Source organism: Phyllobates terribilis, unplaced genomic scaffold, assembly GCF_046119375.1.
Source record: "Phyllobates terribilis strain yellow unplaced genomic scaffold, ASM4611937v1 Scaffold_1__5_contigs__length_1240528914, whole genome shotgun sequence".
Lineage (NCBI taxonomy): Eukaryota > Metazoa > Chordata > Amphibia > Anura > Dendrobatidae > Phyllobates > Phyllobates terribilis.
In genome coordinates this window covers 225,894,785-226,038,963 of record NW_027362761.1, presented here as the reverse complement: position 1 = coordinate 226,038,963, position 144,179 = coordinate 225,894,785, and the positions used below count along the sequence as shown (strand labels likewise).

General features: G+C 43.4%; 1 protein-coding gene across 4 annotated transcripts; it reads left to right on the top strand.

Moving 5' to 3' along the window:
* Nucleotides 1–39,104: 39,104 nt before the first annotated feature.
* SEMA4D (semaphorin 4D) lies at nucleotides 39,105–132,971 on the top strand. 4 transcript variants are annotated; one of them, XM_073671012.1, is made up of 19 exons: nucleotides 39,106–39,322; nucleotides 86,905–86,962; nucleotides 91,917–92,185; nucleotides 92,802–92,947; nucleotides 93,985–94,047; nucleotides 94,284–94,382; nucleotides 94,593–94,686; nucleotides 96,719–96,835; nucleotides 97,786–97,937; nucleotides 106,118–106,293; nucleotides 106,545–106,701; nucleotides 109,553–109,775; nucleotides 112,052–112,167; nucleotides 112,745–112,917; nucleotides 115,575–115,618; nucleotides 117,913–118,119; nucleotides 129,058–129,261; nucleotides 131,845–131,939; nucleotides 132,598–132,971. In XM_073671012.1, the coding sequence occupies exons 3-19, from the start codon at nucleotides 92,086–92,088 to the stop codon at nucleotides 132,625–132,627; spliced, it is 2,196 nt and encodes a 731-aa protein (XP_073527113.1). In that variant the 5' UTR covers nucleotides 39,106–39,322; nucleotides 86,905–86,962; nucleotides 91,917–92,085; the 3' UTR covers nucleotides 132,628–132,971. The 4 variants fall into 4 exon arrangements, with proteins under 4 accessions (XP_073527110.1, XP_073527113.1, XP_073527114.1 ...); XM_073671013.1 differs by lacking the exon at nucleotides 117,913–118,119 and having other exon boundaries at nucleotides 39,107–39,322; nucleotides 132,598–132,968; XM_073671009.1 differs by lacking the exons at nucleotides 117,913–118,119; nucleotides 129,058–129,261; nucleotides 131,845–131,939; nucleotides 132,598–132,971 and adding an exon at nucleotides 115,921–117,688 and having other exon boundaries at nucleotides 39,105–39,322.
* The last annotated feature ends 11,208 nt before the right edge of the window (nucleotides 132,972–144,179 follow it).

Genomic DNA, 144,179 nt, shown 5'->3' with positions numbered 1-144,179 from the left:
ATTTGTGTAACAAACATGCAAAAGAATAAAAAAATCAAGAAGGGGCAAACACTTTTCATACCTCTGTACATCTCAGTTTATCTTACCTGCAGAGGTGGATTTAGGTACGAAAACTGAGATCATATCTGTCCTCTTGGATAGTGGGGCGGGGAGCCGGTATGGTGGATGCTCGGTTCGCCCAGACCCATAGTCTCTCCTGTAGCGTGCTGGCAAAGTCCATCCCCATATTTGCGATCGACCCTGCACTTCTCGGTCAGGGAAAATTTACTCAAGTTGTGCATAATGTGAACCTTCGCATAGGGGCTGTCCACAAGGAGCTCCTTTCTTGCTATGTCTTGGAAGGTCTCCCTACTCCTATCGTACTGGGCCTTCCCTGGCTGGTGATGCATAATCCTGTAGTTGACTGGCAGTCCAGAGAAATATTTAGGTGGAGTGATTTCTGAAAGTATAATTTCCTGAGTACTATTATCTCTACCGTCTCCACTAAAACCGTACCCTCTTTTCTGTCCGATTTTGTGGATGTATTCTCCGAAAACGGGTGCCAAGAACTTCCTCCCCATCATGCATATGATTCCCCCTTTAACTTGCTCCCTGGAGCAAAACTACCCAAGACTAGGTTACATAATCTTTCAGGCCCTAAAAGGCAGGCAATGAAAGATTACATATCTGAGAGTCTTGCTGAAGGACACATTAGATCATCCTCTTCTCCTGTGGCGACGGGGTTCTTCTTTGTTTAGATTTTCGCAAGTTGAATCGAAATACCATCCGAGACCCTTATCCTCTCCCACTCATTCCTAACTTATTTAATCAGATTGTTGGGGTTAAATGGTTCTCCAAGTTGGATTTCAAGGGAGCCTATAATCTGATTAGAATCAGAGAGAGGGATGACTGGAAAACTGCCTTTAACACTCCTGGAAGGCATTATGGAAACTTTGTCATGCCTTTTGGCAAGACTAATGCCCCTGCCGTTTTTCAGCAATTTGTCAATGACATTTTTCATCATCTGGTGGGTAGATTTGTGGTGGTTTATCTCGATATTTTGATCTACTCGCCCGATCTCAAGACACCTCAGGTACATGTCAGGCAGGTGTTACACATATTAAGGGATATGTATGCTGGAAAAAAGTGTATTCGCCGTACAGGAGGTTAAATTTTTGGGCTTTCTAGTGTCATCTGTGAGTTTCCGGATGGACCCAGATAAAGTCTGTGCAGTTCTGGAATGGGATCCTCCAGAAAATCTGAAAGCCTTGCAATGCTTTCTGAAGTTTGACAACTACTATTGGAAGTTTATTCAGAACTTCTTGTCAGTTTGTCAAAGAAAGGAACAGACTTTTCGAGGTGGTTCGACCTTGCCCGACGGATATTTTCTTCCTTGAAGAGATGCTTTGCCAGGACTCCTGTAATCAGGCAACCTGATTTCTCCCAACCGTTTATTGTTGAGGTTGATGCATCTAAGGTGGGGTTGGGGTTGTGTTATCTCAAGGGCTGTCTCCTAGTAAGTGGCATCTATGTGCTTTTTTCTCAAAATAATTATCGCCGGCCGTAAAGAACTACGATATTGGCAACAAAGAACTTTTGGTCATCAAGTTAGCTTATGAGGAGTGGTGTCATTTTTTGAAGGGGGGCAGTCCACTCTGTCACAGTGATTACTGATCATAAAAATTTGCTATACCTTGAATCTTAATCCTAGACAAGCTAGATGGTCTTTGTTTTTTACCAGGTTTAATTTTATTGTCACTTACCGAAGGGGTGGTTGTTTCTGCTGTGTTTTCTGAGTGAGGTGTTGAAAACTCAGGAGAATGCCCCTGCTTCTTGTCCTTCAAGGAGGTTATTTGTGCCGTTACATTTGCAACTCAAAATTTTAGGGATGCATCATAACTCATGCTGGTCACCCATGTAATAAAGCGACATTGGACCTCATTTCTCGTTGTTTTTGGTGGCCAAGGTTGCATCAGGATGTGATTTTATGTCTACCTGTAATGTTTGTGCGTGTTCTAAGACCCTGCATACTCGTCCGTCTGGGCCTCTCCTACCATTGACTATACCTGATAAACCATGGACACATTTATCCATGGATTTTATTACTGACCTTCCTTCATCCGCTGGAAAAACTATATTCTTAGTAGTGGTGGATAGGTTTAGTAAGATGGTGCACTTCATTGCCTTACCTGCTCTCCCTAACACTGAGTCTTTGGCTCAAGTGTTTGTCACTGAGATCGTAAATCTTCACGGGGTTCCCTCCGATGTGGTGTCAGATCGGGGAACCCAGTTTGTATCTACATTTTGGAGGGCGTTTTGTTCTCGGCAGGGAATGCATCTATCCTTTTCCTCAGCATTTCATCCTCAAACTAATGGTCAGACTGAACGCTGAAATCAAAGTTTAGAGATGTATCTTAGGTGTTTTGTGTCTGATAATTAGGAAGATTGGTCATCTTGCTTACCTCTGGCTGAGTTTGCGTTGAACAATCATAACAAAACCACTGGTAGGTCACCATTTTTTGGTGCATACGGCTTCCACCCTCAGTTCTGTGCTTTCAGTAGAGGTGGGTATTTGGGGATTCCTGGGAAGGAACGATTTTCTTCATCACTCTCTTGTGTATGGTAAGGGGTACAGAACTGAAGGTTATAGGGGACAGATACAAAAGCATGGCTGATAAAAAATGTTTGTCAGGTCCGAACCATTTGTGAATGATTATGTATGGTTGTCTACCAGAAATATTAAGTTGAAGATTTCTTCTTGGAAACTATGCCCTAGGTTCATTGGTCCATATAAGGTGGTCGCCGTAATTAATCCAGTGGTTTTTTGTCTCGATCTACCTCTAGCATTTAAAATCCATTATGTTAATCATAGGCCATTGCTCAAGAAATATGTTGTGCCTTTGTAGCCATCACCCTTACCACTGCCTCCTGTTATTGTTGATGGTAATTTAGAGTTTCAGGTGGCAAGAGTTGTTGATTCTCATTTGGTTCGCCTCTCTTTCCAATACTTGGTGCACTAGAGGAGTTATGGTCCGGAGGAAAGGATGTGTGCACCTGCATTGAAGGTCAATGACAATAGGTTAATACGTTCCTTCCATGTGGCTCATCTGGATAAACCCGGTCCTGAAGGTCCAATGGCCCCTCGTAGAAGGGGGGGTACTGTCATGAGTGTGTCACATACTGATGTGACCCCTGGGGGATCTGGGTTCAGAAGGTCACAACGCTTAATTGATCGGAGGTTCTCCTTGGAGCTTGTTTGACTATTACCTTGAATTGGAGTGGATTTACTGTGATTCGGTGCTGAAGGGGATAAGGACCCTTTCACTTCTGACTGTGAATTTGTAATTTTAGACCAGGGGTGGGCAATTAATTTTCCCGAGGGGCCACATGAGAGACCGTGACTGTTGGGGAGGGCCGAACCAATAGGCTGAAATTAATTTTGCTCAATTTTAAAACTAACATATTAATTCTAATTATTATATTATTAATGATTACATTAATATTAATTGTATAACTTAATATTGAGCAGAATTAAGTGTGCTGACATCCCCCTATATAGAGCTTGAGCCCCCACACAGCCTCTCTATATACAGCATGAGCCCCACACAACCCCCCCATGTCCAGCATGAGCCCCTCACAGTCCCCCCATGTCCAGCATGAGCCCCACACAGCCCCCAGTGTCCAACATGAGCCCCACACAGCCCCGTGTCCAGCATGAGCCCTACACAGCCCCCGTGTCCAGCTTGAGCCCCACACAGCCCCCCTGTGTCCAGCATGAGCCGCACACAGCCCCCGTGTCCAGCATGAGCCCCACACAGCCCCCCGTGTCCACCATGAGCCCCACACAGCCCCATGTCCAGCATGAGCCCCACACAGCCCTCCCATGTCCAGCATGAGCCCCATACAGCCCTCCCATGTCCAGCATAAGCCCCACACAGCCCTCCCATGTCCAGCATAAGCCCCACACAGCCCTTGCGTGTCCAGCATGAGCCCCACACAGCCCTCCCGTGTCCAGCATGAGCACCACCCACACTCCCCCGTGTCCAGCATGAGCACTACCCCCCCATGTCCATTATGAGAGCCCGAGAGCCTCCCCAGTGTCCAGCATGACAGCCGTCCCTAGTGTCCAGCATTAAAGCCCCCCAGTGTCCAGCATGAGAGCCCCTCCTGTGTCCAACATGACTGCCGTCCCTAGTGTCCAGCAATAAAGCCCCCCAGTGTCCAGCATGAGAGCCCCTCCTGTGTCCAACATGACAGCCCTCTCTAGTGTTCAGCATGAGAGCCCTCCAGTGTCCAGTATTAAAGCCCCCCAGTGTCCAGCATTAAAGCCCCTCGTGTCCAGCATTAAAGCCCCTCATGTCCAGCATGACAGCCCTCCTACTGTCCAGCATGACAGCCCCCCCCAGTGACCAGCATGACAGCCCCCCCCAGTGTCCAGCATGACAGCCCTCCCCAGTGTCAAGCTTGACAGCCCCCACCCGTGTCCAGCATGAGAGCCCCCTGTGTCCAGCATGAGAGCCCCCCATGTCCAGCATGAGAATGCCCCCCCTGTGTCCAGCATGTGAGTGCCCCCCCTGTGTCCAGCATGAGAGTGCCCCCCCTGTGTCCAGTTTATACTTACCTCACTCCCCGTTCCCCTGGCGCTCCTATCTGCGATGCACTGACTCTCTGCTGTACGCAGGCTGACGCTATCGCTATCGCCTTCTCACCATCAGTGTGACAACATGTTCTCAATAGCAAAGATATCTGGGCAGTTTCTTGCCCAAGGACCCAAAATTTCAATGTTTTGTTCGCTTAGTCACTTAGTTATCACTTTTGCCTTGTGATATTGTGTTCCATCATGCTGGAAAAAGCATTGTTCATCACCCAATTAAACCTGCATCATTGGGAGAAGTTGCTTTTGGAGGATTAGATACTATTCTTTATTGCTGGCAATATTCTTAGGCAAAATTGTGAGTGAGCCCAATCCCTTGGATAAAAGCTGCCCCACACATACTTTATTGTTGGTATAACAATAAATAACAAATAACAATTCCATCATTTATGCGATACTAAGGAAATCCTGAAAACATGTTGGGGGCCGTGAGGACTGGAGTTTGGGAAACAGTGTTTTAGGCTATGTGCCCACGTTGCGGAAATGAAGCAGAAAATTTCTGCTTCATTTCCGCATGTCCTTGCCCGGAAAAACGCATGCGGAATTCCGAACGCGTTTATTGCGCGTTTATCGCGCGCTTATCGCGCGTTTACCACATGCGGAATTGCCTTGCGTTTTTAATGCATTGCACAAGGCAATTCCGCTTGCGGAAACGCAAAATTAATGAACATGCTGCGGATTTTTGAACGCAGCATAAACGCTGCGGAAAAATCCGCAGCGTGGGCATAGAACTTGCGGAATCCCCTTGGGGACCATGGGGAGCGGATTACCTAGCGTTTAACAAGCGTTTACGCTGCGGAAATTCCGCAGCGTAAACGCTTGAAAAACGCTACGTGGGCACGCAGCCTTTGAGCAACCAGTCTGCTCTTATAAATTAAATCAGCATGACAGAGTGAAATCAGCTGACTTGTCCTTGTTAACACTTTCTCCTGAGCTAAGGAGATCACTGGGATGATGATGGAGGTAAATTTGTGGAAGGGCTAAAAACCAGGATAAATTGAGGTTTTTGTGATTAAGCTAATTTTCATGGCAAGGAATGACTTTTCAATTTTTTGCATTTCATACAATGATTCTTCATAACAATATAGGATTAATGGAAATTGGCACTACTGTATATAAACTGAAGCAGCAAGCTTTGCGAAAAACAAAATATGTCAGTCTCAAAACTGTGGATCCAACATCGTTTTTTTCCTCCACAATCATAGTTTTCAGTTTTAGCAAATTAATGTTGTTCAGTATAAAATGAAAAATTATACAATCCTTAAATTTTCTCGGAAGTTTTAGGTTCTTTACTTGCAGACATTCAACAGTTTTTACTGCTAACCCCCAGTTAATCTCTTCCGGTCATGCGACAGATAATGCTCAGTGTGTCAATGATAATAACAGATTTTATACAGTCAGCTTAAACAAAGAAAGTTTAGATCTTGAAACTAAAAAGAAATTGATACAAAAATGATAATGGACATTCTTCAATACACAAAGAATAACATTAATTTACTAATATAACAAGCTTGGCTACAGTTTATGGTCGACTTTATAATTTTTATTTATTTTACAAGGTACCTTTATTAGCCTTTTGTTATGTCTCGCTTGGAGCGGTGGATCCTTGAAGCCTGTGATCTGGAAGAGTAGATCTTAAAGGAGTACTCCCATCTCTTCCGTTTGTGGCCTGTCCACAGGATATGACAAATGTATACTGGATGCAGGTGGGCTCTTTCACACGCCACCGTCAGTGAAGAGGTGGTTGAAATTCTCATTAATTTATATTTGAATTCTAAACCTTTCTCTGTTGACGGCAGCGTGAATTGGAGCCTTGTTCTTGAGATAGATGCAGATCCCACCAATGGGACCTGCTGCTGCTATATATGTATAGTCTATCCAGTAGACAAATGCACAAGATGGGAATACCACTTTAAGCTGCATGGATAGATGGAGCTGATGCTGCAGGGCAGAAGAGTCAGCACCCTGCAGTGTTGAAGATGTAGTGCACTGTAATAGTGAAGCCGGACTGATGTAGCAGAGCTGGAGCAGTGGAGAATGGATGCAGCAGAACTAAAATAGTGCAGTTATTGTACCGAGGAACAGATGCAGCGAGACCTGGAACAATGGAGTAGTGGAGAACAGAAGAAACAGAGCTGGAAGAGCAGAGTTGTGAGTTTTTGTTGTGGAGACCGGATGCAACATAGTAGTGAAGACATGATATAGCAGAGCGGCCGAGAAGAGAAATGGGCAGTGATGTAGCAGCAAGGATGACAATAACCTCAATAACTCAAGTGTCACCCTGGTTTTACATGACCCAGTGGCACCTAGAAAAGATGGTTAGATAAGCGGAGTGATGCAACGCTCAGTGCTGGAATCAGAACATGTAACTATCTGTTTCTTGTGGACATTTGACCAGAATCTCACATTCAATTTTTTGAGCCAAAGTCAGAAGTGGATTTAGCAGGAAGACGAAATATAAGTCCTTCCTTTATATTATTTCTTGGCTTCTGCACAAAATGGGTTTGAAGCTACGCAGGTTTTACAACTCAATACTATGTAGTTGTTCCTATAAATCTGGACAAATGTTTGTACATGCTACAAGATCTAACGTCGAATAGGATACTTAAAGGGCATCTATCAGGAGGATTAACCCTCCTAAGCCGTCTATATGGGCATGTAGGTCATAGTAAGCTGGATAAAATGATACCTTGATGTCTGCAATCTGATGTCTTAGTCAAGAGAAATCAACATTTGTCTTAAGAAGTAAATGAGCCATTTAGATTTATGGGCTGCACACAGATCTCCCTGAGAATCTGCCTCCAGAGCTTAATTTATTATTATTATTTATTATTATAGCGCCATTTATTCCATGGCGCTTTACATGTGAAAAAGGGGTATAATACAAGAACAATTACAATAATCTTGAACACAATGTGACAGCAACTGGTACAGGAGGAGCGAGGACCCTGCCCGCGAGGGCTCACAATCTACGAGGGATGGGTGAGGATACAGTAGGTGAGGGTAGAGCTGGTCGTGCAGCGGTATGGTGGAGCGGTGGTTACTGCAGATTGTAGGCTTGTCGGAAGAGGTGGGTCTTCAGGTTCCTTTTGAAGGTTTCCACGGTAGGCGAGAGTCTGATACGTTTGGGTAGAGAGTTCCAGAGTAGGGCGGAAGCACGGGAGAAATCTTGTATACGGTTGTGGGAGGAGGAGATAAGAGGGGAGTAGAGCAGGAGATCTTGTGAGGATCGGAGGTTGCGTGCAGGTATGTAACGGGAGACTAGGCCGGAGATATATGGAGGAGACAGGTTGTGAATGGCTTTGTATGTCATGGTTAGGATTTTGAACTGGAGTCTCTGAGCAATGGGGAGCCAGTGAAGAGATTGACAGAGAGGAGAGGCCGGGGAATAGCGGGGGGGACAGGTTGATTAGTCGAGCAGCAGAGTTTAGGATAGATTGGAGGGGTGCGAGAGTGTTAGAGGGGAGGCCACAGAGCAGGAGGTTGCAGTAGTCAAGGTGGGAGATTATGAGGGCGTGCACTAGTGTTTTTGAAGATTCATGGTTTAGGAATGTGCGGATCCGGGAGATGTTTTTGAGTTGGAGTCCGCAGGAAGTGGAAAGGGCTTGGATATGTGGTTTGAAGGAGAGTTCCGAGTCCAGGGTTACCCCAAGGCAGCGAGCTTGAGGGACTGGGGAGAGTGGGCAGCCATTGACGTTGATAGATAGGTCAGTTGGGAGGGTTGAATGAGATGGCGGAAAGATGATGAATTCTGTTTTGTCCATGTTAAGTTTTAGAAATCTGCCAGAGAAGAAGGCTGAAATAGCAGACAGACATTGTGGGATTTTGGTTAATAAGGAGGTGACATCGGGTCCAGAGAGGTAGATCTGTGTGTCATCAGCATAGAGGTGATAATGAAAGCCATGAGACTCTATGAGCTGTCCCAGGCCTAAGGTGTAGATGGAGAAGAACAGGGGTCCTAGATCTGAACCTTGGGGGACACCGACAGATAGGGGGCGAGATGAGGAGGTGGTGTGTGAGTGGGAGACACTGAGTGTCCGGTCTGTTAGGTATGAGGAGATCCAGGATAGGGCCAAGTCTGTGATGCCGAGAGATGAGAGAGTCTGGAGTCTGTGTCAAAGGCAGATGACAGGTCAAGGAGGAGGAGGACAGAGTAGTGTTGCTTAGATTTGGCAGTTAGTAGGTCGTTTGTGACTTTAGTCAGTGCAGTTTCAGTAGAATGGTGCGGTCGGAAACCAGATTGTAGGCGGTCAAAGAGGGAGCAGGAGGAGAGGTGGGAGGACAGTTCAGAATGGACATGTTGTTCCAGTAGTTTTGAGGCATAGGGGAGAAGTGATATGGGGCAATAGCTAGACACGGAGGATGGGTCAAGGGAGGGCTTTTTGAGGATGGGTGTGATTGAGGCATGTTTGAAGCATGAGGGGAAGACACCAGTTGTTAGTGACAGGTTGAAGAGGTGGGCTAGGGCTGGGATGAAGATAGTGGTAAGGTTTGGGATGAGGTGGGACGGGATTGGGTCAAGTTTACAGGTGGTGAGGTGTGATTTGGAGAGTAAGGAGGAAAGTTGATCTTCAGAAATGGTGGAGAATGTAGTTTTGGAGGAGGAGGGTTGAGTAGGTGTGGGGAGGGGCGGTGGGGGCTTTAGGCAAAAGCTTTGTCTGATGGTGTCAATCTTCTGCTTGAAGAATGAGGCAAAGTCTTCAGCTGAAATAAGAGGAGAGGGAGGAGGCACTGGGGGACGGAGGAGAGAATTGAAGGTGTTGAACAGTTGTTTAGGGTTGTAAGAAAGGGAGGATATGAGAGATGCAAAGTATGTTTGTTTTGCTGCAGTGAGTGTGGACTTGAAGGCAGTGAGGGACTGTTTGAATGCGATGAAGTGCTCATGGGAGTGGGACCTTTTCCATCTACGTTCAGCAACCCTGGAGGCCCGTCGCAGTTCGTTAGTTAGGCTGGTGTGCCAGGGTTGTCTGTTGATTGTGCGAGCCTTGGTATGCGTGAGGGGGGCGACCGAATCGAGAGCTGCAGCTGTTGTGGTGTTGTATAAAGTGGCAGCAGCATCTGCATCATGTAAGGAACTAATGTCTGTAAGTGGGAGGAGGGATTCAGAGAGAGAGTGTAGGTCAAGGTGTTTGAGATTTCTACGAGGGTATGCAAGTTTGTGGAGTGGGGATTGTTGCCCCGGGGAGGAGAGAGAAGAGAATGTGAGTAGGTTGTGGTCAGAAAGAGGGAGAGGTGAGTTAGAGAGGTTAGATAGGGAACAGAGGCGGGTGAAGATGAGGTCCAGCGTTAATTTAAATAAAGAAAGTGCTACCAGTGTGAGACATGTAGATAAGGAGAGTAGACTAGCAGTCATGACATGTCTCACACTGGTAACTCCCCCTTTCATCAAAAATAAGGTCTAAAGGCCGATTCTCTGGGAGATCTATGTCCTGCCCATAGATCTTAACAGCTCATTTACATTTTAAAAAAATGTGGATTCTTCTGGAATAAATCATCAGATTGCAGATATCCAGGTGCCATGTTATTCAACTTTCTATGACCTGCATGTCCATATAGATGGCTTAGGAGGGTTGATCCTGCTGACAGATGTCCTTTAAAAATCTGAAACGTAGTTTGATCTGTGGGCTGCAGGTAATATAGAAGGAAAAGTTGAGCAGGCTAAAATATAGTTTTTTTTAGGAAAGGGTTTAATACAACTTGTAATTTTTTTTTCTGCTTATTTTGGGCTTAGGAGTCCAGTGGGCGGTTACTACTCATTCTCTGGAAGGTATCTGTGTATGCATACTTGTACAAGAAAGGCTGTCAGTTATTGATGAAACTGCCCTTTGCACTCCTAAGCATAGCTTTAGCAGGAATTTACATCAATCCATCACGTTATCATTAAGATACTCTGAATATTTTCCCAGGAAACTATTTATCAGTCTACTCAGCTCCTCCTGCTGTACACAATGCCACTCACAGATCAGACTGCATGTCCAACATGCATGGTTCACTTTAATTGTTTGGCCCAAATCTATCATTTTTTTAATGTTGGATAACTAATATGACCTTAGGAGGAGTAAATCGGAAATGACTTCTCAGTGCTATCCATGGTTACCCTCCGGTCTGCTAGCAAGCCATCTGTCAATGTTTCTTTTGCATTTTCACGCTTTAGCAGTACTATGCAGAAAGCAAAGTAGTGAACGGCAGGAAGCTATTATTTCTTTTTTATTTTTTTATCTACTTGCCTCTGAACATTTTAGTGTCTGTGTGGTTTAGAGATTTTGCCTAAAGTTATTTAATCATTTTTGTTTTAGTAGTAAGAATAATGATAATCTTGTTCATTATTAATTTGCATAACAGTGATACCAGCATCCTGGGTCCACGAAGGTGAAGAAACAAAAGCAGCTATAATCACCTCCTGGACCAGCGCTGCTCTTCCGTCTTAAGCCCCTGGTCTCCTGGCCGCACCCTCTGGAGGGGGCATCACTTTAGCGCTGCAGCGGTCACATTTTATCTGAATGGGTGAAACAATGGTGAACCTAGGGGGACCTGTGGGAGATGAAGTGCTGGATACGGAGAAGCAGTGCCAGTCCAGGAGTTATCTTATTTTTTAGCTTTTCAGTACCCTGAGCCCATCCATATGAGATTGTCCAATATCTGACAATCCCTTTAATTCAGGAGCAAATAGAAGGATTGGGTGGAGGATGATGTAGTGTAAATGCAGTGATCTGTATCTTGCTAAATTTAAAGCGGTGTTCTCAAAGGTTGGGTGAAAATTTTCTGATCACTGGGGGTCCGACTGCCTGGCCCCCACCGATCCTGAGAACTAGGCCGGAATGGAGCGGAGGTTGATCATGCACACCACCTCTCTATTCATTCTAATAAGAACGCTAAAGATCAGTCAAGCGCTTTGCTCGGCAATATTCGGTACTCCCATTAAGAATTCATGGAGTGACAGTGCACATAAGCAACCTCCGCTGCAATCAGCCGGGCTCTGAAGAGGATCCGTGAGGGCTATGGCAGTCAGATCTCCGCGCTTGGAAAGTCATCTCCTACTTTTAAACTTGTCAACACCCCTGTAACAATGATGTATGAAATATCTCATAGACATGGGAGCTTCTACTACTGCTATTGTTTTTGGGTATAAATGTACAGCAGTAGAGTTCGGGCACAATTATGGACTTCACAATGTTAGTAATGGTTAGTTACTGCTATCCAGACTCTCAATGGTACTAAAATACATCATAAAGAGTAAACCAGCTATCGGGCAAATGAGTCATTTGTGTGGAAATTCTGCTCAGTAGCATAAACTAGTATCATTCTTAGTGATCTTTCCAATGTACAAGGAAATCATGTGCTTTACCTTAGGAACACAATAATAGTAAGCAGACAATGAGGAATAATTAAAGCGGTTATCCACTACTAGGACAGCCCCTTCTTGATCTAAATGCTTGGCCCCAATAAAATAAAAAACCTTATACTCACCTCCCGTGCAGGCGCTGTTCCAGTGGTGTCGGCACTCGCGGTTCGGGGCCCCCGTGTGGTTGTTGTTACACTTGACCCCGGCACCCAATTAGCACTGGCGTAATTGTCCCCACCTTCGAAAAAATCGAACATGAAGAGGAATCATAGAATCATAGAATGTTAGAGCTGGAAGGGACCTCCAGTGTCATCGTGTCCAATCCCCTACTCAATGCAGGATTCACTAAACCATCTCAGACAGATGTCTATCCAGCCTCTGTTTGAAGACTTCCATTGAAGAAGAACTCACCACTAGTGTTGCACGAGCATGCTCTGTTAACCCTTTCACCGAGCAAGCTCGGGTGCTGCCCGAGTATTTTCGGTGCACTCGACATCTATGCTCGAGCCACCGCGGCTGCATGAGTTGCGGCTGTTAGATAGCTGTGACACATGCAGCCGCGGCGGCTCGAGCATAGATGCCGAGCACGCCGAAAATACTCGGGCAGCACCCGAGCGTGCTCGGTGAAAGGGTTGACCGAGCACGCTCGCGCAACACTACTCACCACCACTTGTGGCAGCCTGTTCCACTCATTGATTACCCTCACTGTCAAAAAGTTTTTTCTAATATCTAATCTGTATCTTCTCCCATTTAGTTTCATCCAATTGCTTCTCGTGTTTCCATGTGCAAATGAGAATAAAGCTGATCCCTCTACAGTGTGATAGCCCTTGAAATATTTGTAGGCAGCTATTAAGTCTCCTCTCAGTCTTCTCTTTTGCAAGCTAAACATTCCCAAATCCTCTAACCGTTCCTCATAGGACATGGTTTGCAGACCGGTCACCATTTTGGTCGTTCTTCTCTGAATTTGCTCCAGTTTCTTCATGTCTTTTTTAAGATGTGGTGCCCAGAACTGGACACAGCATTCCAGATGAGGTCTGACCAGAGGAGTAGAGGAGGATAATTACTTTGTGTGATCTGGACTGTATGCTTGTTAATGCAACCCAGAATTGTGTTTGCCTTTTTTGTTGCTGCATCACACTGTTGACTCATGTTCAGTCTATGATCTATTAGTATACCCAAGTCTTTTTCATATGTGCTGTTGCTTAGCCCTGTTCCTCCCATTCTGTACATACTTTTTTCATTTTTCTTGCCCAGATATAAGACTTTGCATTTATCCCTGTTAAAAACCATTGTTATTGCTGCCCACAGTTCCAGTTTGTTTAGATCTTTTTGAATCTTCTCTCACTCTTCTCTAGTATTAGCTATCCCTCCCAGCTTTGTGTCAACAGCAAATTTAATCAGTTTACCCACAATTCCTTCATCTAAATCATTGATAAAGATGTTGAACAACACAGGGCCCAGGACAGAGCCTTGTGGTACCCCACTTGAGATATTCTTCCAACTGGATGCGCAACCATTTATGACCACTCTTTGGGTCCGATCACTAAGCCAGTTATGAATCCACCTCACAGTTGCTTTGTCCATTTCCATAGTTGGTCATTTTATCAATAAGGATGGTATGAGATACTTTGTCAAATGCTTTGCTGAAGTCAAGATATACTATATCCTCTGCATTTCCCTGATCCACCCAGTCAGTGATTCTGTCATAGAAGGAAATTAAGTTAGTCTGACATGACTTATTAGTTACAAACCCATGTTGGCTCTGGTTAATAACTTCATTCTCATAAAGGTACTTACATACATGTTGTTTAATAATTTGTTCAAAGATCTTTCCTGCTTTCCTGGTATAGAAGTAAGGCTCACAGGCCTATAGTTCCTTGGGTCCACCTTCTTCCCCTTTTTTGAAGATGGGGACAACATTCACTCTTCTCCAGTCTTCTGGGACTTCTCCTGTTCTCCAAGAATTTTCAAAGATTATGGAGAGAGGTTCAACAATTTCCTTTGCTATCTCCTTCAGTACCCTAGGATGTAATTCATCTGGACCTGGAGACTTGAATTAATTTATGATAGCTAAGTGTTCCCTCACTATCTCTCTGTTAGTGTGGATTCTTCTATTCCTTCAATAGTACAGTGAAGATCAGTTGATGTTACATTTACTTTCTGAGAGAAAACAGATGCAAAATAGGAATTTAAAAGTTTGGTCTTCTCAGCATCATTTTTTACCACTTTACCATTTTCATACTGTAAAAATCCTATGTAGCATCGGCGTCTCTGCCCCCTGCCAGGCAGAGACGCCGTCCCTCTCACCTCCCCGCTCCCCGCGCGGCGTCCTCCCGCGCTCCTCTTCCTGCTGCTGCCGGTGCGTGCAGCTTCCCGGGCACTGTGCTTAGGGCGCACGCGCGCTCCCTCTCTCTTAAAGGGGCCGCGCGCGCCGTCCTAAGGAGTCCCCGGCCAATAGCCAGAGGACCTCCCATATATAAGGCACCTCCTCCAAAATGGAGGTGCCCGAGCAATAGTTGTTGGACAAGTATTCTTACCTCTGCTTCAGCCCTCAGGTCCAGTTGCCAGCCTGACTACTGTTCCAGTCCGCCAGCCTGACTACTCTCCAGCCCGACAGTCTGTCTTCCGTTCAACCCGCCAGTCTGTCTATGGGCAAGCCCGCCTGCTTACCAGGAAGCACCAGCCAGTTACCTGCCTGCTACCTGCCGTGCCTGCTAGCCTGCTCACATGGGAGCACTCGCCTGTTACCTGCCTGTTACCTGCTAGCCTATCTGGAGGCTCAGCCGTCACTTGCTGTGACCACCTGCCTGCTAACCAAGAGACTTCAGCCTGCTTGGCCGTCACTTGCCGTGACTACCTGATAGCCTACCTGGAGGCTCCTGCCGTCACTTGCCGTGACCACCTGATAGCCTACCTGGAGGCTCCTGCCGTCACTTGCCGTGACCACCTGTCTGCTAACCTAGAGACTTCTGCCTGCTCCGCCGTCACGTGCCGTGACCACCTGTCAGCTAACCCAGAGACTTCTGCCTGCTTGCTGTGCCCATCCGCTATACCAGTCAGTCCCAGTCTTCTGACCCGTGGGAGCCACCTGCTCTCTTACAAGGTCGTCCCCAGAGTAGGACCTGGTCCCTTGGCTCGGTCCCTCCCTGGTCACGGAGTCGTTAGCTGCCGTACGACCAGGATCGGTCTGAGTTGATACTTAGTTACGCCCCTCTGGGTCCCTCCTTGCACCACGGCACAGAGGTTCCACCACCCGGATCCGTAACAGTTTGCTCGGGCCCTGGAACTCGGTGGCACCCAAGCTCCCTCGCTCTCTGACCTATACCAGGAGGTGTCCCGTCAGAGATCCCAACAGGAAACCATCCTGAACTACCTGCGGAGTGTCAACTCCCGCCTGGACAACCTGCCTGTTCCTCCTGCGTCCACCTCGAATCGTACATCTCCCGCTCCGGCAGCGCCGCTGCCCACCAATTCCATGGCGTCCAGCCCCGGTCCCCGGCTTTCTGCACCTCCTCGTTTTGGTGGCAACCCCGCCTTAGCTCGAGGTTTCATAAACCAGTGCACCCTGCACTTTGAACTCTTGGCACATCAGTTCATCTCCGACCGGGCCAAAGTGGCATTCATCATGTCCCATCTCACTGGGGAGGCACTGGCATGGCTAAATCCCCTGTGGGAGAGAGGGGATCCACTGGTGTCCGACCTGTCGTCTTTCCACGCTGCTTTCTGGAAAGTCTTTGATGAACCAGGACGAAAAACCTCTTCAGCCTCCTCTCTGCTACGTCTCCGCCAAGAGAATCTCACTGTGGGCCAATATGCCATACGGTTCCGTACCCTCGCTTCTGAGCTTGCCTGGGATAACGAGGCCCTGGTATCCGTCTTCTGGGAGGGCCTTTCCGGTCGGATAAAGGATGAGCTAGCTGGTCGGGACATTCCTACCACCCTGGATGACCTGGTGTCACTAGCTACCCGGACTGACATCCGGTTCCAAGAACACACCAAAGAGACCACCCCGGAGAGAAAGTTTCCCCTTTTTGCTCCCACTTTCCAGAAACCTGCCTCTCAACCAGTCACTCCCCGGGCGCACTCGCCCGAACCCATGCAGATCAACCAGACCAAGATGTTCAAATCTCGCCAAGAGTTACACCGAGCTGAGGGGAGCTGTTTCTATTGTGGCAGTAAGGAGCACCTGATCCGTTCCTGCCCGGAGAAGCCGGGAAACTCCAGTGTCTAGGACCGCTCGGAGAGGTCGTCCTAGGCAAAAGTAAGCCCTCTCCATCCCTGACTTTGTCTGTCTCTATCTCCTGGGGAGAGAACCGTCATTTTGAAATCGCTCACCTGGATTCTGGAGCTGCTGGAAACCTCATTTCCCATTCCCTGGTAGAGAGATACCGAATTCCCACCAAACCTCTGGCTGAACCTTTGTCAGTCGCCTCCGTGGATGGAAGACTCCTTCCGGTGACCATCCTGCTCGTCACTGAACCCATAACCCTGCAGGTAGGAATGCTGCACTCTGAGGAAATTTCCTTCCATGTGCTATCCGGACTCTCTCACTCCCTATTGCTAGGCCTACCCTGGCTCCAGATACATGAACCCGTGCTGAACTGGCAATCCGGTGAAGTACTCCGGTGGGGTCAGGACTGCCATAGAACTTACCTGGTTCCGGTTCGCCCGGCTCGTCCACCACCTACCCCAGCTAATTTACCCGGTCTACCGGCTCCTTACTGGTCCTACGCGGATGTCTTCGGTAAAAAGGAAGCAGAGACATTGCCACCTCATAGGCCATATGATTGCCCGATTGACCTGGTACCTGGCACCACTCCACCCCGTGGGCGTATTTACCCGTGGTCGGCGGCCGAAACCCGGGCCATGTCTGAGTACATTGAGGAGAATCTGGCTAGGGGATTCATCCGGAAGTCTACCTCCCCGGCTGGAGCTGGATTCTTCTTTGTCAAGAAGAAGGATGGCTCGCTACGCCCCTGTATTGATTATAGAGGACTCAATCTGATCACGGTAAAGAACAAATATCCCCTACCGCTCATCTCCGAGTTGTTTGATCGCCTTAAGGGCGCCAGGATTTTTCCAAGCTGGATCTACGTGGAGCATATAACCTGGTCCGAATCCGTCAAGGAGACGAGTGGAAGACAGGCATTCAATACCCGGGACGGTCACTATGAATACCGTGTGACGCCCTTCGGTCTCTGCAATGCTCCCGCTGTCTTCCAAGAATTGGTCAACGACATCTTCCGTGATCTTCTTTACTCCTGTGTAGTGGTATACCTGGACGATATCTTGGTCTTCTCTCCGGATCTTCCCACACACCGGAGGGATGTTCGTCAGGTCCTGCTTAGGCTCAGGCAGAACCACCTCTATGCTAAATACGAGAAGTGCCTCTTCGAGCAGACCTCTCTTCCATTCCTACGCTACGTTATCTCCCAGACAGGCTTACGAATGGATCCTGAGAAGCTCTCTGCGGTCCTAAAGTGGCCCCGTCCGGACGGGTTGAAGGCGATTCAGCGATTCCTGGGCTTCGCCAACTACTATCGTCTCTTCATTCCGCACTTCTCTTCCCGGACTGCTCCCATATCTGCGCTCACCCGTAAGGGAGCAAATCCTAAGGTATGGTCGCCCGAAGCTGAGGAGGCCTTCCTCTCCTTAATGCAAGCCTTCTCCTCCGCCCCGGTACTGCACCGTCCGGACTGCAACAAACAATTCTACCTGGAGGTTGATTCTTCCTCCTCCGGAGCCGGAGCGGTGCTCACCCAAAAGTCTTCATCCGGGAGAATGGTAACCTGCGGCTTCTTCTCCAAACTCTTCTCCGCGTCTGAGCGCAACTACTCCATTGGAGACCGAGAATTGTTAGCCGTTAAATTGGCACTGGAGGAATGGCGCTACCTGCTGGAAGGGGCTCTATACCCGGTGATCATCTATATGGATCACAAAAATCTGGCATATCTCCAAAATGCTCAAAGACTCAATCCGCGCCAGGCCCGGTGGTCTTTGTTCTTCGCCCGCTTCGACTTCGTCCTGCATTTCCGCCCGGCGGACAAGAATGTCAAAGCTGACGCCTTGTCCTGATCCTTCCTGTCCTCCGATCAAGAGGAGGAGCCAATGCACATCATCGACCCCTCCAAGGTGATGAAGGTGGCTCCCTTGGATCTAACTCGTCTTCCACCCGGTAAGACGTTTGTAGCAGTACCAGATCGTGAGAAGGTTCTTCGCTGGGGTCATTCATCTAAACTAGCCGGCCATGCTGGCCAAAAGAAGACCTTCCTGCTTATCACCTGGCATTACTGGTGGCCTACCCTGCGCAAGGATGTGGTAGACTTTGTCTCAGCCTGTTTGTCCTGTGCCCGCAACAAAGTTCCCAGACATCTACCTGCCGGTCATCTCTTGCCTCTTCCCGTACCTGATGCCCCATGGCAACACATTGCTATGGACTTTATTACAGATCTCCCTGTCTCTGCCGGTTGTACAGTCATTTGGGTGGTCGCTGACCGCTTTTCTAAAATGGCCCACTTCATCCCTTTGCCTGGTCTCCCGTCTGCATCAGAGCTAGCTAAGTACTTCTTCCTTCACATCTTCCGTCTCCATGGCCTACCCCTCCACATCGTGTCAGATCGAGGGGTTCAGTTCACCTCACGTTTCTGGAGAGCTACGTGTAAGCTGCTGGATGTCACCCTGGATTTCTCCTCCGCTTTCCATCCACAGTCCAACAGTCAAGTGGAGCGGATCAACCAGATCCTTACCTGCTACCTCCGGCACTTTGTTAACGCTCACCATACTGATTGGGTGGATCTCTTGCCATGGGCCGAGTTCTCCTACAATAACCATGAGAGCGAATCATCTTCCAAGTTTCCATTCTTTATAGTCTATGGTCAACATCCCCGGATTCCGTTTCCCGTCTCCGCTTCTGTGGACAACCCTGCCGCGGAGTCTCTGGTCAGCGAGTTTTCTACCATTTGGGAGAGTGCTAGGTCCGCACTTCTTCGGTCCTCCGAGCGGATGAAGAGACATGCTGACAAGAGACGTCTGGATCCGCCTCAATTCCATCCGGGAGACAAGGTTTGGCTCTCCTCCAAACACGTTCGGCTCAAAATACCTTCCTACAAGTTGGGCCCTTGGTTTATCGGTCCTTTTGAAGTCCGTAAACAGATCAATCCAGCGGCCTACAAGCTTAAACTTCCAGCCACCTTACGGATTTCCAACTCCTTCCACGTATCTCTCATCAAACCTGTTGTCTTTAATTCTTTTTCCAACAATCCAGGTTCCTCCCCTGCTCCGGTTTCCGCTGAGGACATTTTTGAGATAGAGAATATTCTGGCCACCAAAAGGGTAAGAGGGAGAACCTTTTTTCTGGTGGATTGGAAGGGGTTTGGCCCAGAGGAGAGAACTTGGGAACCCAGGGAGAACATTCATGTCCCGCTTCTCCTAGAAAATTTTTTGTCTAGCCTAAAAAAGAGGGGGCGTAAAGGCGGGAGTACTGTAGCATCGGCGTCTCTGCCCCCTGCCAGGCAGAGACGCCGTCCCTCTCACCTCCCCGCTCCCCGCACGGCGTCCTCCCGCGCTCCTCTTCCTGCTGCTGCCGGCGCGCACAGCTTCCCGGGCACTGTGCTTAGGGCGCGCGCGCGATCCCTCTCTCTTAAAGGGGCCGCGCGCGCCGTCCTAAGGAGTCCCCGGCCAATAGCCAGAGGACCTCCCATATATAAGGCACCTCCTCCAAAATGGAGGTGCCCGAGCAATAGTTGTTGCACAAGTATTCTTACCTCTGCTTCAGCCCTCAGGTCCAGTTGCCAGCCTGACTACTGTTCCAGTCCGCCAGCCTGACTGCTCTCCAGCCCGACAGTCTGTCTTCCGTTCAACCCGCCAGTCTGTCTATGGGCAAGCCCGCCTGCTTACCAGGAAGCACCAGCCAGTTACCTGCCTGCTACCTGCCGTGCCTGCTAGCCTGGGAGCACTCGCCTGTTACCTGCTAGCCTATCTGGAGGCTCTGCCGTCACTTGCCGTGACCACCTGCCTGCTAACCAAGAGACTTCAGCCTGCTTGGCCGTCACTTGCCGTGACCACCTGATAGCCTACCTGGAGGCTCCTGCCGTCACTTGCCGTGACCACCTGATAGCCTACCTGGAGGCTCCTGCCGTCACTTGCCGTGACCACCTGTCTGCTAACCTAGAGACTTCTGCCTGCTCCGCCGTCACGTGCCGTGACCACCTGTCAGCTAACCCAGAGACTTCTGCCTGCTTGCAGTGCCCATCCGCTATACCGGTCAGTCCCAGTCTTCTGACCCGTGGGAGCCACCTGCTCTCTTACAAGGTCGTCCCCAGAGTAGCACCTGGTCCCTCTGCTCGGTCCCTCCCTGGTCACGGAGTCGTTAGCCGCCGTACGACCAGGGTCGGTCTGAGTTGATACTTAGTTACGCCCCTCTGGGTCCCTCCTTGCACCACGGCACAGAGGTTCCACCACCCGGATCCGTAACATCCTATAGCATCTTTGACTTTTTTTACTTTTGACATACCCTAAAATCCTTTTTTATTGCTTTTGACATCTTTTGCAAGCCTTGATTCATTATCAGCTTTAGCTAATCTGATGCATGCCCTACAGGTCGTGCAGACAGCATTATATTCTTCTTTAGATATGCCTCCTTCTTTCCGGGCTGCAGCTGATCTGACTTCATGTTCAGTTCAACAGTAGGCGAGGACAGTGACGACAGCGCTGATTGGGCGCCGGCATCACATGTTACAACAGCATGGGAACCCTGGGGAGAGCGGATTCTGACACCGAGGGAACGGCACTGGCACGGGAGGTGAGTATAAGCCTTTTTTTATTTTATTGGGGCCAAGCTTGGGGTATGAGAAGGGGCTGTCCAAGTAGTGGACAACTTCTTTAAACATCTAACAACATCACGGGATGGGGGGGGGGGTCATATTATCATTATTTGCCAAGAGGATTTCCTAGTTGTTCATCTTTCCTCCATTTATTGCTACTATGACTATCTATATAGCATCTTCATAATAATAAGCAGCAAAATAAGATCAACATGGATGCCCACAGCAACACACAGCCTCTGCCGGCTCACCTTCTCCCTACAGTGCATGATGGCGTTATCTGTTCTTCAGATATGCAGAGCATATGCACCCGGCCATCTATATAAAACAGAAAATGAGAGTAATCAGACGAGGCCACATTCCTCCATGGTGCAGGTCTTATGCTCACGTGCCCATTGTAGGTGCTTCAGGCAGTGGATAGTGCTCAGCATCGGCATTCTGACAAGGCTGTAGCTTTGTAGGCCAGACATAGCAAGTTGTGATACACTATGAGTCCCATTCATCACAACTCTTTGTTGACCATACCCATCAATCACATTTCAGCTTTCATTTTTTTTGTAAAATTAAAGCTTTTCTGTGATTGTTTGCTATGGGTAATAAAAACAGTAGGGACAGACACCCTGATTTCAGGGATGTATTACTTAAAGTGCAGCTTGCTGCAGTTATGATAAAAACCCTGTTTTATCTGTTACAGATCTACTAGTACTCTGAATGCTGAGCTCTGTATAACCCCGCCCACACCACTGATTGGCAGCTTTCTGCCTATGCACAGCGTACACAGAAAGCTGACAATCAGTGGTTGGGGCAGGGTTATACAGAGCTCATGAATATGGAAGACTACATGGCAGCAGCGTTACCAGTCCTCTAATGATGATATCCTGCTGATAAAACTGTTATTTTATTAAAACTAGAGCAAGCAGCCAAGTAAGTGATACATAGCTGGAATCAGGGTCTCTGCCTCAACATTATGTTGGTCTCAGATTAGGTAGCACAAATCTGCTGATAGATTCCCTTTAAGGGGAATGTGTCAACAGAATCAAACAATTGTTTAAATCAGATTTTTACATTACACGCATTTTTAAAACATTTTTAGAACATTTTTAAATTTTAGAAAAAAAAAAAAATACATTAAACATAAAAGCCCGATTTAAACATGCCATGTTCTGGTTACATGTGCCCTTTAAAATATAATAAACTCTAAATAAATAAGCAGGTGGGCTAAAGATGACAAAAAAGTAAGCAGCTCAATTCTCAATTTGGTAATTTTGGAAGTATAACAAGACTTTTGTCCAAAAATTCGGAACTTTCAGAAACGCTCAAGTTTAAAAGCTCATGACAGTAATTGTCATGTTTTCCTTCAACATAACTAGTCAAGCTATAAAAACCCCCAATGTGTTATTACTTTGCTAGTTGCATGCTCTTAGTTCCTAATCATACTAGCTATGAACATGTGATATCTGTAATACCATGCGGAAAAACAGTCTGCTGCTTCTTGGTAATCTGAGAAAAAGCACAGAAGTCACATGGATAAAGTTACTGACAGATAGAAAACAACAAGAATAGCAGAGAATTTTGAAAGAAAGGATTAAAGGTGGAATAATCGATAAAACGAAACACAGATTGGCAATGTGAAAAATCTTGTCCCCCTAAAAGTTAGTTTGGTTGGACAGATTTTTTAAATGAAACAATGTCACTATATAAAATATTTGTAGAATTTACATGTTGGAGGCCAGGGTGACTGTGCTCATGGATGTATGGTCAAAGGGTCAGTAATGCGGATCTATTTTAGTGGAAATCCAAATCCAGGGACATTGGCCCTGACATGCTCCAGGGGGTCCTGGTTTGTCACGTTCCTTATCCCAGCTCTTCACTGAAAGGTCCTATGCTGCCCATCAGTGTAACATTGAAAGATTAACCGTCATTTATTTATTCCATAAATGAATAAATAGTACAAGTGAAAATAAGAAACTTTGTAATATATCTTATCAGAACTTTGAAAGAGCTTTCCCGAAGGCAAAAGAAGCAATTTATGGGGAAAATCTGTATTCAATGAAGCCAGATTTTACCATTATTGAGGTAAGAGATGGCAGTTGGTGCTTATAAAATTCTATGGAGGGAGAGGAGGAGGAGGATGAAAGAGCTAGAGGCAGACACAGATCCTGTACTCAGTTCTCATAAAACAACAGCTACACTTTAGGCCTCATTCACACGTCAGTATTTTGCACCAGTGTTTGTATTCCAAAGCCAGGAGTGGAGCTTACAGAGAAAAACTATAATTGAAAGACTGACAACTGTTCTGTGTTTTGAAGATACTCCTGGTTTTGGCATAAAAACATTGATGAAATACTGATCAAAAATAATTATGTGTGAATGAGGCCTTAAATTGAGTTTGTGAGCAGTATTTCACACCCAGACTACTTACAATCAAAACCAGAAGTTTCCATACACTATATAAAAAGACACATATGCATGTTTTTCTCAATATCTGACATGAAATCAGAATAAACCTTTCCCGTTTTAGGTTAATTAGGATTACCATCATTTTTAATATTTGCCAAATGCCAGAATAATGAGAGAGAGAATGTTTTAAGGCATTTTTAATACTTACTGCAAAGTCAACTGTATATGTGCATGTCGCTCTTTCAAACCTAAATCCAGTAATACCGTTACATGGCCGCTCTGTTCCTAAGTTACTGAGAAATCAGCGTTTTTAACCGTTATGCAAATTAGGCTGAAGAACCATCTGTCACTCCAGCTCTCTTCCCTATCCAGCGCCACTTCTTCCTGCTTGACTGACGGCTCCTTTACCCAAAGACACACAGTATAGAGGTTGTCAATCAAGCAGGAGGTGGCAGGAATAGAGCTGGAGTGACGGAAGCTTTAGATTAAGGCCGCATTAACACGTTCAGTATTTGGTCAGTATTTTACATCAGTATTTGTAAGCCACAACCAGGAGTGGGTGATAAATACAGAAGTGGTGATGTGTTTCTATTATACTTTTCCTCTGATTGTTCCACTCCTGGTTTTGGCTTACAAATACTGAGGTAAAAGACTGATCAAATACTCAACGTGTGAATGTGGCCTTACATTAGCTCTTCAGCCTCATTTGCATATCAATTAAAACGCTGATTTCTCAGTAATGAAGGAAAGGACTGGCCATGTAAAGGTAATGTTGGACTTGCCTTTGAAAGAACTACATGCACATATACATAGCTTGGGGGTGAAATCATGTTGATAAATACCCTTTAATGGACAGCAATAGTCCCCCCCATTAGTAAGGAAAATGGGGTAGTCACGTGATAAATCCATGTAACCATTTCCTGCCCTTTCCACAAATATCAAGACCTTGCTTGCTGCGTTAATTAAAAATAAAAATTTAATTAGCTGTAGAAACGATTCTGTCAGCCTGAAGGACAGACATGGCCAGGTCTTTAATGAGTTAATGGCTTACTGTAAAATTGCTTCCATTTCCTAATTCATTACTCATTATCTCACTGAACAGTTCTGTTTCCTGCGCTTGTCAGCTTTCAATGCAGAATGAAACTTGGATCCATCATACAATTACCTACTGTATAGGGGTTTCCAGTCACCGCACTGCAACCACAGAGCCTGAGATCAGATCACAGCCAGCAAATATAAAGAATATGACAGAAATTTGATTTATTTGATACAAACTTTGACAGAGGAATATAATTGATGTGTCAGTGTGCTAAACTGGGGCAGAGTCATGGGCGGCCTACCAATAGTGCAACTTGTGCAGGTGACCAAGAGGTAAGGGGTCCCACTACCACCTCCAAAACTGCTAGGAGCTTCTATCATAGGTACATAAATGGTGTATTATGATGAACTACTGGACTGCAAAGGGCACATATACTGTTCTTGCGCAGGAGGCCTTGTGTCTGTATCCGCCACAGAAGGAATGGCTACTGGCCAATGAGGGACAAATGTTTAAAGGGAATCTGTCAGCAGGTTTTTGCTACCTCATCTGAGAGCAGCATGATGTAGGCAAAGAGAAGCTGAATCCAATGATGTATCACTTCGATTACTGGTTGCAGCCGTTCTGATACAATCAGAGCTTTTAGATTTAGCATGAAGCAGAGCTGAGAAAGCTAACCCCGCCCACACCAGGCTCTGTATATACATTGCCTATAGACAGTGAGCTGTTTATCACAGGAGGGGGCAGAGTCAGACCAGGAGGCACTTGCTGCTGTGTTCAGCAATGATAAGCTCCTGGTGCTGAAACAATCATTGCAAGTAAATAGGAGGAGCTTGATGAGAGGCATTGCTGAAATCTGTGTTTTAACCCCCAGCAGGCTGTCTTCAGATTACATAGCAAAAACCTGCTGACAGATTCCCTTTAAAAAGGTACAATAAGTGATAAGCTTTATACCATTACACACAAATCAACCAACTAAAAACGACAACCAGGCATACCTGGAAATTTCTGGGCCACAATGAAAAATTGGTAAATATCTATAATTATATTATATTATCTGTATTATCCACCACTGGGCAGAGTAGAAGGGATATATCATTTTCAGCGTAAAATTTCCCTCAGGGTGGTAAGGGCTCTGCTCTGGTAATACCCAGGCCACAACCTTGCACTGAGGGTATTTCTGAAGCAAGCCACCAAACCTAATAAACATCAGCCTGGTTGTGCAACTCTGAGGTCAGGGCTGCATTGTATTCCCTTCTTTCATTCAAAGAAACATTCTTGGCCAGGCTAAGAGTGCGTGCATGTTTATCGGGAAGTGGGATATATAGCTGAACGAGTGTCTGGCAGACACCTAATATATGACCACCTCACTGATAACCAGCTTCCAATCTTCTGGACCTTAAAGTGCAAGAACTGTAGGGAAAGAGCAGCTAACCTTAAATCCAGACTATTTGTTCACCATTTCCATCTGTGTAAAAAACTATGATATGGTGACGCCCAAATGGGAAAGCTCTGTCTGATATTGACTATCCTTCAATCAGCAGAACATGACATTCTACCCTCAAAAGCAGTCCATGGCTAAAAGCACTTGTGATCTCTGATCCCTAACTTTTATAGATTGCTGTATTTAAAGCACCGCTCCAGCGTTTTGTTTTTTTTCAGCACTGGAGTGGCGCTTTAAACGTAAGCCCCCTGCCTCTGGTCATATACTCACCCGTCTTCACCGTTTTTTAGCGTCGCTCCGGTCCTGTGGTGCCACCTTGTGAGTGCAACTTTTGACTGGCTGGAAGTTACAAGCCACGTCACAAGAGCACAATACAAGTATATAAAAGCCAGAACGAGACTCTCATAGACTTGTATTGAAAAGTGACCTCCTCGTCGCTTCATGAAACACTGGAGTTGCAGGCAGGTCAGTTTTCGCTGGAGACTGATGGGAGCTATAGCGAAAACAAATCAAAACGCTGGAAGGTGAGTATCAGACAGGGGCAGGGGACTTACATTTAAAGAACCACACCACTCCAGCGGTGCAATAAAAAACAAAACGCTGGAGTGGTGCTTTAAGGTCCCAGTGTCTATCGATATCGACACTTATTTCTCTAGAAGGCTCTATAACCACTGTAAAACAAGAAGTAAAATAAGCAATATGTGAATGGAAATACGCCATTCTTGGATCACACGTTACAGCTATAGTCATAAGGTAAGGGTGACAAATGGAAAATTTCAATGGTCGGTATGCAATGCAGATGATCAGATGCACGCACAGAAAACACGAGGCAGGCACAGTCAGTGAACAGTTTAATTCTGTTCAGATTCAGCGTAAACTTACAGTAATTACAAAACAATTAATGCTATTAAACAATACAAACCAACAATGAACCATAAAACGTTACAATTATAATTACAGAGAAGTCCTTCAATATATTATGCTAATGTTCTCCTCACAAGGGTGGTACGCCCGATAATGGGAGCTACCACTATAGTCCTTCCGGAAGTACTGGCCCTAGCGGGGGGTCACCAGATTTTCCAGCTAAGCCGCAAGTCTTTCTGACAAAGTCTATTAACGCTCGTTGAGCCTCCCACGCACCAACCGGCCTCCTCCACACCTGTTGTACTAGCTCAGGCCAACCCCGGTACCGTATATTGTAGCTGGAAGTGACGGCCCTGCTCACTTGCGCTCTCTCTCTGTAACTGCAGGCGTGCTCCTCTGGTCGTTGTCTTCTCACGAATGTCCGAAGCTTGACTGTCGGCAGTTGTTTCCTAGGCCAGGGGCAGAAAGGGCTAGGTCATGACTCTCGACTGGTGTCGTTTGGCCTCTGTGACTTAACCGACATAGGGCGCAGGTTCTGGTCTTGACTGGCGCAGTCTTAACTCTGACCGGCGCAGTTCGGGACTTTGGGTCTTACCGGGTGTCGTCTGGACCTTGTTTGATGACGACCCACACTTTGGTGACGTATGCTCCCCGCTGCGGCCTGTCATGATGGCCTCAGCGCTGTCTCTCGTCTGCATCTGTTTTGCTCTCCTCCTGGGTGCCAAACCTTCCTGCGCTTTGGCACGCAAGACTTTTATATTCAGGAACTCTGGCGTGTGAGGCATCAGTTGCAGCACAGGAATTCGTTCTTCCTACCGATTGGTTCCGCCTGGATTCGCCCCTCCTGCAGATGGCAGTCTTTCTTCTCCCATGTCACGTCATGCAAGGGCTCTTCAGGGGTACCATCACTTCCTTTTACAGGTATACTAGAGGGACTTTTAATTTTTCTGGTTTCCTAAAGATTAAGTCGTTTGGGAAAAAGTCTGGATCTCGATGAACCCCTTTCAGATCAGATCTAATGGGGGAGCGGAGTAACTGGTACAATACGAACGATTGTCTAAGAGCTGATGTGACTGGAGATCTTGTCAGGTCACACTCTACACTTCTCTCATAATGACAAGCAGGGGCGTACATAGAAATCATGGGGCCCTATAGCAGAAGTTCTAATTGCCCCCTCCCAAAACAATTTAAATTAAATAATTGTCGAGATTCCTTTTTCATTGCCCCCATAAAGTATTATTCAAACAAAAGTGCCACCCATACACAGTATGATACCCCGATGGTGAATTACTCCACATTAGCCTCTACATGCACAGTATGATGACCCAACTGTACCCCACCTCAACTCCCAAGGCAACGTATGGTGACCCCAACACAGTATGATCCCATAACTGTGACCCATACACAGTCTTCCATGCAGTATAATGGGCCTGCATACAGTATATTGGCCTGCACTAGCCATCCAAACAGTATAATGGCCCCCACACAAACCTTTACGCTGTATATTTGCTTGCATACAGTATAATGGACCCCCACATATAATGGCCCCACATAGCCTTCCATATAGTATAATGCACCCCCCAAGGTCCTCTATACAAGTAATGTACCCCCCCATGGTCCTCTATACAAGAATAATGCACCCCCCATGGTCCTCCACACAATATAATGTACCCCCTAATGGTCCTCCATACAGCATAATGCACCCCCATGGTCCTCCACACAGCATAATGCACCCCCCATGGTCCTCCATACAGTGTAATGCACCCACCATGGTCCTCCATACAGTATAATGCACTCCCCATGGTCCTCCATACAGTATAATGCACTCCCCATGGTCCTCCATACAATATAATGCACCTCATGGTCTTCCACAAAGTATAATGCACTTCTCATACTGTATTATGGCCACGGGTCACTGATTTAAAAAAAAAAAATACAATACTCCCCCTCTCCTGGTTCCAGCCGATGCTCCAGTCCCCTCCGCGTGCAGTGTGAAGTGCTGGACATCTCAGAGAAGCCGGCGCCCTGTAATGATGTCATACGTCGAGGAAGAATGATTGTAATGGAAACGTCTTCTGATACTCCCACCTCCATCATCCTTGCTCGCACTGGGTCCCCCCTCTGGCCGTCAGCGCGAGCAATGATGATGGAGGAGGAAGCGTTAGAAGACTTTTCCACTCACATCATTCTGTGCGGGAGAGCGGCCGGGCAGTGCGAGTGCTAACGGGCGGAGGCGGGGCCAGGTGCGATGAGGGCCCCCTGCTATGGAGGTCTGCTGCGGGGCCCCCCCTGGCTCATGGGTCCCATAGCAGTGGCGGTACTCCACTGCATTGCTCACACACACACATATATGGATACACATACACATGCAGGTGCTTCTCACAAAATTAGAATATCATCATATTATATAGAGTCATTACACACAGAGTAATCTATTTCAAGTGTTTATTTCTATTAATGTTGATGATTATGGCTTACAACCAATGAAAACACAAAAGTCATTATCTCAGTAAATTAGAATAATTAACAAAAAACACCTGCAAAGGCTTCCTAAGCATTTAAAAAGGTCCCTTAGTCAGTTTCAGTAGTCTCCACAATCAGTCAGGAAGACTGCTGACTTGACAGATGTCCAGAAGGCAGTCATTGACACACTCCACAAGGAGGGTAAGCCACAAAAGGTCATTGCTGAAGAAGCTGGCTGTATTCAAGCATATTAATGGAAAGTTGAGTGGAAGGAAAAAGTGTGGTAGAAAAAGGTGCACAAGCAACCGGGATAACCGCAGCCTTGAAAGGATTGTTAAGAAAAGGACATTCAAACATTTGGGGGAGAATCATAAGGAGTGGACTGCTGCTGGAGTCATTGTTTCAAGAGCCACCACACACAGACGTATCCAGGACATGGGTTACAAGTGTCGCATTCCTTGTGTCAAGCCACTCATGACCAATAGACAACACCAGAAGCGTCTTACCTGGGCTAAGGAGAAAAAAACCTGGACTGTTGCTCAGTGGTCCAAGGTGTTGTTTTCAGATGAAAGTAAATTTTGCATTTCATTTGGAAATCAAGGTCCCAGAGTCTGGAGGAAGAGTGGAGAGGCACACAATCCAAGCTGCTTGAGGTCTAGTGTGAAGTTTCCACAATCAGTGATGGTTTGGGAGCCATGTCATCTGCTGGTGTAGGACCACTGTGTTTTATCAAGACCAAAGTCAGCGCAGCCGTCTACCAGGAAATTTTAGAGCACTTCATGCTTCCCACTGCCGACAAGCTTTTTGGAGATGGAAATTTCATTCTCCAGCAGGACTTGGCACCTGTCCACACTGCCAAAAGCACCAATACCTGGTTTAAAAACAACGGTATCACGGTGCTTGATTGGCAGCAAACTTGCCTGACCTTAACTCCATAGAGAATCTATGGGGTATTGTCAAGAAGAAGATGAGAGACACCAGACCCAACAATGCAGACGAGCTGAAGGCTGCTATCAAAGCAACATAGGTTTCCATAACACCTCAGCAGTGCCACAGGCTGATCGCCTCCATGCCACGCCGAACTGATGCAGTAATTGATGCAAAAGGAGCCCCGACCAAGTATTGGGTGCATTTACTGAACATACATTTCAGTAGGCCAACATTTCGGATTTTAAAAACATTTTTCAAGCTGTTGTTATAAAGTATTCTAATTTACTGAGATAATGACTTTTGTGTTTTCATTGGCTGTAAGCCATAATCATCAACATTAACAGAAATAAACACTTGAAATAGATCACTCTGTTTGTAATGACTCTATAATAAATGAGTTTCACTTTTTGTATTGAAGAACTGAAATAAACTTTTTGATGATATTCTAATTTAGTGAGATGCACCTGTATATGTGACGCGCCCCTGGGCCTGTGTCGCGCTGCGTTGCGCACGCGGGAGCTTACCCGGAGCCGGATCTGTTGAGGGTTGTAGTCTCGTGGCGGTGACCCGGTCCGTGCCCAGGGAGTCAAACTGAGCGGCGATGTATCAGCGGTAGATGTTGGACGACTACGCCACCCGTTGAGTACAGCTAAGGAGCTGCTGCTGCAGGGCAGACCGCTGAGGCCGGTGGTCGGATTGTGCAGCGTGATAGTATAACCCCCAACGGGAGGGGTATGGCCTCAGGGCAGCCGACGTGGATGATGGGGGTAGCAGGAACCACTCGGAGACGGTACGGTGTAGTTCAGGGTCTTTACTGGTGACAAAGATAGACCCTCCCGGAGTACTGGCTAGCGATTGGGGCCTCATCAGTCCTGGAGCAGATGGGATCTCCCCTGGCCAGGCGGAGTTGTAGGCCTCCCAAACTAACTGTACTCTTCTGGCTACCTTGCTAGAGGCGGGTATAAGTAGCCCACGTCCCTGAGTGTACCGTGTGGTGCTCACCCGTATGGCCGGTGACTCGGGGCCTTCTAGTAGCTTCCGCTCCACGACGGCGGTGCTGGTCCCATGCGTGTGACCGTGCCTTCGGGTTTCTTGGCCAGAGGACCTGGAATCCCCTGCCTGACGGATTCTGCTGCTGGGTAGGAGTTAGTCCCCACAGCCTTGGACTCCGGGTCCGGTAAGAAATCTTCTCAGTCAGGGCGAGCTCTGCAGCTGCCAGCCCCTGACTCCTTGTAACACTGCTCCCACAGAGCTCCTGATGTTCTGTTCCTATATTTGCTTCTTTTCTCTGTCTCTACTTCTTCTCTACTCACTAACCCTGCCTCAGCCCCAGGTTTATACAGGGGAAGTTCTTCCCCTCCCAGGACTGGGCAGGAGGTGTGGCATGCATAGGATTCCTGACCAAGAGACCTCCCACCTGCTCTCAGACATAACATTGCTGTTACTGTGGAAACCAGATCCCTGGGGTGCCACATTCCCCCCTAGTGAAATTTAGTACTCCGGGACTAAACATATTTTAGAAAAACATAACAAGATATAACAATAACAATACAATAAAGAAACACATAAAGGTGGTCACGGCATGTCCGTAACCGGGTGCAGTCTTTGAAGAAAGCAAGGTGTCCATTTCACCAAAACAGGGAGACGTAACCAGGTAGGGGTCTGTCCTGCCCCGAGTCCTTAACAGTCTTTAGTCCGTCCTGGGTTACGCTCCAACCATGTACAAAGGATTCCCGGTAAATCCACCAAAGACTCCCATAAATTACTAGAAACACATAATTATTTACAGGATATGGCCGCTCTCAGTCCTCGGCCAGTGGGGATAAGGAATGGCTGCTCACAGTCCTCAGCCTGGTTTAAGATAGAGGCACATGGGGAACAATTCACTAATCCCAACGGGGGACCATATTTTAATTAGCAGCAGTCCTTGTACCCTTACGGGTAACTATTTACAGCTCTTTATTCACGCTACTTCCCTTCAGTAGCTATGTCCTCTTTGTGCTCCCTCCTGAGGGTAGTCCTCAGACCCGTCCGGGTCCTCTTGGCTTTCCTCGTATTGGTAGTACTGCAGCTCCTCCTCGGTTAGCTGGGTTAGTATCTCTGCGACAGTCCTCCTCCCAGGTGGCCAGGACTTTACCTCCCTTTGGGCTGCCCCGGTTAATTGGGCCACCAGGATGCTCACTTTTTGCTCCTCTGTGAGGGGGTACACCTGGAAGAGGCTATCCAGCTTTTCTCTAAAGTCATGCAGGGTATGTGACTCCCCTGAGTACTGGGGTAGCCAGGCTGCCCCCGGGATATAGGGCATGGTGAAAGGCATGACCGCAACAGCGGTGGCGCTGGCGGGGGTTGAAGCGGTGAAGCTCTCCTCCGTATCCGGCATCCCTCTCCCCCCTAGTGGACCGTGGCCTACCTTGCGATGATCCTCTTCCGTAGGCCGCGGCTCCGCAGTGGATCGTCAGGGTTGAGGACCTTCCGTCGCGCTCCTGTGACGTCGGCGTCTGCTGGGCTCCTTCCAGGACCTTACGCGACGTCCGGACGTGAGGCGGGGCTTCAGTTCTCGCGCGCTTTCGGAGTCCACGCCCCTCTTCTTCCCACGCGACGTCTTCAAGATGGCGTCCAACGGCGGGAAAACTCCACGGAAGGCGGGAAGAAGGCTGAAAATGGCGCCGGATGGCGGGAATCTTCACCGATGGCGGGAAGAAGGCTGAAGATGGCGCCGGATGGCGGGAATCTTCACCACAGGTAAGTTTGAACAGTCTCTTTCAGGCACGCAGTACCCGGTGGTTGCGGGCACGAAATCCTGCCGACTACGCCAAAAGTTGACGCGCCCCTGGGCCTGTGTCGCGCTGCGTTGCGCACGCCGCGGGAGCTTACCCGGAGCCGGATCTGTTGAGAGTTGTAGTCTCGTGGCGGTGACCCGGTCCGTGCCCAGGGAGTCAAACTGAGCGGCGATGTATCAGCGGTAGATGTTGGACGACTACGCCACCCGTTGAGTACAGCTAAGGAGCTGCTGCTGCAGGGCAGACCGCTGAGGCCGGTGGTAGGATTGTGCAGCGTGATAGTATAACCCCCAACGGGAGGGGTATGGCCTCAGGGCAGCCGACGTGGATGATGGGGGTAGCAGGAACCACTCGGAGACGGTACGGTGTAGTTCAGGGTCTTTACTGGTGACAAAGATAGACCCTCCCGGAGTACTGGCTAGCGATTGGGGCCTGGTCAGTCCTTGAGCAGATGGGATCTCCCCTGGCCAGGCGGAGTTGTAGGCCTCCCAAACTAACTGTACTCTTCTGGCTACCTTGCTAGAGGCGGGTATAAGTAGCCCACGTCCCTGAGTGTACCGTGTGGTGCTCACCCGTATGGCTGGTGACTCGGGGCCTTCTAGTAGCTTCCGCTCCACGACGGCGGTGCTGGTCCCATGCGTGTGACCGTGCCTTGGGGTTTCTTGGCCAGAGGACCTGGAATCCCCTGCCTGACGGATTCTGCTGCTGGGTAGGAGTTAGTCCCCACAGCCTCGGACTCCGGGTCCGGTAAGAAATCTTCTCAGTCAGGGCGAGCTCTGCAGCTGCCAGCCCCTGACTCCTTGTAACACTGCTCCCACAGAGCTCCTGATGTTCTGTTCCTATATTTGCTTCTTTTCTCTGTCTCTACTTCTTCTCTACTCACTAACCCTGCCTCAGCCCCAGGTTTATACAGGGGAAGTTCTTCCCCTCCCAGGACTGGGCAGGAGGTGTGGCATGCATAGGATTCCTGACCAAGAGACCTCCCACCTGCTCTCAGACATAACATTGCTGTTACTGTGGAAACCAGATCCCTGGGGTGCCACATATGCATACACATATATATGCATACACACACACACACACACTGACTTACCCTCTCTGCAGATGATTTCACATGATGCATGTCTCTCTGGTGCAGCCTCCCATCTCCCAGGGCCCGACTGCAGAGCTTTCTTGCAAATTGCAGTGCTGAAGGCAGGAGGGGGAGAGCGGAGCAGTATAATACAGAGCAGGAGAGGTAGAGAGAGCAGGGGCCATGCTGTGCTCAGCCGCTCTGCTCTGCTGGAGGCCGAGCAGGTGGGTGGAGACTCTTCTCCTGCACTTACAGAGCAGACACCAAGTCATCCTCCACCCTGACACAGTGCAGCCAGAGGTGAAGAGGAGGGTCCTTCTGACTCCGGAGGTCCTGACGGAGCCTGGTTGTTTTCAACTGTATCTGCATCCTGAGGATGCAGATACCGTTGAGATTGTGATGCGGGATGGATGGTTCCGATGCTGTTTCACATCAGGCCCCCCTGTCTCACAGGCCCGATAGCAGCTGGGTGGGCTGCTTCTATGGACAGTACGCCCCTGATGACAAGTTCCTTCCAAGGCTCTTCATGTAACACTTCCTCTTTCATCATTACCGGCAGGACTGACAAAATATTTCTCGTTCTCTCTTCTTTTTGGTCCTCCCTCATCACTCTTTGTATAGATTATCCATGCAAAGATTTTTTGAATAGGATTTCGTATTAACCCCTTCACGACCTGACAACTTTTCATATTTGCGCTTTCACTTTTTTTCCTCCAGTTGGAGTTTGGAATGCCGGCGCTGACATCTGTTGATGTCACGACAAGTGCTGGCAGCAGCCGGGAGGTCACGATCTTCCTGGTTCCATGGTGGATGCCAGGTTGTGGGTGGGGTTACCCCCCCCCCGCGTCACACCCGGCCTCCACCACGCGCTCTGCCTCTCCCCATTCATTGGGAAAACGCGCGGTGGATGCTGGGTGAGACGCGGGGGGTAACCCCACCCACAAGCCAGCAGCCACTGCGGGGACCCAAGCACTGAGTCACGCCTCACTTGTCGTGACGTCAGCGCGGGGTCACGTGATGCCTGTGAGCGGCCACCGATAGCGCCGCTCACAAGCATTATCAGCAACAGAAGATATTTACAAGAAGTCTTAGGGGCCCCGGGGGGACACATTGGGGGGGGGGGGGGATAAAGTAGCGGACAACTTCTTTAAAGGGGTTGTTCACTAATAACACAACACCTTCTCACTCTGAATGTTTGCCTCTGTTAAAATAAAAGCACCTATACTCACCACCCGTGCCGATGCAATCCCAGCAGTGTCAGCACTCGCGTTCCCTGGGCTCACAAGAGGTTGTTTTCTCACATGAGCCCTGCACCCAATCAGTGATGGCGTCACTGTCCCCTCCTTCAGATGTGTAAGTAATAAAAGACGACTAAGCGGCCAGTCGCAACACTCACCTCCAGCTAATTACTTACATGGTTGAAGGCAGGGACACTGACGCCAGAACTGATAGGCCGCAGGGCTCACGTGACAAACTCATGTGAGCCCTGGGAATGCGAGAGCTGACACCTCTGGAACGGCGCCTTAATGGGGGGAGAGTATAAGGTCACGGCCCCACTGTTAGTATTTGGTCAGTATTTTTCTCAGGAGCCAAAACCAGGTAAGGAACAAACAGAGAAAAGGTATAATAGAAACAAGTCACCAATTCTGCATTTATCACCCACTCCTGGTTTTGGCTCCCACTCCTGAGAAAAAATACTGACCAAATACGGATAGTGGGGCCGTGGACTAAGTGCAGTTAGGCGGCCGTATACCACAGCCAAAGGTTACATCGAAATGCTGGGACTGGCCGGCGGTTCTCCTAACACAAGCGTGACAGCTTCATGTATTTCTATGCAGCTGTCTGTGCACTGCGATGTGAGCGTTGTCAGTGTTATACGGCCGACTGACTGTGTCGTTATTTTAACAGGGGCAAACATTCAGAGTGAGAAGGGGTTGTCCTAGTAGTGAGCCACCCCTTTAAGGGTATGTGCACATGATCCTTTTTGGCAGCACTTTGAACACAGCATACTTGTGCGGCATCCAAAGCGCTGCACGCAGGTGAATCCGCATGTGTTCATTGAACACATGTGGATTCACTGCATCCTATACATTGCACGGATAGAATTTCTCTTGCGTAGACTACAGTCTCTGCAAGAGAAATTGACATGCTGAGGTCTGTGATGACGAGCCACATGTCCGTCTCCGCGGGTGATCCACAGGAGCACGAACACGCATAGTGGGCATGGGATTTCTTGAAATCCCATCCACTATGCTGTAACATCTGGATGCTGCGGATTTGACGCAGTGCAAGTGTACTGCGTCCAATCTGCAGCGTTTTCTGACCATGTGCACACATTCTTATAGTAAATTAGCTGATCAGCTTCAGACGAACTGTAAAATTTAAATATACAGTACAGACCAAAAGTTTGGACACACCTCATTTAAAGATTTTTCTGTATTTTCATGACTATGAAAATTGTACATTCACACTGAAGGCATCAAAACTATGAGTTAACACATGTGGAATTATATACTTAACAAAAAAGTGTGAAACAACTGAAAATATGTCTTATATTCTAGGTTCTTCAAAGTAGCCACCTTTTGCTTTGATGACTGCTTTGCACACTCTTGGCATTCTCTTGATGAGCTTCTAGAGGTAGTCACCGGAAACGGTTTTCACTTGACAGGTGTGCCCAGTCAGGTTTAATAAGTGGGATTTCTTGCCTTATAAATGGGGTTGTGACCATCAGTTGTGTTGTGCAGAAGTCAGGTGGATACACAGCTGATAGTCCTACTGAATAGACTGATAGAATTTGTATTATGGCAAGAAAATAGCAGCTAAGTAAAGAAAAACGAGTGGCCATCATTACTTTAAGAAATGAAGGTCAGTGTGAAAAATTGGGAAAACTTTGAAAGTGTCCCCAAGTGCAGTTGCAAAAACCATCAAGCGCTACAAAGAAACTGGCTCACATGAGGACCGCCCCAGGAAAGGAAGACCAAGAGTCACCTCTGCTTCTGAGGATAAGTTTATCCGAGTCACCAGCCTCAGAAATCGCAGGTTAACAGCAGCTCAGATTAGAGACCAGGTCAATGCCACACAGAGTTCTAGCAGCAGACACATCTCTACAACAACTTTTAAGAGGAGACTTTGTGCAGCAGACCTTCATGGTAAAATAGCTGCTAGGAAACCACTGCTAAGGACAGGCAACAAGCAGAAGAGACTTGTTTGGGCTAAAGAACACAAGGAATGGACATTAGACCAGTGGAAATCTGTGCTTTGGTCTGATGAGTCCAAATTTGAGAACTTTGGTTCCAACCACCGCGTCTTTGTGCGACGCAGAAAAGGTGAACGGATGGACTCTACATGCCTGGTTCCCACCGTGAAGCATGGAGGAGGAGGTGTGATGGTGTGGAGGTGCTTTGCTGGTGACACTGTTGGGGATTTATTCAAAATTGAAGGCATACTGAACCAGCATGGCTACCACAGCACCTTGCAGCGGCATGCTATTCCATCCGGTTTGCGTTTAGTTGGACCATCATTTATTTTTCAACAGGACATTGACCCCAAACACACCTCCAGGCTGTGTAAGGGCTATTTGACCAAGAAGGAGAGTGATTGGGTGCTACGCCAGATGACCTGGCCTCCACAGTCACCAGACCTGAACCGAATCGAGATGGTTTGGGGTGAGCTGGACCGCAGAGTGAAGGCAAAAGGGCCAACAAGTGCTAAGCATCTCTGGGAACTCCTTCAAGATTGTTGGAAGACCATTTCCGGTGACTACCTCTTGAAGCTCATCAAGAGAATGCCAAGAGTGTGCAAAGCAGTCGTCAAAGCAAGTAAAAAATGCACCCATTTCACCCAGCGGTTTTCCTATTCAGATATGTAGAAATGGTGCAGAAATTTTGGCACCAAATAGTAAACGTGTGCACATACCTATAATACCCATTTGCTATTGCTGCAGGCAGGTTCACAATAAAAAAAGTGCTCAGAATATGCTGAGTTTTCCTATTCACTGCCCCTGAATAACGACTTCCTGTGCATTTGCTCAAAAGCCTGAACATTTTTTTTTTTAACTGCTTCAGGTTTCCAAAAATGCCAAGCAGCTAAAAGTAGTAAGCCAGTCGATATGAAGCTGCTCCATACTTTACACAAAAAGCGTACAGAAAAAAAAAACAGCTGGTGTTTCTGGAAGCAGCTACCGCTTGAAAAACCTCAACAGTTTTTAAAATAAAATTTAATGTGAACATACCCCGAAAGGTCTTTAAAGTAAACCTTCAATCCTGCTGGCTAGTATTGTACAAGTTGTTAAATATAGATACTTTTTCCTATTGAAGTACATTGCTAGCACCAGTTACATGTCACAGTGTAGGTGTTGAATATCAATGCCGGGACCCCCACTGATAGAGATTAAAATGCCATTTTTTGGCAATTTTCCATGTACAAAAACAAGCACCAAAAGACCAAGTTAACACCTGGCAGGTAGATTTTGTGGTAAAAAAAAAAAGAAAAGAAAAGCAGAGCAAGATTTCATAAATCTCATTCACTTCGATTGTACTGTAAAACACTGCATTTTCACTGTGGCAAAAACACGCAGCGTGTGAATAAGCCCTTATGTTTTTGAAACAAACAAAAATATATACATATATACATAGGATCAGATACAAGAAGGATCCAAAGTGACGCAGGAGACCCAGGATTTAGAGTAGTCAGGTTTCCATTTTAACCGGTTTTTCTTCCATCTAGACCCAAAACTGGAACCGAACAGAGCCAATTCTGCTCCGGATTCAGTCTGGATCCGGCTTGTAACCGATCTAGTTTCCATAGGAATTTCAGCTCTGTTCCCAAAACAGAGAAACAAAGCTGAGAACAAAGCAGCGAGCAGCCCCTGGCCGGGATCACAGGGCAGACAAAGCCGCAGAAACCGCTTCAGGAAAAGCTGGATTTCTTTTTTTTTCCTTAGCAGTTTGAGTGGGCTTTAGAAGTGACCCGGCTGTTATTTCCCACCAGGCATTTTTTCAAAGCCTCTTCAGATGAACAGCAAGTGGATTTCCCATAGACATGAATAGGACGTGTTTTTCAAACATTTTTAAAAGAAGTTTATGAAACAATAAATAAATCTAAGAACCTTCAGCCTGGCTGTCAGTCCCTTCTTTGAGGACCTCCCTTCTTTGGGTGGTCATCCCTACTGAAAAAGATTGCACTTGCATGTTTCCTAGAGCGACCAATGAGATGTCAGCTCTCATTCATCAACTAGTTAGAAAATAAAAGCGGCGATCTGATTGGTTGCCACAGCCAGTACACACGGGCGGGTTAGTAATCGCAGCAGGGAGTAGTGATGAGCCGTACAATCCCGCGGGACGACATTCCAGCCGGGGAAGCGGAGCTGGCGGATAGTATCGGATTGTGGAGGGTTCCCTCCTCCCCAGCTCCATTACCGCCCTCCCCCTCCTCCATGTGCCGGCCCCCTCCTCCGCAGCGCTGCTGGTGATGAGCTCTGCTCCCGGTGACTCCGCCATACTGCAGCCAGCCGCGGGGACCGCCGCTACTACAGCAGGTAAGAGGCTCGTGTGCCCTCAGCCGTTAGCGGCTCCTGAGTGACTGCGGCGGCCGGGCGAACTCCTCCCGCAGGTGGCTGCTGGTCACCTCATTATAGCGCCGGGAGTCACGTGACTGGACAGGTTTCGCTCCTGAGGTAATTAGCGCCGACCGTTTATTTGTGAGAGCGCCGTGTACCGTGTGAGTAGGAGCCGGTGTGCCCGCCATCACTACTAGGGGCTGATAGCAGAGAACAATAGCTTACACGCTGGAGGTGGCTCTCATGTGCTGCACACTTATGGTGCCTTGTTCTGACGACCCTCCCTTCATTTTAAACGAGCCAGTGTAGTCTCAGGGCTCCCACCTGATAACTAAGATGTGACCGTCCCCTCCCCGCTGCCCATTGTGATGTGTGCCCCCTCCCCACTCTCCCACCACAGAGGGCACTGGGGAAAGCTGGGAGCAGCCTGCCCCATGTGTGCCTGCTGGGTCCTCGGGCGGTGGTCACTTGTAGCTGTGGTGGCAGAACGGGCAATTAATTATACCGCTATGTGCTGGTCATTCACCTTCCTGGCTCTGGCTACTAATTGGTTAATGGATGAATGGCGTGCACAGGGCAGTCCCGCGCCTTCCTGGGCTGCCTTGGGGTGTGAGCGGGCCGCCCCAACTGGGCTGCCTTGGGGTGTGAGCGGGCCGCCCCAACTGGGCTGCCTTGGGGTGTGAGCGGGCCGCCCCAACTGGGCTGCCTCGGGGTGTGAGCGGGCCGCCCCAACTGGGCTGCCTCGGGGTGTGAGCGGGCCGCCCCAACTGGGCTGCCTCGGGGTGTGAGCGGGCCGCCCCAACTGCGCTGCCCCAACTGGGCTGCCTCGGGGTGTGAGCGGGCCTCCCCAACTGGGCTTGCCTCGGGGTGTGAGCGGGCCTCCCCAACTGGGCTTGCCTCGGGGTGTGAGCGGGCCTCCCCAACTGGGCTTGCCTCGGGGTGTGAGCGGGCCGCCCCAACTGGGCTGCCTCGGGGTGTGAGCGGGCCGCCCCAACTGGGCTGCCTCGGGGTGTGAACGGGCCCTACTAGCTCAAGGGCTTATAGCCGACAGTCTCGGAAGTGTCACCCCCAGTGGGCACTTGGCAACTAATTACTGTACGAAACATGAGTGATTAAAGCTTCCTTTTTTCTGTTTTGCCAGCAGTAAAGGGGTAATATTGATAACCTAGCCTTAGGGCACCATTCCATCAACATCACGTTGCTGAGGGTCCGACACCCCCACCTACCAGCTGATAGCCATTCATTGTTTACTTCCGGTTGCCATCGGAGGTAATAACAGCTGATCTGGGTGGGTATCGGACCCCTAATCACCTGTAATATATATTATTACACATTCATACCTGGAGGACCCCCTCAACATTTCTTTATGTCCTTTCTAGTTGGAGGGGGTGTCGTAATTGGTGACTGGCTTTTTAGGACAGAGCAGAGTACTAATTGGGAACTGTATCTAGTTAAGGAGGCTCTCTATGACTGCTGACACGTCTGTTTTATGTCCCGTGTGGATTCTATGAAAATAACTATTCTGGGGGATCTTTACTCATAACCCCATGTTTTGCTGTTCCTCTGTTATTCCTCCCAGAAATGTGTGAATTAAAGTATGTCTCTATATCTGATACCGCCATCACTGATTTGACTGTCAGTGTGCAGGGATACATCACCAAATAGAAATACCAATTTGTCAGCTTATTCATAAATTTCCAGGAGTGATTACAGAAGAACAGCACAACCCAGAGTTCTAGGAAACAACACTTTATTTGCTAAACCAGATATGTCAGGATATGTGACAGGTCCCCTTTATGGCTAGGATTGTCTGCACATAAAATCCACAGTGGTTTACAGTAAAGATGAGTTATAACGTAATCTCATTCACACGCTGTGTTTTTTTTTTTTTGTGTGGAATCCACATAGAAATTGACTTGAGGGTTTTTATATGTGCATTTATACATACAGTACAGACCAAAAGTTTGGACACACCTTCTCATTTAAAGATTTTTCTGTATTTTCATGACTTTGAAAATTGTACATTCACACTGAAGGCATCAAAACTATGAATTAACACATGTGGAATTATATACTTAACAAAAAAGTGTGAAACAACTGAAAATATGTCTTATATTCTAGGTTCTTCAAAGTAGCCACCTTTTGCTTTGATGACTGCTTTGCACACTCTTGGCATTCTCTTGATGAGCTTCAAGAGGTAGTCACCGGAAATGGTTTTCACTTCACAGGTGTGCCCTGTCAGGTTTAGTAAGTGGGATTTCTTGCCTTATAAATGGGGTTGGGACCATCAGTTGTGTTGTGCAGAAGTCTGGTGGATACACAGCTGATAGTCCTACTGAATAGACTGTTAGCTGCTTTTTTCTTGCCATAATAGAAATTCTAAGTAAAGAAAAACGAGTGGCCATCATTACTTTAAGAAATTAAGGTCAGTCAGTCAGAAAAATTGGGAAAACTTTGAAAGTGTCCCCAAGTGCAGTTGCAAAAACCATCAAGCGCTACAAAGAAACTGGCTCACATGAGGACCGCCCCAGGAAAGGAAGACCAAGAGTCACCTCTGCTTCTGAGGATAAGTTTATCCGAGTCACCAGCCTCAGAAATCGCAGGTTAACAGCAGCTCAGATTAGAGACCAGGTCAATGCCACACAGAGTTCTAGCAGCAGACACGTCTCTACAACAACTGTTAAGAGGAGCCTTTGTGCAGCAGGCCTTCATGGTAAAATAGCTGCTAGGAAACCACTGCTAAGGACAGGCAACAAGCAGAAGAGACTTGTTTGGGCTAAAGAACACAAGGAATGGACATTAGACCAGTGGAAATCTGTGCTTTGGTCTGATGAGTCCAAATTTGAGATCTTTGGTTCCAACCACCGTGTCTTTGTACGACACAGAAAAGGTGAACGGATGGACTCTACATGCCTGGTTCCCACCGTGAAGCATGGAGGAGGAGGTGTGATGGTGTGGGGGTGCTTTGCTGGTGACACTGTTGGGGATTTATTCAAAATTGAAGTCATACTGAACCAGCATGGCTACCACAGCATCTTGCAGCGGCATGCTATTCCATCCGGTTTGCGTTTAGTTGGACCATCATTTATTTTTCAACAGGACAATGACCCCAAACACACCTCCAGGCTGTGTAAGGGCTATTTGACCAAGAAGGAGAGTGATGGGGTGCTACGCCAGATGACCTGGCCTCCACAGTCAACAGACCTGAACCCAATCGAGATGGTTTGGGGTGAGCTGGACCGCAGAGTGAAGGCAAAAGGGCCAACAAGTGCTAAGCATCTCTGGGAACTCCTTCAAGATTGTTGGAAGACCATTTCCGGTGACTACCTCTTGAAGCTGATCAAGAGAATGCCAAGAGTGTGCAAAGCAGTCATCAAAGCAAAAGGTGGCTACTTTGAAGAACCTAGAATATAAGACATATTTTCAGTTGTTTCACACTTTTTTGTTAAGTATATAATTCCACATGTGTTAATTCATAGTTTTAATGCCTTCAGTGTGAATGTACAATTTTCATAGTCATGAAAATACAGAAAAATCTTTAAATGAGAAGGTGTGTCCAAACTTTTGGTCTGTACTGTACATACCTGCAGCATGTCAGATGGGGACCCTAAATCCATAGGTTAAACCGCTGGTCAGGCATTGTTTTGTTGCATTTCTGGAAGAAAATCTCACATTAAAAATGCTTGAATGAGTGTGGAACATATGCACAGATTTTAAATGCAGAAACGCTGCAGATTTCAGTTTAGATATTCATGTGTAAAATTCACACCAAATGCCTTTTCCTAAGGGATCATGCACCCAGATAGACTCTTAGGCTAGGGTCACACAAGGGAATCGGCCGAGCAGTTAATCAGAGTTTGATCAGAGTGTGATCAGTGTGCGCTGATTCTCTTGGATGAGGAGAAGATGTAGAAAAAAAATTCTCTATTTTCTCCATTCTGTCAGGAATTTAAAATTGCACAGCACTTGGATGTCCACAGACTCAATTGACTTGCATGGCCGAGTGCGATCCCAATATTGGATGCAAATTGTGCATGCTGTGATGTTTTTTTTTTCCAAGGAAAGAATTGGACATGTGCACAGCCCCATAGAATATCCGTGATCTAGGTGTTTTATTGAATCGCACTCGGACCTAAAATATGGTAGTCTGTACGAGCCCTTAAAGTGAGTTCATGTACATTTGTGTGACTGAAACTCCCTAGACATTGATAATCTGGCATTTCTAGAGCTTCACTGTCACCAGTCTGAGTAACTAAAAGAATTGTACTATCTTATCACACTCTCCATGACAAACATTTCTTTTCACTAGAGCGATGGAATATATTCATGATAAATGTCTGTAATACATTTTTATAAAAGCGCCCTGTGCCACATCGAAGCTGCGATACTTCCTCGTAAAACTTAACATACAACATTCAAAGGGCAAATTTGGGGACAGATTTGAGAGTCGCCTCTGACCTATTTATTATAATGTTTCATTAGTTGGGAATACTAAAAGCTTTTAGAAAACCTGCCCCAGCTTTAACTTGTCACCGCTCCTTTGAGATGAAATCCACACAATGTCTCAGGACATTGATGACATGGCTCTGGAGCATCTTCTGCCAGTTTTTTAGCTTAGCTGGCACAGTAATAAACAGCCATACTATACATAAAAGTCCTGTCGTTGGTTAGTGGGGAAAAATGTTTAATCTGGTCTCTGTTCATTGAATGCCGTCGGCAGAATAACCCTTTCCCCGGTATATGTGTATGCCTTGCGATCCAGATTAATTTTTTGTGCTTTCCTAGTGAAATGAGGTTGGCACGAAGATTTAATAGCGGCTCTGCACCTGTTCGATATCCCGCAGAGTTGAGCGTTTTGGGCTTCTGCCATTGTAAACTTGTCAGGACTGTTTGTCCTGGGTGACTCCCATTATATCGTGTAGAAAGTATTGGCTTTGCTCTGGTTGTAATTTAACTCCAAAAATGGGACAAATGCTCACATTCTCTTGTCACGCAGCAGGTGGATAAGCGGCATATATTACAGTCATATGAAAAAGTTTGGGCACCCCTATTAATCTTAAGCTTAATGTTTTATAAAAATTGGTGTTTTTGCAACAGCTATTTCAGTTTGATATATGTAATAACTGTTGGACACAGTAATGTTTCTGCCTTGAAATGAGGTTTATTGTGCTAACAGAAAATGTGCAATCTGCATTCAAACAAAATTTGACCGGTGCATAAGTATGGGCACCCTTATCATTTTCTTGTTTTAAATACTCCTGCCTACTTTTTACTGACTTACTAAAGCACTTTTTTTGGTTTTGTAACCTCATTGAGCTTTGAACTTTATAGCCAGGTGTATGCAATCATGAGAAAAGCTACTTAAAGTGGCCACTTGCAAGTTGTTCTCCTGTTTGAATCTCCTCTGAAGAGTGGCATCATGGGCTCCTCAAAACAACTGTCAAATGATCTGAAAACAAAGATTATTCAACATAGTTGTTCAGGGGAAGGATACAAAAAGCTGTCTCAGAGATTTAACCTGTCAGTTTCCACTGTGAGGAACATAGTAAGGAAATGGAAGAACATGGGGACAGTTCTTGTTAAGGCCAGAAGTGTCAGGACAAGAAAAACATCAGAAAGGCAGAGAAGAAGAATGGTGAGATCAGTCAAGGACAATCCTCAGACCACCTCCAGAGAGCTGCAGCATCAACTTGCTGCAGATGGTGTCACTGTGCATCGGTCAACTATACAACGCACTTTGCACAAGGAGAAGCTGTATGGGAGAGTGATGCGAAAGAAGCCGTTTCTGCAAGTATGCACAAACAGAGTCGGCTGAGGTATGCAAAAGCACATTTGAAGAAGCCAATTTCTTTTTGGAAGAAGGTCCTGTGGACTGATGAAACCAAGATTGAGTTGTTTGGTCATACAAAAAGGCGTTATGCATGGTGGCAAAAAAACACAGCATTCCAAGAAAAACACTTGCTACCCACAGTAAAATTTGGTGGAGGTTCCATCATGCTTTGGGGCTGTGTGGTCAATGCCGGCACTGGGAATCTTGTTAAAGTTGAGGGACGCATGGATTCCACTCAGTATTAGCAGATTCTTGGCAATAATGTTCAAGAATCAGTGATAAAGTTGAAGTTACGCAGTGGATGGATCTTTCAGCAAGACAATGATCCAAAACACCGCTCCAAATCTACTCAGGCATTCATGCAGAGGAACAATTACAATGTTCTGGAATGGCCATCCCAGTCCCCAGACCTGAATATCATTGAACATCTGTGGGATCATGTGAAGAGGGCTGTCCATGCTCGACGACCATCAAACTTAACTGAACTGGAATTGTTTTGTAAAGAGAAATGGTCAAAAATACCTTCATCCAGGATCCAGGAACTCATTAAAAGCTACAGGAAGCGACTAGAGGCTGTTATTTTTGCAAAAGGAGGATCTACTAAATATTAATGTCACTTTTCTGGTGAGGTGCCCATACTTATGCACCTGTCAAATTTTGTTTGAATGCAGAATGCACATTTTCTGTTAGTACAATAAACCTCATTTCAAGGCAGAAACATTACTGTGTCCAACAGTTATTACATATATCAAACTGAAATAGCTGTTGCAAAAACACCAATTTTTATAAAACATTAAGCTTAAGATTAATAGGGGTGCCCAAACTTTTTCATATGACTGTATATAGATAAATATATAGTGACTGGCACTGTGGAATGAAATCTGCAGCCTGGCAATTTATGCTGTGGATTTCACCCTTTGAAGTGCTATACTATATACCCTTGAAGGCGCCACTTAGGGTACAAAGATATATTTTCCTTAGAGCACTGCACTTTTCTTTTTTTTTCTCTTTTTATCGATGTAGCTATCTGAGGCCTTTTACAAATCTAGACAAGGATTAAAGAACATACAAACTTAATATAGTCTTAAAGGGGTTATCTGGGATAACATTTCTTACTTATTTTTTCCCTCCAGGGTTGCAGCGATAGAAAATAACAAACTCACTGTCTCCCGATCCAGCACTGTCTCTTCACAACTACGGCACACGTGATACAAGGAGCTCAATGGCTCTTGCTGTCTTCATTGGCAGAGTCATTGTGCCCTGTGATTGGCTGCAGCGGTCACGTGCACTGTAGTTTTTACATCATTGATGCAGTGGTGGAGAGGTAGTACAGGACCTAGGGAGGTACAGCTGAATTTGTTTTTTCCCACAGCTGTAACCCTTTAACAAAAAACCCCAACAAACAACCCAAACACCCAACCCCAACAAAGGGACAACCTCTTTTTTTTTTGTTTTTTTAGAAAACCATTACTTGCTGACATATTGGTTATAGTACAGTCTTTCCATTGTGTTTCTCTTGAGGGCTTGTGCACAGAATGATGCCGGATCGGAGAAGTATTGCTATCCCTGCCTGTACAGCCACATGCTGATTTTGTACAGCACTCTGACACATGTGGATTATGCTGTGTGATTTTCAGCTCTAGCATAACAGTTTTTTTTTAAGACTGGGGAGATAATTAACATGATTTTCAAGTCGTGCTGTGCAAAGATGTGGCACTACATGTGCAGAATGCACAGGGAAATGCCATAGCAACCTTTGTTAGAGGCTCAGAACTATATGTTGTGTTTTCTGAAATAGTATCGAGCAGGTGCTGTCAGCAACTGTGCGCAGGAATCGGTGATGTCATTAAGTCTTCTATCTTTCTGCATTTGTGAATTTTATATTTTCATATTACCGTTATGTCTTTACTTTTGCACTTCAGAGATCGAACTTTCTTGCATGTATTTTTACAGTGTATAGTCACCATGCAGACAAGAATACACGAGGAAAAGTAAGGGTATGTTCACACTGGGAATATTCTAAGTGGATTTTGAAGCAGAATCCAAAAGAAAACTCAATGTGAACTTACCCTAAAAAAAAATAGGAAAACACCACCTGCATACAACAATGACTCTACATATAATATAGACTATATTTGACTGTGCATTTACTGTTTATTCTTCTGCATTTGCAGGGATTCCATATTGTTTTCCAGCTGTATGGGAATACAAATGTGTGTTGTACACTTTACTTTTTGTAACGGGTCCGGGAGGCGGACTGTAACGGGTCCGGGAGGCGGAACCTCTGAGCTACTATACAAGGGGGCGGCCCTTGTAAGGGAGCGGGTGGCAGTCTCTGGGTGAACGGACAGGGAGTTACGGCAAGTGATCAGGGCAGTCTCTGGGTAAGGGGTAGGTACGACCTGTGATGGCAGAGCCTCCGGGTAGGCTAGCAGGCAGGTGGTAGATGTGTGCTCCCAGGTGAGCAAGCGAGAGTCTCTGGAATAGCAGGTGGTCACGGCACGTGACGGCGGAACCTCCGGGCTGGCAGGCAGGTAGGTAACGGAGAAGCGCTCCCAGGTGAGCGGGCAAGAGTCTCTGGAATAGCTGATGGTCACCGCACGTGACAACGGGACCTCCGGGCTGGCAAGCAGGCAGGTAACGGAGATGCGCTCCCAGGTGAGCGGGCAAGAGTCTGGAGTAGCTGGTGGTCACAGCACGTGACAACGGAGCCTCCGGGCTGGCAAGCAGGCAGATAACGGAGAAGCGCTCCCAGGTGAGCGGGCAAGCTGGTCCATAGACAGACTGACCGGAGTAGTAAGGCAGACCGTCGGACCTCAGACTGGCAGACAGGTAACAAGTATTCAGGCAGGAATCAGGCAGGTAACTGGCAGGTAACTAGCAGGAAACTGGTAGGAAACTGGCAGGTAACTGGCAGGTAACTGGCAACGGGACCTGAGGGCTGAAGCACAGGTGAGACACAGGTGCAAACAACATTGCTCGGGCACCTCCATTTTGGAGGAGGTGCCTTATATATGATGAAGTCCTCCGGCCATTGGCCGGGGACTCTTTAGGGCGGCGCGCGCGGCCCCTTTAAGAGGAGGGGAGCGCGCGCCCTAAGCACAGGGGCCGGGAAGGAGCGCGCGCTGAGAGCAGAGCAGGAGGAGGACGCCGGGACGGAGCGCGCGCTGACAGCAGAGCGGGGGGAGGAAGCCGGGCACGGAGCAGAGCGGTGAGAGGAGCAGCGTCCCTGCCTAGCAGAGGGCAGGGACGCCGGCACTACACTTTTCTTGTTACAATAAGAACCTATGGTTGACAGTTAACACTACTGTGAAACAGGGATGTGGAGTCGGTGTCCATTTTGGTGGAGTCGGAGTCAGTATAAAACGGACCGACTCTGAATTCTAAAATATATAATAAATTGGGTACAGTAGTACAATGCAGTATATGCTGCAAATTTTTTTTTTAAGAATTTGGGAAAGTTATGAAATGTCCTATTCCTGATCTAAGGGTCTCGGCTTTTAGTTGAGATGAATCTGTGCTGCACTTTATGCACACGCTCAGTAGTGAGGCAGCGCTGTGGAGTCGGAGTCTGGGAAATTGAGGAGTCGGAGTCAGTGGTTTGGCTTACCGACTCCATAGCCCTGCTGTGAAATCTACTGTAGGTATATATCAAGAGATATCCCTGTTACGTGCCTCCGACCAGAACTGCAGGTACAGTGAAAAAGAGCGTTGACGTGTCTCCAGTGAGTTTTCCTGAGCTGAAATCTCACTGCCTTACTATAGTCTGTGTCATGGATGAGATTTTAAAAAATCTCATTCACACGCTGCTGGGAAAGTCTAAAGTGTAAACTGAGTGGTGCTGTGAACTTGACATTCGCAGCTTGCCAGCTTATTCTGCGGCTTGTCGCCACATTTTTCTCCAGCTTTAGAATAATGTGTAGTAGCTGTGGTTAATAAATTTTAAAAATGCAATAAATCTCATTGTTATTTCGCATGCAATGTGGATTTGCTGCATGGCCAGAGTATTGCAGAATTCATAGTAAATGTCGCCATTGCAGTACATCTATCTGCAGTGTTTCCCCAACAAAATCCACTGTAATTTTGTCGTGAAATACATGGTGAATTTGCAGTGCACGGTGACCCTTATAGATTATTATGTCTTGTTGTACTTAGGATGGTTTTCAGATGACAGTGATACACAGTTTGTGTACGGATTGATTGTGGGTCTCCTTACCCAAACTCAACAGCCTCATATATGCCAATGAGGCTGTTGTTAGGGTCTGTAGATTTTCGGTCCATACACACCATGTCTTAAATACTTGTAAATTCGGAGTCAGACTCAGTCCGTTCTGCATCTGTGGTGCATGATGTGTTGGATACACATCACTCCATATCAGTGGGTGCTCGGGAAGGGTACTACCCTGTATAAATCACAAAAAAGGCTGGCACTCCAATCTGTGTGCATAGTCCTCATATAGTCACTTATAGACTTAAATGCAAGACAGGTGTCTTTTTCAGTATGCTTGATTATAGGCTTATTAAAAATGCGTTCTACTATGCTGTTATACTTTTTGGCTGGGGCAACATGGCAACATGTCGTGCGGCCGTAATTCTCAGACAGGTCTTGCGACAAAATACATTTCTGGAACTTGCTGTCATGCAACATTTTTTGTTTTAATAGTGGAGACTTTAGCCATTGCTACATCGCACCGAAATGCAGGTGAATGGGTTGCGTTGTGACACCTGGGGTACCACAACAAGCAAGTCGTCACAATACGGGTCCAGTCTGTGTTTTTTTTTTTTTGTGACTTGCTTGTCATGGTCGCAATACCTTAGAAGTCACAGTACACTACATTGAGATGTAGATGGCACATGGTGATCTATGTCCATGAGATGTGTTGTGGAAAAAGTCACAGTTTAACCCCAGCCTTAAAATAAAAGAGGGTTTGTAGTGACCATTGGGAAGTCAAGTCATTCATGGCTGTATTGTTCCCAGAAGTCCTTTGTATAGACCCAGTATAATACAGTTATATGAAAAAGTTTGGGCACCCCTATTAATCTTAAGCTTAATGTTTTATAAAAATTGGTGTTTTTGCAACAGCTATTTCAGTTTGATATATGTAATAACTGTTGGACACAGTAATGTTTCTGCCTTGAAATGAGGTTTATTGTACTAACAGAAAATGTGCAATCTGCATTCAAACAAAATTTGACAGGTGCATAAGTATGGGCACCTCACCAGAAAAGTGACATTAATATTTAGTAGATTCTCCTTTTGCAAAAATAACAGCCTCTAGTCGCTTCCTGTAGCTTTTAATGAGTTCCTGGATCCTGGATGAAGGTATTTTTGACCATTCCTCTTTACAAAACAATTCCAGTTCAGTTAAGTTTGATGGTCGCCGAGCATGGACAGCCCTCTTCAAATGATCCCACAGATGTTCAATGATATTCAGGTCTGGGGACTGGGATGGCCATTCCAGAACATTGTAATTGTTCCTCTGCATGAATGCCTGAGTAGATTTGAAGCGGTGTTTTGGAACATTGTCTTGCTGAAAGATCCATCCCCTGTATAACTTCAACTTTGTCACTGATTCTTGAACATTATTGTCAAGAATCTGCTGATACTGAGTGGAATCCATGCGTCCCTCAAGATTCCCGTTGCCGGCATTGGCCACACAGCCCCAAAGCATGATGGAACCTCCACCAAATTTTACTGTGGGTAGCAAGTGTTTTTCTTGGAATGCTGTGTTTTTTTGCCGCCATGCATAACGCCTTTTTGTATGACCAAACAACTCAATCTTGGTTTCATCAGTCCACAGGACCTTCTTCCAAAAAAAAATTGGCTTCTCCAAATGTGCTTTTGCATACCTCAGCCGACTCTGTTTGTGGCATGCTTGCAGAAACGGCATCTTTCGCATCACTCTCCCATACAGCTTCTCCTTGTGCAAAGTGCGTTGTATAGTTGACCAATGCACAGTGACACCATCTGCAGCAAGTTGATGCTGCAGCTCTCTGGAGGTGGTCTGAGGATTGTCCTTGACTGATCTCACCATTCTTCTTCTCTGCCTTTCTGATGTTTTTCTTGGCCTGCCACTTCTGGCCTTAACAAGAACTGTCCCTGTGTTCTTCCATTTCCTTACTATGTTCCTCACAGTGGAAACTGACAGGTTAAATCTCTGAGACAGCTTTTTGTATCCTTCCCCTGAACAACTATGTTGAATAATCTTTGTTTTCAGATCATTTGACAGTTGTTTTGAGGAGCCCATGATGCCACTCTTCAGAGGAGATTCAAACAGGAGAACAACTTGCAAGTGGCCACTTTAAGTAGCTTTTCTCATGATTGCATACACCTGGCTATGAAGTTCAAAGCTCAATGAGGTTACAAAACCAAAAAAAGTGCTTTAGTAAGTCAGTAAAAAGTAGGTAGGAGTATTTAAAACAAGAAAATGATAAGGGTGCCCATACTTATGCACCTGTCAAATTTTGTTTGAATGCAGAATGCACATTTTCTGTTAGTACAATAAACCTCATTTCAAGGCAGAAACATTACTGTGTCCAACAGTTATTACATATATCAAACTGAAATAGCTGTTGCAAAAACACCAATTTTTATAAACCATTAAGCTTAAGATTAATAGGGGTGCCCAAACTTTTTCATATAACTGTATATGGTTTATTTCATATGAGCTGTTGTGGTTTCTGCAGTGTATATAGCGGCCCTGTAGCTTTGCTCGTGGTCAGATATGTTATTTGACGACTTGTACGCAGGGTAGTCACACATGTTCACAAATAGACTCTGGTCATTGTGTCTGTACAGTATTATATGGTCAGATAAACTGAGGTAGCCTGTTTATTACTCCAACGTGCTACAGATAATGAAAGAAATACTGTCTCTTTCATGTCCCACGGTTTGAGGGTTGAAGAAGTTTCCTTCCTGTGTTTTTCTGTAATGCACTAGTGTTAACTTAGTGTAAATGACACTTACTCCCTTCTATGCTTTTGATCCTGTTTAATCCAGGTGCTCCTGGCTCTCAACTTGCTGTTTTGCTGTCATGGGTAGTAAGGCTTTTGAAGTATTTAGCTTCTCCTTTGGCAGCATGAAAGGCTGTTTTTTGTGATCTTACACATAGTGACTTTATGAAAGAAAGGAAAATCCACTCAAATAGTAATGTTTTCATGTGATATGAAAAAGGAGATTTGTGAATTGTAAATTGCTCCTATTTGCTTGGAGTGGTATTTGTGTAGAAGCCAAATAAGTGTTTGAGGCTGAAAAAGTAACCCGCTTCCTATTCCCATATGGAGTATGAGCAGTTTCATCACTGAAATTAATGCTTCATTCAGACCTAAGTGATTTTTCATGTACGTAAAAAAATTATTTTCACGTATGGAAAAATAAATATTCTTCAAAGCTTCTCTTATTCATTGCAATATTAATCACAGACCCATAGACTTGTATCGGTGATTTTCATCTGTAAGGCTATGTGCCCACGTTGCATTTATGAAGCAGAAAATTTCTGCTGCATAAATGCAAGTCCTCTCCCGGAAAAACGCATGCGGAATTCCGCACGCGTTTATCGCGCGTTTTTCGCGCGTTTATCACGCGTTTTCCACATGCGGAATTGCCTTGCGTTTTTTATGCATTGAACAAAGGCAATTCTGCTTGCGGAAACGCAAAATTAAATGACATGCTGCGGATTTTTGAACGCAGCATAAACGCTGCGGAAAAATCCGCAGCATGTGCATAGAACTTGCGGAATCCCATTGGGGACCATGGGGTGCGTGTTACCAAGCGTTTTTCAAGCGTTTACGCTGCGGAAATTCCGCATCAAAAACGCTTGAAAAATGCTACGTGGGCACACAGCCTCACACTTGAAAGACTCTTACTATTCACCTCTATTGTAAAGCCACCTTTGCTGTTTGTGTGTTGTGCTCAGTCTTTTGAGCTATTTTTTCCGCTTCAGGTTTTGAACAAATGCCTAGTGGGGGAAAAAAGAAAGTACTTATTTCTTTGAAGTGGATCCTGATAGCATCCCTTCCAATGTAGGCACTGTTCAATCAAAAAGCTCCAAAAAAACAGCACGAAAAAACAACTCTACCAAAGCCGCTTCAGGAAATTAAAAACTACTCAGAAGACAAGTTTCCTGAAGCTGTTTCCACTAGAAAACTTGTTTTTGGGTATGTTCACATGGCCTCTTTTCCTGCCTAATAAAGCACTGCAAAAGTGCCCCATAAAATATAATAACGCACAGCAGTCTAAAAACAACATTGCTGTGCACATGTTCTGTCTCATGTCACCTTGTCTTTTAACCACATCAAGGTTCGGAATCCGTGAAGCAATTCTCTTGTTTGGGCAGCTTCTGCTACTTCAAAGAATAGAATAAAAGATGCTGCCGCAAAAACGGCTGTAGAGATGCCGGCGAAGCTGCTTCATGAAAATGATCCCCGGCATTTTCCTGAATCGGCTTAGACTTAAAACCCGACGGGTGCACATACCCTAGACTGTCTCATGAAAAAAAATTATTGTGTGCATATACTCTTTAGGCCTGGCCTCAGTCAGACATCTGAGTCACTTATCTGTTCCATTCCTGTTTTTATGGATAGAACGTGCACATTATAGTCTATGAGACCGTTGAAATATCTGTTTTGTTTTTGTGGACGCAGTGGGCCCTCTATTAGTATATTTTGGATAAAGAACAATTTTTAGAAAATGTAGCAACAGACTTGGACACTGAAGGTCCCCACGCACAGTAGATAGTAGGCAGGATAGGCCTATAGTGTGTATGGTGGCCTCCCCAACAGATGATGTCGGGCAAGAAAAGGACGGCACAGTTTACATTTTAGTGTCAGACCATCTTGTTGAAGAAATAAGCCTCTTGGCTCATGGACGTTCTGTCAAGCCATATAATCATGTGTATGTGGGGTCAGAAGAGATATCTGACTGCAATAAGTGCTCGGCCGTCAACTATCGTATGATTATTATTAGAGCTTTGTCCTGTAAAATCTGCTGTGTTTGCTGTGAATAATCATATTGTGCTGACAGACTTCCTCAGAAATCCATTTAACGCTTTTCTGCATTTTTTTTATACAGCACAATTCTGTTTAGTACACTTCTCGTAAGACCGTGTTCACATGGTGTGTTCTCGATGTTTCTTTTTTTGTATGGTTTTCCAAAAACATGGTGAAACTGCTGTGTTTTAACATGTTTTTAGAAAAGCATGACAACAAAAAAATTTTGAACGCATGGTGTGAACAGCTAAAAGACAACACTTCTATTGAGTTTGGTAAGCAGGCAGTCAGCACATGGTCCTGGACTGATCCTCTTAAAGCATTGTAATTTAAAAGGGTTTAGAAGCTGTTTCGTAAAGGGTGTTGGCATCACGCAAGTTCAAGCCAAATGAGAAGCATTCAAGTCAATCACTCATTTTTGTGTTTAAAGCCACATTTTGTTAAATGCGTGTAAAACCATTAATGTATTTCTGAAATATAAATGCGTCACCAACGACATGTTTTCAGGTTTGTTTAGGAACTTTCCAGATGGAACATTAGCAGTATTGTGGATGACATGTTAGGCCACGTTTCGTATTTGTAAGCCACAACCAGGAGTGGGTGATAAATACAGAAGCGGTGAGGTGTTTCTATTATACTTTTCCTCTGATTGTTCCACTCCTGGTTTTGGCTTACACATACTGATGTAAAATACTGACTGTGTGCACGTGGCCTTACGTGTAAAACATCCAAAGCATTGGTGCTGCAGATTTGAAACAGCAGTACGCCAGATTATAGGGAACCTGTCATGTTGTACACCAGTGTTTCCTAAACTCCGTCCTCACGGCCCTCAACAGGTCATGTTGTCAGGATTTCCTTAATATTGCACAGGTGGTGAAAGCATGAGGAATTCTCACCTTTGCAACACTATGGAAATCCTGAAAACATGATCTGTTGGGGGCCGTGAGGACTGGAGATTGGGAAACACTGTTTTACACACAGTTTGATCTGTGGACCCCATGGTATGTAGAGAATCAGAAGCTGAACAGAATGTTATATAGGTTTGTTTGAAAATATTCGCTATAAATTGTAGTTTATAAATTGAAACTCCTGGCGTTTGTATGCATATGAGTACAGTGGGCGGTCCTACACAGTGATTGACAGCTATATGCTGTCATACAGGGTAGACTGACACTGAATAGGACCACCCACTGGACTCCTATGCAGGAACGGGGATGTCAATGAATAAAATGCAAGTGTTACTGAAACTTTTCCCATAAAAAATGTCTATCAATCTGATCAGCTCCTCCTGCTTTTTAACATCCTGCCTACAGATCAGATGCCATGTACAACATGACCGGTTCCCTTAAGGCCACATTCAGATGTCCATTTTTCATGTACATGTTCTATTTGTGGTTTTCATGGAACGAACATATGCCTATTATGGTCTATGGGGCTGTTCACATGTCCACGTTTTTTCTTTTTTGTGCACTGCCTGCTTGCAAAAAAAAACTAGCAAGACATGTCCGTTACTGTTTGGAATCAAGGATAAGAATTACCATAGAAGTCTGAGTCCGTAAAAAGAACTAGCAGCACCCGGCTGCTATCAGTGTACAATCCATGTGCGGTCTGTGATTAAGATTACAAAGCTTCTCCTATACATTGCATCTAATTATTTTCCATACGTGAAAAATCACTGATGAAACATTGCTTCTAAAAACTGACCCACTGACCAAGCACTGATGAAACTTGTATCCAAAACACTGATGTTACTCAGACTGGTTTTTGCTCATGTAAAAGCTGGAAATGTCCACAATAAAAAACTGCATTTTCTTCCCACACAACAGAAATGCTCATTGATTTTGCTGCTGCTGTAAAATGATGTATATTTTCCTATAAAAATATTTGCCTAGCTGAGGCTTCTTTGGCCATTACAGATGATCGCTTGAGATGACAGAAGTCTACTTAATTTTAAGTTCCTTCGTCTCTGGCTACCAAAACATAAAAAGACGCGTTCAATATTTTGGTAGCCAGTGAAGTGATAGAATTAGGGTTATCTGACTGAAGCATTTCCTATGGTGATTTTGTGGCATGAAACATTTTGGTGGCCTTTGAACTAGGGGTCATGTGATGAGTGTACATACGGTTTTTGAGAATGCAGGATCCATGGAAACTGAATAGAAAACCCATTAGCATTTTTATGACATTTGGTAACCTCTTCATTTAGTGTTGAGTCTGCAAAATGAAGTCAGGAGTAGTGTTGAGCGATACCTTCCGATATCAGGAAATATCGTATCGGATTGGATCGGGCCGATACCCAAAAAGTATCGGATATCGCCGATTCCGATACCGGAAACCAATGCAAGTCAATGGGACACAAATATCGGAATGAAAATAAACCCTTTCTTTCCTTGTAGGTTAATTCTACATGAAGGAAAACAACTAAGAATAATGTAGAATGACATGAAAAGCCGGCAATTCATCAGCGGCATTCACCGGTACCCGACAATTTACAACAGAAAGAATAGAGCTTCACACATAGATTAGATAGATAGAAACATGTCAGTCACATATATATGAAGTACAGTGACAGTGTTGCTTACTGTACTTGTCATTTAGTGTAAAGGATTTATTAAAAAAAATATTAGTGTTTTCGTGCACCGTCTCTTTAAAAAAGCCGGCCGGCAATTCAGCATCTGTACCCGACAATTTATAACAGACAGAATAGAGCTTCACACATAGATTAGATAGATAGAAACATGTCAGTCACATATATAAGAAGTACAGTGACAGTGTTGCTTACAGAACTTGTCATTTAGTGTAAAGGATTTATTTAAAAAAATAATAGTGTTTTCATGCACCGTCTCTTTAAGAAAGCCGGCCGGCAATTCAGCAGTGGTACCCGACAATTTAGAATAGAAGGAATAGAGAATCACACATAGATTAGATAGATAGAAACATGTCAGTCACATATATATGAAGTACAGTGACAGTGTTGATTACTGTACTTGTCATTTAGTGTTAAAATAAAGGATTTATTTAAAAAAAAATTGGCGTGGGGTTCCCCTTAATTTTAGGCTCTAGCGGAGGTTAAGCAGACAGCTGGGGCAAATGTTTGAAGCCTGGGAAGGGGGTAATACCCACGGAGCTTCCCAGGCTACTAATATCAGCCCCCAGCTGAATACCTAGCCTTTACTAGCTATTAAAATGGGGGACCCCCCCAAAAAAATGACGTGGGGTCCCCCCTAATTTAATAGCTAGCAAAGGCTAGGCAGACAGCTGGGGGCTGATATTAATAGCCCAGGAAGGGAGCCATGAATATTGGCCCCCTCCCAGGCTAGAAACACCAGCCGTCAGCCGCCCCAGAAATGGCGCATCCATAGGATGCGCCAATTCTGGCACTTAGCCTCGCTCTTCCACGCTGCCCTGGTGCGGTGGCAGGGGGTAATAGGGTTGGGGTTGATGTCAGCTTATAATGCCAGCTGACATCAAGCCCAGGTTAGTAATGGAGAGGCGTCTATAAGACACCCCCATTACTAACCCCATAGTCAAAGTTAAAAGAAAACACAAACACCCAGAATAAAGTCCTTTAATTGAAATAAAGACACAATTCTTTATTGTTCTAAATTAAACCATACTTACCATCACGCCCATTCCAGCTGAAGCCAACGATCTCCTGCAATAAAAGAAAAATAATAAAGCAACCTCATCCTTACCTTTCGATGGTTCCCAGGACAGCTCCAGCTCTGCTACATCGAGATGACAGGCTGGACCGCAGCAGAAAGCTGCCATCCAGCCTGTCATCCCGCAGACACTGAGAAGGCAGGCATGCTTGCGCTCCTCAGTGTCTCTCTGTGACGTCATCCAGATGAGCCGAGTTCATGTCCAATGAACTCAGCTCACCTCATGCACGTCACTGACAGCGTGGGAAAATTCTCCTGCACTCAGCGCTTCAGCGTGAGAATTCTCCCACGCTGTCAGTGACATACATGAGGTGAGGTCATGTCCAATGAACTCAGCTCACCTCATGCACGTCACTGACAGCGTGGGAAAATTCTCACGCTGAAGTGCTGAGTGCAGGAGAATTTTCCCACGCTGTCAGTGACGTACATGAAGTGAGCGGAGTTCATTGGACATGACCTCGGCTCATCTGGATGCCGTCACAGCCAGACACTGAGGAGTGGAAGTATGCCTGCGCTTCTCAGTGTCTGCGGGATGACAGGATGGATGGCAGCGTTCTGCTGCGGTCCAGCCTGTCATCTCGATGTAGCAGAGCTGAAGCTGTCGTGGGAGCCATGGAAAGGTAAGGATGAGGTTGCTTTATTATTTTACTTTTATTGCAGGAGATCGTTGGCTTCAGCTGGAATGGGCGTGGTGGTAAGTATGGTTTAATTTAGAACAATAAAGAATTGTGTGTTTATTTCAATTAAAGGACTTTTTTCTGGGTGTTGTGTTTTTTTAAATACTTTACTAGAAATTCATGGTGGTCATGTCTAATATTGGCGTGACCCCATGAATTTTGGGCTTAGGGCCAGCTGATAATGCCAAGCTGGCCTTAACCCCTTTATTACCCAGTGAGCCACCGCACCAGGGCCCTGGATGAGTTGGGTACAGCGCCAGAAGATGGCGCTTCTATGAACGCGCCATTTTCTGGGGCGGCTGCGGACTGCAATTTGCAGCGGGGGTGGCCCAGAAAGCTTGGGTCTCCCTGCGCTGCGGATTCCAGCCCCCAGCTGCCTAGTTGTATCTGGCTGGGCACAAAAATAGGGCGAAGCCCCACGCATTTTTTTTTAAAATTATTTCATGAAATTCATGGAATAATTAAGAAAAAAAGGGCTTCCCTATATTGTTGTGTCCGGCTAGGTACAAATAGGCAGCTGGTGGTTGGGGGCAGCCCGTTCCTGCCTGCTGTACCTGGCTGGACACAAATATAGTGCGAAGCCCCACGTCAATTTTTTTTTAATTATTTCATGAAATAATTTTTTTAAAAAAGGGCTTCCCTATATTGTTGTGTCCGGCCAGGTACAAATAGGCAGCTGGTGGTTGGGGGCAGCCTGTTCCTGCCTGCTGTACCTGGCTGGACACAAATATAGGGCGAAGCCCCACGTCAATTTTTTTTAAAATAAGTCCTTTATTTTAACACTAAATGACATTTGAGGAGTTAATAAAGATGCAGTCCCTAAATTATTATTTATTTTTTAATTAATTTTTCCCAAAACTTTTGACGTGGGCTTCGCCATATTTTTGTATGCCAGCCAGGTACAGCATCCAGCTTCTATGAACGCGCCATTTTCCGGGGTGGCTGCGCACTGCAATTTTCAGCGGGGGGAGGGGGGGGGGCAGAAAGCTTGGGCCTCCCTGCGCTGCAGATTCCATCCCCCAGCTGCCTAGTTGTACCTGGCTGGACACAAAAATAGGGAGAAGCTTCACGTATTTTTTTTTTTTAATTATTTCATGAAATTCATGAAATAATTAAGAAAAAAAGGGCTTCCCTATATTGTTGTGTCCAACCAGGTACAAATAGGCAGCTGGTGGTTGGGGGCAGCCCGTTCCTGCCTGCTGTACCTGGCTGGACACAAATATAGTGCGAAGCCCCACGTCAATTTTTTTTAAATCATTTCAGGAAATTCATGAAATAATTTAAAAAAATTGATGTGGGGCTTCGCCCTATATTTGTGTCCAGTCAGGTACAGCAGGCAGGAACGGGCTGCCCCCAACCACCAGCAGCCTATTTGTACCTAGCCGGACACAACAATATAGGGAAGCCCTTTTTTTCTGAATTATTCCATGAATTTCATGAATTTAAAAAAAAAAAAAACGTGGAGCTTCGCCCTATTTTTGTGTCCAGCCAGGTACAACTAGGCAGCTGGGGGCTGGAATCTGCAGCGCAGGGAGGCCCAAGCTTTCTGGGCCCCACCCGCTGCAAATTGCAGTCCGCAGCCGCCCCGGAAAATGGCGCGTTCATAGAAGCGCCATCTTCTGGCGCTGTACCCAACTCATCCAGGGCCCTGATGCGGTGGCTCACTGGGTAATAAAGGGGTTAAGGCCAGCTTGGCATTATCAGCTGGCCCTAAGCCCGAAATTCATGGGGTCACGCCAATATTAGACATGACCACCATGAATTTCTAGTAAAGTATTTAAAAAAAACACAAACACCCAGAAAAAAGTCCTTTAATTGAAATAAACACACAATTCTTTATTGTTCTAAATTAAACCATACTTACCATCACGCCCATTCCAGCTGAAGCCAACGATCTCCTGCAATAAAAGAAAAATAATAAAGCAACCTCATCCTTACCTTTCCATGGCTCCCACGACGGCTCCAGCTCTGCTACATCGAGATGACAGGCTGGACCGCAGCAGAACGCTGCCATCCAGCCTGTCATCCCGCAGACACTGAGAAGCGCAGGCATACTTCCACTCCTCAGTGTCTGGCTGTGACGGCATCCAGATGAGCCGACAATGAACTCGGCTCACCTCATGTACGTCACTGACAGCGTGGGAGAATTCTCCTGCACTCAGCGCTTCAGCGTGAGAATTTTCCCACGCTGTCAGTGACGTGCATGAGGTGAGGTCATGTCCCATGAACTCGGCGCACCTCATGCACGTCACTGACAGCGTGGGAGAATTCTCACGCTGAAGCGCTGAGTGCAGGAGAATTTTCCCACGCTGTCAGTGACGTGCATGAGGTGAGCTGAGTTCATTGGACATGACCTCGGCTCATCTGGATGACGTCACAGAAAGACACTGAGGAGCGCAAGCATGCCTGCGCTTCTCAGTGTCCGCGGGATGACAGGCTGGATGGCAGCGTTCTGCTGCGGTCCAGCCTGTCATCTCGATGTAGCAGAGCTGAAGCTGTCCTGGGAACCATGGAAAGGTAAGGATGAGGTTGCTTTATTATTTTACTTTTATTGCAGGAGATCGTTGGCTTCAGCTGGAATGGGTGTGGCGGTAAGTATGGTTTAATTTAGAACAATAAAGAATTGTGTCTTTATTTCAATTAAAGGACTTTTTTCTGGGTGTTTGTGTTTTTTTTAAATACTTTACTAGAAATTCATGGCGGTCATGTCTAATATTGGCGTGACCCCATGAATTTCGGGCTTAGGGCCAGCTGATAATGCCAAGCTGGCCTTAACCCCTTTATTACCCAGTGAGCCACCGCACCAGGGCCCTGGATGAGTTGGGTACAGCGCCAGAAGATGGCGCTTCTATGAACGCGCCATTTTCCGGGGCGGCTGCGGACTGCAATTTGCAGCGGGTGGGACCCAGAAAGCTTGGGTCTCCCTGCGCTGCAGATTCCAGCCCCCAGCTGCCTAGTTGTACCTGGCTGGACACAAAAATAGGGCGAAGCGCCACACATTTTTTTTTTTAATTATTTCATGAAATTCATGGAATAATTAAGAAAAAAAGGGCTTCCCTATATTGTTGTGTCCGGCTAGGTACAAATAGGCAGCTGGTGGTTGGGGGCAGCCCGTTCCTGCCTGCTGTACCTGGCTGGACACAATTATAGGGCGAAGCCCCACATAATTTTTTTTTAATTATTTCATGAATTTCCTGAAATAATTAAAAAAAAATTGACGTGGGGCTTCACACTATATTTGTGTCCAGCCAGGTACAGCAGGCAGGAACGGGCTGCCCCCAACCACCAGCTGCCTATTTGTACCTAGCCGGACACAACAATATAGGGAAGCCCTTTTTTTCTTAATTATTCCATGAATTTCATGAAATAATTAAAAAAAAAAAAACGTGGAGCTTCTCCCTATTTTTGTGTCCAGCCAGGTACAACTAGGCAGCTGGGGGATGGAATCTGCAGCGCAGGGAGGCCCAAGCTTTTTGCCCTCCCCCCCCCCGCTGAAAATTGCAGTCCGCGGCCGCCCCGGAAAATGGCGCGTTCATAGAAGCTGGATGCTGTACCTGGCTGGCATACAAAAATATGGCGAAGCCCACGTCAAAAGTTTTGGGAAAAATTTATTAAAAAATAAATAATAATTTAGGGACTGCATCTTTATTAAGTCCTCAAATGTCATTTAGTGTTAAAATAAAGGATTTATTTAAAAAAAAAATGGCGTGGGATCCCCCATAATTTTAGTCTCTAGCGGAGGTTAAGCAGACGGCTGGGGCAGATGTTTGAAGCCTGGGAAGGGGGTAAAACCCACGGAGCTTCCCAGGCTACTAATATCAGCCCCCAGCTGAATACCTAGCCTTTACTAGCTATTAAAATGGGGGACCCCCCAAAAAAAAATGACGTGGGGTCCCCTCTATTTTAATAGCTAGCAAAGGCTAGGCAGACAGCTGGGGGCTGATATTAATAGCTCAGGAAGGGTGCCATGAATATTGGCCCCCTCCCAGGCTAGAAACACCAGCCGTCAGCCGCCCCAGAAATGGCGCATCCATAGGATGCGCCAATTCTGGCACTTAGCCTCGCTCTTCCACGCTGCCCTGGTGCGGTGGCAGGGGGTAATAGTGGTGGGGTTCATGTCAGCGCCAGCTGCCATGAAGCCCAGGTTAGTAATGATGGCCGTCTATATGACACCCCCATTACTAACCTACAAAGTGTTAAAAAGAAAAAACACACTACACCCAGAAAAAAATAATTTATTTGAAATAAAACACCATTTTATTTAATTCTTAGTTTACTAAAAAAAAATAGTTACCTGTCCACGTTCCTGCGCTGATCTCCCATGCACAGCTGTCACATCTGGAGATGGTGACAGCTGTGCATGGCTGCTGTAAGCTCACGCTGCCGGGAACACGTCCGCTCCCGGCAGCGGGAGCCACTGACTGAGGTCACCGGAGTGCATTCAGGCAGCGCAGCTCCGGAGACCTCCTTTACGGCAGTGCTGTACCGTGGGAATTTCTCACGATACAGCAGTGCCGTAAAGGAGCTAACCGGAGCAGCGCTGCCTGAACTCCGGTGAACCCTTACGGCCCCGTCATTCTAGCGGCGGCAGCGGTTCAGAGCGGTCACATTCTATGTGGCTGCTCTGAACTGGAGATCTTCGTGGGACACTCGTGGACTGCTACGGAGGGGTAAGGATAAGGTTGTGGTTTATTATTTTATATTTTATTACAGGAGATCGCTGGCTTCGGGGAATTAGGTGTCTAGGTGAGTATAGGTGTAGTTTTTTATTTTTTACTTTATTTTAGGTGGCGATCGGCGGGGACAGGTAATGTATGAACTAATTTCTTTTAGGTAACCACTGGCCACCAATGACATGTATCTAACATTTATTGGGGACACAGTAGGGCAATTTATATAGCAGGATCAGGCTGATGGGAACTACTGCTCCCATCGAGCTGATCCTGCTGGCAGGAGTGGACGGGGGACAGACATAGGCCGATGGGAGTAGTAGTGTCACATCGGCCTATGTCTGCCTGCACGCACACACACCCGCACACACACCCCGCACACACACACCCCGCACACACACACACCCCGCGCACACACACACCCCGCACACACACACACACCCCGCACACACACACACCCCGCACACACTAATCATGACGGGTCGGGAGGTGAGGCTGACCTGTGCGGCCGTGGGAAAGTTGATGTGAGTTCATGCAGTCAAGCATGAACTCACATGAACCCTCTGAGGGCACCGCGGCTAATTCAAATGAACAGCTGATCGGCAGCACCTGATACCTCAGCTGTTCATTTGAAATAACCGGCGGGAAAGCGCAGCACAGAACGGGAAAGCCGGCGGTGAAGTCTTTTCACTGCCGGCTTCCCCGCCCGGGTCCTTCGCTCCTTGGTGCTGCGCTCCCCGCCCGGTCCTAATTTACGATCGGGATGGGAGGTGGCGAGGGGAGCGGAGGATCGGGGTTGGAGGCTGCGGGGAAGCAGTATGGGGCTGCGTGATTGTTTAAAAGCCGGCGGCTTTTTACCGCGCGCCGGCTTTTAAACAATCAGGAGAATTCTCCCACGCTGGGATGGCATTCTGATGACAAGCTGGATCGCAGCTGAGCGCTGCCATCCAGCTTGTCATCCTTCAGAGACACTGCAGAGCGCAGGCATTATGGGAACTTCCGATTCCGGTATTCGATATTATAAAAGTATCGGAATTAAGTATCGGAATTCCGATACAGTGAATATCGGCCGATACCCGATATTTCAGTATCGGAATGCTCAACACTAGTCAGGAGTGATTTGATGCCCTGCAGACCTGTGTATCTTACATGTGGTGGTGAAATCTAATTACTAGCTTCAGGTTTCCTTCACTGAGCTGATCTGTGAGAGGCAATCAAATATTAATGGATTAAAGTACCTGGCTTGTCGTGACACATTACACTTTCATTTCTAAAAGTTAAGTGAACGTTTTATCAGGCTTACTTAATGCCAAAATAACCGTGCAAACAATTAATAAATCTGCACATCTTGACTCATGCTTCTTTTCTAGACACTCACAGTCTAGTAAAGTGCAAATAAGGCTTAAAACAAATAATACATTTGGCACGTGCCATGTCGACTCTTTACTCTTGTGCCAGAACTCTGTTTGGCAAATCTCCCCAATTATTTCTCATGTCCAGATATGAGCGCTTCCTTTAATGAGCACTATTGTTTGCCACACTGACCCGTCATCAGATAGATCTGTAGCGGTGGAGTGGGCATATCAGTGATATGCTATACCTAGCTTGGGCTGGCCACTTATTGCTATGTTTTTGGGATGTACGGTATGTATCTCTTATCTATTTGCTGACTAGTTAAGGGCAGAATTTGCCTATAATGCAACCTAATGTTATACTCTCTTAGATGTTATTTCTGATCCCTGTGACGCATGGAAAGATTGTCATTAGGAAGCTCCCCGGGGATCCATTAGGGAATAAAGTATAGCCATCAGGGAAGGATTTGCATAAAAGACTGCCCTAGCTTTGTCGCCTAGAAAATGCTTAATTTGATGGAAGTAACATCTGAAGTTTAATTTAATAATCCATTCCCCCTTTTAAGATGCTCAGAATAATTTTTCTGTAATTGAATCTGTTAAAAATGAATTGACTCTTCTTATGAAAGCTGTATTTGACCCTGGGCTCATTCCATTTCACTATTAGAATAATCCTTTTTGTTCGTGTGGTTGTGATCACGTGGTATTTTACATGTTTGTTACTTTCCCAATGGTAAAGTTTTGCAGGAAATCAGCAGGCTGAAATCAGAAGTGACAGGTCATGCTGCTATGTCCTGAGAGACCCCAGACTGGGTACTGGAGGGCCGTGATTAGCTACAGACAAGTTACTGAGGACTCTAGTCAGTCAGCAGCCAGCAACCAAAAACTAAAACACTGTCTTTGTAAATATTTATTATTTTACTGTATAGACTATAAAATAAAATCTGACCAAAAGAACAAAATCCCCAGTGGAAATACAGGTAGGTCAGTGTAATAAAGGGAAATGAGTACAGATCTTTCAGTGTGTGAATCTACCCATAGCAATCAAGTCTGAATATGTATGGATGCTCATTGGAGAGCTGACATCTATTCCAAAGGATATCCTATAACCTGTGAGCTGACCTTTGCATTAGTGCAATACCGCTTTCCATGGTCAGGAGTGTAACGTAAGGGTTGTCATTGTTTAGCCCGGATTAGTCCTGTGTATGCAGCCATAGGTTTACTGAATAGGCGTAAACATGTGACCAGCACAGACTTGTCATGTGACCTATTGTTGCCACTGTGAGTGGTAGTTTGAGGACAGAGATGGACATGTATGGTATTACTACCTAGAGCAGAATTTCATCTCCATGTCTGTCAGTCTCTGAGTAGTAGCAGCTGTTAAAGAGAACCTGTCATGTAAAATAACGCTATTAACCTGCAAAGATGGGGTTAATCTGCCGGTTAATAGCTTTCTGACAAAGTGCGGTGCTTGCACTGAAAGCCCCACCGCTGGAGGAAATTAACTTTATTCCTCTCTGCAGGCTCGCTTTTTCAGTCACAAGGGTGGTGCCCCACTGTGTATAGAGAGCGGTGGCTGTAACCGCACCCCTGACACTGACTGTAGGCTCAGCATTAGAGCTGGCTGTCAGTCAGCGCAGGAGGCGTGGTTACAGCCACCGCTCTCTATACACTGAGTAGTCACTGAAACCCTGTCGGTGCCACACCTGTGACTGAAAGAGTGAGCCTGCCAGGCGAGATAAAGTTAATTTCCTCCTGACAGTGGAAATCTCAGTTTGGATGCCACACTTTGTCAGAACGCTATTAATCTGTAGAGTGACCAAATATTTGCAAGCTAATAGTGTTATTTTACATGACAGGTTCCCTTTAACGTCTTTTTATATGTATGTATTTTTGTTAAATTGGTTGTCCTCAGCAACCCTCTATAAGTAGCCCAACCAATTGTAAAACACCTCAAATGTTAAAGCTGGGTTTTTATTGGAGAAGGCAATGGACTGGACTGATCACATGTTCCTCCACCAGCGGCCATTGTATGGACAGAAGAGCTGGTCAGTGTGTGAGGAAACTGCACTAACAAGAGAACTGGGCAGCACAGTGACTCAGTGGTTAGCAGTGCAGCCTTGCAGCGCTGGGGTCCTGGGTTCAAATCCCACCAAGGACAACATCTGCAAGGAGTTTGTATGTTCTCCCTGTGTTTGCAAGGGTTCTTCCGGGTTCTCCAGTTTCCACCTACACTCCATAGACATACTGATAGGTAAATTAGATTGTGAGCCCCAATGGGAACAGTGCCCATAATGTATGTAAAGTGCTGTGGAATTAATGGCGCTATATAAGTTATAAGTGAGTAAAATAAATAAATCGACTGGCCGACCTCTTTACCTGAGAATCTGTCTGTGAGGTTGTTTGCAAAGCTTCTCCTATACATCACAATGTTAAACTGTTTGCCGTCTGTGTGCAATCCCTGTGCTATGTGAGCTATCGGTGACTTTAGACTTGGATGTTTTGATCCATAGGATCAAAAACGGACATTCTTTTTTATTTACAAACACACAGTCACAGCAACATAGAATGTGTACCCATTATAATATATCAGTGCAAAACATGGCTGATCCTTCGGATATTGGCAGGTTTAGCCAAATTTCATCTAATGTGTATGGGGCTGATTTGTGGCACAGACTATATTACATTTGAATATGCAGGAAAACAAAGTCTGTAAAAGTAAAACGGTGCAAAATTTGTGATGAAACACAATAGCCAAAATTATTTTTATCCCAGAATACATGTATTTAAGTAAAAAAATATATATAGTAGTGACCAACTCCTTCAAACTGCATTCATATAGGGGACTTGGCTCCTTTAAAATTCAGACATGTAGTGTAGAGTTTACTTTTTTCGTTTTAATAAAGTTGTTTATTAGATTATGTAAATGAGGGTCCTGTCTGCACCCTTGGCATGGCCAATAGCCCTATGCACCATTCTGCCCCCTCAATTAGCATCCCCCACTTATGTTGATTGACAGCACTCGCTTTGAATACCCGTTAATACCCGCCATAACATTAAATGGTTGTCATAGTCTCCTTAGTATACAGTTTTATGCAACAGTGTGTGACTGTATCATAGCTTTGCAATTTACTAGGAAGCTCTCGATAAATGGGCACATATACAAGAAAAATGAAGTGAAGCTCTAAGTTGAGGAAATGTTGTAACACATGTGATGTTGTGTTCATGTGGTCACCTGATAAAGCATAATGCCACAGACCGTAGCACTGGCAATTTAGTGTGCCATGAAAGCAAGTTTTCTGTGCTGTGTCTTCACTGTGATAAAGATTATTCATTGTAATTGCTCAAACCTTCGCTCTTCACATTATCAGATTACTCAAGTTCATAAACAGTCATTGAAGGTTGTTTCTAAGGCTATGGGCTTCTTACTGCAGTATGTACAGTGCTCAAAAAAATAAAGGGAACACTCAAATAACACATCCTAGATCTGAATGAATGAAATATTCTCATTGAATACTTTGTTCTGTACAAAGTTGAATGTGCTGACAACAAAATCACACAAAAATCATCAATGGAAATCAAATGTATTAACCAATGGAGGCCTGGATTTGGAGTCACTCCCAAAATTAAAGTGGAAAAACACACTACAGGCTGATCCAACTTTGATGTAATATCCTTAAAACAAGTCAAAATGAGGCTCAGTATTGTGTGTGACCTCCACGTGCCTGTATGATCTCCCTACGGGAACTCCTTCAAGATTGTTGGAAGACCATTTCCGGTGACTACCTCTTGAAGCTCATGAAGAGAATGCCAAGAGTGTGCAAAGCAGTCATCAAAGCAAAAGGTGGCTACTTTGAAGAACCTAGAATATAAGACATATTTTCAGTTGTTTCACACTTTTTGGTTAAGTATATAATTCCACATGTGTTAATTCATAGTTTTGATGCCTTCAGTGTGAATGTACAATTTTAATAGTCATGAAAATACAGAAAAATCTTTAAATGAGAAGGTGTGTCAAAACTTTTGGTCTGTACTGTACATAACCTATTAAATATGGACATACAGGTGATAGAAATGTTAAACTAGTCCCACCTGTATGCCTCATATTAGTGGTCTTGTTGAGAAATCTTATTTTATTTCTTTATGCTAGTGGGGAAGTGGGGAGAGCACCTTATAGTCGTGCACGCCAGATGTAACTGGAGCGGAAGTCGCAGTGACTTGCCTGAGCAGAACATCCCTGAATACACTGCCCATAGACGGGAGGAAAAGATATGGATTATGCAGGGCGCAGGCGTGGGATTCCGGCTCCACAACTGCACGTCACTGGGCACTGCGACGTTCAGGGGAGGGAGGTGGTATTATAATGAAAACTGGAGGCAGATATTCTTCCGGGCACCCTATGCCCCAGAGCCTGGGAGAAATCATTAGCATAAAGAAATAAAATAAGATTTCTCACCAACAAGACTGCTAATGTGAGGCATACAGTTAGGACTAGTTTAACATTTCTATCACCTGTATGCCTATATTAATAGGTTATATACGTCCCAGGGGGTGACCGATTCCCCTTAGTGACCACTAGACGTCATTTTACTGACCTGCGGTATAAGAGACTAGCGTTCCCCGACAGGTGACAATCCTGTAGCTGTCACCTGTACACTATAGCTGACAACTTGCTGCATCAGCTACAATCAGTATTGGCACCGACCATGGACGTTTAACCCCTTAGATTCTGCTGTCAATAGTGACTACAGAATCTAAATAGTTAACAGTGTTGGGGCTACCTCTTTAACCTCATTGGCACCCTGAGATCTTGATTGTGTGGTCCTGATGTTTGCCATGGCAGGTAATGGCCAAATAACGGCCTTAGAGTCTGTTGGCTATAGCGGCCTGTTCAGAATTTATCAAAATTTAGGTGGTAAAAATAAGCTTTTAAATTCTTGTCATGCCACTTTCCATTACTTCCTGAAAAGAACCAGAAGGGTTAATGAGCTACCTGAAAGCAATTTTAAATACGTTAAGGCTATGTGCCCACGATGCAGAAATGAAGCGGAAAATTTCCGCTTCATTTCTGCATGTCCTTTCCCGGAAAAACACGTGCGGAATTTGACACGCGTTTTTCGCGCGTTTTTGAAGTGTTTTGCACATGCGGAGTTGACTTGCGTTTTTTAATGCATTGAGAAGGCAATTCCGCATGCGTAAATGCACAAATAATTGACATGCTGCGGAATTTTCCGCACATCAAAAACGCTGCGGAAAATTCCGCAGCATGGGCATTGAAATTGTGGATTGTCATTGGGGACCATTGGGGAAGGATTACCAAGCGTTTTACAAGCGTTTACACTGCGAAAATTCCGCAGCAAAAACGCTTCGTGGGCACGGACCCTGAGGGTGCAGTTTTTAAAATGGTATCACTTTTGGGTGGTTTCGAACACATATGACCCCCAAAGTCACTTCAAAACTGGTCCTTACAAAAATAAGTTTTGTAAATTTCCTTGAAAAAATGAAAATTTGCTGTTCCATTTTTAAACCTTCTAAAACAAAATAAAACAACATTTTACAATTGGTGCTGATGTAAAGCAGACATGAGGTAAATGTTATTTATTAATGTTTTTGTGTGGTATGACAATCTGGATTAAAGGGATAGTCATGCAAAGTTTAAAAATTGCAATTTACAGATGGTGCTGATGTAAAGCAGACATGAGGTAAATGGTATTTATTAACTATTTTGTGTGGTATGACTATCAGGATTAAGCGGTAATCATACAAAGTTTGAAAATTGCTAATTTTTTTGTCAAATTTCTGATATGTTTTGCGTCTATAAAAATATCAACCTAAATTCACCACTAACAAAGTATAATGTGTGATGAAAAAAAAACATATAAAAAATTACTGAGATGTTGATACATTCCCGAATTATTGCCACATAAATTGACACTGGTCAACTTTGAAAAGTTGGGCACCTGGTCACTAAAGTGTCACCGGTGGTCACATTCATGTCCAATAGATTCACCTGTAGAGATTTGACATCAAAATCCTAATGGGAAGAAGCGGGCATGCAGTTTTTGGTGCATCTTTGTGATGACTTCACTAGAATAAGGCTCTTTTGTGTGCTGTCCTCTGAATTACCCCAATTTTGGGAGCTGTCCTTACATGAGTTGGATTGTCTGTAATAAATCTAAAAAGTAAGATGTGAACATTCGGCATGCCAGGACCTGATTTACAGCAAGTGTGGGGATAGATAAATGTCATTGGCATGCTTTGTTGTTGTTGCTCACCTGTATGGTTGTGCTCTCTGCTCTTCCAAGCTTGATAATGGGATCCAGGAAAAGACATGTTGTGGGAATTTCTTTTGAAGTTCTCGCATAAATTAGTCAGCTTGTGAGTGTGGCCAAGCAAGAGACATGAGCAATACTCAATATAAAACCATGTGAGCATAATCGTATCCCTTCATAGTGGAGAGTGGAGACTTCAAAGAATCCCTCACATTTCAGGCCGGTTATGTGGACGTGTGTATTGGAGTATTATGTGCATTTCTGACACCACTTCTATATATGTAGTAAGCACAATCTCTTGATTGTCAGTATTTCCAAGCACCTCTCCTGAAGGGTACTGGCTGCTCTGACTTCAGCTATACAGTTGTACAAGCTCTGGAGTAAGAAGATAATATAATAACTAGAAATTTGATGTAGTGAGAGAAATGTCAGTTTGTGAATTCACTGATGTAGGACAGTGTAGCACAGTAATGGGCAATGTAAGTGTGAATGCAACACTGCAGTGAGATAAGCACTTGCCAGAAAGCAACAGTGTGTGTATGTATACATAATATTTTCTTTCACCCCATCTATCTGTATGTTAAAGGAGCCTGTCACTTTGTGCATGCAGTCTGATCTGTAAACAGCCTGGTATAGAGAAGAAGCTTAGCAGAATGACATAACGTTTTGTTGGAAAAATTCAGTGTAACTTGTCCATTGAAATCCCTGGTGAGGCCAGTGGGCGGTCCTACTTGATGATTGTGCATGCAGAGATAGCAATCAATTATACAGGGATGACTGTCAATCACTGAACAGGTCCGTCAACAGGACTCATATTCACCAGGGATTTCAATGGACAAGTTACACTGAATCTTTTCCAACAAAACGATATATCATCCGCTCCTCCTGCTCTAGAACATCCTGTCTGCAGCTCAGATACCATGTTAAACATTACGGGTACCCTTTAAAGGGGTTTTCACAATTGCATATGTCTAAAAAAAAAAAATGTTCTTTTGCTGAGATAATCTTTTATATGTGCCCCTCCTATGTACTGTGTAATGACTGTGTCTGACCGTGCAGGAACATGGTCTGATCATACCACATCTCCTGGGCAGGGGGAGAAAAAAAGTATAAGAAATTTCAGCACGGGATCACAAATGATTCTCTTTGAGGTAAAACATTTTTGATAAACAGGCAGGGAAATGCTTTACCTCACAGAAAGAATCACCTGCAATCCCATGCTGTCCTGTCTGTATACTCTCTTTTTTTCTCCCTCCTGCCCAGGTGATGTGGTATGATCAGACCATGTACCTGCACAGTCATTACACAGTACACATAGGGGCACATTTATAAGATTATCTCAGCACAGCGACATTTTATTTAATCACATCCAATTGTGGAAATTATTATTATTGCAAGATGTATTGATTAAAATCTTAAAATCAACTTTAACCCCTTCCTGACATTTGTAGTATGTATATGTCATAGTCAGGAAGGACTTACCGACCGATGCAGTATATATACTGTACGTCATGGCGATGACGGGGCTGTGCGCGGGTGATCGCCGCTGGGTGTCAGCTGATTCTGACAACTGACACCCAGGGCTCCTGGCACTTTAACCCACTGAATGCTGCGATATCAGCATTTAGCATGCAGGCAGAGGGGCTGGCAGAGGGAAGAAAAGCCCCTCTACTCTTGGATCGGAGACCCTGCGACGTCATTGCGGGCCTGATCGTTGCCATGGTGACCCGGATGTCATGATGACATCCAGGTCACCAGAGCTAGCAAAGTTGCTAGATCATGCACAGTGCATGATCTAACAAGTTTGCCTGTCAGTGCAACCATCCTTCATCCCTATGTTATGCAAGTGATCAGCCTGCAAAAAGTGAAAGTTCCATAGTGTGACAAAGTGAAAAAAAATTAAAACAAATTTCTACAAATATTTAAAAAAAATCACAATAGTAATAAAAAACACATATATATTGTACCCATAAATAAATATTTTTATGAAAAAACAAAAACAAAAAAATGAACGACCTGACCTATAAAACTGTCCCACTAGTTAACCCCTTCAGTGAACACCGTAAAAAAATAAAAAACGAGGCAAAAAACAATGCTTTATCACCATACCGCCAAACAAAAAGTGGAATAAAACACGATCAAAAAGACTAATGTAAATAAAAATGGTACCGCTGAAAACGCCGTTCTTGTTCTGCAAAAAACAAGCCACCATACAGCTCCATCAGCGGAAAAATAAAAAAGTTAGCTCTCGGAATAAAGCGATTCAAAAATATTTTTTTCTATAAAATAGTTTTTATTGTGTAAAAGCGCTAAAACAAAAAAAAATTTATATAAATGTAGTATCGCTGTAACCGTACTGACCCGAAGAATAAAGCTGCCTTATCAATTTTACCACATGCGGAGCCCATAAAAAAAGCCCCAAATTTTTCATGGACCCATAGACTTTGATTGGTGAGTTTGAGACATGAGTATTAGCTCAGATTATAGAACTTGTATATAAAAGACTGATGTGTGAATGCGGCCTCATTAGAAGCATACGGTTTGTCTTTTGAAAACGAAAAATGTTGGTGTTTGTAGTGTGGATAATAACCTCCTAAAAGTACATCAGATGACCATATTTTTTGTTTGAAAACGGACAGCGCACAAGTTTACATTGGGTCTCCGTGACTGTTCACATAGTTTTCAGGTCGGTGTGAAAAAAAAATATCGCAGCATGCGCTGGTCTCCGCTGATTAATGGACTAGTCATCTCCTGCTCATGTAGCTAGTTTGTCTGCATTATACGGACGTGGCTGGCCCTTCTCCCTCTGTACTGGGCCAATAAGCACAGTTGATGCTTAGGCTGTCAGTATATGCAGTAGGAGTAGACTCAGGAGAGGTAGTCTTTTAGGATGAATACACACAGGTTAGATTCGCATCCAACTGTGGCATATTTGCAACAAATCAATTGGATTTGCCTGTGAATTTTGAAAAGGAAGGGAAAAAATTATTTGGTGTGTTTTAAAATTGGCAATTCCAAATTTTGGATCTCCAAATCATCTGTTGCCAAATCTACTGAATACACTACATTGCACTGCAGATTCATGCAGGTGCTACACGGTGACGTGTCGTGTGATGGCGACAAAAAACATTTGGCCTAAGGGTAATGTTTCTCCTTGTGGAGAGTGACATGCCAGCCTTTGCATGCCAACATAAGGAGGCTTATTCGCCGTGCAGTGCTCCTCTGGGAAATTAAATATGCAAATTGCCTCTTCAGAGAGGCAGTGGACTAGAACTCTATAGCGCCACCTGTTGGAAGCAGTAAGCCTAGAAGTCCCTATCGACCCTTTTGCGAGACTTGCTTTGGCTTTTATCCTAAGTCATATTGCAAGGCTCGTTAAAGGGTCGATAGCGACTTGTAGGATTGCTGCCTCCAACAGGTGGCGCTATAGAGTTCTAGTCCACTTTCTCTATGAAGAGGCAATTTGCATAAAAAAACATTTGTGCCCCTGTCTGCCATTTACTGTCATGTGACTATTGTAGCGCTCTGATTGTGCTGTAAACAAAACAGCCAAGTCGCAGATAAGCCGCATGTCGTGTGACCTGCATTGGAGCCTGTGGCAAGCGTGTTGCGTGCGACAGAAAATCCAACACATTTGCTATTGAGTTACAGGTTGCAACACAACACACACAGGTAGTAATTGCAGCCAATGTTACAATTTGTCGCTGCGATTTCAGTGTCACGCTTCACATGTCGCAGTGTAGCCCTAGCCTTATGGTGGATTTCAACTTCCCCCAATAAAGGAAGTCTGTCTTCAGGTTTTCTCTATAAAAGTTGTTGCCACCGCATTTCTAACCAGCACAATATATTCCCCAGGCAGTGTGTGTGTGTGTGTGTGTGTGTGTGTGTGTGTGTATCTTGACTCAAGGCAGACTTGTCAGGGTCCTTCCTGTGTGTGGGTGTTTTTTTTTTATATCTTTATTATGGGGTCTTAAATCCTTAAAGGTATGTGTATATATGTTATACACACATATATGGTTTGTGCTCATTATCAAAAGAGGGCCGTCTCTGGATGGTGCTTGGCGCCCTCCCACTCTGCCTTCTTAAGCCGCCCCACCATCCATGAGTGACCTGGATGACAACATCTACTTCATCCACCCAGCTGGAAAAGTCTCATGCAAAGGCTACAGTCACACACTCAGTATTTGGTCAGCCTTTTACCTCGATATCTGTAAGCCAAAACCAGGTGAGGAACAATCAGAGGAAAAGTATAATAGAAACAGGTCACCACTTCTGTATTTATCACCCACTCCTGGTTTTGGCTTACATATACTGATAGTGTGACCGTAGCCATATGCAGGATCTGCTGGTTGTGTACACCAATCTTGGGTGGAGGGGCAGTGTTAGAAGGCAGAGAGGGGGATGCTGGGCATGGTCCGGCGGTGCCGCTCAAGCAGCGCTGGACAACTGCAAAGCTTTTATTTGTTTTATTACTACGTATGCGGTGCTGCCTTGGGGATATAGTGGGCTTGTTAGAAATGTACTAAAAGGCAGGAGAACATGGTGGTAATGGATTTTATAGGGGAAATCTGATGACAGACTGCCTTTTATTCTCTGTGTTGTGGATTATTGTAGATTTTCATTATGAATTGACATGCTGCAAATGTCAAAATCTACTCTGAAGATCAATTTCCATTTAAACTATGTGCATAAATGATTAAAATCTCATCCATTTCCTGTTGTAATATTGTGCTGCAGATTTTTCTTGTACAAATCTGTGCAGAATATCCACATCAAATCTGTCTTGTGTTCAACTGCCTTTCAACTTTCTTTCTGTTCTACTGTTACCTTATAAACCATGCTGACTTGCGATACAACTACACATCTCTGCAGTTTTTGGCCACCGTGTGTGAACACGCCCAAAGTGTCAGTTGAATAATCCAACTCGGCAGATTTGTCAGGTGTCCATATCTGGGACAAGCAAACGTTACAGCTGGTGTCTGACTATGCGCAGCCACGGTTGGGAGCATTTATTTTGGTTGAGAGTTTTCGGGTACAGACGCAGCGTGTACCTTTCTTTCCTAGCCTAATTGTGGTATCTTTTGCTTGTTTGCTTGTTTATTTTTAGCCCTAGAGAAGTGCTGGAAGAAAATGCCTAAAAGCCTAGCCGCCAGAGTGATTGTGCACAGCGTGTCTGCGCTGACATGGAAAGCATTCCTTTTACAATGCTGATGAAAGATTTGCCACACTTGATCCTACATCATCTGATCTTCCTGGCCCAAGGCGGGCTTGTCAGGGTCCTTCTGTGCCTGTTTTTTTTTTTATGATGTCCTAAATCCTTACAGATCACAGTGATGGAGATTTACATAACAAAGTACTAACAGTTGAAGTACAATTAATCAGGTATATACATCATATAGATGGCAACGAAGAAGAAGTTGTGTTCCAGCTCCAGAAAAAATTTGGCAGTTTTTCGTATAAAAAGTTAGTTTATTTGACAAATGCTAAAAACAGAATAGCACTAGGCATAATTCAAGGAGAAAAAGTGACTCGTTTCCACCGCACACTGCAGTCTTAGTCTGAGCTAATCTCCAAACAGACAGCACCTGTAAGGAATCTCACATCATGTGATTGTCATTCTCTGTTTTCATTGTTGCGTCAATGTATATAATCTATGTATGTCTGTTTGGAGATTAGCTGAGACTAAAGCCCCCCCCCGTCTCAGCGAGATCGCTAGCGAGATCGCTGCTGAGTCACGGTTTTGGTGATGCAACAGCGACCTCACCAGCGATGTCGCTATGTGTGACACTTTGCAACGATCAGGCCCCTGCTGTGAGGTCGCTGATCGCTGCAAAGTGTCCTGGACCAGTTTTTGGTCCTTGCTCTTCCGCTGGTCAGCACACATCGCTGTGTGTGACCAGCGGGAGCAGCGATCAGGCTGGTAACTATGGTAAACATCGGGTTACTAGGGGCACACGCGCACCTAGTAACCCGTTGTTTATCATGGTTACGAGCCTGCTAAAGTGAGCGGTAACCTCCCGCTCACTGTAGCAGAGTGGTAACCATGATAAACAACGGGCTACTAGGAGCGCGTGTGCCCCTAGTAACCCGATGTTTACCATAGTTACCAGCGTGCTCCTGCTTCAGCAGGCTCGTAACCAGGAGCAGGACATCGTGGAAAGATTCTTTCCACGATGTCGCTGCTCCCCTGATCGTTGGTGAGCCTGCCTGTTTGACAGCTCACCAGCGACCACATAGCGACGCAGCAACGATACCTGACAGGTTGTATCTTTGTCGGGATCGTTGCAGCGTCGCTAAGTGTGACGGGGCCTTAAGACCGCAGTGTGCAGTTGAAACGCGTCTCTTTTTCTCCTTGAATTATGCCTAGTGCCATGCTGTTTTTAGCATTTGTCAAACTAACTTTTTATATGAAAAACTGCCAATTTTTTTCTGGAGCTGGAACGCAACTTCTTCTTTGCTATTTGAGGCGTCTGATCAGGACGGAGTTCCGTGCTACCAACTGATTCTAATTGGTGAGCTGACTTTTTGTCAAATTTTACATCATATAGATCCCGACACTGTATTCTAAAGCTATATTCACTTGTCCAGTACTTTTCATTTCCAATTTTTGGATCTATTTGGGATGACAATAACAGAATTAAACTGATCCAGTAAAGGATTCATTAATTTGCATGGGGATGGAAATATCCTAAAATGTCTTCCGTTTGCCTCTTATCCAGCTGCTATACGTTATTTACCTACACAACTTTTTTGTTTAGCCATAAAAGCTGATAGCAACTGGATCCATTTTTTTTTTAACATTGAAGTTTATGGGACACTAAGTAATAATATGGCCCCTGTCTCATAATTTAAACAGCCGCCCATCCTAGTCACGTGTCTGGACAGGATGCACTATGAGGAAGGAAAGCAATGGAGACCTGTGTCTCAACTGTCAAAAGACCAGTATTGTAAGCACACTTGCCTTCATGAGCCGAGGAGGAGTGTGTGACAAGAGAAGAAATAAATCTTTTCCTTGTCTTATTCAGCATGGAGAGACTGAGGCTGGAAAAAACATCCTTTGTGCTCGGCAAGGCAATGACTTACTGTATTTCTTCTGTCACACACTTCACCTCAGCTCACAGTTTTACGTGTGCTTATGTTACAGTTTCTGTCAGTTGAGACACAGGTCTTGGGAGCTGTGTTTCTTCACATTTCAGCCCACCCTGGCATGTGTCTAATAAGACAAGCTTCTGTTTGAATTATATGGCAGGGGCCATTTTATTACATTCTTGGAAAACACCTTTAATGATCATCCGTTACTGGATCCGTTTAACCATTGCACATACCCAGAACAGTAGAAATAGACTAAAAAGCCTGCAAAATGGAAACCAAATTGTGCATCTGTTTTACTCCATTTTTTTTTTAAAATACTGGATCCATTACAAATGGACAAGAGATGAAAGCATTACATTAACATGATCTATTGTATAAGGCTTCACATCTCATATGAGCTGTCATACATATATACATGAGGAGTATTCCCAGATGTATACCTTTAAGGGAAGACTCCAACATCTTCTATATAGTCATATAGGGCCAGGTGTATCTTGGGAGTCCTATGTAAAAAATTGCACTTTGTGTGGTGGTCCTCTGCAGCCTAATGTATTTTGTTACAGTCAATACTAATGCATTTAGCCGTGACAGGTGCTGAAAAGACACTGGGGTGAGTCGCCTGTGGATATATTTCTGAGTGTATGCACGGATCACAGTGGAACGTTCGCTTGCAATATGTGTTGATAGATGTACCAGGAAGGTATACAGAGTATAGTCTTTATTAGGAGGTGAGAGCGCAGTGGGACTTGGTTCATGAGGGCTATAAAACATTTCTGTCTCCAGTGTCACAACATATAGGAGCTGCAGCAGTTTGTTAGTGGAGCTGTGTGCTGATGGCTTACAGTAGCTTTCCATGATCTGGTACACAGGCCTAGCACAGTGGTATTGGTGCGTGCAGACATGCCTGTAATCATTTGCCACTGACAGGCGTGGTCTGTTCACTGCTCCTTTCACCTTGCCTCCAGATATGTCTGACTGCCTGCACATCGTGCTACGCTGTGTACTGAGCCAGCACATTCTGCCGGCCTCGTCTCCTAACGAATGATGTATTCGCTTCAAGGATGAATAGGACATTACCTAGAGTATTGAGACCTCAGACCAATCCTAATGTACTGGGTCTAGCTGCTCATCTGGCTTGGAGAATCGCGTGAGCCATTTATAGAAATGGTGTGTATGCATTATTGTATTGTACATTATTAAAGCACCATCCCTATTCCAAGTGATGTATAATGCTATACAAAATTGAAGGGTACAAGGACATTGGCCAGAGTTGTAGAGAATGTGATTTAGATTAGCAAACTAATATTGGTTTTCATTGTTTTTGTTTGTTTGTTTCCTCAATAATAAAAACCCCTAGCTATATAAACCTGATTATGACTACTGCGCCCTAGGAGGCCATGGCTGCTTGGTACAATGCCACAAGGTTGCCATCTGTTTCCCTCCTGACTATGTGCTCACGGCACCATCATAGGGGAGGATAGAGAGCGCCTGTATATCAGTATTTCTGATGACTGGCATTGTTGTCACATGACAGATAATATGTAGGTTTCTTACTGGGAAAATAGCAAGTCTGGCACTGTCACATGAGGATTGTGTAAGTGAGATACTGTAGGTCATAGCCATAGGTTTCATGTCTGGAAAGTGCATAACCCCTTATCTCCTGTCTTTTGTTCCCCATCTCCTGCTCTACAAGAATCAATCAATATAACCTTTACCCATGGCTGCCCGGTTGCTAGGAGACCTCCATTTAACCTGTGCAATGCCTCTACCGATCGATAATTGCCGCAGAGCGAAGCATTAGGCCACACTATCAGTTCTGCTCCCCCATGACCTAATTCTGTGTAGTGGTCTGTGAATTCTTGTGTTTTTTCTCCAGTTTTAATGGATTCAATTTTCAGACTTAATACAGCTTCCCTGGGAGGGATTATATGTTTATTTTTTGCACTTTAGCACTGGATTATCTCTGCTCATTTAGTTTTCTGTTAATTAATACAAACTAGATATTATTAGTGAAAAATGGCTATGTCACTTGCAGGCAGCCATATACAGTTATATGAAAAAGTTTGGGCACCCCTATTAATCTTAAGCTTAATGGTTTATAAAAATTGGTGTTTTTGCAACAGCTATTTCAGTTTGATATATGTAATAACTGTTGGACACAGTAATGTTTCTGCCTTGAAATGAGGTTTATTGTACTAACAGAAAATGTGCAATCTGCATTCAAACAAAATTTGACACGTGCATAAGTATGGGCACCCTTATCATTTTCTTGTTTTAAATACTCCTACCTACTTTTTACTGACTTACTAAAGCACTTTTTTTGGTTTTGTAACCTCATTGAGCATTGAACTTCATAGCCAGGTGTATGCAATCATGAGAAAAGCTACTTAAAGTGGCCACTTGCAAGTTGTTCTCCTGTTTGAATCTCCTCTGAAGAGTGGCATCATGGGCTCCTCAAAACAACTGTCAAATGTTCTGAAAACAAAGATTATTCAACATAGTTGTTCAGGGGAAGGATACAAAAAGCTGTCTCATGGATTCATGAGGAATCACTCCTGCCAAACAAACCTGATTGACTTCTACGAGGAGGTTAGCTCTCGATTAGATCAGGGGGAACCAGTGGATGTCGTGTATCTCGACTTCTCAAAAGCGTTCGATAGCGTGCCACATAATAGGTTGGTATACAAAATGAGAATGATGGGGCTGGGGGAAAATGTTTGCAAGTGGGTAGCAAACTGGCTAAGGGATAGAAGACAGAGGGTGGTTATAAATGGAATATACTCAGAATGGGTAAGCGTCACTAGTGGGGTACCACAGGGGTCTGTACTAGGCCCAATGTTATTTAATATCTTTATTAACGACATAGTCGACGGGATAAATAGTAAAATATCAATATTTGCAGATGACACAAAGTTATGTAAAACAATTAATACAAAAGAGGACAGTGCAGACCTACAGAGGGATTTGGATAAGCTGGGTAGGTGGAGCATTAAATGGCAAATGAGGTTTAACGAGGAGAAATGTAAGGTCATACATATGGGAAGGAAAAATGGAAGTCACCAGTACTCACTGAATGGGAAATCATTGGGGAATTCAGAGATGGAGAAGGACTTGGGCATCTTGATTGATAGCAAACTAAATTGGAGTGCCCAAAGTCAGGCCGCTGCTGTAAGGGCAAACAGGGTAATGGGATGTATCAGAAGAAGTATAGCTGCAAAGGATGAGAACATTGTTCTTCCACTGTACAGTCATGGCCAAAAGTTTTGAGAATGACACCAAAATTATATTTTCACATGATCTGCTGGCCTCTGGTTTTTATTAGTGTTTGTCTGATGTTTATATCACATACAGAAATATAATTGCAATCATATTATGAGTACCAATAGGTTATATTGACAGTTAGAATGAGTTAATGCAGCAAGTCAATATTTGCAGTGTTGCCCCTTCTTCTTCAAGACCTCTGTAATTCTCCCTGGCATGCTCTCAATCAACTTTTGGACCAAATCCTGACTGATAGCAGTCCATTCTTGCATAATCAATGCTTGCATTTTGCCAGAATTTGTTGGTTTTTGTTTGTCCACCCGTCTCTTGATGATTGACCACAAGTTCTCAATGGGATTAAGATCTGGGGAGTTTCCAGGCCATGGACCCAAAATCTCTATGTTTTGTTCCATGAGCCATTTAGTTATCACCTTTGCTTTATGGCAAGGTGCTCCATCATGCTGGAAAAGGCATTGTTGGGCGCCAAACTGCTCTTGGACGGTTGGGAGAAGTTGCTCTTGGAGGACATTCTGGTACCATTCTTTATTTATGGCTGTGTTTTTAGGCAAGACTGTGAGTGAGCCGATTCCCTTGGCTGAGGAGCAACCCAACACATGAATGGTTTCAGGATGCTTTACAGTTGGCATGAGACAAGACTGGTGGTAGCGCTCACCTCTTCTTCTCCGAATAAGCTGTATTTCAGATGTCCCAAACAATCGAAAAGGGGATTCATCAGAGAAAATGACTTTGCCCCAGTCCTCAGCAGTCCACTCCCTGTACCTTTTGCAGAATATCAGTCGGTCCCTGATGTTTTTTCTGGAGAGAAGTGGCTTCTTTGCTGCCCTCCTTGAAACCAGCCCTTGCTCAAAGAGTCTCCGCCTCACAGTGCGTGCAGAAGCACTCACACCAGCCTGCTGCCATTCCTGAGCAAGCTCGGCACTGCTGGTAGTCCGATCCCGTAGCTGAAACAGTTTTAAGATATGGTCCTGGCGCTTGCTGGTCTTTCTTGGGCGCCCTGGAGCCTTTTTGACAACAATGGAAGCTCTCTCCTTGAAGTTCTTGATGATGCGATAGATTGTTGACTGAGGTGCAATCTTTGTAGCTGCGATACTCTTCCCTGTTAGGCCATTTTTGTGAAGTGCAATGATGGCTGCACGTGTTTCTTTAGAGATAACCATGGTTAACTGAAGAGAAACAATGATACCAAGAACCAGCCTCCTTTTAAAGTGTCCAGTGATGTCATTCTTACTTAATCATGACTGATTGATCGCCAGCCCTGTCCTCATCAACACCCACACCTGTGTTAATGGATCAATCACTAAAACGATGTTAGCTGCTCCTTTTAAGGCAGGACTGCAATGATGTTGAAATGTGTTTTGGGGGTTAAAGTTCATTTTCTCGGCAAATATTGACTTTGCAAGTACAGTAATTGCTGTTAAGCTGATCACTCTTTGACATACAGGAGTATATGCAAATTGCCATTACAAAAAATGAAGCAGTAAACTTTGGAAAAATTACTATTTGTCTCATTCTCAATACTTTTGGCCATGACTGTACAAAGCACTGGTCAGACCACACTTGGAATACTGTGCTCAGTTATGGGCCCCAATATATAGAAAGGATATAAATGAGCTTGAAAAGGTACAAAGGAGGGCAACAAAATTAATAAAGGGAATGGAGGGACTGCAATACCCAGAGAGGTTGGCAAAACTAGGACTATTCAGCCTGGAAAAGAGAAGGTTGAGGGGGGACATAATAAATGTGTACAAATATGTTAGGGGACAGTATAGAGATCTTGCCCGGGATTTGTTCAAAAGGAGGGATATTACGGTAACAAGAGGGCATTCACTAAGACTGGAAGAGAAAAGGTTTCAGCACCAGCATAGGAAGGGGTTCTTTACGGTAAGAGCAGTGAGAATATGGAATTCACTGAGTGAGGAGACGGTAATGTCGGATTCACTACACCAGTTCAAGCGGGGACTGGATGCATTTCTAGATACCAGGCAGATTTCAGCATATACTTAAAAATAAAATAAAATAGTAGGTTGATACAGGGATTTATTCTGACTGCTGGTTTCAGAGTCGGGAGGGAATTTTTCCTCAGGTGAAGATTGGCTAAATCATTTGGGGTTTTTGCCCTCCTCTGGATCAACTTTAGCAATTACAGAACTAACAGGTCGAACTTGATGGACGCAAGTCTTTATTCGGCTTTACAAACTATGTTACTATGTCTCAGAGATTTAACCTGTCAGTTTCCACTGTGAGGAACATAGTAAGGAAATGGAAGAACCCAGGGACAGTTCTTGTTAAGGCCAGAAGTGGCAGGCCAAGAAAAACATCAGAAAGGCAGAGAAGAGGAATGGTGAGATCAGTCAAGGACAATCCTCAGACCACCTCCAACTTGCTGCAGATGGTGTCACTGTGCATTGGTCAACTATACAACGCACTTTGCACAAGGAGAAGCTGTATGGGAGAGTGATGCGAAAGAAGCCGTTTCTGCAAGCACGCCACAAACAGAGTCAGCTGAGGTATGCAAAAGCACATTTGGAGAAGCCAATTTGTTTTTGGAAGAAGGTCCTGTGGACTGATGAAACCATGATTGAGTTGTTGGGTCATGCAAAAAAGCATTATGCATGGTGGCAAAAAAACACAGCATTCCAAGAAAAACACTTGCTACCCACAGTAAAATTTGGTGGAGGTTCCATCATGCTTTGGGGCTGTGTGGCCAATGCCGGCACCGGGAATCTTGTTAAAGTTGATGGACGCATGGATTCCACTCAGTATTAGCAGATTCTTGACAATAATGTTCAAGAATCAGTGACAAAGTTGAAGTTACGCAGGGGATGGATCTTTCAGCAAGACAATGATCCAAAACACCGCTCCAAATCTACTCAGGCATTCATGCAGAGTAACAATTACAATATTCTGGAATGGCCATCCCAGTCCCCAGACCTGAATATCATTGAACATCTGTGGGATCATTTGAAGAGGGCTGTTCATGCTCTGCGACCATCAAACTTAACTGAACTGGAATTGTTTTGTAAAGAGGAATGGTCAAAAATACCTTCATCCAGGATCCAGGAACTCATTAAAAGCTACAGGAAGCGACTAGAGGCTGTTATTTTTGCAAAAGGAGGATCTACTAAATATTAATGTCACTTTTCTGGTGAGGTGCCCATACTTATGCACCTGTCAAATTTTGTTTGAATGCAGATTGCACGTTTTCTGTTAGTACAATAAACCTCATTTCAAGGCAGAAACATTACTGTGTCCAACAGTTATTACATATATCAAACTGAAATAGCTGTTGCAAAAACAACAATTTTTATAAAACATTAAGCTTAAGATTAATAGGGGTGCCCAAACTTTTTCATATAACTGTATCCCCTATATTGGACGGACTAGATGTTACAGTATTTCACAGATACCGATTTTTATCCTCCATTATCTTCTCAATAGTGAAATATGGATGGTATAAGAAGTGTATAGGCAGAACAGAACTTCAGATTCATTAGTCTTAATGAAAATGTAGAAACTCTATCCCTAATGTTGTGAAAGTTTCCTTACTGGGTGATGTTAATGTAAAGCCCTGTGCATGGGGTCTCTGTTTGTGGTAAGTACACAGCACTGTGCTGTTTACTGTCCTTAGTAAATGATTGTGTGGTTTAGGAGGGCAATGGGCATCCATGTGGCAATAAAGTGCAGGTAGGAGGCATCGGCTGATTACTTGCCTTACTGACCAACTAAAGTGCAAACGGAAACCACCATCTGCTACCCAACTATTTTATTAAAAGTCCTAGTTAGAAACAGCAATTTTATATCAGAAATTCTCAATCGCTGACTTTTATAATGGTTACAAGTGTAAGGTAAGTGTCTCTGCTCATGGACACTTGCCATCACTTGTGCACAGCAGGGCTCTGGAGTCAGTATAAAATGTACCAACTCCGACTCCTAAAATATATAATTAATTGGGTACAGTAGTTCAATGCAGTTTGTGGGGAATATTTTTTCATAAGAATTTGGGAAAGTTATGAAATGTCCTATTCCTGATCTAAGGGTCTAGACTTTTAGCTGAGATGAATCTGTGCTACAGTAAATTTATCACTTAAACATGAGCCGTGTATGAGGGAGTCGGTGTCATGGAAATTAAGGAGTCGGAGTCAGAGGTTTGACTTACTGACTCCACAACCCTGGTGCACAGTTTATTATGACTGCTACATTTACAGTGCTCAATTAAAGGGATATTCCAGGAAGAAATAATCACCTATCCACAGGATTGGTGTTCACTTTGTTGAACAAGTGTGGTATTTAGCGGTCAGATTCCCACCAATCACCTGAAAGTGGAACTTCTGTCCCGTTTGTATGGGGCGGCAGTGTGAATGCTTTGGAGCTCCATCTATTCTCTATATTACTACCGGATATGGCCAAGTGCTGTACTTGGCAATGTTTGGCAGTCCCATACAGAATGAATAGAGCAGAGAAGCATGCACACTGCCGCTCCATTGAAATGTACAGTTGGGTGCTTAGAGGCCCCCCTTACCCCCTCCCAACAATCTAGAAGTTGTCACCTATCCTGAGCATATGCAGTGACTACTAATGTTCACTCATTCTTCCCTAAGTTTACTGCACTGTATGAGTCTCTGTAGCACAGCACACTCATATTTTGGATATTTGCATCCCAAGAGTATCACATTTTCTTCCATTTCCAAAAGGAAATCTATCAGAGCTTTTTTGTTATTAAAGGGGTTGTCTGGTCGCAACATTGATGACCTATCCACTGGATACCAGAATGGTGGGGGTCCGACACATGGCAACCCCAGCGATCAGCTGTTCCAAGCTCCAGTGAAAGTCTGATATAAAGCCTTTGTTTAAACAGAGTTGTGGTTTCCAGCTCTAAAGTGTAGTGTCTGCTGCAGAGTACTGCACAACAGCTCTAGAATAGTTAACGAAAACCGACCCTTCAATGAGACCCTCAACATAAGATAGCTAAGGATATTTAACTCGACTTTGGTTATGTTGCAAAGCTTGTTTGGGGCAGACATTGACTAGGGAGATTTTTCTGTAGGATCAATACCTGTATCTGGTGGTACTAGAGATACAGCTTTCTACCATCTAGAGGAGAGCTAATTAGCTCATGGTCTCTACAAGGAGACACAGTACTCCTAAACCTCCATGACGGAAAACCAAAATCATATTTGTCTGTAATATCAATACGTGTAAAGAAAACAAGCTTGCATAAATGAACACCATAAAACTTAGCAAAGTATTTTTCTATAGTACCATTAATGGTGGTTAATTAGGATCGTCGTCAATTGAGAATGTTTTTTTTATTCCTTAAAAATTACATTGAAAATCATTAAAAATTGACACCTGTGAATCAGTCTGAAGACGCATAAGGGATTTGTGTGCTTCTTGTGTTCCTTGTATGGCTGCAGCGCACAGTACGTCACTAATTGTAATAGCTTCAATTATCCTGAACACATTGACATAGTTTCTATCCATAAAAGGATTACATCAAAGAAAACAAGCTGTTAAGTACAGAGGCGATTTAGGAGGTCCTTTAGGTATACAATGTATCCATTCCGCTCTGACTATTCTGTTCCCAGCAAAGATTATTTTTTGGCAACCCCCCAAAGCATGTAACGCCGCAATGTCACTTCTATCAGATGCTTAACAAATCTGCACCTAAACTGCCGTACGGTTCTTTATAGCATGTGACTTACAGAACGCCTTTTCTGTTTTCTTTTCACATTACAGGTCAAGATAAGTGAGTGAATTGCTGAATTACATTGAACATGTGCAAGTGGAGGAGCAGGTTTGTATTTATGTTTTAAAGAAATCCCAGTAAGAATATAAATGTATTGTCTTTTACAAAGGCTTTGGGCTCTTATCACTTATTGTCACTATACATTTTCTTTATGGTAGCTGCATGTGGCTCTGTGACATTCATTTTTTTTGTCCCTGCACATGTCAGTTAACAGGTGCATACGGCATAATGTGACAACGAGACTGCTTTCAGCAACAGCAAAGTATAGGATATATATATTCAAAAAGGCACATTAAGCAACATTGACTTCAGTGCATACAGTTCTGTCCATAGCTGCCAGTGCAGAGCTGCTAGCATTGAAACCAGTGTTACCAGTTTGACCTCAGTGATGTTTTGGATAGGAGTGATTTTTATGGCCATATGGAATTATGTACATTGTAGTGCTCCTGAAGGAAAGTCGACAAGTGCCTGGTCCCAAGCTAAGTGATTGTGCCTCCTGTTCTGCTGATTGGTGAGATTGGTCTCCAGACTCGGACCTCCACCAACCATAATTTCTGATAGTTTGTCTAAAGGACACCTAAAGCCGGGAGATGTCACTATATGATGGTAATACAATTCTAAACATAACCCGGTAGAAAAGATTAGCATTACTATGGTGGAAAAATTGACTTCTAAAACAGCTGCAGCCACAATCTCCTCGCTTCCCACGAAGCTTTGATTGCCTTTTTCTGCCCGTCATAGCTGCTCTTGCCAGAGGCGTTTTCGATCACAGTTGAGTGGGCATGCTAGCACCGAGGAAACAGTGAGCAGTCCCCTCTGCTGCACCACCTCTTGACTAGAGGAAGCGGCAAATGGATGTTATGGACATCATTTCTCTCCACCATGCCAATGCTGATAATTTTATGCATGGCATGTTTGGCACTATATCATACATTATAGCATCATGTGCTTGGCTTGGGTACTTAAATTACTCTAATAGGGCTACATTAAATAGTATGCTCTCTTTAGGCAGATTCCCAACGTATTTATGAACAGTTGGTTCAAAAATACAGACACATGCCTATAGGTTCCAAATGATATATAATAAAAGTATCTGTAAGCTTCCATTGGTGGGAGGCAGACCTGGTTTCTGGTGTGAATGACTTCCCTACCAGCACATCCAACAATTACAGAATAAAAAAAAACAACAAATGTCCCGGAAAGACCTCATTGGTCAACAGATAATGGTGTAAATAGTTCTCTATAGCTGTATTAAAAGCATTGTCTGCATGTGTGGTTTTTTTTTATTTATTTTTTAAATAGGAGCAAATATTAGTTATTGCTGCATGTATGGCATAGTGTTGTCTTGTTTGTGGCACAGCACAGCTACAGTCGCCACCATGCCTCTCTCCATGGTTGACGTCACGTTCCGTAGTGCAGTGTCGAGGCTATGTGCCCACGTAGCAGATTTGATGCAGAGCGTTTTTGCCTCTCTCTAGCAGAAAAAAACGCATGCAGATTTACATGCGTTTTCTCTGCCAGGGAGAAGCGTTTTTACATGTGTTTTCGCATGCGCTTTTTCAAGCAGTTTTCTAAGCGATTTTGAGCATCACTTGGAAAAGTGCTTGACAAGTTTATATAGTGTGACCAAGTAGTTAAAAAAAAAAAAAAAAAGATTATACTCACCTTCCGGTGTCTTCCCGGTGTCATCTCTGCTGCGTCCGGTCTCTTGCAATGCTCGCGGTGGTGTGAAGGACCTGCAGTGACGTCATTGAGTCATGTGATCAGTGACGTCATGGCAGGTCCTTCACAACAACGCGAGCATTGCAAGAGACCGGACGGCGTGGACAAAACACCGGGAGGACATCGGAAGGTGAGTACAAACTTTATTTTTTATTTTAAATTCTTTTTTTTTTTTTACAGATTCTATGGTACCCAGGTCTGGATGAGAGTCTCCTCTCCTCTACACCCGGGTACCATCCGCACCTTAGATCGCGCCAATTACGCAAGTACAGATGCAGTCTTGCGGAATTGGCGCGTTCTAATGCAAGTCAATGGCGGCGATTACGCTGCGTGTCCGCAAAATTAATTGACATGCTGCGTATTTTTGAGCGCAGCATAAACGCTGCGGAAAAATCCGCAGCATGGGCATTGAAAGTGCGTAATTGCATTGGGGACCATGGGGGAAGGTTTACCAAGCGATTCCCAAGCGTTTACGCTGCGGAATTTCCGCAGCGTAAACGCTTGAAAAACGCATCGTGGGCACACAGCCTTAGTCTCCTTCTCCTTCCGTACAGGTTTGCTCTTGCTTAGCACATCTTCATGCTTACATTGGAGTAAATTAGCGCTGCATTTATTTGCACATTTCCTTTCACTGCTCGCAGTTTAATAAATGATGAGCATCAACAAGCTGCTTCAGAGTTGAAAGGTTTCCTAGCAACCGGCTGTAGGAGAGATGGCAGCCCAGATTTAGCGAGCCTTTGTTTTCTCGTACTTGTTGGTATCGGAGTACAATTGTTCTGTGACGAGAATGATAAATGTCCTGCCAAATGGATGCTGGAGAAATGTGAGACGTTGACCTGCTTAGCAATTCCGAACAAAGAGCAACTCTCCCAGCTAGTGTTTAATATGCGTGTACCAGATTTCATTCACGCTGGTAAGCAGCAGACACTGGCACATTCTCTCCACATTTAGTGTACGGAAAGTAAAATTAAATTGTGCAGGATCATTCAACAGCTATTATCCTGCCCTGGAAAGAGCACAACATGTTTCACTCCTGCAGACATGGAGCGACGATTGTCTGCTAGAACCATGCATTAAGCTGTAATCACTAGTCTTATTTCTGTGTATATTCCTGCCCTGGATTCATCATTGACCTCCCCCCTCCCCCCCAACATTAAAGTTTCTAGGGAAACTAACAGCCATTAACATTTACTAGAAAAGATTTTGTGCCGGCATAGCTTAGTGTGGCTCCTGCTCCTGTAGTGCTTTACACTGATGTCCTACATCGCTAGTACTCTGGAGGGCAGATCATTGCTTTATGAATACTTGGGAGCAGATTTATGAAAACTTCCTAAAAGGCTGTCTTTGTTGGCCACAGCAGCCAATCGCAGTGCGGCTGCCATATTCCAAGAGCAGAATGCAAACTGAAAGCTGTTCTGTGGTTGTTATGGGCAACAAAGACAATATTTTTTTAGTTGTTTCATAAATCTCCCCCTTTTGAAGTTTATCCATGGGAAAGGCCATGAATTGTAAGACACAGCGGAAACACCTTTCAGATCTGCAGAATTTCTGGTGAAAAATGCACACATACTAGAATTTGCAGGCTGCTTCTATTTTCAGACATGGCTCATTTGTGAGTCCAGAATACACTGCCTGCACTAGCTCTCATGTACTTGCACAGCTTCATTCCTCTACTGCTTTCCCTTTTTTACGCAGATGGAGAGAAGGCACCTTCAGCTGACAGTGGCCATGAGACTAGCACTGCCAGCTCAGAAGCAGCAGGAAATCCAGCTGTGTTTATAACATTGTCTTTTTCTTCAGTTTTATTGGGCGGCGCTGAAAAAATGGCTAACATCGCAATCAAATAAATGGTACTATTCATTTGTATAAGAAAACTACTAGCTGTTCATATGTTCAGGCCTTTAAACGCTTCAGGCTATAAAGGATGCCAAGAGGTTAAAGGAAGTAACATGAACATTCTTTCTGGCATTTTCTGCTACGAAGCTGGGCCATATTTTACTAGAAGCCAATGAGAAGGCTAAAATGTTGCCCAGAATATGCTTTGGCGTTTTTTGAAGTGAAAACACTAACATTTTCTTCATTTTAGTGGATTTAAGAAAATGTCAATAAAGAGACAGACACTGAAACCTTCAGAGAAAAAGAGCAATTCCTAAAGCATCTGCTGCTTGAAAAACTGACGCTTTTTGACCAATGGAAAAAGACAGTGGGAACATGTCCTAAGGGAGTGGCACAGAATTACTACAGCAGCAAAATGATAGGCGATATTTAAAGGGAACCTGTCACGTTTGGAAACACTATTTAGCTGCAGATTTGGGGTTAGTGTGCTGGTAGATATTATTTAAACTCTGTAGTCTACTGACTCGAGCTGCCAAATGAAAAAAATGAAGTTCTAGCCGTCCAGCAATCGCTTGTTTCCAGTCACCACTCACCATACAATGAGTGTGCAGTAATATCAGTGTGTGTCAATGTGTCGGGGAGTGATTATACTGTATTGTGATTGGTGACTGTAACAGCTCTCTGCACCGCACAGATGACTAGAAGATAATAACTTCATTTTCTCCCTATAGCCCCTGCTCCAGTAAGCCGGCTATATAGGGTTTAAATGCTATTTACCTGCAGATTCCCCTTATATATGCAAGGAAGTTATGTTTCTGAGGTTCCCTTCAATAGACTATTTTTTTCATCCTGTTTATTTTGTATTTAGAAACATATACAATAAAAAATTATATTGTGGTACTGTGTTAGCCATAAAAATCGTTGTAAATACTTATGCCCAAAAATGACAAAAGTATTCTTGGAGTGATACCTTTAATGGCTAACCAGAAAAAATATATTTGCAAAGCTTTCAGAGCACAGAGGCTCCTTCTTCATTTGTAAACCTGCCTGAAGAAGGCGCCTCTGTGCTCTGAAAGCTTGCAAATGCCTTTATTGGCTAACCAAAAAATATATCACTTAGAGAATCACTTCTGTCATTTTTGGGGATAAGTATTTACATCGTATTTAGGAAGCTAATCTGTGTAAAATTGTCCGTAGTCTTTAAATGAATATTCTGAGAAAAATGTAGAAATTAAAATATTTCATTTTGCAAAGATGAATAAAAACTAGTAGTAGAAGTAGTCATCTCTAGAACTGTAACCTAAATGAAGGATATACTGTATTTAGTGTATACCGCACCTGTTAGACAGGCAGTTTCCCCTCCTTGATGTACATATGAATGTGTAGGAAGTCCTTTTTTAGCCATGTAAGCCATCTCTACACACTTCCTATATTACTCTTTCAGATGATGCATAAAGGAAGAAGAACTGTGAGCGCAGTCACATTGTGGCGTACTCCTGACAGCACTTTATCCTTGGAGATAATGGGCTCTCCATACTTGTGATCGGGTGGCCGCTTCTTCTTCTCTCCAACTGTTGGGTTGTAACCTGTATTTGCTACACTTGAAGACTTCCATGAAGATGGCTGTGTACTTTCTGAGTGCTCTTGTGAGTGCGCTTGTGTTAAGGACAGAAGCGTTTGCTCCAATGCCGAGACTCACGTGGCAAGATACAGGTAAAGATTGATTTGCTCTTGGATTAATTCCCTGCCTGAGTCACACTTATAAGTTGTTTGCGGCTCTGATTTCTCCGTGCTGTGACACCTCTTAAACATATTATTTTTACTGTGATTGGTAAACTCTTGCCCGCACAGCTGTTCAAGTAACTCTTAAGAATAATTATAGCCTCAAGCTTCCTTTTTAACTCCTTCATTGCAATGTATTTCGACATTAATGAAACGTGATGGTGTGCAGTTATTTTCTTGTAGCTCGCACTTTAATTATTTTCAAGGTTTATTTTCTGTGGCTGACTATAATGAGTCACATTTTCTTCACTCCGGCTAATTATGAGGTTCGTTAAAGGCATTCCAGTTACAGCATGGCCTTCTCCATTGATACCCACGAAGTATATAAGACCCCGCATTTCATTATGTTAGTCTCTCTATTCCTTTCCGTAATAAAAATATCATGTAACCTGAAATAATTTGATAATTCATGAATGGAGTCTTATGGGTACTTCTTTATATTATGTGCTGTCACGTAATTTCCTCTATAAAGCAATATGTATGTATAATATATTATGTATGTATAGATTTTACATCTACCTTCCCCTTTCTTTCTTTGTTTTTGCAGAAATTAGCCTTACTCGTTTTCAAGTACAAGACGTATATAACTATTCCTCATTGTTACTAAGTGACAACAAGGATATTCTGTACATTGGAGCCCGTGAAGTGATTTTTGCCGTGAATTCACTTAATATATCAGAAAAGAAGCATGAGGTAAGTGATTATTTTTTTGTACACTTACTCATCCTCTATTTTCATTGGGGGTGAAACAGCACACAGCTGAAGACTCTACTTATATCTGGCAAAGATTAGTAAGTATTTAAATTAATAATTCAGAGATCCATAAATAATGACTGGGAGCAAGGCTGTAGTTTTCCATAACATGATCTCTCGTACACTATACTGTGTACTGGCTGACTTGTACGGGTAGATTTCCTGTCTGAACAAGCGCCGATGGACAATATAACAAGTCACTTGCCGCTTGATTTAGAGACCTCTATTTGGGTTGAATGATCGGTAATACAGTCATTCGGTCTCCATACTCTTTGTATATTGTTGGTACATTCCCAGTGTTTGCAGGAAGATGTGTTTTTGACAACTATTATCTTTTAGCCAGTATAAAAGACGATCACACAATGGCTAATCACTGCCCTGCTTACATGGGGCAATCATCAGGGATGAGTGTTATGAAACGTTCTTTTGGATCATCAGCCTGTTAAACGGCGTCCTACTTTTCAATAGTCTTAGTCCTGGCCATAACATTCGTGTTGGCAACATTTTTAGCTTTATCAAAGTTTAGATAAAGTTGAAATAAGTTCATATGATAGGAAACTGAATAAATACATTTCACAATGTTAGGAAGTTGGAACCCAAAAGTTGACTGAGCAAGTGCACATGGACAGGATCTGATGACTGGGTATTTGTGCTCTGTTGGACACCCTTGGCTGACTGATTTTAGGAAGATAATCCAATGCTAGATTTGCAAAGAGATAGCCAGTCAGGAAACTACTGATTAAAACCTTTACATTAGCAGACATTGATTTTCTCTCTGACTTGTCTCCCTGAAGGTTCTCCTGCCCAGATTGACTGTGACTGCCCAATACCTCAGAATATATAATGATCTGACTCCTATCCGTTCTCCTACTATTGTCATTGCCTTAATGTTTATAACTTCTAAGACTGTATACTGTACAGCTATGCCGAATGGGTAAGGTTAGGCTTACTTGTAACCATACATACTTTGTACCTAGGCTTACTGGAAGGTTACCGAAGGGAAAAAGGAGGAGTGTTTCCGAAAGGGCAAATCCAAACAGGTACTTTATATTTTAACTATAAGGGCATCTTCTCACACGCTATTTTAAACGCTCGTACAAAAAAATTCTTTGGATTTCAAGTTTTACAAGCATTTTTATGGTGTTTTTGTTATTCATTACATTTGTAACATGCAGTTTTCTGTTTTTTTTTTTTTTTTTTTTGTTCCCTAGCTTTTCCTATAAATGATAGGTCATGACTATACTGTTCTCTAATTCTACCTATCTTTCTTTTCTAGACTGAGTGTCTGAACTACATTCGTGTGTTGCAGCTATATAATGAAAATGCTTTGTTCGTGTGTGGAACCAATGCTTTTCAGCCTGTCTGCGACCTTCTGGTTAGTTCTTTTAAGTTGTCACCTGTTTACACAGGATAGTAAGATGCACACTTGCTATCGGGAAGCTACATGCCAGGCATTCTGAGGCAGTAAACTAATATGCAGTCTATCACGTTTTGCACTAGAGATACTGTTACAAGAACATGGTCATTCTTTTGGTCATTTTGCCTGTTTGGAAAATATCCTAAATTGCTTTTTATGCCATTATAGGAATTAAATAACTTTAAGCTATTGGGCAAAAATGAAGATGGAAGAGGAAAGTGTCCATTTGACCCTGCACAAAGTTACACTTCAGTAATGGTTGGTAAGTGGCCATGAATATAATCTCTTCTTTAATCTAATAATGTGTATAATCCACATAAAAAATAAACAGCAAAATAACTGTACTTGCTAGTTTCAAATGCTTGTTCTTCCCATTAATTTACGCATACACGTTCAGCCAAATGCAGGATTTATTTTGTCCTTTTAGTGGTGTTTTTTTTTTTTTCATTATTTCTGGTAGTGCTTCAGAAATGGATAATGCTAATTTTCTGCTTTAATGGGTCTGATTTGTTGCTAAAGATTGGGATGCAGTTACACCATTAGCTACTTGGTATTATTATAAACCAATAGGTCAATACATTCCTAGTTTTCCAAAGACATGAGTATGTAAAATATGTGCACAGTTCCCGCTTTTTTCCCTTTTAATGTTTGTACAATTTACAGTTGCAATACTTTGAAAACAAATTGTGTGTGTTTGTGTGTGTATATACATACACATAAAAAATGTATTGAACATGTCACCAATTTTCTAAGTAAATATATTTCTAAAGGTTCTATTAGCATGAAATTCTCACCAACTGTCTGTAACAACCCATCTAATCTACTCGGGCAAAGAAATCAAACCATAGATGTCCATAAAATAAGTTATGTGCAGTAATGAGAAATTACACAGGGAAATAAGTATTGAACACATGAAGCAAGAGAGGTGCAAAAAGCCATGTAAAGTCATCACACCATTTGTAATCAATCAGTAATTAGAAAGCAGTCCTGCCACTTACTGAAAAATATTAGCTGGTTCAACTGATGGCCTATAAAAAGGTGTCTCATTACTAAGGTGCCACACAAGAAACCAGTGAGCTGTCTCAAGACCTTCGCAACCTATTTGTTGCAAAACATACTGATCACATTGGTTACAGAAGAATTTCTAAACAATTGAAGGCTCCAGTGAAAACTGTTGGGGCCATAATTCAGAAGTGGAAAGAGCATCATTTTGCCATAAACCGGCCATGACCCGGTGCTTCCCGCAAGATTTCAGACGGAGGAGTGAAAATAATTATCAGAAGAGTTGTCCAAGAGCCAAGGACCACCTGTGGAGAGCTACAGAAAGATCTGGAATCAGCAGGTATAATTGTTTCAAAGAAAACAAAAAGTAATGCACACAACCTCCAAGGCCTGTCTGCACGCTCACCACGCAAGACTGAGCAAAAAGCACGTTCAAGCGTGTGTAAAGTTTGCTCAACAACATTGAGTTACTGGGAGAATATAGTCTGGTCAGATGAGACCAAAATTGTACTCGATGTCATAATACACACCATGTTAAAACACCATACCAACAGTGAAGTTTGGAGGTGGGAACTGTTTTTCAGCATACAGCAATGGCAAACTTCGTGTATTTGAAGGAAGGATGAATGGACAAGTGTCCCGAGACATTCTTTATAAAAATCTGTTGCCATCTACCGGAATGATGAAGATGAAAAGAGGGTGGACATTTCAGCAAGACAATGCTCCCAAACACACAGCCAAGGAAACTCTCAATTGGCTTCAGAGACAGAAAATAAAGCTGCTACAATGGCTTAGCCAATCACCAGACCTGAAACCAATACAACATTTATGAAAGGAACTAAAGCTCAGAGTTCATAGACTGAGCCCACGGGATCTTCAGGATTTGAAGAGTGTTTGTGTGGAAGAATGGGCCAAAATCACACCTGAGCAATGCATGCGACTAGTTTCTCCATACAGGAGCCATCTTAAGGCTGTCATTACCAATAAAGACTTTTGTACGAAGTGTTAATTAAATTTCAGTAAGCGTGTTCAATACTTTTTCCCCTGTGTCATTTCTCATTATCACACATAACATAATTTATGGACATCTAAGGTTTGATTTCTTTGCCGGTGTGGATTGGATGGGTTGTTACTGACATCTGGTGAGAATTTCATGTCAATAGCACCTTTAGAAATATATTTACTTAGAAAATTGGTGATGTGTTCAATACTTATTTCTTGCTGTGTGTCTGTATATGTGTGTAAAAAGAAATATATACTATATATAATTTATTTTTTTTTCCCTCCAAAAGATGGAGATTTGTACTCTGGAACATCTTTTACCTTCCTTGGAAGTGAGCCAATCATATGTAGACACTCTCAACAACCAAGCTACTTAAGGACCGAGTATGCTGTACCTTGGCTTAACGGTAAGTCGGGAATCCGGACGTTTTATCTATTTTCAGATTATGTTCACACTTGCACTATTCATGTTTTTTTCATAGCAAGAGAGGCCATTAGACATTGTTGTCTTTGTGGTCTCCTAATTCAATGTGGTCTGCTAATTGCAGTTTGTATCATTCATACAACAACACTGTCATCGCATTTATATTCACTCTATCTATCTATCTATCTATCTATCTATCTATCTATCTATGTAATCAAAGTCGCTTAACACCAACTTAAATGGGCACAATAGGTTATGGGGAAAAACTAGTGGCCAGGTATGAGTATTCTTTCCCTGACTAAACGTGCCAAACGATCACCAAAACTAAAGGCTTTGCTTTTTCCCTACCTCTTTTCAATGCTCAATCATAACCATGCAACTGTCATCACTGATGGTGAGCAGCATATTGTCGCTGCGGGGGTCGCAAGGTGAAATACATTCCTGAAGAGCTGACATGTTGTTACACAGGGAAAAGACATCATCAGTAATCTGGCAAGCAGTTCTAGCTTTTTGGACATCTGACTGTGTAATAATTATTAGAATCTGTGTGTGGCAATTCGGACTTTGGGTAAAGGAGTCCAATATTGGGAGACCTATTTGTATGTAATGTACTCATCCTTAGGATTCCGCTGTGTTTCACAGTCCCAGCATTCATCACGTGACCACTCATGTGCTTACTAGCATTCATGTGCCAAAACTGCAACTGCAGCAAGCGACATATCCCTGGAATTGGGATCACTGCTCCTACATTACGCTGCTGTCAGATTTAATAGCCAAAACCTGCTGACACAGTCCCTTTAAGCAAAACTATTTTAATTCTGAAATCTGCAGTGTGCAATTTGTGTGAAGGTCACTGTTATGACTATTGTGGTAAAGTACAGTTAGTTTTTGTTCAGTGTTCTCATGATTATTAGTTATGTTATTTGTTCATAGAACCAACATTTGTGCATGCGGATGTTATCAGGGCTCCTGAGAATAACCCGGAAGGCGATGATGACAAGGTTTACTTCTTCTTCACTGAAGTCTCTGTAGAGTATGAATTTTTCAATAAGCTCCTGATACCAAGGATTGCCAGAGTTTGCAAGGTGGGTTGACTGCCATTGTTTCTTGCAAAAGGAAACATAATGATTATGCCACAAAGCAGTAGCATTCTACATACTATCAGGTCCATCACACTAGGGACACTTAACACCTTCTCAACATTGCCCCATGACCTCAATACGCACCCCACCTGCTGAAGGGTCTCTTGAACCTAAGCATTTCATGTGATGAGTAAGAATTACAAAATCAGTATCCTTGTTGGCTCTGTAGTATTTCAGTAACTCTATGGTTGTGGCAGACATGTAAGACTTTGGAGTGCTGTTCTACATATATGTGTACTTAGATGAGAGGTGGCCAGTTTGCATACAACGTACATCCTTCCCCCATATTGCACAAAGGAGTTGTATGAATTTCTATCAAGTATCCTATGTCACATCAAGGAGAAGGTCCATTGCAGAATGCATGATTACCTCATGTAAACTGTTTTATTGCCTGGGTGTACTATGAGTATAAATCGTTACCTGCTACTATTAAGAGAGGTTTAAATCACCTTTGTAAGGTAAAATAAAGAGGTTGCCCAGTAGTACAAAACATGGCTGCTTTTTTCCAGAAATGTCACCATACCGATCTTTAGGTTGTCTCTGGTATTTTGCTTCATTCCCAATCAGAGCTAAACTTAGGGTAATCTGTACACAGATATAGGGCTGTTTTTGGAAGCAATCATGTTTTCCTAATCCTGGACAACCAATTGGAGGATCATGTGGATGTTATATTATATGGAAGCCTGTTCAATGATTACCTAACAGCAGATTTCTTTACAATGTGATTATACACACATGGTCAAAATTGTTGGTACCCCTCGTTTAATGAAAGAAAAACCCGCAATGATCACAGAAATAACTTGAATCTGACAAAAGTAATAATAAATTAAAAATCTATGAAAATGAACAAATGAAAGTCAGACATTGCTTTTCAACCCTGCTTATTTCTGTGACCATTAAACGAGGGGTACCAACACCTTTGACCACGTGTGTATCTTCCTGTGACTGATTCTCTTTCAATATATTGCTGGGTAAAGGTGGGATACTCATTTGTTTCCTTAGTTTAGTTTACGTTTGCTGCCTGTGAAATTACTGCCGGATGATTTTGGTCATTTTGTATTCGTTTTCATCTACCTATGAACAAGACTTACACAGCATCTTCTTGTGTCAGTAGTTTTTATGCTGCCGGCAAAGAGGTCAACACTTAGTGCTAAAGAAGGATCATCTCTGAGATTTTTACTGAAACCTACAGCACAATATTTTTGGAGGATGTGCAAAATTTCTCACAGGTATGCATACTGAGATAAATTTGGCACATTTTGCTAGAAAGGTTACACTCTTTGCTTCCTTGTGACACATCTTGGTAGGCTAAATTTTGGCCATATGTTGGCACAATTTAGTATATTTTAAAGATGACCTGTCACCAGTTTAAGTGTCCATGTTTTGCTCTTATTTTATTTCTGCTGTTCCCCTTAGTATTTACTTATTTTTTAAAATCTACCCTGTAGTCCCAGAGATATTGGCCTTTTTATTTAGCAGTAGTTTTTATGGTCTTCATCAAGGGGGGCATTACTTACAAGATAATCATGTAGAGTGGCCTAAAGCCGCCCTCGTTTCGTATAGACCAGTGACATTAGCACTAAATAAAAAGGCTCATATCTCTGGAACTGTGTGGTGAGCAGCGAGAATAAAGTGAGGGTAAAAACTGGCCACTTTTCATCTGATGACAGATCATCTTTGTCACAAAACTATTTTAGATTTTGTTTTAGGCCAAGTTCACATCACATTTAAGCCAGACAGACGCCAGTGGCTTTGTTGGGTCTAAAGTCTGAAGCCCTGAAAACCAGGATTCAGGTGGATCCCCTAAATAGGCCATTAACTTTAATGAAACAGATGGATTCACTTTGTTCTCTGTCTGACCTCCCTTTTGGAAGTGTCCACCTTTTTTTAAGGCGGGCAAAAAAACATGGTTAACTGCGTGTGCTTGTCTCAAAAAGGCGGACACTGCTGAAAGTGACTCCGAAAGCTTCATTGAATTCAAAGGCCATATCGACGGATACACCTGAATCCGTTTTTTCAGGGCTTCAGTTGGAAGCCCTGACATGACATGTGGCTAAAACATGATGTGAACGTAGCCTCAGCTCTGCCTCCTTTTTTGGCCACTGAACAGCCTATTGAGGCGCATTGAGTGTCTGGTGCATCACATGCACACCAGGGTTTCTGTCCATCAGATACAAAAGTTGTCTATGCTTTCAGATTATGATTACTCTCTGCAAACAAGCACATTTTCTATGTGGCTACTACAATATTATAAATTCTTAGATTTAGTTTTTGATGGCTAGTGTTTCATTTTTATACTCTAGCCCCAATATTGTAATAGGACATGCTAGTAGTTTGGCCTTGCATGGTTTTACTGTATGCCTCAAAATAGAGAATACATACTTGCATACAGATTATTCCAAGCAAGCACTGCTACGGGTATGTCGGTGATCCCACAAACATTAATTGTAGTTTGGGGAAGGGGTTATGAGCTCCACTTTCACATATTTTCTCTAAGTGTTACAAGAGGCTTCTGACAGGCTGTGTTTTGTCTTAACCAGCGATGACAGGTGGAAATTCATGCTAAGCTGTCATCACTCAAACCAAGAAATGAGCCCAGCTGCCTGGTCCTATCACTCGGGCACACAGAAGGGTGCCAATGTTTCAGAATTGACGGCCTCAATTGTGCACGGAGATCACTTTTATTGGCATTCACATGCATCGTCCGCAGCCGTGACAATGCTGAAATCCTAGCCTAATGATAGTAATTTAGGCACTGCCACTCCTTCACTACTAGTAACTGAGGGATGTTAATGGCCACTATTAAAGACAGTCACACGTATAGATTTGTAAAGATATGCTTATTACTCCTGGTAATACTTTCTTTTTTAGAGGGACTGCCTGCTTTAGACTCCCATTTACAGTGATTAATTTTAAGCTAATGGATACAGTAGCACCCTATAAACGGAATATAACGTAGGTCTGAAGTTACAGAGTATTATTAAATGGCAAACGGATCACTTCGGCACACAGGATTTCTTAATGCAGATATTGTCTGTTTTAGCCATCACCAGACAAAAATGTGCAATAAAACATATATTCATCTAACCATGTGTGTGTTGTGCCTCGCCCATAAAGCATACAGAGAATGAAATTAAAAAGGTTTCTTTTCATCCAGGACCATTCACAAGTTGTATCTAGGCTAATGTAAAAAATAGGAGCGCAACGGAGGCATCCAAGCCATCCAACACGCTGTCTGCAAGCTTCCCAGTGACCCACAGTACGCGGATTGTGGAGATGATGAATAAAATGGGCCACTAGCACTGACAAATACTAGCTGCTGTGGATAGCTATGTCCGCTATGAATTGAAGAATGTTTCCATGGTTTTCACGTCTCAGCCATTTTTGAGCGGAATATACCGTGAATCCATGGTAGATGCACCCCACTGGGGCACGTACTTGTCCATAGGACTGGGCTTTCCAACCCGTGTCTCAAAGCTTCAAAAGTGAGGAGGTGGCTGCACATGTGCTGTTCTGTCTCTTCTGTGGGTGTCCCGAAAACAAGCAAGCCCCTCTCAGCAGTTTACAGAACTCCCAAAGAAGTAAGGTATGTCACCTCTCCATTCACAGCTGCCACAAGAAGGAGTTGGGACTTTAACCCCTTAGTGACCAGGCCACATTTTTTTTAAATCTGACCAGTGTTACTCTATGTGGGAATAACTCTGAAATGTTTCAACATATCCCAGTGATTTTGAGATTTCTTTGTTCATGACACATTATATTTTTTTATAATGGTTTAATTTTAAGTTGATATGTTTTGCGTTTATTTATATAAATATCAGAAATTTGACAAAAATTTCAAAAAATTAGCAATTTTCAAACTTTGCTAATCCCTTTAATCCAGACATTCATAACACACAAAATAGGTATATGGTATTTATTAACTCATGTCTGCTTTACATCAGCAGAAGGTTTGAACTGTAGCAGCAATTTGACATTTTTTTTTCAAGGAAATGTACAAAATTTATTTTTTTAGGGACCTCTTCAGTTTAGAAGTGACTTTGGGAGACCCCTATATTGGATAAACCCCAAAAGTGATACCATTTAAAAACAGTACCCCTCAATATATTCAAAACTACTGTCAGGTAGTTTATTTAACTCTTCAGGTGCTTTTCAGGAATTAATGTAAAGTGACATGACGGGAAATAAAAATGTTATTTTTACCACTGAATTGTTAGTAACTTCTGAACAGGTCCCTATAGCCGGCAGACTAAGGTCGTTACTTGGCTATGAATTGCCATGGCAAAAATCAGGAGCACACAATCATGATTTCAGGGTGCCGATGGGGTTAAAGAGGGAGCCCCCACACTAATGTTAACCATCTAGATGCCATAGTCACTATTGACAGCAGCATCGAAGGGGTTAAATTGACATGGTTGGTGCCAATACTGATCTTGGCTGATGCAGCAGGGGTTCAGCTATAGTGTACAGCTGCTGGATTTTCATCTGTCGGGGGAGGCTGTTCTTTCTTGTATCAGGTCAGTTTTAAGCCATATTGGTGTTCATTAAGGGGTTAATAATGGGAATCAGATCAATAAGAGCTTCATGGCATATGCCGTGGAATACCCCTTTAATGCTGACGTGCAGTAGTCTTACTCCTAGGATCGGGATTCTTGTGAAATGCTATAAATCCAGGAGCCCTGGTATTTAGGCTGTGCCCTGTTGAATGTAGTTGCAGTCTGTCTAGCCTAAGCCTGGCTGTTTCTATGGCAACCTGAGGCCCAGAGAGACATCAGAGCGGTGGGCTAAACATTTCAGCTATGATCAACAGTATTACTTACTGGGCTAGAGGGGAAAGCCCATAACAGTGCCTCACCTTTATACATTGTGTTATCACTTACACTACTAGTAGCTTACTGCTCCCTTTGGTAATGCAGCTAGTACTTATGTGCAGACACTTTGCATGTGTATATGTGTTATATTTGCTTGCTCTTCCATGATATCTTCTGTAATGGGAGGTTTTGGCCTGAACGGAGCATAACAAACAATTTGGGTAGTTGCAATAAACCCAGATTAATGGAAAAGAAGAACTCACATCTGATAAGATTAGACATCACTTAAAAGGGTTTGTTAATATTATTCTGTTTTACTGATACACAGACTTGCTTTAAAGGGGTTTTCCAGTTTTTGGCTGTTGCTTGACTCATCCTCCCGATGTCTGATATGGTCTCCAGTGCTTACATCACATCGACAACGCTGCAACTAATCGGTGCGTTTAAAGGGAATCTGTCACCCCCTGGCACTTATCTGACCTCTAATATGGGCATATAGGTGATAGAAATGTAAATCTACACTTACCTATATGTCCCATATTAGAGGTCTGTTTGCCGTGAAATGTCTTTTTATTCAATCAAGTTTCTGATGCTTGCAGACCCGGGGCCCTGAAGAAATCCCCACCTCCTGTGGTAATTACAATGTCGCCCCCCCCCTCCCCTGCATGTCACAGTGCCTGGATTTGGCCGTGACAACTGTACATCACAGGGCACTGTGACATGCAGGGGAGGGGGGAAACATTATAATTACCACGGGAGGCAGGGATTTCTTCAGGGCCCCGGACCTGTAAGCATCAGAGACTTGATCGAATAAAAAGACATTTCACAGCAACCAGACCTCGAATATTGCATACAGGTATGAATAGATTTACATTTCTATCACCTGTATGCCTATATTAGAGGTCAGATAAGTGGCAGGGGGTGACAGATTCTCTTTAAGCAACTCTGAGCTGCTTGTTCCATCAACTTGGGCAGAGCCACTGAGCTCACTGACTGCAGTGCTGCAAACATGTCAGCGCTTCAGACCGTAGTGGACATCAGGAGCAGCGGCAGAGACTCTGTTCTGGACCCGGGGAGGGTGAGTAATGTGCAGTTTCATTGTTTTTTGTTTTGCTTTTTAAACCAGCTGCCACTGGGGGACAGGGAAATGCATTTATTACATTGTTATTTAACAGTGTGATCATGTACTTTATGTCTCAAATATCTTAAGCGGCAGTCCCAACCTAAATATCTTCCTGTTGTGACATTTTGTAGTTTGTAGAAATGGTGTCCTCTGACTGCTCTTCTCTAGATATTGCTTGGGTTTAGGGAGTTAATACAATGTGTACACCTGTAAGGAAGGTCAGATGGCTTATTGTTTTTTTTTTAAGTAGTTTCAATACTTAGTTGCTTTTGTTGTTATTCCAGATTTGTCATTTTTACCAATATCAGTGAGCAGAGAAGCATATTGCATTTCAGTAACTTACATTATATAAGTTCAATGTCTTGTTATCCTACATAGAATGAGTATAGACTCGACTCCGGTCTGAATAGTGTGTATCAGTGTAGATCTTAAAGGGGTTGTCCGGTCTTCTGATGAAAGTCTGCAGTCACTATTTGACTGCAGAGTCCTGAATCCTTACAGTAAGCGAAAAGTACACGGTCAGGATTCCCTGGTATTGCCGGCAAGATGGGGCAGTCACCGACAATTTGCATACGTGTGGTCACATGCCAACTAGACATGCATGGCCACTCGGTACAAATGAATTGAGTGAGGCCTTGCATGTCTATTCTGAATGTAGCCGGATGTATACAATCGCATATTTGCAATCACGTGACCACCTGTCTTGCTGGCAATACTGGAGAATCCTGACCGCATGCGGTGCGTACGCTGTAAGGGTATGTGCCCATGATGAGGAGCCACTGCAGCCCAGATGCTGCAGAATAGCCGTGCGGCTTCCGCCCTCATTATGCAAATGAGCTGCCTCAATTTTTTTTTTTTCACATGCGGACTTTCCTCATTGATGTTAGTCTATGGGCAAAGTCCACATGCGAACCCACAAGAGAAATTGACATGCTGTGGTCAAGAAAGACTCGACTCGCCCCATGTCCGTTTCCATGGGTGAGCGCAGGTGCACAGACGCATAGTAGACATGGGATTTCTCCACGATGCTGTAACGTCTGGACTCTGCGGGTTTGACGCTGCAGAAACGCACAGCTTGAAACCTGCAGCATTTTCTGATCGAGGGCACATACACTAAGGATTCCGAAGTTTTCAGTCACACAGAGTGACTGCAGACTTTTATTGGAAGACCCCTTTTAGAAGCATTCCCTAGTTTATTTCCAGGCTTCTATCATAAAGAAGGTGGGAAACAAGTAGTGAATGTAAAATGTTTCTTTATTTTCCAGAAAACAGCCCTCATGCTTTTTCATCCTTGGCAAGAATTACACCGCTCTCCACCTTCCTTCCTGATTGTGAATGCTCACTGTCAGCATATAATTCTTGTTTGTGTCAGTAAATTTGCACCAAGTGTCATTTTTTTCCACTATTCTTATAAGCAAGATCATATAAGGCTATGTGCCCACGTTGCATTTATGAAGCAGAAAATTTCTGCTGCATAAATGCAAGTCCTCTCCCGGAAAAACGCATGCGGAATTCCGCACGCGTTTATCGCGCGTTTATCACGCGTTTTCCACATGCGGAATTGCCTTGCGTTTTTTATGCATTGGACAAAGGCAATTCCGCTTGCGGAAACGCAAAATTAAATGACATGCTGCGGATTTTTGAACGCGGCATAAACGCTGCGGAAAAATCCGCAGCATGTGCATAGAACTTGCGGAATCCCATTGGGGACCATGGGGTGCGGATATACATGCGTTTTTCAAGCGTTTACGCTGCGGAAATTCCGCAGCATATACGCTTGAAAAATGCTACGTGGGCACACAGCCTAACAAATTGATGTTGTGGTATTTTGGCACAGTATAACTAAGTAATAATGCAGACGGAGTCCTAGTCTAAAATCCTACATCATTTTCGGCCGTATACACCTAGTTGAGGCAGGCAGCAAAACTTAGTAGATGCTACCCACCTCCCATATATATGGCTGAAAATGATCCACGACAGAGCACACTGTGACTCCGTGTGCATCATTATAGTCAATGGTCCCATCAGTGCATATGCACAAATGTTAACATATTACATGAATGGAATGAATCAGGAAATAGTAGCACAGATGTATGCAAGTGTTTGCAGCAGATTCTGTTTGCTTCTGTGACTGTTCAGAGGCTTTTTCAAGCGGCTATTTCTTACTTTCTCCTTTTTTCATGTCATAGAGTGATCAGGGAGGTCTACGAACGCTGCAGAAGAAATGGACCACCTTTTTGAAAGCCAGACTGATCTGTCACTCTCAAGAAAATAATTTAATTTTCAATGTTGTAAATGATGTATTTATCCTGAAGCCACCAGCATTAAAAGAACCCGTCATCTATGGAGTGTTTACGTCTGATCTGTAAGTGTAAATGTGAATTCCTAAAACCTTCCTCCCTTGCCGGCATGAAGTGCCCGAATACATTTTCTGATCTGATGATGTTATGAATGGTGTTATGACTGGCACGCCGTCATCCATTAGCTTTCTGTGAAATGCTTTGTGATACTGTACAAGTTCATTAACGTGTGTGTATAATTTTGCAGTGTCATCTTATTTGTCAGTAATTCGTTTTCTAAAAGCTATACATTTATTTCATATATTTCCTTTTCCAGAAACAATGTTGGCATATCAGCAGTATGTTCATACAGTTTATCTGCTGTGGAAGATGTCTTCACTAAGGGAAAGTTCATGCAAAGTGCCACTGTGGAACAAGCAAACACTAAGTGGGTGCAGTTTAATGGGGAAATCCCCAGGCCGCGCCCCGGAGCAGTAAGTAGCTGTTATACTAAGAGGGTTAATCTGAGAATCCTGTGATGATTAATGGGCAGACTAATATAGAATCACTGAATGCTGTTGTAACTTTCATTATTATGTAAAGATGCTACCAAAATTGCTTAACCCCTTATAGACCTGACCAGTTTATTCATATTTTTTTATCACTGTATTCCAAGAGCTCTAACATTTTTATTTTCCCATTGATCTAACAATATGTTAGGTATTGTTTTTTTGCAGCACAGGCATTTTTTCATGGCTCTATTTTAGGGTATATATCAATTGATCAAGCTTTTATCATTTAAATATACAGTAGTGTGCTCGTCAGCACAGTTAAAGCAATGGCATTTTTTTTGTCTTTATTTTCTAATATTACTTTTACACAAATAAACGTGAGTTGGAAAAGGGCTATGCTTAAGTTTTAAAGTGTATACAAAAAGCGAGTTGCAAAAAGGAGTTTTTAGTTGTCCTTATTGCCAGTGTACACTGTTTTACCTGCTGCAGTGTAATGAAGAGGAAATTGTAATTTTACCTGCTGCAGTGTAATCAAGAGGAAAATTGTAATTTTTTTAGTGAGTTCACCTTTTGTCATCCCCTTAGTTAGATAAAAATTATAAAATATTTTTTTCCATTCTTTGCGGTTGTGTTGGGGTTAGGGTTGGGGTTGTGTTGGGGTTAGAGTTCTGGTTATGTTAGGGTTGTGATTTTTTTCAAAAGTAAAGGAAAAAAATATGATGACAATATGATTAGTGTTGATCGCTAGTGCTCGCTACTTGAGTTTGCATCGGGTGCTTGGGTATGCACCGAGTATCGCGGGTGCTCGAGTGACATGCTTGAGTCCCCGCCACACATGTTTCGCGGCTGTTATGCAGCAAAAAAAAAAAAAAAAAAAAAACACTCAGGTATTGCCTGCCATACACCGGCACGCGTCGCATTTTTTTTGGGGTGTCTAACAGCCGTGAAACATGTCGGACGGAGACTCGAGCATGTCACTTGAGCACCCGCGATACTTGGTGCATACCTGAGTACCCGATGCAAACTCAAGTAGCGAGCAGTTGTGCTCAACACTAATGACAAGATATTCAATATGACGACCTAATGTTATCAAATTCTGTGTCGTACCTCTGGGTTCGAAATGCTCACTATACCCCTTGATAAAATCCTTGAGGGGTCTAGTTTCCAAAATGGTGTCACTTGTGGGGGGGTTCTACTGTTTAGGCACATCAGGGACTCTCCAAACACAACATGGCGTCCGCTCTAGATTCCAGCCAATTTTGCGTTCAAAAAGTCAAATGGTGCTCCTTTCCTTCCGAACCCTGCCGTGCGCCCAAACAGTGGTTTTCCCCCACATATGGGATATCAGCGTACCCTGGAGAAATTGCAAATTTTGGGGTCCATTTTCTCTTGCTACCCTTGCGAAAATAAAAATAAAAATTGAGGTCTGAAATAAAATTTATGTGAAAAAGTTAAATGTTCATTTTTTCCATGTTGCTTCAGTTCCTGTGAAGCGTGTGAAGGGTTAATAAGCTTCTTGAATGTGGTTTTGAGCACCTTGAGGGGTTCAGTTTTTAGAATGGTGTCACTTTTTGGGATTTTGGGTCTGTGCCCACGATGCGTTTTTCAAGCGTTTATGCTGCGGAATTTTTGCAGCGTAAACCCTTGGGAAACGCTTGGTAATCCTTCCCCAATGGTCCCCAATGAAATTCCGCACTTTCAATGCCCATGCTGCGGATTTTTCCGCAGCATTTTTGACGTGCTCAAAAATCCGCAGCATGTCCATTATTTGTGCGTTTACACATTCGGAATTGCCTTCTCAATGCATTAAAAAACGCAAGTCAACTCCGCATGTGCAAAACGCTTGTAAAACGCGTGTCAAATTCCGCACGCTTTTTCCCCGGCAAGGAGATGCGGAAATTTTCTGCTTCATTTCTGCATCGTGGGCACATAGCCTATCTGTCATATAGACCCCTCAAAGTCACTTCAAATGTGATGTGGTCCCTAAAAAAAAAAAAAAGAAAAAAAAATTGTTTTGTAAATTTTGTTGGAAAAATGAGAAATCGCTGGTCAAATTTTAACCCTTATAACTTCCTAACAAAAGAAAAATTGTTGCAAAAATTTTTCTGATGTAAAGTAGACATGTGGGAAATGTTATTTATTAACTATTTTTGTGTGACATATCTCTCTGATTTAAGGGCATGAAAATTCAAAGTTTGAAAATTGCAAAATTTACACAATTTTTGCCAAATTTCAGTTTTTTTCACAAATAAAAGCCAGTCATAGCGAAGAAATTTTAGCACTATCATGAAATATAATATGACACGAAAAAACATTCTCAGAATCAGTGGGATCCGTTCCAGAGTTATTACCTCATAAAGTGACACTGGTCAGAATTGTAAAATTTGGGTTGGTCATTAAGGACATAATTGGCTCTGTCACTAAGGGGTTAATAAGACAAAACAGAAGATAAAAACATAATAAGCATATATCCTGCAGTAAATAAATAGCAATAGTGCATAAAAATAATATAGGGTACTTGGTTAACATAATTTTGATCAAAAAAACGTAAAAGCCACCCCACCACGTCAAGGTGACCATATTTGGGACAGTCCTAACCTCTGATATTAAAACCTTACCATATGGGAAATGATGTAAGTGTGAATAAGGGCTGAGAAGGACTGAGACCCAGCTAATGGACACCCAGTCATGGGGAACTGTATGAATGTAATGTCCAGCTCAAAGAAAATTAATAAATCTAGTATTGTCTGTACTTATTCTGCATTTATTAGTAAATTTTCAGCTATGTATGAATTTAATCTTAAATGATGAGTTTCTACTTTCTTGTTTTCAGTGTATAAACAATGAAGCTAAAGTGATGAATTACACTAGCTCACTAAACCTACCAGACAAGACTTTGCAATTTGTGAAAGACCACCCTTTAATGGATGACTCTGTATCTCCAATGGGAAAGAAACCCAAGCTTGTGCATCAGAATGTGATCTATACTCAGATAGTTGTAGACCTGGTCAAAGCGTTGGACGGTAACACCTATGATGTCATGTTTATTAGTACAGGTAAAATGATTTGCTGTAAATGGTTTTCTTATAGTTGTTTCTATATTGCTGTAATTAAATAGGTGAAATCCTAATTGACAGGAACCAAACAGGATACCTACCAGTAACCAATAACTATATGGCAAGCCAAAGGGTTGTCCAGGGATTGTAAATTATCCTGAAACCCCCCCATAACTAATAAATATACATAACGGAATCAATTCTCACCCCCACATATCCTTTGCTGGCCCCGTTCCGAAGCTCACCCCATCCCCATTGGCGTGTGCCTCCTGGCCCCATTGTCAGCACACCATTATTGGCAGGAAATGCCTGCTCAGCTTATCACAGACTGAGGCAGGTTACTACTGTGGCCTGTCATTGGATAAGGTGGAGTCGGGGGACATCTCTATTGTGTTGAGAACAGGACCATGGAATGCAAGTACATATAAACTGCTTAAACACTATAACTGATAAAGAATAAAAAAAACTGTTCAAAATACACTGTTTTACAGTTCTTTAACAAAATCCATAATGGAACTTGTCATCTAAGTCATTCTGTCCAAACCACGGGGAGCGTGAATCAGAGTCTGGCTGCATGAATTTAGCCTTGTATATTTTAACACTGAAAAGCTCCAGGGTTTCAGAGAAAATAAACTTTAAAGATCCGGATGGGGACCATAGCCGACTCTATCCCTGGCCAGCTACTCCCAGTGATGCTAGAGGTGATTGACATGTCTCTCCCTATGTTCACACAAGGTAGCGATATATCAGTCACCTGCAGTAGCACTGGGAAGGGCCAGCCAGCACTGAGCCAGACAAGTCTTGTCTTTAGCTAATGTCCCCGGTCAGATATTAAAGGGAATCTGTCAGTAGGATCAACCCTCCTAAGCCGTCTATATGGGCATGCAGATTATAGGAAGCTGAGTAAAATGATACCTTGATATTTGCGATCCAATGTCTTACTCAAGAGAAATCCATGTTTTCCTTGTATGTAATTGAGCTGTTCAGGCTGTAGGCTGGACACTGATCTGCATGAGAATCTGCCTCTAGAGCTTATTGTAAAAGAAAGGGGGCATTAGCAGTGTGATGTGTAATGGCCGCTCTCTGCTCTCCTGATCTCACTGCAGACACATCTGCAGGTTCCTCTCAGCTTCCATCTCAGGCAGCCAGGGTTCATATAAAGCAGAGATGTGACCGCTGCAGCTAATGTGTTTGTAAGGAGACAAAGTTCAGTTCTGCTGAACTGTGATAGTGGATATCTCTGGAAAAACACATCGGATCGCAGATATCCAGGTATCATTTTATTCAGATTTCTATGACCTACATACCCATATAGACGTCTTAGGAGGCTTGATCTTAGTGACAGATTCGGTTTATTTTCTCTGAAATGCCGGATTGTTTCAGAGAAAAATATATACCTGTCTGCAGTCGTGTGGTCATATGAAGGCTGGGACCAAGAGAGCCTAGTCAGTAAGTCAGCTGTAGAATTTCTGCAAGCATGTCTTTGGCAAAAGACTGTATTTTTCTGAAAATACTGCAGACTAACAAATGGTAGGGACAACTATATTTCTTGTTTAGTTTATCATTCATTTCTAGGTTTAGTGGTCCTTTTAATTGCTGCCAGCAATTTAACCTATGTAATGGCTAACCCTACAGTATATCTGTATATATATATTTACTATGTTTACTAATATACAAAATAAAACATACCGTTGACATTGTTGGTTACATTCAAGGGACTAAAAAACTGCACATTATAACATTAAAATGATTTAGTTCCATGAACAGCTTTATTTCTGAAATAAAATGTTTGTACACAATGATTTATCGGCATATACTTAAAGACATGACAAGTTATTTCATAGCTTAAGTCTTGTTCTTTACACATTAAAAGGTTATTCTCAAAATAATGTTATCCCATTCATCCTCATCTTGAATAGAGAGAAGGGGGTGCAGCATGTTTTGCCTCTGCCCCATTCATAGTGGGACTGCCAGAGGAAACATAGTACAGTAAATTGCTTTGGGTATTTCCACAGACCCATAAACAATGAATGGAGTAAAGGTTGAGCTGCTACACCTCTGATCCATTCAAGATTGGGCTGCAGAGCCCCATCCCTGAGGTTCCAGTCCCATTCTTGGGATTGCTGGAGGTCAGTTCCCCAGTGACCAGCAAGATAGCATAACATGTTGTTTTTGGAATGACCTTTTAAATGTAGGATCAATTCATCTTTTATATTAAGATCTTCTGGCAACTAGTACAGTCATGCAAATACTTATCAAAAATATTTATTTTGTAGATAAAGGTACATTGCACAAAGCAATTAGCTATGACACGGAGATGCATATTATTGAAGAAGTGGTCCTATTCCCTGATCATCAGTCAGTCCAGAAGTTACTACTCTCAGAGAAACAGGTAAGCCTCACCTTTTAACTGTTTTGAGCAATATTGAATATAACCTATGGTTTGAATCACGTTTTTGTTATTCTTATGAATTTTTGATGACGTTTCATTAGTCTGATCATAACAGCCCGATTCCAATGAAAGGTAACACTTATACATAGATCATAGATAACCCATGGTCCATCTACACAGTGATGGTCACATCTCGATTCCTTCCCCTCCCTGCACAAGAGCCTCTGTATAGGTCACAGAACATGCCTAGAAAACTCTCCTGTAGAAGTCAGTAACCTCTCCAGACTATTGCTATTTATTGTCCATATAGCCGCTGTAAAGCAGATTTCTAAATGCTGTTAACAGCATCGCGGCTTATATACAAAATAAATGAAATACCCAGATTGCAAATTAGTTAAAATATTAGTTAAAGTATTAGTTACATTGTTGGTCTGTTCAATATTAGTCCAGGTTTATTTTGGTTACGTGAAAACCTATTTGGCAAATAGAATGAACAGCAGAACTGTACTTTTAATTTTATGTGCGATATCTAATGTGTTTGTGTTACTTTCTACATATTATTTCAACTTTAATCCAGAGCAAACGATACATCTATGCTGGATCCAACACTCAGGTGGTGCAGTCTCCTGTTGCTTTTTGTGAGAAGCTGCAGTCTTGTGCCGAGTGCGTACTGACAAGGGATCCTTATTGTGCTTGGCATCCAGTCAAGAATTCTTGTGTTCATATCCTTGAGGAGGGCAACACTGACAGGTATGTAACAGTTCATAAAAATAGTCGTAAGAAAGCTGAAAAACAAACGAGCTCGGTAGAATTGCAGTGGCTCAACCACCATCAAAAAGAGGTTCATTTACTTTCAGCTTTTTTGTTTTAACTGAGTGATACTTTTTTTTTTGTCGAGTTACAATTGGTACGGCGTACACGGGTCTTTTTGATCACTTATTATGTGTGGGCTTTTTTGGGGTTCTTAATGTGCATGTTGAATAATTGTGATCATTTTATTGTCCAGTCATTACAGATGCTTTAATACCATATATTTATATTTTTGTTTTATTTTATTTTTTTAAGTTTAAAGGGGTTGTCCACTACTAGGACAGCCCCTTCTTGAACTAAATATTTTCCCCCGATTAAAATAAAAAACCCTATACTCACCTCCCGTGCCGGCGCCTTTCCAGCAGTGTCGGCACTTGCTCTTCCAGGGGCTCCCGTGCTGTTGTGATAAGTGACCGCGGCGCACAATCAGCGCTGGTGTCACTGTCCGTGCCTACGTACGAATTAAACATGAAGAGGAGGTCCGGGCTGTAGCTGCTCTCACTTCCACTTCATGTTCAATCCATATGAGTATAGGCTTTTTTATTTTATAGGGGGCAAACATTTTGTTCAAGAAAGTTGTCCTAATAGTGGACAACCCCTTTTAATGGCAGTTATTTTTAAGCAAAGAATATACAGTGGTGGCCAAAAGTATTGGCACCCCTGCAATTCTGTCAGATAATACTCCGTTTCTTCCTGAAAATGATTGCAATCACAAATTCTTTGGTATTATTATTTTCATTTAATTTGCTTGCAAGGAAAAAACACAAAAGAGAATGAAGCAAAAATCAAATCATTGATCATTTCACACAAAACTCCAAAAATGGGCCAGACAAAAGTATTGGCACCCTCAGCCTAATACTTGGTTGCACAACCTTTAGCCAAAATAACTGCGAACAACCGCTTCCGGTAACCATCAATGAGTTTCTTACAATGCTCTGCTGGAATTGTAGACCATTCTTCTTTGGCAAACTGCTCCAGGTCCCTGATATTTGAAGGGTGCCTTCTCCAAACTGCCATTTTGAGATCTCTCCACAGGTGTTCTATGGGATTCAGGTCTGGACTCATTGCTGGCCACCTTAGAAGTCTCCAGTGCTTTCTCTAAAACCATTTTATAGTGCTTTTGGAAGTGTGTTTTGGGTCATTGTCCTGCTGGAAGACCCATGACCTCTGAGGGAGACCCAGCTTTCTCACACTGGGCCCTACATTATGCTGCAAAATTTGTTGGTAGTCTTCAGACTTCATAATGCCATGCACACGGTCAAGCAGCCCAGTGCCAGAGGCAGCAAAGCAACCCCAAAACATCAGGGAACCTGCGCCATGTTTGACTGTAGGGACCGTGTTCTTTTCTTTGAATGCCTCTTTTTTTTCCTGTACACTCTCTATGTTGATGCTTTTTCCCAAAAAGCTCTACTTTTGTCTCATCTGACCAGAGAACATTCTTCCAAAACGTTTTAGGCTTTTTCAGGTAAGTTTTGGCAAACACTAGCCTGGCTTTTTTATGTCTCGGGGTAAGAAGTGGGGTCTTCCTGGGTATCCTACCATACAGTCCCTTTTCATTCAGACGTCGACGGATAGTACGGGTTGACACTGTTGTACCCTCGGACTACAGGGCAGCTTGAACTTGTTTGGATGTTAGTCGAGGTTCTTTATCTACCATCCGCACAATCTTGCGTTGAAATCTCTCGTCAATTTTTCTTTTCCGTCCACATCTAGGGAGGTTAGCCACAGTGCCATGGGCTTTAAACTTCTTGATGACACTGCGCACGGAAGACACAGGAACATTCAGGTCTTTGGAGATGGACTTATAGCCTTGAGATTGCTCATGCTTCCTCACAATTTGGTTTCTCAAGTCCTCAGACAGTTCTTTGGTCTTCTTTCTTTTCTCTATGCTCAATGTGGTACACACAAGGACACAGGACAGAGGTTGAGTCAACTTTAATCCATGTTAACTGGCTGCAAGTGTGATTTAGTTATTTCCAACACCTGTTAGGTGCCACAGGTAAGTTACAGGTGCTGTTAATTACACGAATTAGAGAAGCATCACATGATTTTTCAAACAGTGCCAATACTTTTGTCCACCCCCTTTTTTTAGGTTTGGTGTGGAATTGTATCCAATTTGGCTTTAGGACAATTCTTTTTGTGTTTTTTCATTGAAGACAAATTAAATGAAGATAATAAGACCAAAGAATTTGTGATTGCAATCATTTTCAGGAAGAAACTGAGTATTATCTGACAGAATTGCAGGGGTGCCAATACTTTTGGCCACCACTGTATATACTATTTAATTATTATTAAGTCTGTCTAGGGAACTAAAACATGTGGCAGAGGGAGCCCGCTCCTTTTATCTGCTCACTCACATGCTGTTCCCTGTGGCCTGCAGCATCTAATGGGTTAACAGCTGGGATCATACACATGTTCGAATCCGGTCATGGGCTCAGGCGATCTACAGGACAATGGATTGCAGTAAATCCACTCCATGTAATGTGCAGCCTTTTGAGGGAAAGGGGTTACTTGCATCACAAACTTTATATAAATCGCTCAGTTACTGAATTTCAAAGTCCCCATTATCTTGTCTTGATTCCCATTGTGTATTATAGGCTTCTGATTCAGGCATTAAATGGCGATTTGTCTCGCTGTCCAGGTATGTTCTCTGGTATTAAATATTATTATCGAATTATAAAAATCTGGAGGATTTGAGGACAATTGGCCTTTTCTCATAATACATTAAAGATGACTGCTGAGGTCTTCTCATACATTACTGATTAGCCAGGTTATTTCTGTATGCTATGAATTTTTAGACTGTTTATTGATTGAGGTTTGTGTTGAAGAAACAACGTAAAGGTTATGATCAAGTAAAGACGCCCTTCAAGGCTGTAGAAGTAAAGCTTTTGTAATGTAGACTCATTTATGAGAATGGTTGTTGATATGTACCCACTTTTTTAGATTCTGCTGATAAAGGAATTCGGGAAAGTATGAGATACAAGGTGAAGGCAGGAAGCACGGTGGAGCTGGAATGCTCTTACAAGTCTAATTTGGCCTCAGTATTTTGGACATTCAATAATGAAACCTTGAAAATAAACGCACCAAAATATCTAATGCACGGTACTTTAATAATACTCAACATGACAGAGTGGGATGCAGGTTCCTATCAGTGCTGGTCACGAGAGGTCGTAATGGACAAAGTGTTTTTTCAGGTGGTCGCAAAACATGAGTTGGAAATTGTGACGACACCACCACTCAGCCTGACAAGCACAACACAATCTACAACACGGAGGGAAGAAGTCATGGAGACCACTCGCTTTTATCCAATCTCAAAGGAGAAGACCACCACAGTGTCAACGACTGAAGCAGTGACTACATTTGTCGGTGTAACCCATGGAAAGCACAAAATCACACCCACGGTGTCTGTGATGGAGGTCTTCAGCTCCATGCCTGATGTCGGACTGGGAAAGGCGCTGTACTTGACCGACACCAATGATTGCTCTCTCCTTATAATCTTGGTCATAGTGTTCTTTTTTCTTTTCATCTTGTTGTTGACCTACAATTGCTACAAGGGATTTCTACCAGCCACATGTCTAAAGTACCGTGATGCCATGCTACATAGCAAGAAGAAGACTCCTCTCAACCTAAAAGACTGTGAGCAAGGGGTTAAAGAAACCTTAGTGGAGAAAGTGTGCCCTGAGAATCAATGTGGAGGAACTCAAAAAGCACCTCAGGACACCGGCTATGAAACGGAGCCAGACTGTGGCAATGGGGACATCACGCATAAGGAAGACGAGACGACAGAGGAAAAAGAAACGGACCAACCGTTCGATGTCAAGTGTGAAATAAAGTATGCGGATTCCGATGGTGATTGAAGGTTGGACTTCTTGGAAATAAAGCAATCTGAGCCATAAGCAATAGGGCTGTTTTACCCTTCACTGCCCAGCTTCTCTCTGTTTCTTAAAAGGATGTGGATATTCCTTTTTTTAATCTAAGCCCTGGGATATGTTGGTCTGTGTTTCCATTTACATTCCCTTTCATTGTTTCCTTTTTGTTTTTGCTTTTTTCTTCACAGCCGACTGAATTATTCAGTCATTGCACAATGCCGAATTATAACGGTCATTCCAAATTGGAAGTTAATTGTTTATCAGATTGGTAAAGATCTGCTCAGCTGGGCCCACGTAGGCCCATCTATTCTTTTTTTAGTACTTGAAGGTGTAAATTTAGGAAAAACGTTGTACATATGTTCTGTGTTTTTAATCTGCCTATTTTTTTGTGACCTGTATATTTTTAAGTTAGTTTGCTTTCTCAGGGAGAAAAAAAACGTTTTCTTTTGATGTCCTTCCTTTTACGGTATTCAACATAACACGTTACACGGCACAGCATTTACTGGAACCAGAGCATGAATAATAAACCTTGGGAAAGATGCAAATAATGCCTGCGGATTATACTACTTCTACAAGCCATTGCTTGTCTGGACAATGAGGGAAAAATGAACTGTTTCAGTAAAGACTTTTTTTTAATAATTAATATATTTTAGCAGTCAGAACACTGGAGTGAAACTGCAGAAACCTATAAACCTGCACTGGAATGAAAAGACTGGCCTCGGAAAGCATTGTAGCGGTAATATTGTTTAGGGCCTAATCTCCATATACTGTATAGAAGATTATAGAGGAGAATACACTGTGATTCTTGCTGTTTATATTTCTGAAAGATGATTGTCTATTTTTCTATACCAACAGAAAGCCCTAAAATTAAAGTATTATTTTATTGTTTTAAGAGAATTTGCCAGTGTTGTGACTCATTGACCGTCTTACATTCACGGTACTGCTTTTTCATCCTCCATACGTTGACCTTTTTTGAACTCTTTGCATGAATTGTCGCGTTCTACTTCTTTATTACCTTTTATTTTCTTAGCTCCGTTTCTCTCTTCTATCCCTGTCTGTCACACAGCCTCATCTCCCATACCTTTTCCTCCTTCCGTCACTTCCTTTGTGTCCTCTATGGCCTCTGAACTACATCCTTCACTTCCCAGCATGCCACTTGAAGTTCTGTCTAGTACAGAAACAGATGTACTTAAATTGCTTCCTCCTTTCCTAAGTGATCAGGGCCAACTGGTTCATGTCCATGGAACTTTCCACCTCTTTTGTCATGGGACCGGTGAGTATGAAATGGGATCGTCAATTAGTAAGCGTGTCATGGCTGTTATTAACCAGAAATACTCACATTTAGCTTAGATGAGATTCCCTATAAGGCAATCCATCAGCAGTTTTTGCTATGTAATATGAGAGCAGCATTATATAGGGGCAGAGACCCTGATTCCAGTGATGTATCACTTACTGAACTGGTTGATGCAGTTTTGATAGAATCCCTGTTTTGTCTAATGTAGATGTAGCAGTGGTAAGAATGCTGATCTGTGTATAACCCTGTCCACACAGCTTCCTGTGTGCACTGTCAGCAAACTGCCAATCAGTGGTGGGTGGGGAAGGATTATCCTGACTGGCCTGCACCTGAAACCTAGTCCTGTAGTGATAATCTCCTGCTGAAAAACCACTGATTGTATTGAAACTGCAGCACACTGCCTATTATGTAAAACATCCCTGGAATTGGGGGCTCTGACCCTATCATAAACCTGCTGACAGATTCCAGTGTTCCTGTGATGAGCTTTTCCTAAATGTATTGATACAGAGAGCCATTTACGTAGTGCTTAGTCATATCAAACAACATGCAACACTGTCCCTCCATCCCCCACCCCTAACTGTTTTTATAGGGAGGCTTTATCCCAATTATATTAAAAGGAACATTTTCCAAAATTGTGCTACTAGTTCTTTTACAGTTTGTGAATAATACTATATATTAATAACTTGTTAAATTTACACTTTTTTCCCCTATAATGCTAATCCTAAACATCCTCTAATGGATTGACAACAGTAAGTACTGGCTTATAAAAATGCACACGAGTTTTTTTCCATTTCCTTTTTAATAATGAAATGTACATTTCAAGCATGCAGTGAAGCAGAAAGGACACCATGGACTTTTTTTTTTTATTTTTTTTTTAAGGTGCCACTTTTAAAATACGCAGCCATCTAGTCACATGTTAAATCCATCAACAACCTGTCCGATCCTGATTATGTTTTTGCATTGAAATCCTGTGCCTTGAGCTATACTAAGTCACTGACTGGAATTCTCTGAAAGCGCGAGCATTAAAAGCATTATAGCACAGTGTTACCTTTTCAGGCTACGTAGTATTGGCCGAGTTATAGTGTGCTTTATTTCCAAGATAATTATAGGCCAATCCAGAATCTAAAAACATACATACATTATAGTTCCTTCTGCGCACTTTTGATAATATCTTTATTTAGAAAAATCACCAGTCTGAGGCTGTCCACTGTTTTCTTAAATAAAATAGCAGCTCCAGACTGGTGATGGGTACTCTTTATTTCAAGTTTTTTAAAGTTGTGATGTTGGATCTCTGTGGATAGGACTTGTTTTTACAGCACACTTTATAGATCCTTGATTAACTTTAAAGGAAGTCTGTCTGCAGGATTTCACTAGCCAAACTATTTACAGTACAGACTAAAAGTTTGGACACACCTTATCATTTAAAGATTTTTCTGTATTTTCATGACTATGAAAATTGTACATTCACACTGAAGGCATCAAAACTATGAATTAACACATGTGGAATTATATACTTAACAAAAAAGTGTGAAACAACTGAAAATATGTCTTATATTCTAGGTTCTTCAAAGTAGCCACCTTTTGCTTTGATGACTGCTTTGCACACTCTTGGCATTCTCTTGATGAGCTTCAAGAGGTAGTCACCGGAAATGGTTTTCACTTCACAGGTGTGCCCTGTCAGGTTTAGTAAGTGGGATTTCTTGGGACCATCAGTTGTGTTGTGCAGAAATCAGGTGGATACACAGCTGATAGTCCTACTGAATAGACTGTTAGCTGCTTTTTTCTTGCCAAAATACATATTCTAAGTAAAGAAAAACGAGTGCCCATCATTACTTTAAGAAATGAAGGTCAGTCAGTCCGAAAAATTGGGCAAACTTTGAAAGTGTCCCCAAGTGCAATTGCAAAAACCATCAAGCGCTACAAAGAAACTGGCTCACATGAGGAACGCCGCAGGAAAGGAAGACCAAGAGTCACCTCTGCTTCTGAGGATAAGTTTATCCGAGTCACCAGCCTGAGAAATCGCAGGTTAACAGCAGCTCAGATTAGAGACCAGGTCAATGCCACACAGAGTTCTAGCAGCAGACACATCTCTGCAACAACTGTTAAGAGGAGCCTTTGTGCAGCAGGCCTTCATGGTAAAATAGCTGCTAGGAAACCACTGCTAAGGACAGGCAACAAGCAGAAGAGACTTGTTTGGGTTAAAGAACACAAGGAATGGACATTAGACCAGTGGAAATCTGTGCTTTGGTCTGATGAGTCCAAATTTGAGATCTTTGGTTCCAACCACCGTGTCTTTGTGCGACGCAGAAAAGGTGAACGGATGGACTCTACATGCCTGGTTCCCACCGTGAAGCATGGAGGAGGAGGTGTGATGGTGTGGGGGTGCTTTGCTGGTGACACTGTTGGGGATTTATTCAAAATTGAAGGCATACTGAACCAGCATGGCTACCACAGCATCTTGCAGCGGCACGCTATTCCATCCGGTTTGCGTTTAGTTGGACCATCATTTATTTTTCAACAGGACAATGACCCCAAACACACCTCCAGGCTGTGTAAGAGCTATTTGAGCAAGAAGGTGAGTGATGGGGTGCTACGCCAGATGACCTGGCCTCCACAGTCACCAGACCTGAACCCAATCGAGATGGTTTGGGGTGAGCTGGACCGCAGAGTGAAGGCAAAAGGGCCAACAAGTGCTAATCATCTCTGGGAACTCCTTCAAGATTGTTGGAAGACCATTTCCGATGACTACCTCTTGAAGCTCATCAAGAGAATGCCAAGAGTGTGCAAAGCAGTCATCAAAGCAAAAGGTGGCTACTTTGAAGAACCTAGAATATAAGACATATTTTCAGTTGTTTCACACTTTTTTGTTAAGTATACAATTCCACATATGCTAATTCATAGTTTTGATGCCTTCAGTGTGAATGTACAATTTTCATAGTCATGAAAATACAGAAAAATCTTTAAATGAGAAGGTGTGTCCAAACTTTTGGTTTGTACTGTATATGCGCATGCAGCTCTTTCAAGGACAAGTCCAGCAATACCTTTACATTGCCATTCCATAGTTACTGAGAAATCTGCTTTTGAATTGATATGGAAATGAGCCTGAAGAGCTATTGTAAATCTGAAGCCTCTGTCACTCCAGCTCAATTCCATGCCCAGGGCCTACTTATCCTGCTTGACTGACAGCCTCTATTCTGTGTGACTTCAGGCAAAGGTATTAATGGACTTCTTTTTGAAAGAGCTAAATGCGCAGTAGTTTGGGAGGGGGGACAATGAAATCCTGCTAACAGATTCCCTTTAAGATCTAGGAGATTCAACCCCTTCCCGATATTAGACATACCGTTACATCCTATTTTGCAGTGCATTCCCGCAAATGGACGTACCTGTACATCCTGACGATCGTGCGGGCACAGGAGTAGTGCCCGCACGATCACCGCTGGGAGCTACGTTTACGTGATGGCTGAGACCCGGCTGTCACTGCCAGGAGCGATGCCCGCATCGCCCCGGGCTGTTGAACCCCCTAAATTCTGCGATCAATGACAATTGCAGCATTCTGTCAGTGTAAAACTGACAGGTATAATGCATTTCCATAGAGGGACTAAGTAAAACTGCAAGATAAAAAAAAGGTTTAAAATTTTTTTGGGCATATTTAAAAAAAAATAAATCTCTAAATAACTGAATAAAACATTATATTAATAATTACGTTTATTTATCTAAAAACAAAAATAAGCAGAATTACACACATTTGCTATCACCGTGTGCAGAAAGACCTGACCTATAAAACTAACTAGTTAACCCCTTCAATGAACACCATAAAAAAAATGGTGGCAAAAACCTATGCTTTTTAATCATACCAACGAACAAAAAGTGTAATAAAACGTGATCAAAAAGACGAATGTAAATAACAATTTTATCGCTGAAAAAGTCATCTTGCCTGCAAACAACAAGCCGCCATACAGCTCCATCAGTGGGAAAAAAACAAACAAGCTATCACAATATAGCGGTGCAAAAACAATTCTTTTTTCTAAAAAAAAATGTTGAGTAAAAACAGCAAAACAAACAAAAAAAAATGATATAAATGTGCCATCACTGTAATCATACTATCCCGAAGAATAAAGCTGCCTTATCAATTTTACCACATGCGGAACGGCATAGAAAAAAACCTCCAAAAAAAATTCCTGATTTGCTGTTTTTTTTTAATTCATTCTGCCTCCTAAAAATCGGAATAGAAAGCCATCAAAAAGAATTTAGGGGGTTATGTACATAAAAATGGAACCACTAACAACGTCCTGCAAAAAACAAGCCCTCACGTGACTATCAGTAGAAATATAGAAAATTATAGTTCTCAAAACTTTTTTTGTAAAAAATAAAAACTTTTTTTAGTGTGACAGAAGCCAAACATAAAAAAAATCGATATACTCTTCGGGGTGGTGCGATTACAGTGATACCAGATTTAAAGTCGTCTAATCACTTGTACCGCACAACGATCGCAGTAAGGCTCAGCTAACATTTATCCTATGCTCTACGGCGAGCGCTTATACCGGCTTTGTGTAATTCTCTGAAATACTTGGTTCAGAAGGAACCCCTGGCGGAAGATTCCCTATAATAAGGCAGATGGAGAAACTGTGGACTCCGTCTGGCCTATGATCTGGCAGTGTCTTGTCTTTTTAAGCGTGCATAAAAGCGCAGTTAACCACAGTTTTGTGCACCTCTGAAAAGATGAACACTGCTGAACAGAGGCCAGACAGCTTCCAGAGTGACTCTGCTGCCTCAATATAGCCCTAGAACGCATGACCATAAAAATGGGTATTTTCAAAAAAGAGTTGTTATACCGAAAATGCCTGTAACATAAAAATAAATGAACAACTGGAAATGACAAACAACTATATACCTGAGGAATACCTAGAGTTTCAAAATTCTAACTAAAGTAATCTTGCAGAAAATAGAAAACAATTAACAGGGCGGGCCTGCGAGGCCCCAGGTATGCCTTCTAGGGATAGTGAAAGAATCCCTCGGGGGTTTCATCTGAATCGCGTCATTCGGAGATTTAGATGGAAACTCCCCTATGTAAGTGCTCAGCGTAGAGTGCCGGATAAATGTGATCCAAAATGTTATGCAAAATGTTCCCAGTAAAAACTTCAAATCAATGCGCAAAAAAGCAAGTCCCCACTCAGGTCTGTCATCTGTCAATGAAAATATAGGGGGCTTCCACTTTACTGGTAGTACAAAGGCTCTGGAAAAGCGCCATGGCTTCTCGCCCCCCAAAAGAAATCCATTGAATTCTGTGCTCCCAAATCAAAATGCACTCCCTTCTGAACCCCAGTGTGCCTAAACCACATTTTCCATCCAAATGTTTGGCATTTCTGTAGCGATGAGAGCCCACTTAATTTACAGGTGCATGTCTCCAGAAGCATGAGCTGGGCATAATGTACTGAGCACTTCAATGTACAGGCACTACAATGGCAGGTTTGCAATTTTCACTCAGGGACATTCACTGCGGCTTGTTTCTGGAAAACACCCATGGAGTCAAAATTGTCACTACCCCTGTAGATAAACTCCTAGAGGGGTGTAATTTCCAAAATATGGTCACTTGAGGGAGGGAGGGAGGGATTCTGTTCTTCTGGCACTTAGGGACTCTGTATATGGAGTCTGCAGACTGCTCTAGGAATATCTGCGCTCCAAGAGTCAAATAGCATGCCTTCCCTCCCGAGTCTCGCTGTATGGCTAAACAGTGCTGTACAGCCACATATGGGGTATTTTCACGTTCAGCAGAAATTGTGTGATAAATTTTGGTGCCATTTTTACCCATTTCCCCTTGTGAAAATGTAAAACCTGGGGCTAAAACAAAATTTTTGTGGTCAAAATGTAATTATTTTTTCTTCACTGCACAATGGTATGAAATTTTGAGACATACCTATGGTGTCAATATGATCACTACACCCCTAGATGAATTTATTGAGACGTAGTTTGTAAATTGAGGTCACTTATGGGGTGTTCCACTGTTCTGGCACCTCAGGGGTGACCTTGCAGCCATTCCAGCAAAACCTGAACTCCAATATGGTGTTTCTTCCCTTCTGAGCTTTGCACTGTGCCTCAAAAGTTGTTTTTGACCACATGTGGGGTATTTGTGTACTCAGGAGAAATTGTGTAAAATATTTTATGGTCCATTTTCTCCAAATATCCCTCTTTGAAAATTAAAAGCTTGAGGCCAAAGTAACATTTTAGTGGAAAAAATGGTAATTTTTAATTTACGCAGCCCAATATTATACATTTCTGTGAATCGCCTAAGGGTTAAAAATGGTAACCACACCCCTAGATGAACTCCTCAAGAGATGTAGTTTCCAAAATGGGGTCACTTGTGGGGGTTTCTGCTGTTTTTAGCATGTCATGGGCTCTTCAATTGTAACATGGTATCTGCAATCTATTTCAGCAAAAATTGCACTCCAGAATTCAATTGGCACTCCTTCCTTTCCAAGTCCTGTCGTGTAACGAAACTAGTTTTCCCTCGTACCCGGGAGAAATTGCACAACAAATTGCATGGTCCATTTTCTCATGCTACCCTTGTAAAAATGAAAAATGTAAAATTTGGTCCAAAAAACACCTTTTTGCAGAAAAATATATATTTTTTCATTTTCACAGCTCAACGTTATAAAATTCTGCGACGCACCTGTGGGTTCAAGGTGCTCATACCTCTAGATAATTTCCTTGAGGGGTGTTGTTTCCAAAATGGGGTCTTTTGTGGGGGGGTTTCCACTATTTCAACACATCAGGGGCTCTGCAAATTCAACATGGCGTCCCCTATCTATTCTAGACAATTTGAAGTGACTTTGACGGGCCTATGTGACAGAAAATACCCAAAAGTGACACCATTTTAACTGCACCCCTCAAAGTGCTCAAAATCACATTTAAGAAGTTTATGAACCTTTTAGGTGCTTCAAAAGAATTAAAGCAATTTGGAAGGAAAAAATGAAAATTAACTTTTTCCCACAAAAATGTTGCTTTAGCCCCAAATTTTTAACATTGTGAAAATTAACAGTACTCAGATACCCCATATGTGAGGGAAAACTATTGTTTGTTTGCACGGTAGTGCCCGGAAGCGAAGAAGCACCATTTTTTGGAGCACAAAATTGGCTGAAATCGATAGATGCCATGTCATGTTTGCATAGCCCCTGATGTGCCTAAACAGTGGAAACCCCCCACAAGTGACCCCATTTTAGAAACTAGACCCCTCAAGGAATTTATCTAGAGGTTTTATAAGCATCTTGAACCCACGGGTGCTTCACGGAATTTTAAAACATTGGACTGTGAAAAGTAAAAAATACATTTTTCTTTCCCCAAAAATGTTGCTCTAGCCCCAAATTTTTCATTTTCATAAGGGTAACAAGAGAAAATGGACCGCTCAATTTGTTGTGCAATTTATCCGGAGTATGCCGATACACAATGAGGGGAAAACTACTGTTCGGGCACACTGGAGAGCTCCAAAAAAAAGGAGCGTCGTTTTTGAAAGCAGAGTTTTCTCGTATGGTTTGCTGGCACCATGCCTCAATTGTAGAGCCTTTTTACTGCCAGAGCAGTAACCCCCCCACAATTGAACCCATTTGGGAAACTACACCCTTCAAGGAATTCATCTAGGTGAGCATATTGAACCCACAGGTGCTTCACAGAATTGTAACATTAAGATGTGAAAATTAAAATATTGTTTAATGTACCCAAATATTTATTAGGCAATATCTTCTGAATGCAGCAATACCCTATATGGGGTCATACAGTCTCCTGTAGTTTGTGGGCACCGTTTGCAGATCTCCTAAGCTTCCAAAACAGCAGAAATCCCTAAAAAGTGACCCCATTTTGCAAATTACACTCAGGGAAATAATTTAGGGGTGTATAGTGACTATTTTGACCCCAGTGGCAATCTCCAGAAATTAGTGCGCAATTGATGTTACAGAGTGAAAATTGCAAATATGCTATTTTAGTGCTTAATATATAGTGCCCGGCTTGTGCTTCCGTAGACGTGTGCCTCATAGATTTTTAAAAGGGTTGTTCAGGACCTAAAAATTGATGACTCCTCTCAATGCAAGATCAGTGGGGGTCTGACGCTCACGACCAGCTGAAACTGTTCCAGCAGCGGCCCAAATTAAGGCGTGGTCCATACTGCGCTTTTGGACACTTTTGGGTGCAACCATCACTATGCACTGTCGGGCTGGATCCAAAAGCATCCATCCACTATAGGGACCCACTGTAAAGACTTCTTTGCAGTGTCCCCCTGTACATAACATTTTTAATTGATTTGTATTCACATTTTTGAGAATGAACAAATAAAAAGCAATTCAGAAATTGTCTTTAATTTATTTTCACGCCATTTTACGCTGTTCACTGTGCTGTAAACGTGATCAAGTGACTTAATTCTTCTGATCAGTAAAATTACAGCAACTAACGGGTTGTATGTTTTCTTTATAATTTTGCTATTTTTGCACTCTAAAACACTGATTTACAAAAAAAAAGTATTAGTTATTGCATCGCCATATTCTGAGAGCGATAACTTTTTTTATTTTTCCACTGAACGAGTTGTGTAGGGCTTGTTTTTTGTGGGATGAGTTGAAGTTTTTATTCGTACCATTTTGGATTACATAACATTTTCTGATTCCTTTTTTTTCCCCGATTTTTTTTTATCACTTTTTATTCTGTTTTGTGTGTCATTATGACAATAAAGCTATATTTTTGTTGTGTTTTTTTTTAATTTTTTTACCAAACTAGTTAAATAAGATGAAAATTTTATAGATTGTTTTGTTACGGACACAGCGATACCAAATATGTGGACTTTTTTTCTTTTATTTGCATTTTTACTAGCAAAACATTTTCTAGACAAAAAAATAGTTCTTTCATACTTTCACTTTTATTTTTTCATATTTTTAAACTTTATTTCACTTTTTTATATATGTTTTACTTAACAATCTCTGACAGAGGCATTTACGTGTCGACGTGCACGCATGTCACTAACTCCTTGCATCGGCGCCCGTGACGTGATCACGGGTTGCCGATGGGTTGCCATGACAGCTGGGGGTCAGCTGATGACCCCCCGTGCTTGTCATTGTGGAGCTCCTTTGAAACACTGCCTGTGGCCAGGCTTGGAGGGAGACCGTAATTTTTGCTATATGCAGCGATGCTGTATATATAGCACAAGCGATCGGATGATCGCATCTTCATGTCCCCTAATGGGGCTAACAAACAAAAAAAAAGGTTTTAAAAAATATGAAAAAATGAAACCCTCAAAATCTAAAAACAATTAACCCGATCAGTAAAGACCGTAAAGGGAAGAAATTCAAGAATGCCAAAATTAAATTTTTTTTGGTTGCCGCAATTCCACAAATAATACTGTAACAAGTGATCAAAAAGTCACATCTATCCCAAAATGGTACTAATAAAAACATAGTTTCACCCTGCAAAAAATAAGCCTTTATACAGCTCCATTCACCGAAAAATAAAAATGTTACGGGTCTCGGAAAATAGTGACAAAATCACCCCCAAATTTTTTTTTTTGCAAACTTCTGATTTTTTTTTTTTACCATTAAAATAAAAAAAAAACTGGACATGTAGGGTATCGCTGAAATCGTATTGATGAGGTGAATCGTATTGCAAGGTCATTTTTACCACAAAATGTACACTGTGAAAACAATTCCCAAAAAACAATGTCAGAATTGTGTTTTTTTTCCCCCACAATTTCACCGCACTTCGATTTTCTTTCCCATTTTCTAGTACATTATGTGGTAAAATAAATGGTGTCATTCAAAAGTGCAACTCATCCTGCAAAAAATAAGCCCTCATATGTCTATGTGAACAGAAAAATAAGAGAGTTATGGCTCTGGGAGGAAAAAACGGAAATGCAAAAGCGGAAATTGGCTGTTGCGTGACGGGGTTAAACTATTAGTTCTCTCAGTATGCAGTTAATGGCTAATAATATTATTAGAGGTTATTAGTGTATTCAGTTTCTAATACATTAAGATCTAGTAGAAACTGCATACACTAATAGCAGTAATAAGGAAATCCCATCTGCTAACTGTCCCAGTTGGCTAGGATATTATATTGCACCTATAGCACTTTAGTTGGGGTAATGTATAACATCGAATATTACCCATTAACTGTATACTGAGAGAACTAATAATAGTTTTTAATACATTTTTTGTATGTTAATTTGGTATTGTTTTGGGACTTTTAAATTTATCAATAAAAGTTACATTTTATTATATAACTTTATTATATTACTCCTAATTGGAATAGTTAGTGAATTGAGTCGCATCTATGACATAATTTTCAGAGAATAGAGTTAATGCGTTTAGTGTAAAAGGGTCGTTAGTAAGTTTACAAAATGCAGGTCGGCTCTGTTCATATGACTGTAAGGCTATGTGCCCACGTAGCGTTTTACAAGCGTATTTGATGCGGAATTTCCGCAGCGGAAACACTTGTAAAACGCTTGGTAATCCGCACCCCATGGCCCCCAAAGAGAATCCGCAAGTTCTATGCCCATGCTGCGGATTTTTCCGCAGGGTTTTTGATGCGCACAAAAATCCGCAGCATGTTCATTAATTTAGCGTTTCCGCATGCGGAATTGCCTTTCCAATGCAATAAAAAACGCAAGGCAATTCCGCATGTCGAAAACGCGCGATAAATGCTTGCGAAATTCCGCATGCGTTTTTCTGGGAAAGGACATGCGGAAATGAAGCAGAAATTTTCTGCTTCATTTCCGCAATGTGGGCACATAGCCTAAGAGAATCATGAAGCAGCAAATAGTACTTTAGTCATGTTAGTGTAAGAAATGCTGCAACTTTTGTATAAATATGTTGTCGTCATAGCATCTAAAAGATTGTCAACGTTTCTACAACATCAATCTGAACTTTGTTTATACAACTTTTTGTTCTTCAGGTCCAAAAGATGTACATTTTGTATGGGAAAAAGATGGAGTAAAGATGGAGAGTTGTGCTAAGGAAGCTATACTCCCACTTGCTGAAGGAAATGTGCACATCCTTACTTGGGTGAGAGATATTGCCTCTAAGGATGCAGAGTATCATTGTACAATTGAATCAGAAGTTGGGCGGAAATCTTCCAAAGTGTTCATCAGAGCTACAGGTAAAAATCTTATGGAAGGTCTCCATCACTTAAAAACGTAGAGCAAGGGTGAAAAGGAACTTGCTAAAAATAGGCGATTCGGTGCGGAGTAGAGAGAAGTGAATCGATTCACAGGACCCTGGTCCAGCGGCCATATCTGCAGTTCATGTCTGCCAGATTGGAGCCCTGCCTATTCTGATTAGTAAGCCCAGCCCAAGTCATGTGTGTTTGATGTCTACAAATCAGGAGATTCCAGCAGGTAGGAGGCAATTGGTGGTCACTAGGCCAGGGTCCTGCAAATCCATTCATTGATCTCTAGTTGCCGATTTTCAGCTGTTAACATTCCTTGGCTCAGCTCCTACACTGAGGAAGATATATGGTAAACCACTGGCTTTTTCAGTGCATGATTGAGCAGTGTCAGCTATAAACTGCAACTTATTTTGCTAAGTAATACTGTATTTTTCAGACTATAAGACACACTACCCACCCCACACCCCCAATTTTGTAGAAAAATGGGGGTGTATCTTAGGCTGTGTGCCCACGATGCGTTTTTTAAGCGTTTCCGCAGCAGCAAAAACGCTGCAGAAACGCTTAAAAAACGCATGGTAGAAGGTCTGCCATGTTCCCCAATGATAATCCGCAGGTGCTGTGCACATGCTGCGGAAATTTCCGCTGCGAATTATCATTGCGGGGAAAAACGCAGCACTACAAATTATTTTGCGGAAGTGCTGCTTTTTCGCCGCCATTGACTTGCATTTAGACCGCATGGATTACGCATCACTGTGTATGTAGATGCACATTCCATGCGTTCTAATGTGCGGATGGTACCCGGGTGTGGACGACAGGAGACTCTCCTCTGGACCGGAGTACCATAGAACCTGTGAAAAAAAGAATAAAATAAAAAAGAAATATATACTTACCTTCTGACGGCCCGCGCTCTCCTTCTCTTCACTTGCCGGCAGTTTGCTATGGACTGAAGGACCTGCGCTGATGTCAGAGTCATGTGACTGGTCACACGATGCTGACGTCGGCAGGTCCTTCAGTGTAACGCGATCTGCCGGCAGCGGGACAGTGAAGCAAGACTGCGAGGGCCTTCGGAAGGTAAGTATAGATTTATTTTTTTACATTCTCTCGGGTCACACTATATAAATCCATGCCGTTTGCAAGGATTTATATAGTGTGACCAAGTTGACAAGCACTTTCCAAGTGATGCTAAAATCGCTTGGAAAGCGGTTGTCAACCCACATGCGGAAATGCAAGTGAAGAACGCTTCACATCCGCATGTCCCTGGCAGGAAAAACGCATGTACAATCCGCATGCGTTTTTTTCTGCCAGGGAGATGCAGAAACGCTCAGGAAAAAATCCGGCGCATTTCTGCATCGTGGGCACATAGCCTAAGTCAGAATTTAGCTGACCGGAGTTGTAGGGGTGGCGGTGGAGTGGGGTCACAGAAGGCATGGTTGCCGCTGCAGGAAGCCGGCGGCGGCAAGAGTGGGGCGATGCTGCAAGACCTTGGCTGAGAGGAGCGGGTGTCTTGGCAGTTCGAGCTAGGAGCCATTGATCTCCCGGCGGTGTGCTTCTGAAAAATGTCCAAGGCAGAAGCCGAGTCCCCCGTTCTGCACATTTATCTCCTGGCGGTGGGTTTCAGGAAATGGCCGCTGGTGTCGGTGCATGCACAAATTTAGATCTCTGCTCAATGACGAGCTGAGATCTCAACCTGTTCATGCGCCACCTGAAGCCTATCGCCGGGAGACCAATGTGTAGAGCAAGTACTCCGCTCCTGCCTTGCACCACCGACCTTTTCCTGAAGCCTACCACCGGAAGATCAATGGCTCCTGCCATGCACCGCCAGGACACCCCCTCCTCCCAGCTCAGGGCACACAGCATCGCCCCACTCTTGCTGCCGCTGGCTTCCTGCAGCGGTGACCCTGCCTCCTGTAACTCCTCTCCACCGTTGTCACATCCCCCGGTGAGCTAAATTCGGACCCCCCATTTTCATATTACATTTTTTTTTCTATTTTCCTCCTCTAAATTTGGGGTGCGTATTATGGTCTGGTGCATCTTATAGTCTGAAAAATACGGTAATTGACTGAATTGAGCTGTTTCTTGACATTGCTACATGGTTAAAAAATACCATTATACATTATGACGTGGCTTTCTTGTTACAGTGGACCTCTAATAACTAAAACTATTTTGCATACACCTTGTTGCTAAAATATATGGGAAGTTTAAAGGGGTTGTGCCAAACTCAGAACGGGGTTTTGAAGAGCCCCCTGTGAATGGAGCATAGGTCCAACCTGCACATCTCCGCTCTCAGAGATAGCCAAGTGCTGTGCTCTGCTGGCTCTGACGCTCCTATTAAGAATGCGTGGAGGTGTGCAGGCTTGACCTCTGCTCCATTCACCCAGTGAAGCCCTGTTCTCCGGATTGGTGGGGGGCCCAGCGGACGGTTCCTTGTATTCTGGAAGTTATTGGATAGGGGATAACTTCCCAACTTGGAGCAAACTCTATAAAGGTTCATGTCCTAAACTACAGTTGCCTAATGTTGAATCTGCCATACTGGTGCATTATATTTACTAACCTATTTCTTCTCTATTTCTTTAGGTTCACTAAACCATGGCTGGTCAAATGAACTCGCAAGATGGAAGAGTGCTGTCAGTGAGCACAGCAACATCATGGAGGGCTGGAAACAATCCTGGGTATTGTAATTACATGATTATTGGTGTAATAATGATTACTGCTTGGGCCTCCTCCAAGTAAATGGCCAAGTGTTGTGTGTTTTTTTTTTAATTCTTATTTATTTAATTAATATATAATTTACCCACCATTGTATCTGTATAAGGAAGGGCTTGTTACTCTGCAGGGGACTTGTATTTTTCGGTGGCTTTATATCTGGGTACATGCAATTTACTGATTTGCTTTCTTTTTTTATGTCCCTCATAGTGTCTAGGGGACATGAAGCTTTAATCCTTTGCTTGTATAATCCTTTTGGAATACATTAAAGCACACTTATTAATATAACTTTTGGACAATGCAAATTTAGACTTGTCAATTTTAAAAATGCGCAAATCTTATAGTGCCTTATAGGTTTGTCACACTTTGAGTCCTGCCCCATTTCAGCAAGGCTAAGCCCTCTTATAGGACAACATTTCTTGATTATTCTTTTTTTCATTCTCTTCTTTTTTTTTACAACGTTTTGGGAGCCGTACTTCAGTTCTCCAGTTTTATTTTCAGAAGTATAGAGAACAATTCCACCTTCTGTTCAGCTCTGCAGAATGTGCTGTGCTTAGGCTTCATGTGACTCGTGACATAAAACTGAAAACAGGAATGTGCTGAAACCGTTTTCTATTATTGTAGGAGAGTTGCAACAAGAAAGAAGTCAATTAAACAAAATGGCAAAAATGCAACAAGACAAATTCCTGGAATAAGCAGCCAGGCCTTCATGAACAGTGTTGCATTATGGATACGCAAAGAAGACTTTAAACTTTGTGTCACTGTATATTTGAAAGCAATTTTGCTGTTTTATGCAGTTAATTTTACTATAGTCGTGAGTATAGTTTGGGTGTTTTGAGGATAAAAAATTCCATCCTACATTCTTAGGGTAAGTAGTTGTAGACTGTTTAGCATTGTGAGAATATGCCACATGCAGGTGTGTGATTAACATTCAGACTTTGCACATCATTTTATTGTTGTGTAACCAACATAAACCTGTATAGGTAATTCAGAGCTAGTTACTGACTTAATTTACAAAGTGGTAAATATATTTTGACCATTCCCATGGAATAAAAGTGATTTTGTATCTGACTGATTCCTGAATCTTTTCTTTGCACATTTTTCCTATTCAATTTTTCTCTGCCCAAGACATATCTTATTCATCCTTGCTGGGTGGCAATGCTATAGACAAGTATATACAGCTGGTGAACTAAGCATTGAACACGTCACCAATTTAAGTAAATATATTCCATAAGGTGCTATTGACATGAAATTCTCACCAGATGTCAGTAACAACCCACCCAATCCACACAGGCAAAGAAATCAAACCATAGATGTAGATCGCAGCTACAGCAGCAATTAAGGGCTAATTTTAAAGCTGAGATTTTCAGCTTTAGGGAAGAGCCAGACAGCCATATGACTTAGACGAGGATTGCAACGCAATGCACGTACTGGCCATTGGCTCTCCCAACCCGAGCATGACCGCTGCATAAAATACATGCTGTCCCGCTCGGGTCGAGAGAGTCAGCAGCCCAGTCCTTGCATTGCGTTGCAATCCTCGTCTAAGTTATACGGCGGTCTGGCTCTTCCCTTAAAATGAGACTATCATTGTCACAGATAACACATTCTGAGATACCAAGAGTAAGGCTGTGTGCCCACGATGCTTTTTTGGTGCGTTTTTGCAGCGCATAAACGCTCCAGAAACGCATTGCATACCTTATCCCATGACTTCCTATGACATTCTGTAAGTTCTGTGCACATGGTCAGGATGTTTTCTGCGCAGATTTTGCTCGCAGAAAAAATACGGACATGACCAATTCTTGTGTGTTTCTGCATGCGTATTTGCCTATACAATGCATTGGAAAAACGCATGGCAAATGCGCATGCAAAAAAGGGTCAAAAACGCATGTAAAAAACGCATGCATTTTTCTGCCAAGGAGATGCAGAAATGCTCAGGAAAATTTCTGCTTCATTTCTGCATTGTGAGCACTAAGCCTTCGCTATGTGCCCACGATGCAGAAATGCTCCGGATTTTTTCCTGGGCGTTTCTGCATCTCCCTGGCAGAAAAAAACACATGCGGATTGTACATGCGGATTGTACATGCGTTTTTCATGCCAGGGACATGCGGAAATGAAGCATTCTTCACTGGCATTTCTGCATGCGGGTGTCAAGCACTTTCCAAGCGATTTTAGCATCACTTAGAAAGTGCTTGACAACTAGGTCAAACGGCAGATTGCGGTGCTCTGTACTGAAAACGCATCGTGGGCACACAGCCTTAGGCCTTAGGCAGCCAGCACAGGAGCGCAGCAATTCTCGGGGGCCATCAGAAGGTAAGTATAGGTTTATTTTTTTATTTTTAACCATTCTCTCGGGTCACAATATATAAATCCATGCCGTTTGACCTAGTTGTCAAGCACTTTCCAAGTGATGCTAAAATCGCTTGGAAAGCTCTTGACAACCCGCATGCGGAAATGCATGTGAAGAACGCTTCACATCCGCATGTCCCTGGCAGGAAAAAGCATGTACAATCCGCATGTACAATCCGCATGCGTTTTTTCTGCCAGGGAGATGCAGAAACGCTCAGGAAAAAATCCTGAGCATTTCTGCATCGTGGGCACATAGCCTTAAAGTGAGAGCTGAAGGTGTGTGGCAGCTTGCTCTGCCGACTCTCACATTAACCAGTGATATCACCAGTTGGGTTGCAACTACAGTATTGATTCTGGTCTCATTTTAAAGCTGTCACAGTCTGAAATAGTCTATTGCAGCTTCCCCACCCACGACTTCAGCCATTGTGAAGGAGGAGAGTAGTAAGAGCTGTGGTGGAGCTGACTGGTAGGCACAGGAGAGAGATCTGATCTTCTCTCATCCTTGTGTAACACTAGGTTTTATGCATCACACTTGCAAAGTTAAGTTATTTTTCCGAAGCCATAAAAGAAGCCAAAATTACCACTTCTTGGTCACTTTGCCTCAAAGAAAATTGAATACTAGACAATCAAAGTCACAAGCTTAAAAATTATATCCACTAAAATTTACAGTTCTAAAAATAAGCCCTCGTACATCCCCTATAGCTGAAAAAAATAAGTTTTTTGACTCGTAAAAACATTTTCTTTAATGGGAGCATATTGTGAGAAAGTAATTTAAAGTATATATAAATTATATAGATTTGGTATCGCATGTGAAGTGAGCACACTGTTTATCCTGCCCTGTAAACATACAAAAAAAGCCAAATTTTGTTTTGATAATTTCAAATAAAAAAAAAATTGAACATAAATCGATTAGAAAAATCTCATAAACCACAAAGTAGTTCCAATAAAAACTACAATTTATCATGCAACAAATAAGCCCTCATGCAGCTCCATATATGAAAAATAAAGTGTCTCTCACTCTATGTTTACACATAAAAAAACATTTTTATTGTAAAAAAGTGATGCAATATAAATTATACGTGTATTAAATTGTTTGCAATGACCAAAATTATAAATTGAGCACCATAAAAAAGTCAGAATCTGTGTTTTTATGTGACGTCTCACATAGCATGGAATAAAAAGTGATAACGTTACATACGTCCCAATATGCCACCAATAAATACTACTACTGGTCTTTCAGAAAAATAAGCCCTCAAACCGTTTCATCAACAGAAAAACTATACAGGATAGATTTAATCAGAATATGGCAGCACAAAAATATTTAGTTTTTTTACAAAGTATTTTTATTGTGCAAACATAGTAAAACATAAATAAAACAATATAAATTTGGTATCTTGTTAATGGAACTGACCCGCAGAATCATGTTAATGTCATGTATACCATGGTGACAGTCCATGTTGACAAAAAAAAAAATAGTAATTTTCACTTTTTTATACATCCCTTGATAATTGTCTTGGGGGGAGGAGTAGTGTTTAATAAAGTGGTCACTTTTGGGAGTTTCCTCTGTCCGTAACAGCACATTGACTCGGAAAATATAATATGGTGACAGGAAACCATTGCAGAAAAATGTGTTACAAATGGAGCTTTTTGATTTCTGAGCTTTGCCAAATGCCAAAGTAGTAGTTAATCACCTGGGAGTAATTAATAACCTCTTGTAGAAATTAATGAATATATTATATATTGTATCAAACATAATATTTAATTTTCACAGGCTAATGGTAAAGAAATCTATGAAACACATATATCTTTAAAAATGTTAACTACACCCCTAGATAAATTCTTTGAGGGGTTTAGTTTCCAAAATGAGGTCACTTCTGTGAAGTTTCCTCTATACTAGTACTTTAGGTGCTCTGCAAATGTAAAACCAGTCTAGCAAAATTTGCAGTCTAGGCTATGTGCACACGCTGCATTTTTTTATGGGTTTTTTTCTGCGCAGAATTGGCCCCAAAAATGCATGTTAATCCTAATGCCAGCATTGCCTATGAAAATTCTGAAGATATGTACACATGATCAGGCATTTTTCTGACAGGATTTAATTGTCATTTAAATATGCCGCATGTCAGCTCTTTTTGCCGGCGTTTTTCCTATGTAATGCATTGGCAAAAACGCATGGTAAAAACGCACAAAAAACGCATCAAAACGCACCAAAAACTGTTGCGGATTTTCCGCAGCGTTTTTGCTGCACAGAGGTGCAGAAACGCTGCAGACATTTCTGCACAAAATACTGATCGTGCGCACATACCCTAAAAGCCAAATGACACCTCTTCCTTTCTGAACCATGCAATGCACCCAAACAATAGAGGACGACTACATGTAGGGTATTGCCATACTCAGGAGAAATTGGGTAATGGTGGTGTGTTTTTTTCCTCTTATTTCTCCTTCTGAAAATGATACATTTAGGCAAAAACATGGAATTTTTCATTTTTTTTTTTCTTTCTTTCCACTTTGCATTCGTATGAAGCACATGAAGGGTTAACAAAGTTCCTAAATGCTATTTTGAATACTATAAAAGGGATCACTTTTTAAAATGGGGTGATCTGTTGGGGGGGCTTCTAATATAACATCTCTCTAAAGGGACTTGAGTACTTAATTGATCCCTAAAAAAAAAAATAGATTCCTGAAAGTTTATTGGAAATGTGTAAAATTGCTGCTAAACTTCTAAAAGTCTAATGCCTCCCAAAAATATATATCTAGACTATTCTGCAATACTTAAGGCAAAAATGTGCCTTTTGCATTTACACCACCTCTGCCTCTTTCCTTAAAAGTGGAATGGGCGGGGGTAATCACTGCTTAAAGGGAACCTACAAGGTTGTCGCCACTTACAATAGTGTTCAAAATAATAGTCCAATATGACTAACTAGATTAATCACTGTTTTTGGTATAAATTATATTACATGTAAACACTCAACATTCATGATCTGTGTGGTTTTGAGTCTGTGTATTTGGATAATTAATTGAAAGGGGGTGTGTTCAAAATAATAGCAGTGTGGAGTTCAATTAGCGATGTCAATCATTCTGTGAAGAAACAGGCGTGAATCAGGTGGCCCTTATTTAGAGGTGAAGCCAGCACATGTTGTACATGCATTTCTCCTTGAAAGCTTGAGAAATATGGGTCGTTCGAGACATTGTTCAGAAGAGCGTACTTGAATTAAAAAGTTGATTGGAGAGGTAAAACGTATAAAGAAGTACAGACAATGATAGGCTGTTCAGCTAAAATGATCTCCAATCCTTTAAAATGGAGAAAAAACAGACGTGGAAGAAAACGAAAGACTATCATTTGAATGGATCGAAGAATAGCCAGAATGGCAAAGGCTCAGCCAATGATCAGCTCCAGGATGATCAAAGACAGTCTCAAGTTACCTGTGAGTACTGTGACAGTTAGAAGACGCCTGTGTGAAACTAATCTCTTAGCAAAAATTCCTTGCAATGTCCGACTGTTAAAAAAAAAAAAAAGAAAAAAAAAGAAAAAGACGTACTGAAGCGGATACAATTTGCCAAACAACTGGCCTAAATAGAAATGGAGAAACATTTTGTGGACTGATGAAAGTAAAATTGTTCTTTTTGGGTCCAAGGACTGCAGACAGTTCGTCAGATGACCACCAAAGTCTGCATTCAAGCCACAGTACACTCTGAAGACAGTGACGCATGGTGGTGCAAGCATCATGATATGGGCATGTTTTTCTTACTATGGTGCCGGACCTATTTACCACATACTTGGGATCTTGGACCAGTTTGCATATATTAAAATACTTGAAGAGGGTATGTCCTTGAAATGGGTGTTTCAACAAGACAACGACCCTAAACACACCAGTAATCGAGCAAAATCTTGGTTCCAGTCCAACAAAACTGAGGTTATGGAGTGGCCAGCCCAATCCCCGGACCTTAATCCGATAGAACACTTGTGGAGTGACATCAAAAATGCTGTTTCTGAGGCAAAACCAACAAATGCCAAAAAATTGTGGGATGTAGTCAAAGCATCCTGGGCTGGAATAACAGTTGACAGTTCCTAGAAGTTGGTTGACTCTATGCAACATAGATGTGAAGCAGTTTTAAAAATCTGTGGTTATACAACTAAATATTAGGTTAGTGATTCACAGGAATGCTAAATCCTCAAAAAAAGAGTACATATTGTGAGTTTGTAAAGACAAATGCAGACACTGCTATTTTTTTTAGAACAGCCCAATATTAATTTTTTGTTATTTTCTGTTAAGTTATATACATTTCTCTTCATGTTTTGAATTAGAAAACAGTGTGCAATGTTCCCAATGCATGGAAATAAAACTAGTATAAAGATTTTGTGCTTAACTCGTGTTTTTGAACCCACTGCTATTATTTTGAACACTACTGTATATAACAAACTGAAGTATTTTGTAGCTGAAGTCCTACATTTTGAAGAAATGGCAAATTTGTTAAGAGACTTGAACCATAAGAAGTCTTCACTCACACATCCGTGTGAGGCTCCATTCAGACATCTGTGTATCAGGGTCCACGGTCCACATATGTTCCGTGATGCAGGATTGCCCACGAGGCTGTCAAGTTGTCCATGAATCAGTCTATATTCGGACTGTGATACACAAACGTATGAATTTGACCTGAGTGTTACCACCCGAGAGAAATGGATTGATTTTTTTATTCCTCAGGTGTCCTTGTAGTTGCATTTGTTTTTGTCTGAACTCTCTTATCCATCGACTCTTAATGCATCAGTTAAAAATGGTTGATACTAGTATGGAACTTTACAATACACTATATTACAGTATGTAAGTGCAAGATTTTTTTCTTATATGTGGGCTTGTGGTTTTATTTTTTGCAAAAAATGGTTTCTAAGAAGTAACAGGTAATTGCGAAGCATTAGCTGCACTTTGCATTGAAGTCAGTGTGTAACCAGCTGTGAACGTAAACTGGTTTAAGCTATTCTCTCCGCCTCAGCTCAGCAGAATTTAAACACTCATTACTAGAGATGAGCGGTGTTCGACTAGAACTGTTCGCCAATCTCAAATTCGAGCTGTTTTGGGCGGTGTTCGAGTTGTTCGACGAACCCGAACGATTTGCAAAAAATTCGGCTGTTCGAGGTTATGTTCGATAACTGTTCGTGCACCAAAAGCGTGTCCTGCATGTCTGGCGCTATTTAGAGCACCAATCATGCAGGGATTGTCTGCCACTCACTGTAATGCCACAGCCATGGTGGTTGTGGCATTACAGTGATTGCCCAAATCGATGGGAACAGTGCCAACAGTGAAACATGAAAAGCCGGCAATTCAGCAGCGGCATACACCTGTACCCGACAAATTAGAACCGAAAGAATAGAGCTTCACACATAGATTAGATAGATAGAAACATGTCAGTCACATATATATGAAGTACAGTGATAGTGCTGCTTACTGTACTTGTCATTTAGCGTAAAGGATTTATCAAAAAAAATAATAGTGTTTTCATGCACCGTCTCTTTAAAAAAGCCGGCCGGCAATTCAGCAGCGGTACCCGACAATTTATAACAGACAGAATAGAGCTTCACACATAGATTAGATAGATAGAAACATGTCAGTCACATATATATGAAGTACAGTGATAGTGTTGGTTACTGTACTTGTCATTTAGTATTAAAATAAAGGATTTATTATTAAAAAAATTGGCGTGGGGTTCCCCTTAATTTTAGGCTCTAGCGGAGGTTAAGCAGACGGCTGGGGCAGATGTTTGAAGCCTGGGAAGGGGGTAATACCCACGGAGCTTCCCAGGCTACTAATATCAGCCCCCAGCTGAATACATAGCCTTTACTAGCTATTAAAATGGGGGACCCCCCCAAAAAAATGACGTGGGGTCCCCCCTAATTTAATAGCTAGCAAAGGCTAGGCAGACAGCTGGGGGCTGATATTAATAGCCCAGGAAGGGAGCCATGAATATTGGCCCCCTCCCAGGCTAGAAACACCAGCCGTCAGCCGCCCCAGAAATGGCGCATTCATAGGATGCGCCAATTCTGGCACTTAGCCTCGCTCTTCCACGCTGCCCTGGTGCGGTGGCAGGGGGTAATAGGGTTGGGGTTGATGTCCGCTTATAATGCCAGCTGACATCAAGCCCAGGTTAGTAATGGAGAGGCGTCTATAAGACACCCCCATTACTAACCCCATAGTCAAAGTTAAAAAAAACACAAACACCCAGAATAAAGTCCTTTAATTGAAATAAAGACACAATCCTTTATTGTTCTAAATTAAACCATACTTACCGTCACGCCCATTCCAGCTGAAGCCAACGATCTCCTGCAATAAAAGAAAAATAATAAAGCAACCTCATCCTTACCTTTCCATGGTTCCCACGACAGCTTCAGCTCTGCTACATCGAGATGAAAGGCTGGACCGCAGCAGAACGCTGCCATCCAGCCTCTCATCCCGCAGACACTGAGAAGCGCAGGCTTGCTTGCGCTGCTCAGCGTCTCTTTGTGACGACATCCAGATGAGCCGAGTTCATGTCCAATGAACTCGGCTCACCTCATGCACGTCACTGACAGCGTGGGAAAATTCTCAAGCTGAAGCGGTGAGTGCAGGAGAATTCTCCCACGCTGTCAGTGACGTGCATATGGTGAGCTCATGTCCAATGAACTCAGCTCACCTCCTGCACGTCACTGACAGCGTGGGAGAATTCTCCTGCACTCAGCGCTTCAGCGTGAGAATTCTCCCACGCTGAAGCGCTGAGTGCAGGAGAATTTTCCCACGCTGTCAGTGACGTGCATAAGGTGAGCTCATGTCCAATGAACTCAGCTCACCTCCTGCACGTCACTGACAGCGTGGGAGAATTCTCCTGCACTCAGCGCTTCAGTGTGAGAATTCTCCCACGCTGAAGCGCTGAGTGCAGGAGAATTTTCCCACGCTGTCAGTGACGTGCATGAGGTGAGCCGAGTTCATTGGACATTAACTCGGCTCATCTGGATGCCCTCACAGAGAGACACAGTGGAGCGCAAGCAAGCCTGCGCTTCTCAGTGTCTGCGGGATGACAGGCTGGATGGCAGCGTTCTGCTGCGGTCCAGCCTGTCATCTCGATGTAGCAGAGCTGAAGCTGTCATGGGAACCATGGAAAGGTAAGGATGATGTTGCTTTATTATTTTTCTTTTATTTCAGGAGATCGTTGGCTTCAGCTGGAATGGGCGTGATGGTAAGTATGGTTTAATTTAGAACAATAAAGAATTGTGTGTTTATTTCAATTAAAGGACTTTTTTCTGGGTGTTGTGTTTTTTTTAAATACTTTACTAGAAATTCATGGTGGTCATGTCTAATATTGGCGTGACCCCATGAATTTCGGGCTTAGGGCCAGCTGATAATGCCAAGCTGGCCCTAACCCCTTTATTACCCAGTGAGCCACCGCATCAGGGCCCTGGATGAGTTGGGTACAGCGCCAGAAGATGGCGCTTCTATGAACGCGCCATTTTCCGGGGTGGCTGCGGACTGCAATTTGCAGCGGGGGTGGCCCAGAAAGCTTGGGCATCCCTGCGCTGCGGATTCCAGCCCCCAGCTGCCTAGTTGTACCTGGCTAGACACAAAAACAGGGCGAAGCCCCACGTCAATTTTCTTTAAATTATTTCATGAAATAATTAAGAAAAAAAGGGCTTCCCTATATTGTTGTGTCCGGCCAGGTACAAATAGGCAGCTGGTGGTTGGGGGCAGCCCGTTCCTGCCTGCTGTACCTGGCTGGACACAAATATAGTGCGAAGCCCCACGTCAATTTTTTTAAAATTATTTCATGAATTTCCTGAAATAATTAAAAAAAATTGAAGTGGGGCTTCGCACTATATTTGTGTCCAGCCAGGTACAGCAGGCAGGAACGGGCTGCCCCCATCCACCAGCTGCCTATTTGTACCTGGCCGGACACAACAATATAGGGAAGCCCTTTTTTTCTTAATTATTTCATGAATTTCATGAAATAATTAAAAAAAATTGAAGTGGGGCTTCGCACTATATTTGTGTCCAGCCAGGTACAGCAGGCAGGAACGGGCTGCCCCCAACCACCAGCTGCCTATTTGTACCTGGCCGGACACAACAATATAGGGAAGGCCTTTTTTTCTTAATTATTTCATGAATTTCATGAAATAATTAAAAAAAAAGTACGTGGGGCTTCGCCCTATTTTTGTGTCCAGCCAGGTACAACTAGGCAGCTGGGGGCTGGAATCTGCAGCGCAGGGAGGCCCAAGCTTTCTGGGCCCCCCCCCCCCGCTACAAATTGCAGTCCGCAGCCACCCTGGAAAATGGCGCGTTCATAGAAGCGCCATCTTCTGGCGCTGTACCCAACTCATCCAGGGCCCTGGTGCGGTGGCTCACTGGGTAATAAAGGGGTTAGGGCCAGCTTGGTATTATCAGCTGGCCCCAAGCCCAAAATTCATGGGGTCACGCCAGTATTAGACATGACCGCCATGAATTTCTAGTAAAGTATTTAAAAAAAACACAACACCCAGAATAAAGTCCTTTAATTGAAATAAAGACACAATTCTTTATTGTTCTAAATTAAACCATACTTACCATCACACCCATTCCAGCTGAAGCCAACGATCTCCTGCAATAAAAGAAAAATAATAAACCAACCTCATCCTTACCTTTCCATGGTTCCCAAGACAGCTTCAGCTCTGCTACATCGAGATGACTGGCTGGACCGCAGCAGAACGCTGCCATCCAGTCTGTCATCCCGCAGACACTGAGAAGCGCAGGCATGCTTGCGCTCCTCACTGTCTCGCTGTGACGGCATCCAGATGAGCCGAGGTCATGTCCAATGAACTCGGCTCACCTCATGCACGTCACTGACAGCGTGGGAAAATTCTCACGCTGAAGTGCTGAGTGCAGGAGAATTCTCCCACGCTGTCAGTGATGTGCATGAGGTGAGCTCATGTCCAATGAACTCAGCTCACCTCCTGCACGTCACTGACAGCGTGGGAAAATTCTCCTGCAATCAGCGCTTCAGCGTGAGAATTTTCCCACGCTGTCAGTGACGTGCATGAGGTGAGCCGAGTTCATTGGACATGAACTCGGCTCATCTGGATGTCGTCACAGAGAGACGCTGAGCAGCGCAAGCAAGCCTGCGCTTCTCAGTGTCTGCGGGATGACAGGCTGGATGGCAGCGTTCTGCTGCGGTCCAGCCTGTCATCTCGATGTAGCAGAGCTGAAGCTGTCGTGGGAACCATGGAAAGGTAAGGATGAGGTTGCTTTATTATTTTTCTTTTATTGCAGGAGATCGTTGGCTTCAGCTGGAATGGGCGTGATGGTAAGTATGGTTTAATTTAGAACAATAAAGGATTGTGTCTTTATTTCAATTAAAGGACTTTATTCTGGGTGTTTGTGTTTTTTTTAACTTTGACTATGGGGTTAGTAATGGGGGTGTCTTATAGACGCCTCTCCATTACTAACCTGGGCTTGATGTCAGCTGGCATTATAAGCTGACATCAACCCCAACCCTATTACCCCCTGCCACCGCACCAGGGCAGCGTGGAAGAGCGAGGCTAAGTGCCAGAATTGGCGCATCCTATGAATGCGCCATTTCTGGGGCGGCTGACGGCTGGTGTTTCTAGCCTGGGAGGGGGCCAATATTCATGGCTCCCTTCCTGGGCTATTAATATCAGCCCCCAGCTGTCTGCCTAGCCTTTGCTAGCTATTAAATTAGGGGGGACCCCACGTCATTTTTTTTGTGGGGTCCCCCATTTTAATAGCTAGTAAAGGCTATGTATTCAGCTGGGGGCTGATATTAGTAGCCTGGGAAGCTCCGTGGGTATTACCCCCTTCCCAGGCTTCAAACATCTGCCCCAGCCGTCTGCTTAACCTCCGCTAGAGCCT

What these genes read in the sequence shown, in the direction of transcription:
- SEMA4D (XM_073671009.1), top strand. Translation starts at nt 92,086, where the DNA reads ATGAAGATGGCTGTGTACTTTCTGAGTGCTCTTGTGAGTGCGCTTGTG. An exon ending in ACTCACGTGGCAAGATACAG is followed by an intron (nt 92,186 to 92,801) that starts GTAAAGATTGAT and finishes TTGTTTTTGCAG; the next exon opens with AAATTAGCCTTACTCGTTTT. An exon ending in CCAGGCCGCGCCCCGGAGCA is followed by an intron (nt 106,702 to 109,552) that starts GTAAGTAGCTGT and finishes TCTTGTTTTCAG; the next exon opens with TGTATAAACAATGAAGCTAA.